This window comes from Bombina bombina, chromosome 5 (genome assembly GCF_027579735.1).
Source record: "Bombina bombina isolate aBomBom1 chromosome 5, aBomBom1.pri, whole genome shotgun sequence".
Lineage (NCBI taxonomy): Eukaryota > Metazoa > Chordata > Amphibia > Anura > Bombinatoridae > Bombina > Bombina bombina.
In genome coordinates, this window is record NC_069503.1 from 609,746,613 (window position 1) to 609,890,791 (window position 144,179).

Consider the following 144,179-nt stretch of genomic DNA (forward strand, 5'->3'; position numbering starts at 1 on the left):
CGGAGCGGCTCCATCTTCAAGACATCCGACACAGAGCATCCTCTTCATCCGGAGTCTTCTTACTGAATGAAGGTTCCTTTAAGTGACGTCATCCAAGATTGCGTCCCTTAGATTCAGATTGGCTGATAGAATTCTATTAGCCAATCGGACTTAAGGTAGAAAAAATCCTATTGGCTGATGCAATCAGCTAATAAGAATGAGCTCGCATTCTATTGGCTGATTGGAACAGCCAATAGAATGAGAGCTCAATCCTATTGACTGATTAGATCAGCCAATAGGATTGAACTTCAATCCTATTGGCTGATTGCATCAGCCAATAGGATTTTTTCTACCTTAATTCCGATTGGCTGATAGAATTCTATCAGCCAATCGGAATCTAAGGGACGCCATCTTGGATGACGTCACTTAAAGGAACCTTCATTCAGTAAGAAGACTCCGGATGAAGAGGATGCTCCGCGTCGGATGTCTTGAAGATGGAGCCGCTCCGCGTCAGATGAATGAAGATAGAAGATGCCGTCGGGATGAAGACTTCTGCCCGTCTGGAGAACCACTTCCCCCGGCTTGGATGAAGACTTCTCCCAGCTTTGTTGAGTACTTCGGCCCGGTTGGATAAAGACTTCTGCCGCTTCCTTGAGGATTGATGTCCGGTCTTCAGAACAGTAAGTCGATCTTCAGGGGGTTAGTGTTAGGTTTTTTTAAGGGTGTATTGGGTGGGTTTTATTTTTGGGTTAGGGCTTTGGGCCGCAAAACTGCCCTTTTAAGGGCAATGCCCATCCAAATGCCCTTTTCAGGGCAATGGGGAGATTAGGTTTTTTTAGTTAGGTTTTTATTTGGGGGTTTGTTGTGTGGGTGGTGGGTTTTACTGCTGGGGGGGTTGTATTTTTTTTTTACAGGTAAAAGAGCTGATTTATTTGGGGCAATGCCCCGCAAAAGGCCCTTTTAAGGGCTATTGGTAGTTTAGTTTAGGCTAGGGTTTTTTTTTATTTTGGGGGGGCTTTTTTATTTTTTATAAGGCTATTAGATTACGTGTAATTAGTTGTTTAAATATCTTGTAATTTGTTTATTATTTTCTGTATTTTTTTTTTTGTACTTTAGCTAATTGTATTTAATTTATTTATTTGTATTTAATTTAGGTCATTTATGTAATTGTAGTGTAGTGTTAGGTGTTAGTGTAACTTAGGTTAGGTTTTATTTTACAGGTACTTTTGTATTTATTTTTTCTAGGTAGCTATTAAATAGTTAATAACTATTTAATAACTATTCTACCTAGTTAAAATAAATACAAACTTGCCTGTAAAATAAAAATAAACCCTAAGCTAGATACAATGTAACTATTAGTTATATTATAGCTAGCTTATGGTTTATTTAAGTATTTAGTTTTAAATAGGAATAATTTAGTTAATGATAGGAATTTTATTTAGATTTATTTAAATTATATTTAAGTTAGGGGGTGTTAGGGTTAGACTTAGGTTTAGGGGTTAATACATTTAGTATAGTGGCGGCGACGTTAGGGGCAGCAGACTTGTGGTTAATAAATGTAGGTAGGTGGCAGCGATGTTAGGGATGGCAGATAAGGGGTTAATAATATTTAACTAATGTTTGCAAGGCGGGAGTGCGGCGGTTTAGGGGTTAATATGTTTATTATAGTGGCAGCGATGTCCGGAGTGGTAGATTAGGGGTTAAAAAATATAATGTAGGGGGCGACGATGTCGGGGCGGCAGATTAGGGGTTAATAAGTGTAAGATTAGGGGTGTTTAGACTCGGGGTTCATGTTAGGGTATCAGGTGTAAACATAAATTTTATTTCCCAATAAGAATCAATGGGGCTGCGTTACTGAGATTTACGCTGCTTTTTGGCAGGTGTTAGACTTTTTCTCAGTCGGCTCTCCCCATTGATGTCTATGGGGAAATTGTGCACAAGCACGTACGACCAGCTCACCGCTGACTTAAGCAGCGCTGGTATTGGAGTGCGGTATGGAGCTCAATTTTGCTCTACGTTCACTTCTTGCCTTTTAACGGCGGGTTTGTAAAAACCTGTAATACCAGCGCTGCAGGTAAGTGAGCGGTGAGACAAAACTGCTCGTTAGCACTGCACAGCTTTTAATGCAAAACTCGTAATCTGGCCGAATGTTTACATGTTCTTTGCTTTTTTTGCAAGTTATAGGGCAATAAGTACAAGTAACACTTTGCTATTTCCGAACCATGTTTTTTTTTTTTTTTCAAAATTAGGGATAATTACATTGTAACACTGATATATGTCAGGAATCCCTGAATAACCCTTTACATGCATATATATTTTTTAGTAGACAACCCAAAGTATTGATCTAGGCCCATTTTGGTATATTTCATGCCACCATTTCACCGCCAAATGCGATCATATAAAAAAAATTGTTCACTTTTTCACAAACTTTTTCACAAACTTTAGGTTTGTCACTGAAATTATTTACAAACAGCTTGTGCAATTATGGCACAAATGGTTGTAAATGCTTCTCTGGGATCTCCTTTCTTCAGAAATAGCAGACATATATGCCTTTTTTATTGCTTTTTTTTGTAATTAGAAGGCCGCTAAATGCCGCTGCGCACCACACTTGTTTTATGCCCAGCAGTGAAGGGGTTAATTAGGTAGCTTGTAGGGTTAATTTTAGCTTTAGTGTAGTGTAGTAGACAACCCAAAGTATTGATCTAGGCCCATTGTGGTATATTTCATGCCACCATTTCACCGCCAAATGCGATCAAATAAGAAAAATCGTTAGCTTTTTCACAAATTTAGGTTTATCACTGAAATTATTTACAGTTAGTGCAATCATGGCACAAATGGTTTTTAATGCTTCTCTGTGATCCCCTTTGTTCAGAAATAGCAGACATATATGACTTTGGCATTGCTTTTTGGTAATTAGAAGGCCGCTAAATGCAGCTGTGCACCACACTTTTATTATGTCCAGCAGTTAAGGGGTTAATTAGGTAGCTTGTAGGGTTAAGTTTAGCTTTACTGTAGAGATCAGCCTCTCACCTGACGCATCCCATTCCCTGATCCCTCCCTGACCCCCCCCCCAAACAGCTATCTTCCCTTCCCCACCTCACAATTGTCACTGCCATCTTAAGTAATGGCAGAAAGTCTGCCAGTACTAAAATAAAAGGCATTTTTTTTTTAATTTTATAGCTTTTCTGCAGTGTTGGATCCCCCCATAGCCCCCAACCTCCCTGATCCCCCCCAAAACAGCTCTCTAATCTTCCCTCCTCTACCTAGTTGCCGCCATCTTGGGTACCCAGTTTGTTAAAAAAAGCCTTATTTATAAATAAATAAATAAAAACCCAATTTTCTGTAGTGTAGCTGCCCCCTCATATCCCTCCCCCCTCCCAGATCCCTTTCCAAACATTTATTTGTCCAACCCGCTCCTGTGCACCCGCGCGAGCACCTGCCCCCTGCCACCGGCACCTGGAAGGAAGTGGACTAGCGATGGGCCGCCCAACCGCCTCCCTGCTATGGCCCCCACCCACCAACGATCGGCACCATCGTTTTCCGATGCAGAGAGGGCCACAGAGTGACTCTCTCTGCATCAGTGTCTAAAAAAAGGGTATTGCAGGATGCCTCAATATCGAGGCATCACTGCAATACCCTGAAAGCGTCTGGAAACGATAAGGGTTGCTTCCATCGCTTGAAACCCCAGAGGACCTGTCAGGCACGTCCTTGATCATTAACTGACACCCAATGTAGTACATGCCTGACACGTCCTTGGTCATTAAGGGGCTAAAAGTGGTATGCTAAAGTTAGCGCAGGTCGCAATAAGTGATAAGTCAAAATTAACTGGTTGTGCTCATAAGGTTAGCGCACATGAAGACCTAGCATAAGGGAAGTTAATTCAGTCGCAATATCAAAAGTCCTGAAGTTAGCTTGCATTGGGTTTTGCTTGCACACTAACTTTTGTTAGTGTTGACATCACTATGGCTACGGCTTGTAGGAAATTCAATGGCGATTTTGACAAGCTGGGTCATATGTAGAGAATCTGAGCAAAGCCATGGGGAGGTGAGCATTGTGCACATACAGGTGGAAGATAAATCTTTCTACCACAGTTTTTTTTTGGAAGAGATACACAAGGTATAGGTGCCTCAGATGGTTGCATCTTGTGGTTATGATCACTGCTGAGAAAAATGGGCAGGAACAAGAGGAAGACTGCGTAAATTTGGCTTCATAAGTAAAGAAAGTGGTTATTTAGGACTTGTTTTTGTGTTCTTTATTGGTTTATTATATTGCTGAAACTCTTTGCTTGTTTTAATGTGTTTAACTTAATGTTATGCTCTTTTTCCGATTTCATATATTTATGCTTATGTGAAAGTAAAACCTTTTAAAAGCTCTTGAAATCAAAGATAGTTTGGTTACTCAGGTGGCTGCTGTCTTTGTAGAAATGCTATAACTTTTCATTATTATATACGTTCTCTTTTGTGATTTACACATAATTTAATAACATATATATACAGTTTTACAATGGGATTTTCCAGTAGAGCATTTTCTCTTTAAGGATGATTTCAGAGAATATCGGAAAATCCATATGGAGCATAATTCTAAGAAATGTGTCACAAAAACCCTGTACTCCAGGGTGTCTATTTTAAAATCAGATGTAAAATTGTAGCATACAGTAATCTATTTAAAAATCTTCAAATTTCATTGCAAGCGCATGAGTTTATATGTGTTCTTCTGGGAGGATGTATGAGTTCTAATGTCACTCAGAAGGATATTTAAATAAATTACTATAGCAGTCAGTTTGAAGATCATTTTGCATCCCTGCTAGTTTTCCATCCTCCCTCTGTGGTCATAGATCAGGGCCCACTGGGTTGAACAAGTCTGGAAGGCACTGTGTAAATCATATCAGCATGGAAGTTACAGATTTTACATGAGCTTTGAGGATTGAATTAGTCTCCAATCTTTGCTTCCTTACATAACTACAAGACTGAGAAATACTACGCAACCTGTAGCTTTATATACTGAGCCAAGAATTTAGGGAAAAACAAAACACACAGCACTGAAGGAATAATACAAAGTCTGCAGAGCTCAAAGTTGAAGACCAAAACCTACATTTTTTAAAAAAAGTTTTAAACTCACCTGAAATTATCTTCTTTTTTTTTTTAATTAAAAAAAGTTGTTTTTGTTCAGCAGTTCTCTTCTGATGCATAGAAATAACTGGATATATTTTTTAGTTATAGGGGTCTATTTATTAAGCCATCAACTGTGCTGCATTTGCCGGCACCAATACGCTCACCAAAGATCGCCTAACATCGCGGCCGCGGACCTGAATACGTTCTCCATATTTAACAAAAAACCTGTCAGAAAGCCGCGCACCAAGTACGGGGCGATGAGCAGCGGACTGTTGTTAACTGACAGTTATCGATCTCGCTGCACTTCGGCTTTTTCCCAGCTTTATTGGTATACTGTCACCAAACATCCACACTATACTACACTGTTTTACCCCTATCCCGCTGCTCACGGACCCCGCCGCACCTAAATAAAATTATTAACCCCTAAACTGCCGCTCCTGGAGCCCACCGTCACTCTAATAAATGTATTAACCCCTATCCTGCCACTCCCGGAGCCCACCGCCACTCTAATAAAAGTATTAAATAGTTATTAAATAGTTATTAACTATTTAATAACTACCTAGCTAAAATAAATACAAAAGTACCTGTAAAATAAAACCTAACCTAAGTTACAATAACACCTAACACTACATTATAATAAACTAAATTACCTAAATTTACCTAAACTTAAATACAATTAAATAAATTATATACAATTATCTAAATTACAAAAAAAAAAATACAGAAAATAATAAAAAACAAATTACAATATCTTTAAACTAATTACACCTAATCTAATAGCCCTATCAAAATAAAATAAGCCCCCCCCCCAAAATAATAAAACCCCCTAGCCTAAACTAAACTAATAGCCCTTAAAAGGGCCTTTAGCGGGGCATTGCCCCAAAGAAATCAGCTCTTTTACCTGAAAAAAAAAAATACAAACAACCACCCCAACAGTAAAACCCACCACCCACACAACCAACCCCCCAAATAATATAATAACTAAAAAAACCTAAGCTCCCCATTGCCCTGAAAAGGGCATTTGGATGGGCATTGCCCTTAAAATGTCAGTTAGCTCTTTTGCGCCTCAAAGCCCTAAAAATAAAACCCACCCAATGCACCCTTAAAAAACCGGACATCCATCCTCAAGGAAGCAGCAGAAGTCTTCATCCAACCGGGCCGAAGTCCTCAACGAAGCCGGGAGAAGTCTTCATTCAAGCCGGGCGAAGTGGTCCTCCAGACGGGCAGAAGTCTTCATCCAGACAGCATCTTTTATCTTCATCCATCCGACCCGGAGCGGGTCCATCTTCAAGACATCCGACGCGGAGTATCCTCTTCCTTCCGACGACTACCGACGAATGAAGGTTCCTTTAAGTGATGTCATCCAAGATGGTGTCCCTTAGAATTCTATTAGCCAATCGGAATAGAGGTTGAAAAAATCCTATTGGCTGATTGCAACAGGGAGAAGTCCTCAACGAATCAGCCAAAGTCTTCATCCAAGCCCGCAGAAGTCTTCACCCAGACGGCATCTTCTATCTTCATCCATCCGGCGCAGAGCGGGTCCATCTTCAAGACATCCGATGTGGAGCATCCTCTTCCTTACGACGACTACCGACGAATGAAGGTTCCTTTAAGTGACGTCATCCAAGATGGTGTCCCTTAGATTCCGATTGGCTGATAGAATTCTATTAGCCAATCGGAATTAAGGTTGAAAAAATCCTATTGCCTGTTGCAATCAGCCAATAGGATTGAGCTTGCATTCTATTGGCTGATTGGATGAAGACTTTGGCCGCTTCGTTGAGGACTTCTCCCGGCTTCTTGGAGGATGGATGTCGGATCTTCAAAACTGTAAGTGAATCTTCTGGGGTTAGTGTAAGGATTTTTTTAAGGGTTTATTGGGTGGGTTTTAGTTTTAGATTAGGACTTGGGCTGCAATAGAGCTAAATGCCCTTTTAAGGGCAATGCCCATCCAAATGCTCTTTTCAGGGCAATTGGGAGCTTAATTTTTTTAGTTAGGGTTTTATTTGGGGGGTTGGTTGTGTGGGTGGTGGGTTTTACTGTTGGGGGGTTGTTTGTATTTTTTTTTTACAGGTAAAAGAGCTGATTACTTTAAGGCAATGCCCCGCAAAAGGCCCTATTAAGGGCCATTTGTAGTTTATTGTAGGCTAGGGGGGTTTATTTGGGGGGGGGGGGGGGCTTTTTTATTTTCATAGGGCCCTTAGATTAGGTGTAATTAGTTTAAAGCTTTGATAATTTATTTTTTATTTTTTGTAACAGTGTTTAGTTTCTTGTGTAACTTAGTGTTTGTTATTTTTTGTAACTTAGTTTTTTGTAACTTTGTAATTTTTAAGTGTAGAATTAAATAATTTGAGTAGGGTTAGGTGTTTAAATATATAATATAGTTAATTTAATTTGTAGTTTAATGTAATTTTAGTATAAAAGTTAGGTTAGATTAATTATTAATTTAATATAGTTTAATGTAATTTTATTATAATAGTTAGGGTAGGTTAATTATTAGTTTAATATAGTTTAAATTAAATCTAAAGGTAAGTTTAAATTTATTATAAGAGTTAATATTTAATGTACAGTTAGCGGGTTGTTAGGTTTAGGGATTAATAGGTTAATTTAGTTTATGGCGATGTGGGGGGCTGGCGGTTTATTGGTTAATACATTTATTTAGTTGCGGTGGGCTCCAGGAGCGGCGGAATAGGGGTTAATACTTTTATGTAGGTGGTGGCGATGTCGGGGCGGCAGATTAGAGGTTAATAAGTATAATGTAGGTGGCTGCGGTGTAGGGGGCGGCAGATTAGGGTGTTTAGACTCGGGGTACATGTTAGGGTGTTAGGTGTAAGGTGTTAGGTGTAAACGTAACTTTTATTCTCCCATAGGAATCAATGGAATATTGGGCAGCAGCGAACATAACTCTCGCTGCTTTCAGACTCCCATTGATTCCTATGGCATCCGCCACCTCCAGGGCAGCGGATTGTAAACCAGGTACGCTGGGCCGGAATAGTGGCGAGCATACCTGGTAGACATTTGTTAACTAGTAAAAGTAGTCAGATAGTGCCGAATTTGCATTCGGAACATCTGTATTGACGTAAGCATCGATCTGTGTCGGACTGAGACCGGCAGATCGTATGTTACGTCACAAAATTCTACTTTTGCCGGTCTGTAGCCTTTGATAAATAAGGCGAATTAAGCTCGCCACAATTGCGCTGTGGAATTCCAGTGTATTTGCGGTTGACGGCTTGATAAATAGGCCCCATGATGTGTTGTTTCTTTTGATTGTAAGGAAATTACTATTATTGTAGCACAAAATAGGGGTGGGGGCTAATCCAACCCTTCTTCATAGATTCCAGGGCCTCTTCTCCTATTAGAGCGGCCCTGGACTCTGTAAAGAAGGCCGGATGAGCGCACCCCATGCCTGTGCTATAGGAGAAGGGATCTGCCATGCTTATGTACTTGTAGCGTGCTGGGAAGCCACGCTAATAGGAGCAATAGTGCAGGCCCTGGAGTCTCTTCAGAAGAGGATAAGGGCGGCTCCCCAGCGTACTACAGGTAAGTAATACACCTAATTTAAATAATAACAAGTATATTCATGAATTATATTCATTATTCTTTAAATAAGTTAGTGCATTCATTCTGATATTTGTTTTGTTAAAACTAAATGAACATCTGAATTTTCTTTGCAAATTGGTTTTTGTAAGAAAACAAATTCTCATATCTAATCCATTACACTGATTAACCATATGAATGCCATATGTATCTTGACATGATGGGCATACTTCAATAGTCACATCAGGACACCAACAACTACAAATGTTTTTAATTTTAATATCTCATTACAAGTCACACTCGTTTTTGCCACTAACAGTACTGGTGTTTTCAAATCTGGTTTTAAAACGGGATTGCGCAATTGCAACTTTCATATGAACCTTTTGTAATCTATTGCCATCTGCACCACTGCTAAACCATATGAATTCATATTGTATGTTGTCATGATGGGGAGATTGGGCACAATTGGTCACTTTTAAACTTTGACAAGCATTGTTTTTTTTACAATATTTATTTACAGTGGGGCAAAAAAGTATTTAGTCAGCCACCAATTGTGCAAGTTGAGAGGCCTGTCATTTTCATCATAGGTATGCCTCAACTATGAGAGACAAAATGTGGAAACAAATCCAGACAATCACATTGTCTGATTTGGAAATAATTTATTTGCATATTGTGGTGGAAAATAAGTATTTGGTCACCTACAAACAAGCAAGATTTCTGGCTCTCACAGACCTGTATCTTCTTCTTTAAGAGACTCCTCCACTCATTACCTGTATTAATGGCACCTGTTTGAACTTGTTATCAGTATAAAAGACACCTGTCCATAACCTCAAACAGTCACACTCCAAACTTCACTATGGTGAAGACCAAAGAGCTGTCGATGGACACCAGAAACAAAATTGTAGACCTGCACCAGGCTGGGAAGACTGAATCTGCAATAAGCAAGTAGCTTGGTGTGAAGAAATCAACTGTGGGAGCAATAATTAGAAAATGGAAGACATACAAGACCACTGATAATCTCCCTCGATCTGGGGCTCCACGTAAGTTCTCACCCCGTGGGGTCAAAATGATCACAAGAACGGTGAGCAAACATGCCAGAACCACATGGATGGACCTAGTGAATGACCTGCAGAGAGCTGGGACCAACGTAACAAAGGCTACCATCAGTAACAAACTACGCCGCCAGGGACTCAGATCCTGCAGTGCCAGACGTGTCCCCCTGCTTAAGCCAGTACATGTCCGGGCCAGTCTGAAGTATGCTAGAGAGCATTTGGATGATCCAGAAGCAGATTGGGAGAATGTCATATGGTCAGATGAAACCAAAGTAGAACTGTTTGGTAGAAACACAACTCTTCGTGTTTGGAGGAGAGAGAATGCTGAGTTGCAACCAAAGAACATCATACCTACTGTGAAGCATGGGGGTGGCAACATCATGCTTTGGGGCTGTTTCTCTGCAAAGGGAACAGGACAACTGATCCGTGTACATGAAAGAATGAATGGGGCCATGTATCTTGAGATTTTGAGTGCAAACCTCCTTCCATCAGCAAGGACATTGAAGATGAAACGTGGCTGGGTCTTTCAGCATGACAATGATCCCAAACACACCTCCCGGGCAATGAAGGAGTAGCTTAGTAAGAAGCATTTCAATGTCCTGGAGTGGCCTAGCCAGTCTCCAGATCTCAAACCCATAGAAAACCTTTGGAGGGAGTTAAAAGTCCATGTTGCCCAGTGACAGCCCCAAAACATCACTGCTCTAGAGAAGATCTGCATGCAGGAATAGGCCAACCTACCAGCAACAGTGTGCGACAACCTTGTGAAGCCTTACAGAAAACGTTTGACCTCTGTCATTGCCAACAAAGGATATATAACAAAGTATTGAGATGAACTTTTGATATTGACCAAATACTTATTTTCCACCATAATTTGCAAATAAATTATTTTCAAATCAGACAATGTGGTTGTCTGGATTTGTTTCCACATTCTGTCTCTCATAGTTGAGGTATACCTATGATGAAAATTACAGGCCTCTCTCATCTTGTTAAGTGGGAGAACTTGCACAATTGGTGGCTGACTAAATACTTTTTTGCCCCACTGTATATTGTTTGTTTAAAAGCCATTTCCATTTGGGCATGCTCTCAAAACAAGATGGATTTTTATAGAAAGTACTTATAATATCTTTTATACTGGATTTAAAATTAACTGAAACTGTAATGTGTGAAACCACTCCCTTGCAACATTAGGGCATATTTATGAAGCTCCGTATGGAGCTTGATGCCCCTTGTTTCAGGCTCGCCGGAAACAGAAGTTATGAAGCAGCGGTCTAAAGACCGCTACTCCATAACTTGTCCGCCTGCTCTGAGGCCACGGACAGAAATCAACCCGATCGAATATGATCGGGTTGATTGACACTCCCTGCAAATCTACAGGGAGCGGCATTGCACCAGCAGTTCTGGTGAACTGCTGGTGCAATGATAAATGCCAACAGCGTATGCTGTCGGCATTTATCGATGTGAGGTGGACATTATACTCTACTTAGTATCATGTCCGCTTGCACATTGATAAATATGCCCCATAGTATCTACCTAGGAGCTGTAGAAGATATGCACCTCCATGAACAAGTCCAAACACAACAGTGCATTTCAAAGTACTTGCGCCTACATTGTTGAACTCACGAAAGCAAAGGTGTGTTCCAGTTTACATATTCAATAATGTAGGTGCATGCAATTTTAAATGCACTGTCGTGACAATGTTTGGACTTAGTGTGCAGGTATTTGATTGCTGGAGGACTTCATAGTAAGGAATGGAGAAGCAAAACAGCAACACACAGAGAAAAAAAATCTACATTTTGAATTCACCTCACAACATTCAGATAAAACTATCGGCTAGATTATGAGTTTTGCGTTATGGTGAAAAAGCATAGTTATGGCTCTTTTTCACTACCGCTGTAAGTATAGCTGTACCGCACACCTTGTTGGCCGTCACACAACGTAACTACCGCACCTTTCAAAAGTCCTTTTTCAATGGGACTTCCATAGCGCCGGTATTACGAGTTTTCCCATCTAGCCAAAAAGTGAGCGGTACAGCCTATAAATACAAGATCTGTACCGCCACCTAAAGTGTTACAAAGTACACTAACACCCATAAACTACCTATTAACCCCCAAACCGAGGCCCTCCCGCATCTCAAACACTATAATAAAATTATTAACCCCTACTCTGCCGCTCCGGACATCGCCGTCACTATAATAAACATATTAATTCCTAAACCGCCGCACTCCCACATTGCAAACACTATACTACACTAGTTAAATATTATTAACCCCTAATCTGCTGCCCCCAATGTCGTCGCCACCTACATACACTTATTAACCCCTAATCTGCTGTCCCTAACATCGCCGCAACCTACATTACTGTTATTAACCCCTAATCTGTTGCCCCCAAAATCCCCGCCAGCTAACTACACTTATTAACCCCTAATCTGCTGCCCCCAATGTCGCCGCCACTATACTAAAGTTACGTATTAACCCCTAAATCTAACCCTAACGTACCCCTAACCCTAACACCCACTAACTTTAACATAATTAAAATAATTCCAAATAAAAATTACAATTAATACATAAATTATTCCTATTTAAAAATAAATACCTGTAAAAAAAAACCTAAGCTAGCTACAATATAACTAATAGTTACATTGTAGCTATCTTAGGTTTTATTTTTATTTCACAGGTAAGCTTGTATTAATTTTAACTATCTTGATTAGTTAGTAAATAGTTATTAACTATTTACTAACTACCTAGTAAAAATAAATACAAATTTACCTGTAAAATAAAACCTAACCTGTCTAACAGTTAAACCTAACATTACACTAAAATTAAATAAATTGAATTTAAAAAATACATTTATCTAAATTACAAAAAATAATAAACACTAAATTACACAAAATAAAAAAAGACATTATCAGATATTTAAACTAATTACACCTAATCTAATAGCCCTATCAAAATAAAAAAAAAAGCCCAAAATAAAAAAAAAACCTAGCCTACACTAAACTGCCAATAGCCCTTAAATGGGCCTTTTGCGGGGCATTGCCACAAAGAAATCAGCTCTTTTACCTTTAAAAAAATATATACAAACAACCCCCCAACAGTAAAACCCAACACCCACACAACCAACCCCCCCCCAAATAAAAACCTCCTTAACAAACCTAAGCTCCCCATTGCCCTGAAAAGGGCATTTGGATGGGCATTGCCCTTAAAAGGGCATTCAGCTCTTTTACGGTGCCCAAAGTCCCTAATCTAAAAATAAAACCCACCCAATAAACCCTTAAAAAACACTGATTGGAACAGCCAGTAGAATGCGAGCTCAATCCTATTGGCTGATTGGATCAGCCAATAGGATTGAAGCTCAATCCTATTGGCTGATTGCATCAGCCAATAGGATTTTTTACCCTTTAATTCCGATTGGCTGATAGAATTCTAGCAGCTAATCGTAATTCAAGGAACGCCATCTTGGATGACGTCCCTTAAAGGGAACCTTCAGTGTACGGCTGGGACCGTATGAAGAGGATGCTCCGTGCCGGATGTCTTGAAGATAGAGCCGCTCCGCGTCGGAAGGATGAAGATAGAAGATGCCGTCTGGATGAAGACTTCTGTCCGCCTGGAGGACGACTTCTTGCTGCTTGGATGAAGACTTCTCCCGGCTTCGTTAAGGACTTCTTGCCGCTTGGATGAAGACTTCACCGGCTGAATGAGGATGGATGTCCGGTCTTAAAAAACTGTAAGTGGATCTTCGGGGGTTAGTGTTAGGTTTTTTTAAGGGTTTATTGGGTGGGTTTTATTTTTCAGGTGTGCTAGCTGGAGGCACTGGTTCAGCTTGTATCAGTCGTTGGTATCTTCCTTTCCTTCCTCGGTTGTATAACTCTAGGTGCAAAATAGTGGTGCTGAAATATCAGGCAATACACCATACAAAGGTGAATATCTACTCACAGTGTATATTGCAGGTTACCGGCTCCTTCCCAATATGAAAAGACAATATCACAGATTCAGTAAAAAAGTTTGTCTTTATTTGGCTCAACGCAAAAGCGTTTCAACGGTCCCAGCCGTCTTTCTCAAGAGCAATAAAAGTGCTTTACAAACCAACGGGTTTTATTTTTAGCTTAGGGTTTTGCGCAACGTAAAAGAGCTAAATGCCCTTTTAAGGGCAATGCCCATCCAAATGCCCTTTCCAGGGCAATGAGGAGCTTTGGTTTATTTAGATAGGATTTTATTCGGGGGTTGGTTGTGTGGGTGGTGAGTTTTACTGTTGGGGGGTTGTTTGTATTTTTTTTTACAGGTAAAAGAGCTGATTTCTTTGGGGCAATGCCCCGCAAAAGCAGAAAATTAACCACAGATGCCAGATACCAGTTCGAATTTATCAAGTCTAGCTCAACGTCTAAATTTAGACGTTGAGCTAGACTTGATAAATTCGAACTGGTATCTAGCATCTGTGGTTAATTTTCTGAGTTTGCCCGTAGTTCATTAATCAATTCTTTTTTAAACCTTGTATTAAATCATTCACATAAATAGAATTATCCAATACAGCTACACTTTAGCTTTTGGTAGCGCTCCTTGGTTTTCTATTTCTTTCCAATTGTCTAATGTTAAGGATTTGAGAGACCTTATATTAACCCATTGGAGTGTGTGTAGCGGTTTTATTTTGGCGCAGGTTATCTCTTGGTAATTTTGTACAATGCCCCGCAAAAGGCCCTTTTAAGAGCTATTGGCAGTTTAGTGTAGGCTAGGGTTTTTTTTTTATTTTGGGAGGGCTTTTTTATTTTGATAGGGCTATTAGATTAGGAGTAATTTGTTTTTATTTTTGATCATTTCTTTTTTTATTTTGTGTAATTTAGTGTTTATTATTTTTTGTAATTTCGATGAATGTATTTTTTTAATTTAATCTATTTAATTTTATTGTACTGTTAGGTGTTAGTGTAACTCAGGTTAGGTTTTATTTTACAGGTAAATTTGTCTTTATTTTAACTAGATAGCTAGTAAATAGTTAATAACTATTTACTAACTAGTCTACCTTGTTAAAATAAAACAAACTTAGATGTGAAATAAAAATAAAACCTAAGATAGATACAATATAATTATTAGTTTTACAGGTAAGTATTTAGTTTTAAATAGGAATTATTTAGTTATTAATAGTAGGTTTTATTTAGATTTATTTTAATTATGTTAAAGTTAGGGGTGTTAGGGTTACATTAGGGTTAGGGTTAGACTTGGGTAAGGGTTGGGTTTAGGGGTTAATATATTTATTTAGTGTTAGTGATGTGGGAGGCCAGAGGTTTAGGGGTTAATAACTTTAGTATAGTGGCAGCGGCGACGTTGGGGGCGACAGATTAGAGGTGTTTAGACTTGGGGTTTATGTTAGGGTGTTAGGTTTAAACATACATTTTCTTTCCCCATAGACATCAATGGGGCTGCGTTACGGAGCTTTACATTCCGTCATTGCAGGTGTTAGGCTTTTTTTTAGCCGGCTCTCCCCATTGATGTCTATGGGGAAATCGTGCACGAGCACGTCAAAGCAGCTCAAAGCAACGCTGGTATTTGTGTGCGGTATGGAGCTCAACGCTGCCATATTGCCCACAAACGCCGTTTTTTTTGCAAACCTGTAATAGCAACGCTATTAAAGGTGAGCGGTGGAAATAACTTGTTATTTTATTTTAGTAGCGAGCCACTCATAAGGCAAAACTCGTAATCTGGCTGCATGTTATCTAATACCTGTAGCATAAAAGTTACCAGATGAACATATATTGTATACATACATTCAACATTGTTTAAAAAACATTTGATTTCAATATAACTAACAAATTCATGCTTTTTAGGTAAGATACAAAACTTTTGCATGGTGTTCAGGTGTTTTTTTTCTGCTTATGTGCAATATGGGTCCACACATGTCAACAATGGGTTGTTTTGTATTTGTAATGTTTTTATAATTCTGCATAAAATATGCATTTATTAAAATATTTCTCAGCTTGGGAGAAGCTTTAGATGCTGTAGTGAAAAACTTTGAAAAATTATTTTTTGAGGGTGTAGACACTGGGTATTCAATTCATACCTAGAAAATTAGCAAGGATTCAAAAGATTCATCAATGGAGAGCAGCCCTACATATGATTGTCCATATGGGTCAGGCTATAGGTGTATTCTAATCCACATGACCTGTATTATAGGTAGATATTGGTACAATCCAGAGGGAGATACAGCCAGAGGCAGCAAGGGCTGATGCCATTAGAAGACACACTATTGTCCGAGAGACAATTTTGCAGCACTATATAAATAAACAATAATAATAAGAGAGTAGTATTAAGAATGGCGAAGCTCAGATATTTCCAAAGACTGATACATTGCCCAAGTTTATTTATATTAATCTAGGATATGACAACAGAAAATACTATTGTGTCCCTGTCGCGCCGCTCTAGCTATTGCTAGGGACGCGGCGCCTGCTGTCTGCTCGTTGCCTAGGGGGGAGTCGGCTCCTTTCTGCGTGCGGCGGTGACATCATCGCCACACACTTCCCCATTCAGAAGCTGGTCAGGATCTCCTGTGACGCGAATCTGGCACCTATGTAAGTAACTTCAGTCCTACATATCACTGCCCAAGTATAGGTGTTACTTACTGTTCACCTGGGTGTTATTGATTCTTATGCTGGACTGTTATATTATATATGTTGCTGACCCTTGCTTGTCTGACCACTCTGCCTGTTAACCCTTTAACTGCTGGATTGATATACTGCTGTTGAACTCTACTTGTCTAACCACTCTGCCTGTTAACCCCTATTGCTCTGAACTGCCTTACTATTGGCAAACCCTGCCTGCCTGACCATTCTAGTGGTTTTCCTCTGGACTGCCTTGCTGTTGCCAGGTCCTGCCTATCTGGCCTTTCTGGTGGTTTGCCCCTAAACTACCTTTCTCTGGTTTCCTGAGTGTTACCGCCGAGGACTGTCTTGCCTGTGGTGAGTACCGCTTACCCCATCTTGCAAACCTTCTCTGCTCTGGGATATTCCCAATTATTCCAGCTCGACGCCAGGATAACAAGACGACTGGCCGAGTTCGGTCTGATAGAGGAGTATCCCACGAGCATTACATTATACTTGGGCCATGGAGCCAGATGAGGTGGCACAAGCAGTTTATCTTCAGGGACAGATGTTGGGAACCCATAACACACAGTTGAAGAATTTGGATTCCAAGCTAGAGGCTATAACCGCTCATCTCTCTTTACAGCGAGGAATACCGCTCCTGTTGTTGTACCATCAGTCTTTGCTCCTAGCACTGCGACTTCTTCCTCTGCTTCTGGAAGTATACCCGGATACTATTGCCTGACAAATATAAAGGTACTACTGATTGCAAGGGTTTTCTTAACCAATGCAGGCTGATTTTCCGCAATGATCCTCACACCTTTCGGTCTCACCAGTCAAGGGTCACCTTTATCAGTTCCTTACTGAAAGACAATTACCTAGCCTGGGTCTCTCCCCTTTTGGAACAGAACGCTCCACTCCTGCATAATGCTGATACTTTCATTTCTGCATTATCTTCTGTGTTTGGGACTTCTGACCGTACCTTTGCTGCAGAATTTTCTCTCCTAGACTTCCGCCAGGGCAATAGAACTGTGGCACAATTCGCCATCGAGTTTCGCACCTTGGCACTTGAAACCACTTGGGATGGTAGTGCTCTCAAGGCAGCCTTTACGAGGGGTCTGAATGAATGCATCAAAGATGAACTCACTTACCGTGATGTTCCTTCTTCTTTGGATGACTTTATAACGCTTTGTATCAGTCTGGACTCTCGCTTCCAAGAGAGACAAGCTGAGAGAGATAGAACTAAGAGGGTCCTTCCCACCTGTCCTCCCATTCGTCTGGTTTCAGCAGTATCCTCTACCCCTTCAACAGCTCCAGTTACCCTAGTGGAGGAACCCATGGATCTCTCCTCCTTCAAACCTTCAGAATCTGAAAGACAGAGAAGAAGGAGATTGAGACTATGCTTTTTTTGTGGATGTAACACCCACCAACTAAAGAACTGTGACATCCGGCCAGGAAAAGCCAATGCTTAGGGGATATTACTGGGGTACCTCTAAGCATGATCACTACTAAATCCCCTCATTCCACTCGGATTCTGGTACCTGTAACCCTTACCTTCATTCAGATTACTATCCACACTCAAGCTTTCATTGATTCAGGGGCACCTGGAAACTTTCTGGATCACCATTTTATGATTCAAGCTGGCTTGCCTCTTCTGCAGAAGAGACATTGTCTCAAAATAACTACCCTGGATGGCACCCTCCTTGGTTCAGGGTTGATCCATTTTGAGTTAGTACCCCTGACCCTGACTGTGGGAGTCCTTCATACCGAACAGCTGCAGTTTGAGGTCATTCATCCCCCAGCACAGCCTGTTATCCTTGGCTTTCCTTTTCTTCGTATACACAGTCCACAGTTCGACTGGGCTGAAGGACAACTGGCCTCCTGGGGTACCTCCTGTTTCCATTCCTGCCTTGCTAAAGTCACTCCTCTGCTCTGCATCCCCATAGCCAACATACAGACTCCTCCAAACCTTCCCTCTGTACATAGGGACTTCGCAGATGTGTTTGAGAAAAAAGCAGCTGACATGCTACCACCCCACCGTCCGTATGACTGCAAGATTGACCTCTTCCCCAGAGCCCCACTTCCTAAAGGGAGGACTTATCCACTCTCCAAAGCCGAAACCAAATCCATGGAGGAGTATATCCAAGAAAACCTAGCTAAAAGCTTCATTCGCCCTTCCTCCTCTCCCACTGGGGCAGACTTCTTTTTCGTCAGTAAGAAGGATGGTGGGCTCAGACCCTTCATTGACTACAGGGCCTTGAACAACATAACTATCAAGAACCGCTATCCCATTCCTTTGATCACCAAGCTCTATGACTCACTCCAGAATGCTCGCTTCTTCACCAAGCTGGACTAACGTGGGGCATACAATCTGATCCGTATCTTCCCAGGCCACGAATGGAAGACCGCCTTCAACACAAGATCAGGGCATTATGAATACCTCGTAATGCCCTTTGGGCTGTGTAATGCCTTTGCAGTCTTCCAGGAATTTTAAACTATGTCTTCCGTGACCTACTCATTGTCTACCGGGATGACATCCTTATTTTCTCTTCAACTCTGGAGGAGCATCATAAGCATGTGAGACAAGTACCTCATTGTCCCAGAGACAATTCTTTGGTAGCCAAACTCGAAAAATGTGAGTTTGACCAAGTTCAGATCCTGTTCCTTGGTTATGTTATCTAGAAAGAAGGTTTTGCCATGGATCCTGCTAAACTCACCGCAGTTTTAGAGTGGCCTCAACCTACTTCATCTACTTCATTAAAGGAATTGCAGAGATTCTCCAATTATTACCGCAAGTTTATAAAGAACTTTTCTCAAACAGTCGCTCCTCTCACAGAATTGACAAAACAGAACAAAGACTGTAAACATTGGCCCCCTGAAGCCATATATGCCTTCACTTGTCTTAAAAAGGCTTTCTGTTCTGCTCCTGTGCTCCGCCATCCTGATCCTGACCTACAGTTGACTCTAGAGGTTGATGCATCCAAGATAGGGGCTGGAGCAGTTTTAACCCAAAGGCATCCTTGAACCTCCAAGTCGCACCCTGTAGCCTTTTTTCCAAATGTTTTACTCCTGCAGAGAGGAATTACGATGTGGGTAATCGTTAACTCTTAGCCATTAAGATGGCCTTGACTGAATGGCTTCATTGGTTAAAAGGCATCATTAATCCCATTCAGATTCTCACCGACCACAAGAATCTGACTTACCTAGAGACTGCTCATCAACTCAATCCTCGACAGGCCAGATGGGCCTTGTTCTTTTTCCATTTTAACTTTGTGGTCTCTTATCTTCCTAGGACCAAAAACAAGAAGGCGGATGCCCTTTCCCATCAGTTTCCTCACTCAAGTGATTCCTCTGAAGCTCCCATTGAACACATCATACCTCCCTCCTGTGTGGTTGCTCAATTGAATACCACCCTCCTTCAAAGACTGCAACGTGCCCAGTCTAGTAAACATCCTAAATCCCCATGGCTTCCGATATCTTTTTTGTACCTCTGAACCTACGCACTCCTGTACTGTCCTGGGCTCATGACAGTAAACTCTCAGTACATCCTGGTTTCACTAGGACTGTTAAGCATCTTTCCCAATACGTATGGTGGCCTAATATGAACTCTGATGCTCAGGATTATGTAAAAGCCTGCACAGCTTGTGCTGCCAACAAAACTCCCCGATTCTTGCATCCCGACTTGCTCCAACCATTGTCCATTCCGAAACGACCATGGACACACATAACAATGAATTTCATTGTGGACCTTCCTCCTTCTGACCACCATACAGTTATCTGGGTTGTGGTGGATCGCTTTTCCAGACTGGCTTATTTTGCACACCTAACAAAACTACCTTCTGCCCAAAAATTATTGTCTCTTTTTCTTCTGCATGTGGTATGACTTCATGGCATTCCTGTGAATATTGTTTCTGACAGAGGTCCACAATTCATCTCTACATTTTGGAGAGCCTTTTGCAAGTTGATTGGAACCACTGTTTCCTTGTCTTCGAGCTACCATCCTCAGACCAGTGGACTAACTGAGAGAGTAAACCAGGATCTTGAGGCTTATCTTAGAGCCTTTGTCAACGCTCTTCATACCAACTGGTCCGAGTTGTTACCCCTAGCGGAGCTGGCAAGAAACACTTATTGGCACTCTTCTCTTCGATGTTCTCCATTTCAAGCCGCAGCAGGGTATCAACCTTGTGTCTTCCCTCTTTCTGCTCAGTCCATTGGGGTTCATGCTGCAGGCGGACACATTACTGAACTCACCACTCATTGGCAACCTATTTGCTCTCAGCTACATTCAGCTGTCTCTAGATATAAAAAAAATTCTGATCGTCATAGAGCTGCTGTACGTGCCATCTCAGTAGGTGAACGTATTTGGGTCTCTACTCGACATATTCATCTACGTCAACCCTGTCACAAATTGGGGCCTAGGTTTATTGGTCCTTACAAAGTCCTGAAAAGACTGTCTCCTATTGCCTACAAAGTGGCATTGCCCAAAACCCTATGCATACACCAGTCTTCCACATCTCACTACTCAAGCCTTACATCAAGAATAGATATACCCTGCTCTGAGCTCCTCCTCCTCTGCTCTTGGTCCATGGAGACCCTGAATATGAGGTTGCTAAGATCCTGGACTCCAGATTCAGGCACAGACAACTGCAGTATCTGGTACATTGGAAGGGTTACTCTGTGGCGGATCATAATGTGCATGCTCCATCTTTGGTCTCTAGATTCCATGCTGCTCATCCTTTGAGGCCGACTCTGGTTCTCAGAGGGAACCCTTGAGAGGGGGGCTATGTTGTGCTGCTCTAGCTGTTGCTAGGGACGTGGCACCTGCTGTCTGCTCATTGCCTAGGGGAGAGTCGGCTCCTCTCTATGTGCGGCGGTGACGTCATCACCGCATGCTTCCCCATTCCAAAGCCAGTCAGGATCTCCTGTGGCGTGAATCTGGCACCTATGTAAGAAAATTCAGCCCTACCTATCACTGCCCAAGTATAGGTGTTACTTACTGTTCTCCTGGGTGTTATTGATACTTATGCTGGACATTTATATTGTTGCTGACCCTTGCTTGTCTGACCACTCTGCCTGTTAACACTTTAACTGCTGGATTGATATACTGCTGCTGAACTCTGCTTGTCTGACCACTCTGCCTGTTAACCTCTATTGCTCTGGATTGCCTTACTTTTGCCAAACCCTGCCTGCCTGACCATCCTAGTGGTTTACCTCTGGACTGCCTTACTATTGCCAAACCCTGCCTGCCTGACCATCCTAGTGGTTTGCCTCTGGACTACCTTGCTGTTGCCAGGTCCTGCCTATCTGACCTTTCTGGTGGTTTGCCCCTGAACTACCTTTCTCTGGTTTCCTGCCTGTCACCACCAAGGACTGTCCTGCCTGTGGTGAGTGCCGCTTACCCCATCTTGCAAACCTTCTATGCTCTGGGATATTCCCTATAATTACCGGCTCAAAGCCGGGATAACAAGACTACTGGCCGAGTTTGGTCTGATAGAGGAGTATCCCATGAGCATTACAGTCCCTCCATTATCCATTTTACAGCCCTCTGACCCTCACTTATCCTTGCTTGTTCCAGCGGGGATCCTCCAGCCAGGGACTCTCTGCATGCAGTGATTGATATCACATATTATGTTGCAAGCAAGCAACAGAGACTCTCAACTTCTATGGTAATTCTGTCAACCCTTAACATGCCAGAGAGTGCTGCAATGGTAGTCTTTGAGACACTCACATAAAGCAGGTTTTGACCCTCAGTCAACAAATATTCTGACCATGAGTTGCTTCATATATTTATTCTTGAGTGTTCCAGCAAAGAGCTGGGGAACTTTTCTCTAGTGCTTAGAAATGGTTGTGTATAGATTTCCTATGCAATACAGGTAGCAAAATTACAAACTTTTTTGTTTAACTGCAACAAAACTGGAACAGCAGAAGTCCACAGCACCAAATAAAGAGGAATATTCTTGTCTTTATGTCTCTTATTTTCTTTAGCTTACAAAAGCATGTAGGCACACAGCAACAACAAAAGCAACGTTTTGGGTTATTCACCCTTAATCATGCTAATCATTTTTTTTTACTCATGTTTGTCCATTGGCTTTATTTTTAATAGCATTGTATGACTTTACATACATAGATACACATTAATATGAGATCTGACAATTGTTTATTACCAAAGAACTATGATGACCCATTTTAAGAAAATATATCCAGCGAGTGGACCTAATCTTTATCATTTACTTTTCCCCTAAAATAAGTTAATTTAGTTACGTTTCCTATTATAAAAAAATTAAAATACTCTTTTTCAAATTAATGGCTCAGGGATGAATTAAGTAGATAAACCATAAATGTGGCAATCACCTGGCAAAACTAGTAACCAGTAAGACATTTTATAGTGTTCTGTCTCCTCTATAAAATTAAACAATGGAGCAACATATTTCGTTTCAGAATGGTGCCACTATTTAAAGTGTTGCTTTAAATATCTACATTAATATGCCAACATTCTCCTTTTCCTTTTATTCTATTTGTTTTATTGTATGAAAATATTTCCTCCTTGTTCTAAACGTTTAGACATTGTGACATTGTTATGGTGTTACAGATCCAAGTTAGCTAAATGGGAATTATATGTAAAGCTTTTATTTAAATGCCAATGGAATTTGATCATAGAGTATCAACTTGATATTTCTGGAATGGAAATAAAGAGAGATAGGAAGAGTTATGCTATGCTCACATTTTATTATGCATTAGCATCAAAAAGATTTGATCTGAAATTCCCATAAAAAAATAATTCTGGCATTTAATGTGTGGCATATGTAAGAAACTATTTCCAGGACTTGAGGCAAGCCTTAAATAAACTGTATAAAATGTAATTCAAGTATGCATTTAAAGCGTATATGCTCCCTCCTGTGTTCTATTATCAATCCCCAGCGTTCAAATGTGATTTTTTTTCCCCTTGATGTCAGGTCATCCATTTTCTAAACTGTTACTTATAATATTTTTTTAATATTTTTTAATATTTTTAACTATTTTATAGAATTTCTTAAACCAAATGATTGAACATGTAGCAAATGAGTGGAAGAACTCATGTCAGGGATGATTGATTGACATATTTTAAAAATGGTGATAAAAAACTAATTAGAAGTATGTAGAAGCCGACACCTATGGAAGAATAACAGATGACGTAGAGGCCCATTTATCAAGCTCCACATGAAGCTTGTGGGCCCGTGTTTCTGGCGAGTCTTCAGACTCGCCAGAAACAGCAGTTATGAATCAGCGGGCTAAAGACCGCTGCTCCATAACCCTGTCCGCTTGCTCTGAGCAGGCGGACAGGAATCGCCACAATTCAACCGGATCGAGTACGATCGGGTTGATTGACACCCCCCTTGCTGGCGGCCCATTGGCCACGAGTCTGCAGGGGACGGCATTGCACCAAAGGAGGTACAGGTAGCAGGCACTACAGAACAGACCCACAAGGAATTGGATAAAAATAATTCCTTTATTTGAAACGTAGTATAAGATAAAAAGGCAGACTGACAGACAGGGTGGACAGAAGGTCTTACGCATTTCACGCCCCCTAGTGGCGCTTACTCATAGACACTCATAGACTCACAAGAGCTGCTGGTGCAATGCTGAATACAGAGAGCGTATTGCTCCTTTTTTACTTGGAAAGAACATTAATCCAGCATAATATCATCAATAAGGTTATACAAAATATTGTTTAAAAAACGTGCAGCTCTAAATGGCTGTATTGACATCTTATAAACATTTTTATTTTGATTTAATGTAATACTCTTCTGAGCCCTTCCCAGTCCAACACTTTGTCTTGTGGCAAATCATAGACAAAATGATTCAGCAAATATTTTTTCTATGAACCAAAACATTTGTCTTCAATTTTCTACAAGACAAGGTGTTCGACTGGGAAGGGCTCAAAGGTGTATAAGGATGTGTGTAAGTATGTAAATATGTATGTACATATATGCACACATATACATAGGCACATAAAAATCCACACACATGCACATTCACCTTTGGGCTCTTGTCAGTCTAACACCTTGTCATATACTATATCCATTTAACTCAATGATTAAACTTTTTTGTAATAATAAACTTTTTTCAGTGTTTAAAAGAAGATTAACTGTCAATAAGAGTAAAAGGTATCACTCACAAATATAGAACATCTCTATTTGTTTTAAGTACAGGTTAGGACATCCCAGATGCCTAGCTTGACTGGTTTCTCTGATCCCAAGGCCCTCTAGTAACATCTCTAGATACAGAGACTATACCAGTATTTGTATCAACACAGCAGGTTTTATTAAAAACATATTAAAACATATTGATGTATTTCTCAGTCTCACAGGACTGTTTCATCAGGCTCTATAACACTAATATAGCTGTGTTCATATAATTTGAAATTAAGGATGAGGCATTTATACGAAGATATATTTGAAATTAGCTTTGGATGTTATTACTAATACTTTTCCTTTTATTCTATTTGTTTTATTGTATGAAAATATTTTATTTATTTTCACTAATATCTATAATTATTATACTAGTATATTTAATTTGGGATTTAAGTTTGGCACTGTGGCGGTTTATTATTTTGATAATATAATAATATAGGGCCAGATTTTAAGTGGCGGACTAAATGTTTTTCACTCGCATGCAGAGTTCAAAATAAAAAATTTGCATGACCGGATATATGCGTATATTACAAGTTGAAAGTAAAAAATTAACTCACTAACCTGACACCTTGCTATATCAACTGCGCTAAACTTGGTGCGTTAAGAATATTTTCAAGTATGTTTTTCACGTTGAAGAAAAAGTTATTTTTATTTTATTGTATATATATATATATATATATATATATATATATATATATATATATATATATATATATATATATAAATATATATATATTTAAATGTTTATATATATATATGTGATATATATATATATATATATATATATATAATATATCTATATATGTATGTATTCATATAGATATATATGTATAGATATATTTGCTTCAAACATTGATCATATATATCTATTCAAAAATTAAAGGAACATTTTTCTTAAGTGAATAGGAATTTAAAGTATTTCTATTTAAAAAAACATTAAAACACATTACAAATTATGTTGCATATTTCAAGGTATTTGACTGGGAAGGGCTCAAAATTGTATATACATATTTACACATATAGTAAATACACATGTATAAACATATATATACATACATACATACACATATTTAGACATACACACACATATATATATATATATATATATATATATATATATATATATATATATATATATACACAGTATCTCACGTGAGTGAGTATACCCCTCACATTTTTGTAAATATTTATTATATATTTTCATGTAACAACACTGAAAAAATTAAACTTTGCTACAATGTCAAGTAGTGAGTGTACAGCCTGTATAACAGTGTACATTTGCTGTTCCCTCAAAATAATTCAACACACAGCCATTAATGTGTAAACCATTGGCAACAAAAGTGAGTACACCCCTAAGTGGAAATGTCCAAATTGGGCCCAATTAGCTATTTTTCCTCCCCAGTGTCATGTAACTCGTTAGTGTTACAAGGCCTCAGGTGTAAATGGGGAGCAGATGTGTTAAATTTGGTGTTATTGCTCTTACACTTTCTCATACTGGTCACTGGAAGTTCAACATTGCACCTCATGGCAAAGAACTCTCTGGGGATCTGAAAAAAAGAATTGTTGCTCTACATAAAGATGAAGACCATACACACAGTATAGGTTCCACTCAGAACAAGCCTCGCCATGGTCGACCAAAGAAGTTGAGTGCACGTGCTCAGCGTCATATCCAGAGGTTGTCTTTGGGAAATAGACATATGAGTGCTGCCAGCATTGATGTAGAGGTTGAAGGGGTGGGGGGTCAGCCTGTCAGTGCTCAGACCATACGCCGCACACTGCATCAAATTGGTCTGCATGGCTGTCGTCCCAGAAGGAAGCCTCTTCAAAAGATGATGCACAAGAAAGCCTGCAAACAGTTTGCTGAAGACAAGCAGACTATGGACATGGATTACTTGAACCATGCCCTGTGGTCCAATGAGACCAAAATAGACTTATTTGCTTCAGATGGTGTCAAGGGTGTGTGCTGGCAATCAGGTAAGGAGTACAAAGACAAGTGTGTCTTGCCTACAGTCAAACATTGTGGTGGGAGTGTCATGGTCTGGGCCTGTATGAGTGCTGCCGGCACTGGGGAGCTACAGTTCATTGAGGGAACCATTAATGCTATCATGTACTGTGACATACTGAAGCAGAGCATGATCACCTCTCTTTGGAGACTGGGCTGCAGAGCAGTATTCCAACATGATAACGACCCCAAACTCATCTCCAAGATGACCACTGCCTTGCTAAAGAACCTGAGGGTAAAGGTGATGGACTGGCCAAGCATGTCTCCAGACCTAACCCCAATTGAGTATCTGTGGGGCATCCTCAAATGGAGGGTGCGGGAGTGCAAGGTCTCTAACATCCACCAGCTCTGTGATGTCGACATGGAGGAGTGGAAGAGGACTCCAGTGGCAAACTGTGAAGCTCTGGTGATCGCCATGCCCAAGAGGGTTAAGGCAGTGCTGGAAAATAATGGTGGCCACAAAAAGTATTGACACTTTGGGCCCAATTTGAATATTTCCACATAGGGGTGTACTCACTTTTGTTGCCAATGGTTTAGACATTAATGGCTGTGTGTTAAGTTATTTTGAGGGGACAGCAAATGTACACTGTTATACAGGCTGTACACTCACTACTTTACATTGTAGCAAAGTGTCATTTCTTCAGTATTGTCACATGAAAAGATATAATAAAATATTTACAAAAATGTGAGGGGTGTACTCACTTTTGTGAGATACTGTATATATATTTACACACACACACATTTGAGCCCTTCCCAGTCAAACACCTTGCTATATTCCATATCCCTTTAAAAAAAAAAATATTAAAATTAAAGTGATATTTAAAATAACAAAAAAAAGGTGAATGTATGAGTGTAATTGTTTATTGTAATATGTTCTTGATGTTTTTTTTTTAAATTTAAAGTTGTACTCTATATTCCACTGCAGTTTTGGCTTTCGTTCCAGCACAAACTATAACTTTCAATTTGTTATACCAGCACTATTTAGCATGATCACAATATCCATTGAAAATAAAGGTTTAGCTAGATCAATGTCGGCTACGCTAGCCCATCTCTGGTAAATGTGATTTACCTTGGACTTGTAATATCTGCTTATTGTGACCCGTGCCTATCATTAGCGTGCCCCTTGTAATCTGGCCCATAATAGGCAAATATGTTATGATTGGTAATTTTGGAGCTTGTTATCATTGGTAATTTTAGCTTTAAATCTCACATTAGACTAATTAATCAGTCGCAATATATATTAAATATTTAAGTATGGAATAATTTTATTTTTGACACTTGTGCACATAGGACATATTTATTGGTATTAGTGGGATCTTGTATTTGACTATATAGATACTTGTTTTGAAGATTAAGTTTATATGCTATATATTTTGAGTATTTTTATCACTTTTAGTTTTATTATATGGTGAGATGTATAAGGCTGTTGTAAATGGGGTGTTTTATATAGTATTATTGGGAGATTTTATTATATGGGATTGATTTACATGAATGTATGTGATTTTCTATGCAAATGTGGGTGAATAGTAATATATATTAGCTGAGTATTGATTGATTTTTATTGTTCCTTGCTATTCTCTATATTTCTTAAACATCTGACAATTAATGTGGGGGGGGAGGGTTATTGTTAGCATGAGGGAGATGGATCCAAATTGGTTGTAATTTGTGAGTATGTTATTTGTAATCACTAGTTTGGTGAGATGTGTTAATTGGAATACTATGAAATCTGTGTATTAGTATTATTATAAGCTTGTCATTGAAGTTTAAGAAAATAATAATGTTTTATCATTTTGGGAATGTTAGACAAGTTCTTATATCAAGAAGGTGAGAGAAAACATTGGGTAAGGATTTGGACATGTGGGTTGAGTTTGTATATAAGGAATGGTTTCAGATATATTGCAAACGTTTTAGTTCAATCTAACACTGACATACAGATGCATGCACATACAAATTCAAATTGTATTTGTATAATCTGTGTATTAGTATTATAGAACCTGATAAAACAGTCCTTGCCAGACTGAGAAACATGATGCTATGTTTAATCTCTTTTTTAATAAACTATTTGGTTTTTAAAGAATCCTGCTGTATTGATGCAAATCACTTTTGACTATTATAGTCTCTGGGGCATATTTATCAAGCTCCGAATGGAGCTTGAAACCCCGTGTTTCTGGCGAGCCTGCAGGCTCGCCAGAAACAGCAGTTATGAAGCAGCGGTCACAAAGACTGCTGCTCCATAACCTGTCCGCCTGCTCTGAGCAAGTACGATTGGGTTGATTGACACTGCCCTGCTAGCGGCCCATTGGCCGCAAGTCTGCAGGGGGCGGCGTTGCACCAGCAGCTCTTGTGAGCTACTGGTGCAATGCCGAATACGGCGAGCGTGTTGCTCGCCGTATTCAGCGAGGTCTCTCGGACCTGATCCGCACTGTTGGATAAGGTCCAACAGACCTTGAAAACTTGGGGCCTCTGTATCTAATGCTTACAGAAAAGTCTTGGGATCAGCGCAGAGTTGTGAAGGGGAAGACTGGAAGTCTTTGTATCACTCTGGTTGCTGACTGAGATACACAGGAGTTGTATATTCTTTTAACGTTGAAAAATAGGTTCTTTATTTGTTCAATTTCTAAAATGTAAGATTTTTGTTGATATTAATTGTCTATTAGCTGTTCCCATTGGAAATAATGGTAACCAATTCAAATCAAATATTCTTTCAATCTGAACGCCTGCATGAACAACATTCTGCCAAACTAAATGCTTGAAAAAATACGAAACACATCTTTCTGATGAAATACATTTTTCGCCTGTGCACATGTCTTTTTTGTACTATATGTTGTGTTTTGGATATAGAAACTCTTTGAAGCTACTATCCACTATACAGTAAATACAATAGGTTGGAGGGTGCCATTTTTAAGGCAATCACCTGCAAATGGCAGGTCATGAGGAATTAGGTGTTATCAGTCCAAATGACAGCAGCACTCACCAAACAATATAAAATTTCACAGCTTTATTTTGAGATTTCCCAAGGTACAAAGATTAAGATGACAACGTTTCGGGCTTGTTGCCCCTAGTCATGTCAAGTAACTAATGGCAACAAGTTCGAAACGTTGTTGTCTTAATCTTTGTACCTTGGGTAGAAGCTGTGAAATTTTATATCATTTGGTGAGTGCTGCTGTCATTTGGACTGATTCACTTGTGTTTGTTTGGAGGATTTGGTGTGGAACCTCCGACAGCTGGCACCACTGTGGCTTCACATTGTGCTGGACATTATTGATCATTTTGAATCAGGTGTTATGTCATGAGTCTGCAAACAGGTGCCAAGAGCTAGATGAAGTCAGAAAACTAGGAAAGCAGACAGGTATCAAGTTTGAAGCAACAGAAGCAGAATCTAAAGACTAGCCAGGTTCAAGAAGCAAGGTGAGCAGATGAAGTAATCAAAAACATCCATCTGGGATTATTGACAAGCTCTGTACTTTTGCAATTGGTTGTGTGATAGCAGGTGATGGGGCTACATAAGGAAATTCTTGCACAATAATAACTGTGGCAACAAATGCTGCCTCACTTGCCCCAAGTACTAGTGTACAGGTTTCTAGCTAGGAAACTTGTTCACACAATGGTTATTAAATGGGGCCAAAAGAGAGTATAATTGATGGATATTGTTTGTTAGCATTATTATAGTATATACAATATCTCAAGTTCACAAAATGTTTATGGTTTTGTTTGTGTGCAGTATCTCTAAATTAAAGTCAAATGCGCTTAAAATCTTACATTCTTCGGTTTTATTAAAGGGATATGAAAATCTGAATTTTACTTTCTTGATTCAAATAACTTGTATAATTAAAAAAAGCTTCATTTACTTCAAATTGACCTCTATTCTTGGTATCCTGACTGAAAGTTTGCTCCTTTACATAAAAACATACTAAGGTAGATTTAAAAGCAAGCATTTGACTTTGTATTTATAACACATTGTTGCAAACACTGCTGCCATATAGTGCTCAGGCATTTGAAGAAAGAATACTAAGAGAAAGAAATACATTTGATAGAAATAAATCACAATTGTTTTTAGTTGTACACTGAATCATGAAAGTAACTGATAATTAATAATTGAACTTTTGAACAGTAAAAATAGTTACTAGATGACTGATAGAACTCTGCTTGTACCCCTGAAGCTACATTGTACCTCAAACACAAGCAATGTTGAATCGATGGGGCTGATTTACAGTTGAACAGACATGATCCGCTGTAGCTGTCGGCATTTAACATTGCACAATCAGTTCTGGTGAACTGCTTGTGCAATGCCGCCCCTTGCAGATTTGTGGTCAATCGGCCGCTAGCAGGGGGTGTCAATCAACCCAATCGTATGAGATCGGGCTGATTGCTGTCCGCCGCCTCAGAGTTGGTGGACGAGTTTAGGAGCAGCGGTCTTAAGACCGCTGCTTCTTAACTCCTGTTTCCACAAACCTGAAGGCTTGCGCGGAAACAGGGGTATACGGCCCCATTCGGGCCGTGATAAGTCGGGCCCCTACATATTTTCTAGAGTTTGCTAATACAATTTTACACAGATCATGGATGACTCCCACTCTTTATTGATAAGCAGGTAAGCTCTGCTACATAAGTAAAATGTGTATAGACCCCACTCCTATATTTTATGATATGCCCTTACATTGCTTCTTTTTTAAAGAATCTTTCAATATTTTCATGACTATGATTATGGCTAGTTAATAGACATTTAAAATGTTGTAGAGTCACTGAAAAAAGTAACCAGTTGGTTATTAGATATCTTATTTCTGTAGTCGATTAACCTTTTAATGACAGCTGGCGTACCCTGTACATCAGCTGTTGTTCTCACAGCTATTTCCAAATTCCTCCTTAAGTGAGACATAAAGTAATAGCGCAGCTCACCACTGTTGGTGAGACATGCGTTATTACAGGGCTAAAAACCCTTTAAGGACACGAGACATACAGGGTATGTCCATGTCATTAAAGTGATTGTAAGAGTTAGCAATGTTGTGCACTGTATATAAAATTATTCTTAAAAACAGGGGTACTTTAATTCATTAATTTTTTTAAAGACGCTTCATTTGTCAAATATTTACCATTTAGTGATGGTAAACATTGTGTAATTTCTCCGCCCACATCTCATACTTTATTTTGCTGATCAATGACAAATTCGGTTTCATCCTATTCGTTGCGTGCCTCATTTGGTGTCCAGCTCGTGGGGCACGCAACAATTGGATAAAACCGGATTTGTCATCAACCAGCAAAATAAAGTATTAAATGCGGGTGGAGGAACAGCGCAATGTTTACCATCACTAAATGGTAAATATTTTACAAATAAAGCGTCCTTAAAAATTTCATGAATTATTTAAGTGCCCCTGTTTTTAAGAATAATTTTATAAATTGTGCACTACATTCCTAACGTTTACAATTTAAAGTTTAAATGCTTTCTAGATAATTGGCCAGACTCTTTCTTTAACTCATTGAAGGTTAAATCTATATGCATATATGCTTTTAACATAAAACATATAATTACACAATAAAAAATGTGGTGAGAGGGAAGAACACTGGGGGAACCTCAGATTAATCATCTTCTGCAGAGAGCTTGTGAAAGACTCACAGGAGCCTTGAAACTAGTGAGGCCACTTGTATTAGGCAGTAGCCAGTGCCCAAGCCATTTGATGAGCTTGGTGGCTTGTGGTGGTTGACACTTCACATAGTTCTCTTTGCTGGGACAGGAATAACTATCTACCAGAGTTATATTGTAAAGAACATAACCTCAGGTCTGCAAGTACTTTGTCATTAAAGCTTTCTTTTAAAAGGACAAATTTTTTTTTAAAATGTCACATATAAACTATAAGAAATACCCCTCAAACAGTATTTAAAGTGGCAGCAAGATTCACCTTACCCTTTTTTTCAATAAATGTGTAAGTTTGATTAAAGGAGATTTTTTATCCAATTGGTTATACCCTTTTATTTTTACTTTAATCTTTTTTTCTTGTTTGCTCTTTGTTGAAAATGCAACAACCTGTTGCTATACAGGGTAACAAATTATTTCCTTCTTTTTGACCTGAGGATTTTTTTATTTATTTTTTTTAGTCAAAAGGTCTGTTTTAAGTTAAAATATACAGTATAAAGCATTCATCACCAACTGATCTACCACTTATTCTGAATGGAATGCTGTCTGATAGAACTACACTAATATATTAGATAGTAGAAATAGAGAAGTATCTCTGGAGGAATTTACCTAAAATCAATCTCTCCTTGTATTGATTAGGTTTTAACTGTCATATGTAGAACCTATAAGACTGGTCATATCTAAACAAAGTTTTACAGTAAGAGACATTATATCGCCATTGAGTGTATTTTGAATTTGCCTTGAGTCATTTTTGCAATACATTTTTTAACTTCAAAAGCTTCTACTTGATTTTTGAAGTGCATGTCAACTTTGATTTTTATGTTTCTTTAATAGTTTTATTGCTATTTGAGCTAAAATTTTAAAAAAGTTAAACACAACCTACCCCTCATGATAGCTTTTATATGATATAGAATGAAAGAAGTAGATATGAATACTTGATTAAGGAAAGTAAGAAACAAATTTCTGTAGCTCACTATAATTAAGAGTTAGCGTTGTCCTATGAGGAGCACACATACACATAATATATGCCATGTACTCACATATACTTTTTTATTGTTTCATAAATGTAATAAACTGTTTTAAAATGATTAGATAGATAGATGATAGATAGAAAGATAGATAGCTGATAGATAAATAGATACATAGGTGATAGATAGATAGATAGATAGATAGATAGATAGATAGATAGATAGATAACTATGGGTCTATTCCAATCCATTAAATCATATGTGCAAAGTTCTTTGCTTTACTTTTCAAAATCAGGGCCATTCCCATCTATTAGAAATAGATTACTAAACCCAGTCCTGGAATTTAGTTCACAAGAAGGCCCTTCAGATGTTTATGGGTAAATCCATTCCTATCCATATGCCATAATCAGAAATGTTTTTTTTTCCAACTGTTTGTCAAATGTGGCTTTTGAAATTCTGGAACTTAGACCCCTTGAAAACACTTCTTTATCATCAGGACCAGATTGTCAGGTTTTAAACCTATTTTGTTTCCTTTGATTTTTTTTGGCGAAATTTTAATTTTATTTTAAAGGGACAGTCAACACCCGAAACACTTGTATCCATACCTTCGATCCGCCAAAGACGATGCACCTGCACCGCATCCCATTTTCAACACTCTAGCGTTATTCAAGTAATCATCCAAAGCACATACATTTTTTTAATGGAGATTTGGGCAGCCAAAACTCCCGCCACGTTACGTAGTAATTTTCAGTTTAATTGAATCAGCCAATCAGAATCAAATCTCGGCTGGATTCTTAACACGCATTTACGCTTGCTCTTCCGATTTCGGTTTGAAAACTGACAGAACTTAAAATGCGCATGCGTCAACGGTTCATACATAAAAGAGCATGGAATTTAGTAAAGAAGGGGACGAAGGAAGAGGGAGAGGGAGCTTGTCTGCCATATCTCTAGTGATGTCGCAAATATAAAATTTTCGGCTCGCGAATGGCGAACGCTAACTTCCGCAAATGTTCGCGAACGGGCGAACCGGGCGAACCGCCATAGACTTCAATAGGCAGGCGAATTTTAAAACCCACAGGGACTCTTTCTGGCCACAATAGTGATGCAAAAGTTGTTTCAAGGGGACTAAACACCTGGACCTGTGGCATGCCGGTGGGGGATACATGGCAAAACTCCCATGGAAAATTACCATAGTTGATGCAGAGTCTGGTTTTAATACATAAAGGGCATAAATCACCTAACATTCCTAAATTGTTTGGAATAAAGTGCTTTAAAACATCAGGTATGATGTATCGATCAGGTAGTGTAAGGGTTACGCCCCGCCTTCACAGTGACAGACCAAACTCCCGCAGCGGGTACAACAATCTAAATAGTTTCTAAATTTTGTGTGTGAGTTTAGAAATGCCCAATGTTAAACATGTTCTTTGCTTTTTTTTGCAAGTTATAGGGAAATAAATACAGAAGCACTTTGCTATTTCAAAACCTCTTTTTTTCAAAAATGAGCGCTAGTTACATTGGAACCCTGATATCTGTCAGGAATACTGAATATCCCTTGACTTGTGTATATATTTTTTTTAGAAGACATCGCCAAAGTATTGATCTAGGCCCATTTTGGTATATTTCATGCCACCATTTCACCGCCCCAATGTGATCAAATAAAAAAAAATGTTCACTTTTTCACAAACTTTAGGTTTCTCACAGAAATTATTTACAAACAACTTATGCAATTATGGCATAAATGGTTGTAAATGCTTCTCTGGGATCCCCTTTGTTCAGAAATAGCAGACTTATATGGCATTTAGCGTTGCTTTTTGGTAATTGAAGGCTGCTAATTGCCTCTGCGCACCACACTGTGTTTTATGCCCAGCAGTGAAGGGGTTAATTAGTGAGCTTGTATGGAGCTTGTAGAGTTAATTTTAGCTTAAGTGTAGTGTAAGTAGACAACCCAAAGTATTGATCTAGGCCCATTTTGGTATATTTCATGCCACCATTTAACCGCCAAATGCGATCAAATTTAAAAAAACTTAAATTTTTTCGCAATTTTAGGTTTTCTCACTGAAATTATTTACAAACAGCTTGTGCAATTATGGCACAAATGGTTGTAAATGCTTCTATGGGATCCCCTTTGTTCAGAAATAGCAGACTTATATGACTTTGGCGTTGCTTTCTGGTAATTAGAAGGCCGCTAAATGCTGCTGCGCATCACACGTGTATTATGGCTAGCAGTGAAAGGGTTAATTAGGTAGTTTGTAGGGAGCTTGAAGGGTTAATTTTAGCTTTAGTGTAGAGATCAGCCTCCCACCTGACACTTCAGATCCCCCTGATCCCTCCCAAACAGCTCCCTTCCCTCCCCCACCCCACAATTGTCCCCGCCATCTTAAGTACTGGCAGAAAGTTTGCCAGTACTAAAATAAAAGGTTTTTAATTTTATTTTATTTTTAGCATATTTACATATGCTGTGGTGTAGCATCCCCCCTTAGCCCCCAACATCCCTGATCCCCCCCCAAAACAACTCTCTAACCCTCCCCATCTGCCTTATTGGTGGCCATCTTGGGTACTGGCAGCTGTCTGCCAGTACCCAGTTTGCAAAAAAAAGTAGTTTTTTTCTGGGTTTTTTTTTTTCTGTAGTGTAGCTTCCCCCCCACCCCCCACAGACCAACCTCCACCACCTGCCACACCAGATATGAGTGGTGGCACTGGGCAAGTGGGCACAGTATACGCTGTGAGCCTGACACACACTCTGGCAGGCAGGCAAATGCAATTAGATTACACAGGAAAAAAAAAAAAGCAGACTGATGTTCTAGCCCTAAAAAGGACTTTTTGGGGTGCTGTCCTTACAGCAGAGATCAGATGAGTCCTTCAGGACTGTAGTGGACACTGAATACGCTAGCCTAGCTATCGATTTCCCTATTAAATCAGCAGCAGCTACACTGTCCCTCCTCTCACTAAGAATGCAGCTTCCGAATGAATCTAAAATGGATGCTGTCCAGGAGGTGGGAGGGTCTGGGAGGGAGGGTCTGCTGCTGATTGGCTGGAATGTGTCTGCTGACTGTGAGGTACAGGGTCAAAGTTTACTCAATGATGATGAATAGGGGGCGGATCGAACATCGCATATGTTAGCCCGCCGCGGCGGACACGAACAAGCTATGTTCGCCGGGAACTATTCGCGGGCGAACTATTCGCGACATCACTACATATCTCTATTAGAAAAATCTATGTGATTTGGACGATTACTCGTACAATGTTAGAGGTGTTGAAAATGGGATGTGGTGCAGGCGCATTGTCTTTGGCGGATTAAAGGTATGTGATAAAGTTGTTTAGGGTAAGTTTCAAGGCCCAGATAAATAAATATTTTAAATTGATGGCTCCTAAAATGACTTAATTTGAAGGGTAAGATCTAAAATATCCTATACAATTCTAATTGTTCAGTGTCATGGAAAGTATGTGAAATAAATAGTTTACAGGTTTAATACAGTCACAGAGTTTTAAACAAAATGGGGTGTTTGCAAGTATATTGTTTTTCAGTGCTCAAGGGCTCAATTTATCAAACACGGGCGGATAGGAAAAGACATATTCATCCCTGTCCGCCACCCTTATCCTATGGCTGATTTGAATTTGTCAGCCAATAGGAATGCAAGAGTACCCTCATATAAAAGGGGTACCTTGCATTCAATCTTCAGTGTACGACTAGAGACCACATGAAGAGGACCTCCTCTGCCTCTGTGCATCCACCACCGGGATGAATATAGAAAATGGACCCGCGGCCGGAATGAAGATTGAAGAAGATGGTCCCTCGATGGATGAAGATGTTTCACCGCTTGGATGAAGATCTTTCGCTGCTGGGATAAAGATCGATCGCCGCACTTCATCAATGGTGAATACCAATTTTGGGGTTAGTGTTAGTTTGTTTTTGTTTTTTTGCGGTGCTTTTTTTTTTATAGATAAGGTCTTTTTTTATTTTTGATGGGCAAAAAAGGACCGGATTCCTTTTAAGGGCAATGCCCATCCAATGCCCTTTTTGGGACAATGGGTAGATTAGGGTTATTTTTTATTTTTGGGTGTTTTTTTTTTTTTGTTTTTTTTTTAAACAGGGGTATTAGAATAGTAATATTTTTATTATTTTGGATGATTTTTTTTTTGTAAGGGTAGGTTTTTTATTTTCTGTACTGTTAGGGCGTTTTTTTTTACTTTCTGTAAGGGTATTGTTTTATTTTCTGTAATCTTAGTTGTTGTTTTTTTATTATTATATCTTAGGTTGTTTTATTTTATGTAATGTTTTTTTTGTAAAGGTTTTTTTTTTTATTTTTTAATGTTTCTTAGGTAGTTAGTATATTTTTAATTTTATTTAAGTGTATTTTAATTGGGGTTAAATTAGGGGATGTTAGGTTAGGGGGCTTAGTTATTAGTTTAATACTTTGCGTTGTGGGGGGATGGCAGTTTAGGTGTTAAATAGGTATGCCACACTGGGGGTATGTGTAGATAGTCGAATCTCTTCCAATCATCCGAATCGGATGACTATTCCAATTTCGTCAGCCTCCTGGAGTATGTGGGATGTACTTCTTGTAATGAAGATATCCCTCAGGCTTCCTGTGCAGGTGTGTAATTAGCCTCTTGGAGTACTTCTCTGTCCCGGTATAAACTTTCTCCACCGTAGGGGTACCCAGGGAGACAAGAGAGAATATATAGTGTAATACAGCTTTATTTACAGTAAGGCAGTTAAAACACAACTCACATAGCACTCACATTTATCATCCTCAAACAAAATGAGGTATGTATACAGCATATAAGACCTTAGTCGGTCTCTCCACGTGTGAGTGTTAGATAAAATTCCAGGATTCCATACAGTGGATTAGTATAGAGTAATGTCCGTGGAGTAGCCCCACACGGCTGACAAATATTGGCAATAAGAGATTCAAGTGCAATAAAATAGCGCTAAATAGCTAACTAAAAATGATCACAACAATAACTTAAAATCGAGTAAAATGGTATAAGAAGTATAATGTTAAAATTCCCTGACATTATACTTCTTATACCATTTTACTCGATTTTAAGTTATTGTTGTGATAATTTTTAGTTAGCTATTTAGCGCTATTTTATTGCACTTGAATCTCTTATTGCCAATATTTGTCAGCCGTGTGGGGCTACTCCACGGACATTACTCTATACTAATCCACTGTATGGAATCCTGGAATTTTATCTAACACTCACACGTGGAGAGACCAACTAAGGTCTTATATGCTGTATACATACCTCATTTTGTTTGAGGATGATAAATGTGAGTGCTATGTGAGTTGTATTTTAACTGCCTTACTGTAAATAAAGCTGTATTACACTATATATTCTCTCTTGTCTCCCTGGGTACCCCTACGGTGGAGAAAGTTTATACCGGGACAGAGAAGTACTCCAAGAGGCTAATTACACACCTGCACAGGAAGCCTGAGGGATATCTTCATTACAAGAAGTACATCCCCACATACTCCAGGAGGCTGACGAAATTGGAATAGTCATCCGATTCGGATGATTGGAAGAGATTCGACTATCTACACATACCCCCAGTGTGGCATACTTACCTCATTAGATTGGGGTAATATCTAGTAAGGGTATTGTATACCACTTTCTATCTTGTATCAGCTGATATATGGCGATTCACCATTGATTGACTATACCCTAAGGACTTACATGAACTGTACATTTTATTTACATTCTCTGCTATAGTGGATATACAGGCGCTGTAAAAACCTTTGTTCCTATATTTACTCCTACTGATTGGGGTTTCATATCTCATACTGTATCTGTCCCGTATAGCTGCCTCTAATATCCTACTCCCCTCAGACTAGCGCTACTCGCAGAGTATCGCTTGGGTCTACTCAGTGTACTGAGTGGTCTCATTCTACTTGTTTTTATATATATATATATATATATATATATATATATATATATATATATATATATATATATATACAGTTGCAAGAAAAAGTATGTGAACCCTTTGGAATGATATGGATTTCTGCACAAATTGGTCATAAAAGGTGATCTGATCATCATCTAAGTCACAACAATAGACAATCACAGTCTGCTTAAACTAATAACACACAAAGAATGAAATGTTGCCATGTTTTTATTGATCACACCATGTAAACATTCACAGTGCAGGTGGAAAAAGTATGTGAACCCTTGGATTTAATAACTGGTTGAACCTCCTTTGGCAGCAATAACTTCAACCAAATGTTTCCTGTAGTTGCAGATCAGACATGCACAACGGTCAGGAGTAATTCTTGACCATTCCTCTTTACGGAACTGTTTCAGTTCAGCAATATTCTTGGGATGTCTGGTGTGAATCGCTTTCTTGAGGTCATGCCACAGCATCTCAATCAGGTTGAGGTCAGGACTCTGACTGGGCCACTTCAGAAGGCGTATTTTCTTCTGTTTAAGCCATTCTGTTGTTGATTTATTTCTATGCTTTGGGTCATTGTCCTGTTGCAACACCCATCTTCTGTTGAGCTTCAGCTGGTAGACAGATGGCCTTAAGTTCTCCTGCAAAATGTCTTGATAAACTTGGGAATTCATTTTTCCTTCGATGATAGCAATCCGTCCAGGCCCTGACGCAGCAAAGCAGCCCCAAACCATGATGCCCCCACCATCATACTTCACAGTTGGGATGAGGTTTTGATGTTGGTGTGCTGTGCCTCTTTTTCGCCACACATAGTTTTGTGTGTTTCTTCCAAACAACTCAACTTTGGTTTCATCTGTCCACAGAATATTTTGCCAGTACTGCTGTGGAACATCCAGGTGCTCTTGTGCAAACTGTAAACGTGCAGCAATGTTTTGTTTGGACAGCAGTGGCTTCCTCTGTGGTATCCTCCCATGAAATCCATTCTTGTTTAGTGTTTTACATATTGTAGATTCGCTAACAGGGATGTTAGCATTTGCCAGTGACTTTTGTAAGTCTTTAGCTGACACTCTAGGATTCTTCTTCACCTCATTGAGCAGTCTGCGCTGTGCTCTTGCAGTCATCTTTACAGGACGGCCACTTCTAGGGAGAGTAGCAGCAGTGCTGAACTTTCTCCATTTATAGACAATTTGTCTTACCATGGACTGATGAACAGCAAGGATTTTGAAGATACTTTTATAACCCTTTCCAGCTTTATGCAAGTCAACAATTCTTAATCGTAGGTCTTCTGAGAGCTCTTTTGTACGAGGCATCATTCACATCAGGCAATGCTTCTTGTGAAAAGCAAACCCAGAACTGGTGTGTGTTTTTTATAGGGCAGGGCAGCTGTAACCAACACCTCCAATCTCATCTCATTGATTGGACTCCAGTTGGCTGACATTTCACTCCAATTAGCTCTTGGAGATGTCATTAGTCTAGGGGTTCACATACTTTTTCCACCTGCACTGTGAATGTTTACATGGTGTGTTCAATAAAAACATGGCAACATTTCATTATTTGTGTGTTATTAGTTTAAGCAGACTGTGATTGTCTATTGTTGTGACTTAGATGATGATCAGATCACATTTTATGACCAATTTGTGCAGAAATCCATATCATTCCAAAGGGTTCACATACTTTTTCTTGCAACTGTATATATATATATATATATACATATATATTTTACCAAACAATTATATATATATATATATATATATATATATATATATATATATATATATATATATATATGTATTTAGGAATTTAGGAATAAATAGAACATATTCTGCTATGTGAAAAACATTGGAATGTGAAACATTCCTATTTCATGTCGGGTTAGCACACTTGAGTAAATGCAATCGGGTTTGTACGTGAGCAGGGTTTTTTCACTTTTTTTTGCTCCATTGACTTCTATGGGGGAATACGTTAACGTGTACACAATATCCTAAGTTCCACTTTTTGTGCGCATCTGGTTAGCGCTCGTGCAAAACTGCTTTACTTTCAACTTTAAATACGAGTGATACCCGACACGTGCAAAAAGCTTACTTCTATCAGAGTTAGCACACAAGTGGGATCTTGTAATCTGGCCCTTTATTGTCTTTGAAAATTAAAGCAGCAACATTAAATGCTAGCATAATTTTTTAATATTTTTTTTTTTATGCATTACCTGTTGCAGTTAAAAAAAATGGAGGTCACTCCCAACCTGGAGTATTCTATAAACCATTGATTTCCTGGGGGTATAAAATATATATGTTAATGCTTTATTGAATATATATAACTCTGACAGAGCAAGTGAAGTGGCTGTGGTGCTAGTGTTGGTGGTGGCGGCAGGCGGGCGAGTGGTAACTTCAGAGGTGCCCGAAGCTAAGCTGGAGGAGGATGGTGCGTCAAGGTTCCGAGCGGAAGCTGTAGAAGATTGGGTGTCCTGTGTTAGCCAGTCAACTATGTCCTCAGAACTGTTCGAGTTCAGGGTACGTGACCTCTGAACACTGGGCATTATTCTAGGGCCAAAGGGAATCACAGCACCACGACCACGACGGCCCCTGCGGGGTGGCCTGCCTCTGCCTGTCATTTTTTTTTCGATTAGTGGTACTATGCGTGCAAGCTACTGTGACAACAGATATGAGTGGCACTGTGCACTGGCAGAAGTTGGCAGAGTAGACGCTGTAGGCCTGACACACACGTTTGCAGACAACTAACTAATTCAATCTATTACAGTCAAAATTGTATTTTATTTTTTTTTTTTAAATGTACACTACTGTTACACCAGATATGAGTTGTACTGGGGTGACACTGTACCCTGGAAGGCACTGAAACGCACATGTGTGAAGGAAACTGACTGCTATTATTTCACAGCCAAAAAAGTGTTGTTTTTTTTAAATGTACACTACTGTTACACCAGATATGAGTTGCACTGGGGTGACACTGTGCCTGGCAGGCACTGAAACGCACACGTGTGAAGGAAACTGACTGCTATTATTACACAGTCAAAAAAGTGTTGTTTTTTTTTAAATGTACACTACTGTTACACCAGATATGATAAGAGAAAAAGGGGACCAAATGGCACTACTGAGATGTTATAGGGAATATAATTAATAGTAATAGTTATTTAAATAATAACTTGGAGGAAATTAACGTACATGTGTTCCTCCTAATGTTACGTGATGCAAACGTTGGTGCTGTGTACCGGTTAATGAGAGAACAAAAGAAGATCAAAGTCTTCAGAAAATGTACACATTTATAGCACTCAAATTCCCTGAATGTAGAATACGACTGAGTTACAATTGGCAGGTGTACAGGAAAATTTAAAATATAACTTTTATTGGAACTTTAAAAAAATGTAGAACAATACACATTAAAAACACAGGAATAGTGTTAGCTCAAAAGAGGACAGAGTCGCAATGGGGGTTTGGATCACCGACTTGGCAGCGATTAATCCTTGCAATTTGCAATTTATCAGGAAGTTGTAATAATGAAAACTGAGAGAACTTCTATGCTTCCTCAATCAGATGGTTGATCCTTGTTTATGTATCACAAGGGTCAAGTACAATAATTAGTTCAGGCACTATTGTTGATTACAGGGTGGTTTAACATGAGAGACCATGCATGGGTAGTTAGTATGATACAACACTTATGTTAATGTATATGATTATGGCATATTTGTGATATACCATGTACTTGGTTTGACATTTGGTATTTTTGGATAGTCTAAATATCATACATCATGCATGAATATTTCCTCTGACGTTACTATTTGATTATTTTGTGACAGTAATAATTTTTACAACGTGCAATTGTTGCGGTATAAACCCAGGGTGGTAATTATTCAGAACAAATATATCTCTATCGGGATTAATGTACCAACTAAATGACCAGGACTACTGTTTATATTGGTAGTGATCAATGTGAAGTATCCCTGTATTAATAGATATTTATATCTCTTAACAATTCCTGAAATTAGCCCAAGACATTGAACAGGGGGTAAATTAAATCATAGTATATTACAATGCGTTCTGAATCACTAATATTGGGTTAAATTAGTGTCTAAGGGTTAAATTGTCCTGTTAATATATATCCCCCATATATTGTACCAATATTGCTGTGTATTGCTATTGTCTGCAAATATTGCTTTTCACGATTTGCTAAGCTGTTATGATAACTGTCAGAGACAGATCAGGTTTGCTATATACCTGGTCCCTGGTCTGCTAGCAACACGTGTGAAGGAAACTGACTGCTATTATTTCACAGTCAAAAAAGTGTTTTTGTTTTTTTTTTAAAATCTACACTACTGTTACACCAGATATGAGTTGCACTGGTGTGACACTGTGCCCTGGCAGGCAGGCACTGAAACGCACACGTGTGAAGGAAACTGACTGCTATTATTTCACAGTCAAAAAAGTGTTGTTTTTTTTAAATGTACACTACTGTTACACCAGATATGAGTTGCACTGGTGTGACACTGTGCCCTGGCAGGCAGGCACTGAAACGCACACGTGTGAAGGAAACTGACTGCTATTATTTCACAGTCAAAAAAGTGTTGTTTTTTTTAAATGTACACTACTGTTACACCAGATATGAGTTGCACTGGTGTGACACTATGCCCTGGCAGGCAGGCACTGAAACGCACACGTGTGAAGGAAACTGACTGCTATTATTTCACAGTTAAAAAAGTGTTTGTTTTTTTTAAATGTACACTACTGTTACACCAGATATGAGTTGCACTGGTGTGACACTGTGCCCTGGCAGGCAGGCACTGAAACGCACACGTGTGAAGGAAACTGACTGCTATTATTTCACAGTCAAAAAAGTGTTGTTTTTTTTAAATGTACACTACTGTTACACCGGATATGAGTTGCACTGGTGTGACACTGTGCCCTGGCAGGCAGGCCCTGAAACGCACACGTGTGAAGGAAACTGACTGCTATTATTTCACAGTCAAAAAAGTGTTTTTTTTTTTTAAATGTACACTACTGTTACACCAGATATGAGTTGCACTGGTGTGACACTGTGCCCTGGCAGGCAGGCACTGAAACGCACACGTGTGAAGGAAACTGACTGCTATTATTTCACAGTAAAAAAAGTGTTGTTTTTTTAAATGTACAGTACTGTTACAACAGATATGAGTTGCACTGGTGTGACACTGTGCCCTGGCAGGCAGGCACTGAAACGCACACGTGTGAAGGAAACTGACTGCTATTATTTAACACAGTCAAAAAAGAGTTGTTTTTTTTAAATCTACACTACTGTTACACCAGATATGAGTTGCACTGGTGTGACACTGTGCCTTGGCAGGCGGGCACTGAAACGCACACATGTGAAGGAAACTGACTGCTATTATTTCACAGTCAAAAAAGTGTTGTTTTTTTAAATGTACAGTACTGTTACACCAGATATGAGTTGCACTGGTGTGACACTGTGCCCTGGCAGGCCCTGAAACGCACACGTGTGAAGGAAACTGACTGCTATTATTTCACAGTCAAAAAAGTGTTGTTTTTTTTTAAATGTACACTACTGTTACACCAGATATGAGTTGCACTGGTGTGACACTGTGCCCTGGCAGGCAGGCACTGAAACGCACACGTGTGAAGGAAACTGACTGCTATTATTTCACAGTAAAAAAAGTGTTGTTTTTTTAAATGTACACTACTGTTACAACAGATATGAGTTGCACTGGTGTGACACTGTGCCTTGGCAGGCAGGCACTGAAACGCACACGTGTGAAGGAAACTGACTGCTATTATTTCACAGTAAAAAAAGTGTTGTTTTTTTAAATGTACACTACTGTTACACCAGATATGAGTTGCACTGAGGTACAGGGTCAAAGTTTACTCAATGATAAAGAATAGGGGGCGGACCGAACATTGCATATGTTCGCTCGCCGCGGCGAACACGAACATGCTATGTTCGCTGTGAACTATTCGCTACATCACTAATGTATATAAGGGATCATATTTATATTTATTTAAAGGGACAGTCAACACCGATGAAAACGTTACCCCATACCTTAGATCAAGCAAATAAAAGAGCCTGCACCGCATCCTATCTTCAATAACAATAACGTTAGGTGGCTAATCTTCAATGAACATTTAGTTAACAACGGCAGATATGGCCTCCAAACTTCTCCCCCTCTTACGTAGGAGGCTTCTTCTCTAACTCTTCATCCAATGCGAATCAAATCATCGGCTAGATTCTTTAGCCGAGTTCACGGAGACATTGCTCTATTTCTAATAGTGAGCGTGCACATTAGAAATAGAACAGTGTCCCTATGAACGAGTATGGATTTAAAACATGAAGTCTCCTACGTAACAGGGGGTGGAGTTTGGTGGCCATATCTGCCGCTGTTAACTAAATGTTCATTAAAGATTAGCCACCTGTTAGTGTTATTGAAGATGGGATGCAGTGCAGGCTCTTTTTTTGCTTGATCTAAGGTATGGGATAAAGTTTTCATCGGTGTTGAATGTCCCTTTAAGGTACTGGGGAGGGGACTGTTTGTGTGGGAGGCAGAGGCAACCTCTTTATAATATTATATTTATGTATATAAGGGATGATATTAATATTTATTTAAGGTACTGGGGAGGGGGCTGTGTGTGTGGGAGACACAGGGAACCTCTTTATAATATTATATATATGTCTATAAGGGATGATATTTATATGTATTTAAGGTACTGGGGAGGGGGCTGTGTATGTGGGAGACAGAGGAAACCTCTTTATATTATATATGTATATAAGGGATGATATTTATATGTCCCTGCATATTCATGAGTTATTTTCTCATCCTGCATATGCATGTAGGCTTAATTCAACCCACCTGATTGTAAGCAAGTGTTTTTGCAAGCCCTAGTGTATGTGCGTCACAGGCATCAAGATTTAAGGTCCTGATATAGAAAATGTAACAGAGTTAGAGCATTTTTCCCAAAACTAAGTCAAAATAGGACCACTCCTAGTAAATTAATTTCACATTATAGCCTAGTTGTATAAATACACTATATATATATATATATATATATATATATATATAGATATATATCATAACCAGATATCCATAATATATATTGTGTTTATACATTTCTGGAAGAACATTAATATAAAAAAAGAGCAGCACACTTTTTTGACATATTTTTATTTAATACGTTTTTTTATATTATGCTTTATATAACATTTATTATGTTTATACTAAACTATACTATTATACTAAAGGGCCAGGCAGCAAAGTTTAACATAATCTTGGCAACAGCAGATAAAGCTTGCTAAACTCCTTCAGCAATCCATTCATCAATACCATTCATTCACACATTCATCCATTTACACATTCAGGCATTTTACTAACTTATTGGTGTCTGTGCCTGGAAATAAAAAGAACTTCTACCTACAAAAAAAAATAATTCATTTATTAAGTGGCAATAAACAAGTTGTCTGCCAAAGCCTAACCTAACCATTTATTATTACTACAATACGTGCATAAAATGTGTAAATATGTGCAGGTCAGATTATATAATCAGATGTACTGTAGGACACACTCTATGACATATAGTGTGTCCTACAGTACATCTGATTATATAATCTGACCCGCATGCATATTTATATAATGATAGCGTGTACTACAGTACATCTAATGACGATGATGCTGATATAATATGACCTGCACATATTTATATAATAATGTGTTTCCTAACATGGTCAGTATTTTTTCTAATAAAGGTGGCTCCCAGTAGTGCCTTGGGCTTCTAAATTTATATAGGCATACTTTACAACAAAGGATATCAATATAATTGAGTAAATTAGCTAATAGAGTCTCCATCTCCCTATGTCTGTCTTTCTTTCCAAGCACTGTCTGTCTGTCTTTATTTATCTATCTACACTAACTGTTATGTATAGCCATGTGTATAATAATAAAACTATTTAATAGATAAATAATAGAAATTGTTCAGAGTTTGACAATAATTTTCAGAGATTAAGAGCATTAAACAGCACTATCTGTACCACAAACATATATGGGGGCCCGACCAATGGTTTAGTAAGGAGTCCAAACATTTCTAGTGGTAGCCTTGTGGCCAGGGGTGGGAAAAGCAGGGACCTCCGAGATCTGTGCTAGCTGGGTGGAAGTGAAAAGGGAGAACATGGGGCGGGAAGGAGGTGGGCAGGGGATCGAGTTGCTGCACCAGGGGTCTCTAAGTTGTACTTGCCCCCTGGGCCAAAAGTTGCCAGTCAGCCTTAGCACGCAGTTCTGAAAGTGTTAAAGTAAGTATTAACCCCTTAAAAATAAATTGAAGGAAACAAATTAATACCGCTGATTATTTTTTCATTTTCTTTAAAGGACCACTCAATGCAGTAGAATTACATCATTAACAAGTGCATAATAAAAAGACAATGCAATAACACTTTCTCATATTTCATATAAGAATTAGATTTTTTTCTGACAAATTTATTTTTTCTCCCATTTCCCAGCCCTCTGTATCATGTGACAGATATCAGCCAATCACAGACTAGTATACGTATACTCTGTCAGCTTGTGTACATGCTCAGTAGGATGTTGTTCCCCAGAAGGTGTGAATATAAAAAGACGGTTCAATATTTGATAATGGTATTAAATTGGAAAGTGTCTTAAAACTGCATGCTCTATCTGTATCATAAAAGTTTATTTTGACTTGTGTGTCCCTTTAGTTTTCTTTGTGCACTCATTTGGATTTTCGTTTTGTTAAAATGAAAATCCAATTCATTCCCGAATGTGCAGTCCTACGAAAACAAAAATACACATCTCTACCATATTATGCAATGTGTGTGTGTGTCTCCTTCACATACAGAACCCTGCAAAGTGAGATAAAGATATCTTTAAGGTAAAAATTGCCTTTTTAAAATTCTTTGAGGGACATCACAGCACCGATAAGACTTCTCAGAAAATCTCACCAGGTCAAAGAGATTTAGATCTTCAGGTCATCTATATCCTTTAGCCTTAAATAGCAAAGGCAATCTAAAGGTACTACACATTATTGCATGATGGCAAGATTAAAATATACATGTAACACACCTGCTAGTAAATATTTTCCACATCTCAAATAAACTTTATTAGAATTATTACAATAGACAGATCGCCAATATAGTGGTTTATATGCATCTATATATATTATGTTATTAAACTTTCTCATGCAGTTGCATAGAGGTGTTTTCATTTATTTTCTTTAATATGTTTTGCTTACATGGATTTGTAGTTGTGAAGTAAAGGGATAGCTTCTTCTTTCTGAAAATCACATCCATTTCCACATGGTACCTTAAAGGAATCACAACTCATTTGCTCACCTGTTTCATTTTGTAGGGGAACAGATGTGTTTTTATTTTGCCCACACCGATTTGGAATCCTTCCAGGAAAATAAAAATTCAGAGAAACCTAATATTGTCAAAGGTGTTATAATAAGTTTTAAAAGAGTACAGTGAACTTTAAATTCAACTACAATATAGAAAATGAGGTGCTAAATTACCAGGCCAATCTCAATTTAAACATTGAGAACATTTGAAATCTTGTTTTAAACAACAGAATTTGTTTAAAAAAATGGTTTAGTTTTTTTTATTTTGTTTGTTCTTTCTTTTGTGTGATAATGTTTTGCTATGAAAATGATCATGACTTTCAGAAGACCAGTTTGGTAAACACTGACCAAAGTGATAAGGAAGGAGAGATTGTGAATAAAAGGAGGAACTTGGAAATTAAAAAGACATTCTGATGCAAAAATGCTATAATTTGTTAGGGCGTATTTAATGGAACTTAGCTTACTATGACAATGTTTCTATTTATAGTTTAAACCACTTATGGCTGTCCATTAACAATTAAAATGGCTGCCGATAAAAATAACACTATCTGACAGTATGCCAGCTGCCAGATTTTTTTTATGCACTCGCCAAACTACGGCAAAAGATAACTGTTTTGAAAATGATATTTTGCTCATGAACTACATTGAGCATTAAGCTTCTCATATACGGACATAAATGGCCTTAACATCTCACTCTCCTTGGTGTAAAGGGACAAAATGTCCTAAGCAACTGGGATTTCAATAAAATCATATGAACGAGTATGACTTTTGTTGAGTCTAAGGGGCCAAATTATCAAGCTCCGAATGGAGCTTGATGACCCTGTTTCCATGCAAGCCTTTAGGCTCGCCAAAAACAGCGGTTATGAAGCAGCGGTCTTAAGACCGCTGCTCTATAACTGGTCCATCTGCTCTGAGGCTGCAGACATCAATCCACACGATCCTATGTGATCGGACTGATTGACCGTGAATCTGCAGGAGGCGCCATTGCACAAGCAGTTCACAAGAACTGTTTGTGCAAAGATAAATGCCGACAGCGTATGCTGTCAGCATTCATCAATGTCTGTCGGACATAATCCGCTGAGCAGATCATGTAAGACAGACCGATGATTAATCGGCCCCTTATAGTTTTACATATAAAAGGTACCTATAAATATGAATGTATAATACTAAAATATTGTATCTTAAAGTAATAATTTATATAATATAAATTTTGTGTTTAAAACCATGAAGAAAAATATATTATCTAAATATATGTAGTCTGGCATAGATGTAAATTAATTAGATTAGTACATAGATACAAATGTATGTGTGTGCCAATTGCAGCTCAGTTGGCTTAGTCGATCACAGGTGAAGGTTACAACACCAGTATATTACAGCATCTTATCAGAGTTGTTAAGCAACTACTTTCCTCTAGAAATGACCACGTTGCTGAATGTTAAAATAATTAGAAAAAAAGGGGTAGGATTAGTCTTAACACTTTACAACATTTTAATGCAGTTGTAAAATTGAATTAGGAAGTATGTAAACTGTGAGCAAAAGGAAATCTTTATCACTTTACACCAGCCAAATAGTTTAATCCTTTTCACCAATAGAAATTCCACCTCCAATAGAAACTCATTATTTGTATTTAAAGGGTCATTGTACCTTTATTTGTTATTTAATATAGCAATATTTGCCTGTTGTATCCCGACCTACACTGAAAATATGAGTAACAAACATTTTCTCTGTAGAAAGTATATATAAATTGGAGACAACAGCAAATATTAATCTCCCAGTGTAGGGGGGGGGTATGAGTGAGAGAGATATTGTGTATATGAAGTAGCTGCTTGTGTTTATTCAATCCCCAGCTATAATTAGCATTTCAATTCATAACTACTTGCAGGTTCTGTCCATTATGGGCATGTCCTATGGGATGGTTTTAATGAGAAAAAACAGCTATTTCAACTACAGAAATAAAGACAAATAAACAATATTCTGTAGTAAGTATAACAAGTCATTTGGAACACATTGGGCCAGATTATGAGTGGAGCGCAAACGTTTGTGCCTGAGTTATAAGGGGTTTATCGCAGGGGTTTGTGCTCGTTGGGCTTACCGCTGATATTACAAGTTGAAAGTAAATGTGATCGCTTGAGCACAATCACGATTTACGATAGAATAAAAACGTGACTTCAGAGCTCTGGTTAGCTGTTTTGCGAAACATAAAAGTTGCACAAAACACATCAAAAATACATTACAAAGTATAGTTACACTCATAATAACACCATTTAATAAAAAATATTCAAAAAAAAATATTGCCCAAAAAAGCTATAAAGGCTCAAAGATATGAGATCTCAGATCTCAAAAAAGCCAGCATAGGGCTTTAGCATAGAGATACATATACAAACATGTCTAAAGATGGATATGTATATATATATATATATATATATATATATATATATATATATATATATATATATATACCGTATATATGTACAAAAAAACTATGTGATAGTGCAAAAAAGGATATATTAAAATCCCAGATGTAGCTGATATTGCTGTTGAGTCTGGATGGTACCTCAGGAAAAGGAAAAAATGTATATAGGGAAGTCGTGTAAATAATTAACAGCTAAGAAAAATGGAAGAGGGTACTCACATACTCTAGAGTTTCAAAATCAAGCTCTAGATATAAAGGCACAGGAAGACTCCAAATGGGGACGTGCAAATGGATTCAAACTCTGAATGGAAACTCAGAAGTGGATAAAAGTTAACAACGTTATTGAATAATAACAAGTGAAGTCACCAGGCAACATACATGAGAATATACCAATGCGAAAACCACCACAATTACAGACCGTATAGTCACAATATCTGTTAGATGCGGTTATTTGGTTCAGTAGGACAAACTCCGCCTATTTAGTGACTTCACCGCGTTCTGACGTTGGCTTTTTCGAGGATACCTAACAGATATTGTGACTATACGGTCTGTAATTGCGATGGTTTTTGCATTGGTACATTCTCATGTATGTAGCCTGGTGACTTAACTTATTATTCAATAAAATTGTTAACTTTTATCCACTTCTGAGTTTCCATTCGGAATTTGAATCCATTTCCACGTCTCCATTTGGAGTCTTCCTGTACTTTTATATCTAGAGCTTGATTTTGAAGCTCTAGAGTATTTGAGTACCCTCTTCCATTGTTCTTACCTGTTAATTATTTACAGGACTTCACTATTATACATGTTTTTCTTTTCCTGAGGTACCCTCCAGACTCAAGAGCAATATTGTACTATTCAATATATTTTTGATGTGTTTTGTAACACTTTTTTGTTTTACAAAACATTTAACCAGAGTTCTGAGGGCGCTATCTTGGAGCGCATAACATTAACTGCTCTCAAACGATCGCGTATACTTTCAACTTGTAATATGAGCATTACACACAACGCACACAAACACCTGCAATAAAACCCTTTTTACTTGCACGTAACTGTTATTTAGCACACCACTTTTAATCTAACCCTAATTATTTCCCTTGCTCTTAATAAAATAGCTTTTTTTAGGGTTAGACTTCAAAGTGTAAACTACCTTTAGCAATTTACTCCATAAGGGCTAGGGTAATGGGAACTGCACATAGAGGACATTATTATGTTTTGGAGCTCTTATGTAAGTTTTTAAAATTGGGTATTATAGCTAGAATATACAGTATATTTTAAACCAGCACGATTCATCATTCTCTTAAAATCCTTAATCTTGAAAGGCTTTTCTTAAACTTAAAACGTATTAAATAGAATCCTTGGGGTGACACAAAATAACTATGAAATGTCACCAGAATTTTAAAAGTATGTGAAAACCACTGGTCCAGAGGGATGCAGCTTTACCTTATTGACATACCCCAGCAATGTACATATGGGGTTTACTGTTTATTTTGTTTAGAGAAGAACAGCTTGTCCGGGTGGATAGGGTGAGACTGATATGCTACAGGAAATTCCTCATATATGTAGGCACCTGTGAACTGACTGAGACTGCCCTTGGGGAGCTCATGATATTTGCTCTGACTATGTCATAATAAAAGATACAGAACGCAATTTACAATGTTCTATTTTTTATATTGAGTAATTCTGTATTTTCTTAAAAAAATATTGTTACATATCTGAGACACAGGAATAATATGTATCTCACATAACATATGGTAAAGTTATCAAAACTTTAGAAAATGTCACTCTATCATCATTTTTATTGGCTAAGGGACTTATGAACATTAATCTAGCTTTATTTAGCAGTTCAAATGCTGGATGAGATCTATCATAACAATCAAATCTGAAAAGCAGTTATAATACTGTAAAACATACACTTTATAACATGTGTGCATATATATATATATATATATATACGTATATATACAGTATCTCACAAAAGTGAGTACACCCCTCACATTTTTGTAAACATTTTATTATATCTTTTCATGTGACAACACTGAAGAAATGACACTTTGCTACAATGTAAAGTAGTGAGTGTACAGCCTGTATAACACTGTAAATTTGCTGTCCCCTAAGAATAACTCAACACACAGCCATTAATGTCTAAACCGTTGGTAACAAAAGTGACTACACCCCTAAGTGGAAATGCCCAAATTAGGCCCTATTAGCCATTTTCCCTCCCCGGTGTCATGTGACTCATTAGTGTTACAAAGTCTCAGGTGTGAATGGGGAGCAGGTGTGTTAAATTTGGTGTTATCGCTCTCACACACTCTCATACTGGTCACTGGAAGTTCAACATGGCACCTCATGTCAAAGAACTCTCTGAGGATCTGAAAAAAAGAATTGTTGCTCTACATAAAGATGGCCTAGGCTATAAGAAGATTGCCAAGACCCTGAAACTGAGCTGCAGCACGGTGGGCAAGACCATACAGTGGTTTTACAGGGCAGGTTCCACTCAGAACAGGCTTCGCCATGGTCGAACAAAGAAGTTGAGTGCACATGCCCAGCATCATATCCAGAGGTTGTCTTTGGGAAATAGACGTATGAGTGCTGCCAGCATTGCTGCAGAGGTTGAAGGGGTGGGGAGTCAGCCTGTCACTGCTCAGACCATTAGCCCCACACTGCATCAAATTGGTCTGCATGGCTGTCATCCCAGAAGGAAGCCTCTTCTAAAGATAATGCACAAGAAAGCCAGCAAACAGTTTGCTGAAGACAAGCATACCAAGGACATGGATTACTGGAACCATGTCCTGTGGTCAGATGAGACCAAGATAAACTTATTTGGTTCAGATGGTGTCAAGCGTGTGTGGTGGCAACCAGGTGAGGAGTGTGCCTTGCCTACAGTCAAGCATGGTGGTGGGAGTGTCATGGTCTGGGCCTGCATGAGTGCTGCCGGCACTGGGGAGCTACAGTTCATTGAGGGAACCATGAATGCCAACATGTACTGTGACATACTAAAGCAGAGCATGATCCCCTCCCTTCAGAGACTGGGCCGCAGGGCAGAATTCCAACATGATAACGACCCCAAACACACCTCCAAGACGACCACTGCCTTGCTAAAGAAGCTGAGGTTAAAGGTGATGGACTGGCCAAGCATGTCTCCAGACCTAAACCCTATTGAACATATTTGGGGCATCCTCAAACGGAAGGTAGGGGAGTGCAAGGTCTCTAACATCCACAAGCCTCGCTATGTCATCATGGAGGAGTGGAAGAGGACTCCAGTGGCAACCTGGGAAGCTCTGGTGAACTCCATGCCCAAGAGGGTTAAGGCAGTGCTGGAAAATAATGGTGGCCACACAAAATATTAACACTTTGAGCCCAATTTGGATATTTCCACTTAGGGGTGTACTCATTTTTGTTGCCAACGGTTTAGACATTAATGGCTGTGTGTTGAGTTATTTCGAGGGGATAGCAAATTTACACTGTTATACAGGCTGTACACTCACTACTTTACATGGTAGCAAAGTGAAATTTCTTCAGTATTGTCAGATGAAAAGATATAATAAAATATTTACAAAAATGTGAGGGGTGTACTCACTTTTGTGAGATACTGTGCATATATATATATATATATATATATATATATATATATATATATATATATATATATATATATATATATGTATGGAAATCAGGAGACAGCACTCACTGGTCTTGATAATACTGGATTTATTCAGTGACGTTTCGGGGAATACACCCCTTCATCAGACCAAAGTACATACAATGAATCAGACATTTATACAGTTACAGTAGACCCTCCCCCAGTGCAAAAAACTGCCAAAGTTGTTGCCTAGGCAACCCCCTGACATAAACAAACATCACCCAATAGTGTAAATAACTAATTACAATGCATCAAGAACAACTCATTACAATGCATCAAAACAACAGTAGCATATAATTGGCCAAATCAACTTATTGTTATATATGACAACAACCCCTCTCTCTCTGTATATATGCATCATCTGGGTTTGTTATGTTCCTTGTTTAGAGATGGATTACCTGGTGTTTTGGGGCTGGACTGACCTTACTAGGTGGGATCAAACTGCTAGACTACAGGAAATTTCTACTCTGTGAAGTGAAAAGCATTACTGGACTAAAAAGAATCTGCACCCAGGTGGTAAATAGCCATAGAAAAAGCTAACAAGTTATTGAGCTGGTAATTCGTTCCTGAGAGTACACTTTTGGCCCTGATATTCAAAGAATCTAAAAAAGGGGCGTGGCTGAGCTGTGATGTAGAGTGGTGATGTCTCTCCAATAGAAGTCAATAGGAGCATGACATCACCACCCCCATCACCAACATCGCCCACTCATCGGCATTTTGCTGCAGCCAGGGAGGCCCTATTTGAAGTGGGCCTACCCTGCACAGACAGTGCGCTCACTGAAACTAAAAATAGTTTCCATGTAGGCATACTCCAAATATTGCCTGTTTGACCTAAGTTTTACTACAACTACTCTAACTACCTAAGGCAATGTAGTCTTGACAGCTAGTATGTTTCAATTTAATGGTGCACCTAGGGACACCACTTGTTTGGGGGTGCTACCTTCTGGGAGGAATGGAGGACACTTCAATCCGGTCCCCTATCCCTCCCAGAAGGTAGCACCCCTAAACAAGTGGTATTCCTAGGTGCCTCATCAAATTGCCGATAGCATACCAAAAGGGTGATTTGATCCCCGGCACCCTGCTTGCTTGGCACCCCATTTAAGATGCGCCGGACCGAGGCTCAGTTCCAAAAGCCCAGCTAGGCCGGCAAGGTTTTGCAGGCCCTCCGGTGTTTATCTCATATCCTTGACAAAATATGTATTGTCATGTTTAATGTAGATTATTTAAAGTATTGTAGATATCTCAAAAGCTATTTAATGTTTGCTTGCTATTATTTATACTATAAGTATATATTAGAAAATATATGCTTATGTTTAAAATAATAGAACGCATTATTAAATACCTTTTACTCTATAGATATAAACAATACTTTAAACAATATGCTTTCTACATGACTATGCATATCATTTTAACATTGACCCCTAAACTGCCATAACCTAAAACTAACTGTAGAATCTAAGGCCCTACACATAAATATTCACTATTTATGTAGAATGCATATTGTTTAATATATTTGCATATAAATTACAATGTAATTAATGTTGCTTGTTGTGTTTCTTTTTTTTATATTAATATAATTTAAATTATTGTTCTATATAACTGCATGCCTGTTATGTAAAATATAATTGAATGCTACTGACTAATATAACTTAAATATATTTTAACTTATATATCTATTTTATCACTTATAAACACAACAAGCTAACATAAATACATTTTAATGCATATGCAGTATACATGCATACAATTTAAATATTGAATATCAATGCAAGGCCTGATTGCATTATATCTACAATGTTTGAAATAAAAAGCATGGTCATGTATAATGCATATTAGTCATATTAATTAAAATGTAGATATTCTTGCTTTATGTGTTTAATATTTTAAATATAAATATAGATATTTATGTGATAAAAGACAGTTACATTATAGTATTACATACCTGCATGCCTGTTATTTAATAATACAATTGGAATACTAATGACTTTTGTGACATAAATATACAGTATCTCACAAAAGTGAGTACACCCCTCACATTTTTGTAAATATTGTATTATATCTTTTCATGTGACAACACTGAAGAAATTACACTTTTCTACAATGTAAAGTAGTGAGTTTACAACCTGTATAACAGTGTAAATTTGCTGTGCCCTCAAAATAACTCAACCCACAGCCATTAATGTCTAAACCGTTGGCAACAAAAGTGAGTACACCCCTAAGTGGAAATGTCCAAATTGGGCTCAAAGTGTCAATATTTTGTGTGGCCATCATTATTTTCCAGCACTGCCTTAACCCTCTTGGGCATGGAGTTCACCAGAGCTTCACAGGTTGCCACTGGAGTCCTCTTGCACTCCTCCATAACAACATCACAGAGCTGGTGGATGTTAGAGACCTTGCACTCACCCACCTTCCGTTTGAGGATGCCCCAAATATGCTCAATTGAATTTAGGTTTGGAGACATGCTTAGCCAGTCCATCACCTTTACCCTTTAGCAAGGCAGTGGTCATCTTTGAGTTATTTGGGGTCGTTATCATGTTGGAATACTGCCCTGCAGCCCAGTCTCCAAAGGGCGAGGATCATGCTCTGCTCCAGTATGTCACAGTACATGTTGGCATTCATGCTTTCCTCAATGAACTGTAACTCCCCAGTCTGGACTTCAGGAACTGTGAGTAGATTTTTGTTTTTTTTGGGGGTGTTTTTTTTTTTTTAGATTAGGGCTTTTGGCACAAAAGAGCTGAATGCCATTTTAAGGGCAATACCCATACAAATGCTCCTTTTTGGGCAATGGGTAGTTTAGGATTTTTTTAGATTTAGGTTTATTATTTTGGGGGGTTGGTTGTTTTACTTTTCGCGGGAACTTTGTAATTTATTAAGGTAAAATGCCATTTTAAGTGTTATTAGTAGTCTATTGTTAGGTTAGGGGGCGTTATTTTTTTGTGGAATTTTTTGTTTATATAGGGATATTTGATTAGATTTAATTGTTATTATTTACGATAATTTCATTTGTTATTTTTGTAATCTTAGAGTTTTTTATTTTTTCGTAGTGTTAGGATTTTTTAAATTTGTTTTTTAGGTTTTTTATTTTTTGTTAATTTTATTGTTTTAAAATAGTAATGTTAGGTAACTTTATAGTTTAAACTTAGTTTTTTTTTATTTCACAGGTAAGTTTTTATTTATTTAAAGATAGTTATATTGAAAATTTAATTTAAAATTAGGGGGGGTGTTAGGTTTAGGGGTTAATAGTTTAACTTAGTGATTTTCGATGTGGGGGCTGGCGGTTTAGGGGTTAATAGGTTTTGTTTAGTAGTTGTGATGGTGGGGGCAGGCGGTTTAGGGGTTAATAGGTTAATAGGTTTAGTTTAGTAGTTGCAATGTGGGAGGCCAGCGGTTTAGGGATTAATAGGTTTATTATAGTAGTAGGGATGTGGGGGGCCGGCAGAATAGGGGTTAATAGCTTTATTATAGTAGTAGCTATGTAAGGGGCCAACAGTTTAGGGGTTAATAGCTTTATATATTGTAGGCTATGTGGTTGGGAGGCGGATTAGGGGTTAAAAAGTTAATATAGTATTTGTGATGCTGGGGGGTGGCGGCTAAGGGATTATTAGGTAGTTTATGGGTGTTAGTTATGAGTTTTGTGAAACATTTTTGTTTCGCAAAATCCATAACTACTGGTTTCAGATTGCTGTATGGATCAGGGTGGTATAGACTATAATGTAATAGTATTTTAGCCAGACTACACAATCTGTAATATGGCGCTATGGAATTCCTGCACTCAAACGTAATTTTTTGAGTACAGAATGAATTGTTGTGTTACAAGCTAAAATGCTTGTGTTATAGCTATACTGCAGGGACTTGTAATACAGTAGACCTGCCATTCCACGCGCAATGGCCAATTTTCCAGCGGTATAGCCCTACCGCACCATACTGCAAAACTTGTAATCTAGGTGCTTGTTTACAATTTTCTATCTGCTGTAGCCAATCAATTAATCATGAAAGTATAATGCAAAGCTGTGTAACTATGCATAATTAAACATTTTATAACACAAACAAAAGGTGTTTACTGCCTCTTTAATACAATGAAATTTCATTTTTTCTTTCAAAATAGGAAATACCTGCTTATTAAAGGGACATTAAACCCAAATATTTTCTTTCGTTATTCAGATAGAGAATACAATTTTTAAAAAGTTTCCAATTTACTTCTATTATCAAAAATGTTTCATTCTCATGTTATTCTTTGTTAAAGAGATACCTAGGTAGGTAGCGTGCACATGCCTGAAGCATTACAGGACAGGAAAGAGTGCTGCCATCTAGTGCTACTGCTAATGTATAACATTGTTCCAAAACTGCTTCTATATAGTGCTGCAGACACGTGCACACTCTAGACCTTACATTTCTGCTTTTCAAATAAGGATAACAAGAAAATGAAGAAAATAGGATAATAGAAGTAAATTAGAAAGTTGTTTGAAATTGTATGTTCTATCTAAATCATGAAAGAAAAAAATGGGGTTTTATGTCCCTTTAAACTATGTCAAATAGAACTTAAATCCATAGTATGCATGAAATGTAAAACAATATGCTTTGACACATATTTTCCACTGTTATTACTTAGTGACAATGAAGAAAAACAATGAAGTAGCCATTAAACGGCCATAATACCCAAATGTTTAAACACTTGAAAGTGATGCAGTATAGCTGTAAAAAGCTGACTAAAAAATATCTCCTGAACATCTCTATGTAAAAAAGAAAGATATTTTACCTCAAAAGTTCCTCAGTAGCCACATCCCATTGTAAAGGATTTCTAAGCAGCATATTAGTATGTCTGTCCTGGGACAGCTTAGGGGATGAGCCTCGTGCACTCTCATATTATTTCCCTATTCAGCGTACTATGAAATCTCATGAGAGTTAAGTCAAATCTCATGAGATCACAGTAAAAGAGTTCATGACCTCAGCACTGCTGATTGGCTGCTGTTCATTTCTTCATTTTTTTTTCTTTTACACAGAACTTACTCTGCTGAGCTGAGGAGATTGTGAGGTAAAATATCTTCCTTTTTTACATAGAGATGCTCAGGTGATAATTTCCTGTCAGCTTTTTACAGTTATACTGCATCAGTTTCAAGTGATTTAGCATATGAGTATGATGTCCCTTTAATACGGCTGAGAAACGTGTTGGAAATGATTAAAGTACTTTTACCTTGTACTGTTTATATTTTTATATTGATTGCGGTGGATACAATGTATCTATCAAATAGCATATCTTTATTGTGCACAAACGCCAAATATGGCTGCCACCAGCACTATTTGTTTCTTTACAGTGCAGGATTTCTTCTTGTGGAAGTGCGACATAAAAGATCTGTGCAATTCCATATCTTGTGTGTTGCACTTTTACAAGCAGAAATCTGGCTTTGAAAAGGGCCTAATGGTGCTGCCGTGCTATGTGAAGAACATTGAAATATTTTCATGTTGGGTTTGCGCACTTGAGAATATGCAATCATGTTTGAGCGCAAGTAGAGTGTTTTTTTTCCATTTCCATTTTTGTTCCATTGACTTCTATGGGGGAATACGTTATCACACATTAAAATAGCGCTACACTTGTAATCTTGCCCTTTATATTACAACTTTCTTTCAAAATAGAATATACCCGGTTATTAAACTATGTCCATCTCATTATGTCCCCCTCTTGTCTCAACTTTAAATAACACTAAAATCCATTGTATGCATTGGGGTCAATTTATCAAGGGCTGACTGGCCCCTGATGCCCTTGTTTCCGTATGAGCCTTCAGGCTCTCCGGAAACAGCAGTTATGAAGCATCTGCTCCTTAACTGGTCCACCTGCTCTGAGGCTGCGAACATCAATTTGCCAGATCTCATACGATCGGCTGATTGACTCCCCCTACTAGGGGCCGATTGGCCGCGAATCTGCATTGCACAAGCAGTTCACAAGAACTGCTTGTGCAATAATAATTGCCAACAGCATAGGCTGTCAGCATTCATCGATGCCTGTCCGACATGATCCGCTGAGTGGATCATGTCGGACAGACCGATCATAAATTGGCCCCATTAAATGTAAAATAATGTGATTTGACAAATATTATCCACTGTTATTATTCAGTGAGAATGAAAAACATGTTTTGGTAACAATAGTATATTGTTTCTATAATTGGTTGTTGATTTGCCTGTGCTATTTTGTATATAGCTGTGTAAAGTAGGGATATTCTAAGAGTACAATTATATAACAATTTAACTTTTCCATTTGGTAATGTTAAATTTTATAAAGATTTCTACAAGAATTAGGTTGCGTAACACCTCACAAACTTCTGTGAAATATATTATGTAAATTGAGTATAGTATGATATATCCTTCTAGAGCAAGTTCATCTTAATAGCATTTCCTGTAAAATTCAGCTTATTCTAATCAAATTTTCCATAAGAGAATGTCATAAAAGCAGATGAATGAGAGGAAATAATAAATTATTTTACTTTTTTTTTTTCCATATTCAGAATCTACAAGCAGCTGTTACTAAAAACATCAATAGCAAGTAAGGTATCCACATAATGCTTTTTTTTTTTTTTTCGTTTCAAAGCTTTATTGAAAATTTCAGTACACATAACAGTATGTTAGTACAAGTAGACCAGAAACATATATTGTCAAAGGGAGTAAAAGTAGTACATGTACTCTATTATAAGTATCTAAATAATAGAGATACAATACAGCGTCTCTGTTATGGTACATGTTAGGATTGAAACAGCTTTTTAACAAATATTGGTTCCTCCCATGATACAAGAGGACACTTATGGACCCCGATAAGTTTGTACGATATAAAGGAGGAAAACTGATAATGTAGGAGATCACTTAAGGACCATTGAAATGATAACAGTGCCACTTTTGGGCATTAAACACATGAAAATAAATGTAACAGTATAAAGGGAACAGAAAGATATTGTCACAAGTAAAGAACAAAGACACTTATAATCTACAGTACATGGTGGTAAATAATACAGTATAAGAAGAGCAATAGTATAAGGCCAGCAGTATAAACGCATATATGACCTGTGGAGGAAATATAACACCAGAGTAGCTGTTAAATATGAAAATGTGCCTCATGCCCACAACAGGTGAACCAAATGGGGCTCCATATGTCGTAGGTACCTTCCCTATCAGATAGGGTTGTGAACTAGTCTGGGAATCAATAACCGAGATAAGCCTCTTATCCCTGACTTTTCATATTCAGAGAAGTTCCAGTATGGGGATAATTTATTTATAGATATCTGAATGGTTAGATGTTAAGGCGGACTAGGCTAAAAGAGAATAATATAACAGAGGGGCACTCATCCACAAAAGGCTAAATATATAAATAAAGACCCAGTAAAAAGCGATAAAGAAGGTGGCTCTTATTTCTTATCTAGTTGGACATCCCTGAAGTAGTGTATATATGTGGTAAGTTAGTTGTGGCTTAGGTGAGGAACACATTATGGAAATATAAAATAACCCCTCAGATAGTTCCACTCCTCCACAGTACAGATGAGACATACAATCCAGTTTATTTTAGGAATGTTCTAACATATATGTATATGTACAGTATCTGACGAGCGTTACCATTAAAATACATAACTTAGGACAATTAGATATGAATCTGTTAAAGCTGTATAGGTCATTACTGGTATTATAAAAGAAAGACAGTGGCCACACTAGTCTGGCAGTACTGGGTAAAAGTTAGATGAAAAAATAAAATGTAGGAGACCATGAAGCAGGTCACAGTGATACAGGGTTGGTATTTAATATCAAATGACCCTGTAGTATAATTGTCCAAGACAAGGCATCTGTCTGGCTAGTGGGGGAGAGTGACAATCTGAACATATTAAGTGAATCATAGGTTTGGATATTGTCATCTCCTACACTTGTGAGACTCAGGGCTATAACAAAAGCACAGACATACAAAATGCTATCTTAAAATCAGTTACAAACGGAGCTACTCATATGTCTGAACATTCAGTATGTGAACCCGATATAAACATACCCTGCTGTATTAAAATATGTAATTTAACTTTAGTAGCATAACAAGCTTAATATGCCCTAACTACTTCACCTAAGCCTCCCACCCTATCAATCACCCCCATGACAAAAAATCAAGCACCCTGACTTTAGGCAGTAAAATATATGCAAAACCTAATTTTTTTAATGCAGTCTCTGTATGAAATCCTTGACTTAATAAGAGTCCAGCTATCCCTAGCAACCAAATAAGATAGTTTGCTCATAGCATCTCGGCACATACAGTTGTTACTTGTTGATGGCTCCATTTTATGCAGTCCCAGGAAAGTCCAGATGACAACTCCAGAGCTGTCCCATTTGAGGATCGAGATGATTAGAGAACAGATAGCCATATACGTTACAGAAGCACAGTAGAGCCTCTGGTATTGGGTTTTCTGGCTAACTTCCACAGAAGGAGAGGTACTAGAGAGATTCAAATTATTAGGAGGCCCTGGGCAGGCGGAAAACTTGAATTCTCAGACCACATGGTCTTCAAATATAGTTCCGTCTAATAAGGGAGCACCATTGTGAAACTTAGTGGGCAGTAGTAAGAATTTGTAGGGATATTTTAAAAAGAGAGTCACAGCTAGTACCAGCTCCCTAGCCTATATCCCCCTCTCCATGGTAGAATAAAAAGTCATACCAGCATGTCTAGCTAATGTCCCCTCTCCTTGGTGAAAAAGAAAAAAAAGTCTTACCAGCATGGTATTAAGCAAGTAGGGGTGACGCTGTAGAAGGCATAGGAACGTAGCTTTCATTAATCCCCTTCTAGAAGTTGTCCAATAAGGAATTAAGCATCCCAGGTCTGAATCTGGCTCTTTCAGTGTAAGCCAGCGAAACTTAATTGGGTCCACAGTGCTGTTATGCAGGGTCGGGAGGTACAGAATACCAGACCGCTTCTCACGAGTGCCAAAGGTAGGTACAGCTGTTGCTGTTAGCAGTGTGGGTATCAGCAGATCTGGTCTGTCGACATCCGACTGCAGAGGCCTCCACAACGTCACAAATTCTCTGTGGGTATTCCCCTTGTTAGGCACAACCCACAGCAAAGGAATCTGAACTGTCTCCGCCTTGTACTGGGGAGCAACATTGCGTTCCTCCACAGCCTTGCTCACCAAACTGTGCGTTGCCTTTATGGGCTCTGCGGTCTGTTCAGTAGAGGCCTCCAATTCCCAGTTGCCATCATGGGGGTCACGTGGAGAAGGGTAGCTTGCGAAACACTGCACAATTAAAATCCTCAGACCAGCATAGTGCTCATTGAACATCTCATAGATAGTGTCTTCTGACACTCATATATCGGTATCCATCTCTGAACAAAGTGTGTAGTCAAGTAGGACTACTCATTACCTGGGGGGGAATGTGCGGTAGCTTAAAACACTACGGCCTGTCAGACAGAGTCACTCGGTTTGACTAAACAGCATAGGCTACAATCCGGGAAGGCTCTTTCATATTCCACAAAAGTCCTATAGAGTTATAACCACCAAAGAATCACAATTATCCTTAAGGAACCCATAGAAGGCTCATATATTCTATGTATAGATCTGGAGCTTCCCCAAGATGCGTCCTGCCTGTTCAGCTTGTAGCTCCGCCCCTATGCTGTTTTTATATGCAATGAAAGGTTGCCACAGACTTTTAATTTAGGATAGAATACAATGCATGTGCTAATTTATTCTAATAGCATTGACTTGCAGCAAACTGTTGTAATTACTAGGGGGCCAATTTATCAAAGTCTGGCGGATATGATACGCTGTATCGCATCATGTCCGCCAAACATTGCTGAATGCCGACAGCATACGCTGTCGCCATTTAACATTGCACAAGCAGTTCTGGTGAACTGCTTGTGCAATGCCGCCACCACTGCAGATTTGCTAGCAGGGGGTGTCAATCAACCAGAACATACACAATCCTGCAAATTGATGTCCACAGCCTCAGAGGCAGCGAACCAGTTAAGGAGCAGCGGCCCTCTGCTTAATAACTGCTGTTTCCATGAGACTGAAGACTTGTTCAGAAACAGGGGCATCAGGGGCCATTCGACCCTTGATAAATCAGCCCCCAGGTGTTTATTGTTCTTTTAAAATGACAATTCCCATATATACTATATATATAGTATATATATATATATATATATATACACATAAATGTTTGTAGCATGATTTAAACTAGACATGTGCACAGGCAAATAATTTGGTTCAGCAGAATCTTTTAAGCCGAATATTCAGAAAAAGACGTTTTCCAAATATTCAGCTGCCATGCTATTCGGTATTCTTTAGTTTTCAATTAAAAGAATACTAAATAAAGTAAATGTTCACCTGTAGCATTATTTACTTACCTATAGCTTGCTATTAGGAGGCTTAGTTACGCTAAACTTTCTATTAGTACGACCCTGGGCTCTATGAAGAAGTGTTAGGATTAGCGCGGCTCTCCAGAGTGTTTTAGGTAAGTTTTTTTAACCTTGAAGGTAATTAGAATAGAACGAAACAAATACTGATGAATACTGAGGAATTTCATCAGTATTTATTTGTTTTCTTTAAGTTTCACATTTGGATGTTCGTTTAATGAAAACAAAATAAATATCTGTATTTCATTAACAAATTTACATTCATAACAAAATAGTTTAATCACTAATAACAACATATATTTCCTTGTAAAAATAAATCTGAATTCAAGCAATTACTCAGATTAAAAGAAAAAAAAATCCTATTGGGGAACATAACCAAACATTGCATCTTGAAGGAGTTTACACCTAATTCAGTTAATTTTTCTCACTAATTCAACTTTAAGAAATCAATAGGTGGGAAGAATAGAACTACCTTAACCAGGAAATTGGGAAAGAGAAGCATGAAATCAATATTCATGCAATGGCTAAATGAGGATAAATGAGCATAAAATAAGATTCAATAAGGAAAAGCTTAACTACAGACAAATCAAATTATGGGCCTGATTTACTAAAGTTTTCCTCTTTAGGCACAAATCTTAAAAAAGACCTGGCCCTCATGGTATTTTCGATAGGGAAATTGAACTTTAAAGGGACAATAAAGTCAAAATGAAACTTTCATGATTCAAATAGAACATGCAATTAAAAAAAACAAAAAGAATTCAATTCACTTCCATTATCTCTTAGTGACCATGTGCAAGAATTCATCATACACACTTATATGCATTTTGTGATTGGCTGAAAGCGATCACATGATACAGGGGGACTGAAAGGGAACCAACTTTAAAATTTGTCAGAAAAAATATCTGTTACTTATTTGAAATTCAGACTAAGGAGCCGATTTAGCAATGTCTGTAGTGTATCATGTCCGACAGACATCGCTGAATGCTGATAGCATACACTGTCGCCATTTAACATTGCACAAGCAGTTCTGGTGAACTGCTTGTGCAATGCCGCCCCCTGCAGATTTGCTAGCAGGGGGTGTCAATCAACCCAATTGTATCTGATCGGGTTGATTGCTGTCCGCCGTGCAGAACAGACGGACCAGTTAAAGAGCAGCGGTCTTAAGACCACTGCTTTATAACTGCTGTTTCCGGCAAGCCTGAAGGCTCGCACTGAAACAGGGGGCATCAGGGGCTATTCGGCCCTTGATAACCCGGCCCCTATGTGATGTTGTATTGTGTTTTAGTGTGTATTTGTTGAATAAAAAGCATATTCTTGCTTGAAAGTGATGTAGCATAACTGTAAAAAGCTGACAGGAAAATATCACCTGAGCATCTCTATTTAAAAAAAGGACCTTATAATTTCTTTAGTTCACCAGAGTAAGTGACCAGAGTAAGTGCTATTCTCTCCAGCTGTAGGATGAAAAAAATAGCAATTCAGCAGTGAGATTTCATAGTAAACTTCCTTAAATTGAATAGGAAAATAACATGACTGTACATGCACTTGCCAGATGCACACTCCCTTGCAAGTCCTGGGGCTAGCATTCTGATTAGCTGCTTAAAGTCCCTGTGAATATTTAGGACATTTTGAGGTAAAATGTCTTCCTTTTTTCTAGTCAGCTTTCTACAGCTTTAACATTTGGGTATCATGTCCCTTTAAGTATACTAAAAACAGAGCAACTTGATATGTACACTCTTCCACAAAAACAAATGTTGCTATCATTGTCAGTTGCTCCATGTCATGTTCGCTCTGTGAGTTTCTCCATTGCAGAGAATTTTTATTAATTTGTATTGGAGGCAGCTGGCAACTCATTAAGGCTTCCAGGTTTAGCTTCCTTGTTTTGAAGATAGAGTTAGAGCTGCCCGCGTGAGGGTCTGCATGATGTTCCTCTCCAGGCAAATTTTAGAAAAACTGGCCCTTATGAAATAAGCAAAGTATTTACTATATATGTAAAGGAATACAAATCAAGACTTCAAGAAAATGCAAATAAATAATAAGATAGCAGATTAAGTTTAAAGGGACAGTCAACACCATAATTTTTGTTGTTTAAAAAGATAGATAATCCCTATATTACCCATTCCCCAGTTTTGCATAACCGACACTGTTATATTAATACACTTTTTACCTCTGTGATTAACTTGTATCTAAGCATCGTCTGACAGCCCCCTGATCACATGACTTTTTATTTATTATCTATTGACTTTCATTTTAGCCAATTAGTGCAGTGTCTGCCACAAGCTACAGGTGTGATCACAATGTTATCTATATGGCTAACATGAACTAGCTCTCCCCTGTTGTGTTAAGCAAATAAAAAAAAGCATCTAAAATTATCATATGAGCCTTCCTAGGTTTAGATTTCAACTAAGAATACCAAGAGAACAAAGCAAAATTGGTGATACAAGTAAATTGGAAAGCTGTTTAAAATTACATGCCCTATCTGAATCATTAAAGTTTTTTTGGACTTGACTGTCCCTTTAAAGATGATAAGAATACATCAAGTTCAACCTATACAGATCCTACCTGATTTACAATAAAGCTGCCAACTGAACTTAAAGTAATACAATTAGAAAGCCAATCTAGCCAGCCAACGTGTATTTAAACCATTGTTAAATGAATCTAAGATAATGGAAATAGAACATAGTTTGATACTATCTGAACAAAATGGAATGGAAAAAATAAATAATAAATATCACTATAACCAAGCAATATTATAATTAGAAAATAAATAATAATTATAATTATTGTTATATTTTTACAGGAAACAGTATAAGAATATACATTTTAATAACCACAGAAAACTTCAACTTATATAAAACAGATACACTTGAAATTACTTAAAGGAACAGTAAACCTAGCAAATAATGTTATATAATTCTGCACATAGCGCCTCCAAAATGTTCTACAAAAGAAGATCTAATCTTCTACTGTGTCAATATGAAATGTGAAAACAGAATCTCCCTTAGTGCAGAATTATATGACATTAGCTTAGCGCCTGCTTTCTAAAGCAAAGGGTTAGAGAGATATTTTACTGCGATAACAGAACGCCGCTCCTGGCTCTACTGAGCTGGTCTGTTTTTTTCTCCTAAGCGCATCACGGGCACGCTGTCTACTTACAGCGCGCCCGATCGTGTTAATAAATCTCAATGTAAATCACTCCAGCTCTGGTCTGGTTTCAGGAGCGAGCTACATTGAGTTTAATAGCATGATCGGGCGCGCTGTGATTAGACAGCGTGCCACGATGCGCTTAAGAGAAAAAACAGACCCACTCAGTAGAGCCAGGAGCGGCGTTCTGTTTTCACAGTAAAATATCTCTCTAACCTTTTGCTTTAGAAAGCTGGAGCTAAGCTAATGTCATATAATTCTGCACTAAGGGAGATTCTGTTTTCACATTTCATATTGACACAGCAGAAGATTAGATCTTCTTTTGTAGAACATTTTGGAATTCCTTTTGGCCAGATTACGAGTTTTGCATTAGAAGGTATGCGGTGCTAACGAGCAGTTTTTTCTCACGGCTCACTTACCTGCAGTGCTGGTATTACGGGTTTTTACAAACCCGGCGTTAAAAAGGCAAGAAGTGAGCGTTGAGCAAATTTGTGCTCCTTACCGCACTCCAATACCAGCGCTGGTCGTACGTGCTTGTGCACGATTTCCCCATAGGAATCAACAGGGAGAGCCAGCTGAGAAAAAGTCTAAACCTGCAAAAAAGCAGCGTAAAACTCAGTAACGCAGCCCCATTGATTCCTATGGGGAAATAAAATTTATGTTTACACCTAACACCCTAACATGAACCCTGAGTCTAAACACCCCTAATCTTACACTTATTAACCCCTAATCTGCCGCCCCCAACATCGTCGCCACCAACATTATATTTTTTTAACCCCTAATCAACCGCTCCGGACATCGCCGCCACTATAATAAAAATATTAACCCCTAAACTGCTGCACTCCCGTCTCACAAACATTAGTTAAATATTAATAACCCGTTATCTGCCATCCCTAACATCGCCGCCACCTACCTACATTTATTAATCCCTAATGTGCCACCACGAACGTCGCCACCACTATACTAAATGTATTAACCCCACTGGAACTATACTAAATGTATTAACCCCACTGGAACAGCCAATAGAAAGCAAGCTCAATCCTATTGGCTGATTGGATCAGCCAAAAGGATTGAACTTCAATAGAAGATGCCGTCTGGATGAAGACTTCTGCCCGTCTGGAGGACCACTTCGCCCGGCTTGGATGAAGACTTCTCCCGGCTTTGTTGAGGACTTTGACCCGGTTGGATGAAGACTTATGCCGCTTCCTTGAGGATGGATGTCCGGTCTTCAGAACAGTAAGTCGATCTTCAGGGGGTTACTGTTAGGATTTTTTAAGGGTGTATTGGGTGGGTTTTATTTTTAGGTAAGGGTTTGGGCCTGTAATAGAGCTAACTGCCCTTTTAAGGGCAATGCCCATCCAAATGCCCTTTTCAGGGCAATGGGGAGCTTAGGTTTTATTTGGGGGTTGGTTGTGTGGGTGGTGGGTTTTACTGTTGGGGGGTTGTTTGTATTTTTTTTTTACAGGTAAAAGAGCTGATTACTTTGAGGCAATGCCCTGCAAAAGACCCTTTTAAGGGCTATTGATAGTTTAGTTTAGGCTAGGTTTTTTTTTATTTTGGGTGGGCTTTTTTTATTTTAATAGGGTTATTAGATTACTTGTAATTAGTTTAAAGATCTGTAATTTGTTTTTTTATTTTCTGTCATTTAGTGTTTGTTTTTTTGTGATTTAGCTAATTTAATTTATTTAATTGTTTTTATTTTAGTTAATTTATTTAATTGTAGTGTAGTGTTAGGTGTTTGTGTAACTTAGGTTAGGTTTTATTTTACAGGTACTTTTGTATTTATTTTATCTAGGTAGTTATTAAATAGTTAATAACTATTTAATAACTATTGTACCTAGTTAAAATAAATACAAACTTGCCTGTAAAATAAAAATAAACCCTAAGCTAGCTACAATGAAACTATTAGTTATATTGTAGCTAGCTTAGGGTTTATTTTATAGGTAAGTATTTAGTTTTAAATAGGAATTTTTTAGTTAAAGTGAATGTAAATTTTGATGCTAAAGTGCCCGGTTTTTAAAACTTTGATTAAAAACAGGGGCACTTTAATTAATCAAAATTTACATTTCACTCCTGTTGTGACAAAAAATGTACCTTTTAAACTTCACAGCAGCTCCAGCTTCCTCCGGTCTCACAAGCCATTTCTGATGTCAGAAATGATTGATAGGTCATCCTCCAATCACAGCTTCCCCCCCGGGGGATTCAGTGTCTGATTCACTGCTGTGATTGGAGGAAGCCGGATGCCTCATTTTAGACCCAGGAAGAGGCTTTGAAACGGGTGGAGGAAGCTGGAGCTGCTGTGAAGATTAAAAGGTACGTTTTTTTTCACAACAGGAGTGAAATGAAAATTTTTATGAATTAAAGTGCCTCTGTTTTTAATCGAAGTTTTAAAAACCGGGCACTTTAGCATCAAAATTTACATTCACTTTAATTATAGTAATTTTCATTACATTTATTTAAATTATATTTATGTTAGGGGGTGTTAGGGTTAGGGTTAGACTTAGATTTAGGGGTTAATACATTTAATATAGTGGTGACGACATTGGGGGCAGCAGATTAGGGGTTAATAAATGTAGGTAGGTGGCGGCGATGTTAGGGATAGCAGATTAGGAGTTAATATTATTTAACTAATGTTTGCAAGGCGGGAGTGTGGCAGTTTAAGGGTTAATATGTTTATTATAGTGCCGGTGATGTCCGGAGCGGCAGATTAGGGGTTAATATTTTTATTTTAGTGTTTGCAATGCGGGAGAGCCTTGGTTTAGGGATTAATAGGTAGTTTATGGGTGTTAGTGTACTTTTTAGCACTTTAGTTATGAGTTTTATGCTACTGCGTTGTACCCTAAAACTCTTAACTGCTGACTTTAAAATGCGTTAGGGATCTTGGAGGTAGAGGGTGTACCACTCACTTTTTGGCCTCCCAGGACAGACTCCTAATACCGGCGCTATGGAAGTCCCATAGAAAAAAGACTTTATGAAGTTTAAGTCCTTTTGAGGTAAGGCCAAAGTAGTGTGCGGTGCCCCTAAACCTGCAAGACTCGTAATAGCAGCGGACGTAAAAAAGCAGCGTTAGGACCTGTTAACGCTGCTTTTTTACCTTAATGCATAACTCGTAATCTTGCTGTTTATTTGTTGAACATTTGTTTATGCTGATGATGATGATGTGTGTGTGTGTATGGCACTAAGAGCCATCACGTTGTACATGTCCGGAAGTGATGTGTTTACACTTCCGGTCTTGCAAGATAGTGGAATGCAAGATGCGTTCCACCATGAAACTTTGGCGCCACTTGTTATGCTTGGTAAGAATTTTGTTTGTTTGGTAACCACTATAAATGATGCATGTTTTTTCACTGATGCATGCTGAAGAAGGGGACTAGATCCCCGAAAACGTTACATTAAAGTATTTTTACTTACTTGTCAAAAAGACCTGTGAGTGCAATCTTTACTTTGTTTATCTACCTGTATCATTGCATCCAGGCGGCTGACAGATGGTGGGTAGAGCTGGAGTTTGGATATATATATATATATATATATATATATATATATATATATATATATATATATATATATATATATATATATATGTGTGTGTGTAAGTTCCCCACAAATTAATAATGATATTTATTTCTGCCATTGTTTTTATTTAATCAAATAGAACAAAATTCCGCTTTAAATGTTAAATTAACTAATCTGAGTGTTCCAAATTTAGCTTATTGCTGGACAATAGTTTTAAATGTAAGTTCAGATATAAATAAAAAAATGGGAAGAAATATTGAAATGTAACAATTATATCTTTATTTTCATATGCTTAGTCTTACACTGAATTCAAAATCTTGGGGATTAAGCATTCAACTATTACATTCTCTATAGGTTTTATTTTCTTTAAATGAAGTGTTACCTTCAAGACAATTTTCCCACATTCAGGATAGAACATTGCAAAAAGCAAAATAAACATTTGATGAACCAACGTTTTAATTCTTGGCAAACATTTTATATTCTATTAGAATAAAATTAGGCCAGCATTTGTTGTGTCAGATGAATATTGGAAAACAATCTCTTATACCAAATTGTTTACAATTTCATAGGTATTTCTGTTTACAAATGTATCAGTGCAGATATTAATATGAAACCAAAAAATTACCCTTCATGATTCAAGAAGAGCAAACAATTATAAACAACTTTCCAACTTACTTATTTTATTAAATTTGCATTGTTCTCTGGTATGCTTTGTTAAAATTGCATCATTGCACTACTGGGAGCAAGCTGAATACACTATTTGAGCCAATTACAAGAAGCCCATAAATTCAGCCACCAAGCAGCAGCTAGCTCCCAGTTGTGAATTTCTGCTGCTGAGACTACCTAGGTATGCTTTTCAGCAAATAATTTAAGTTAATTGGAAAGTTGGTTAAAATTCTATGCTCTATCTGAAACATGAAAGAACATTTCAAAAAGCTCAACGCGTTTTCGCCCGGTAACATCCAGGCTTTCTCAAGAGCTGCTCTTGAGAGAGACTGGATGTTGCCGGGCAAAATGCGTTGAGCTTTTTTGAATGTCCAAGCTTCCGTATCAGCTGGCTGTTTGATACATGCTGATTGCCACAAATAGGCTTGTGCAGATCAACACTAGTGGTAAAGAACTGGAGGAGCCATTTGGACGTTTATGCTGTACTGGATATGTTTACATTGCGTGTATTTACTTACCTCTGGTAAGCATAATTTTTATGTGTGCAATAAATTGTTTGTTTTATACCACCTTGATTTGGAGTTTGACCTGTCTCCCACCCCATTTGTGTAAACCTGCAGGACGCTTTCGTATGGACAGAAGACCCATATGATTTTGTACAGTGGCATCTCAAGAGAAAAGGCATTTTAACTGTTAACCATATATATATATATATGTGTGTGTGTACATATGTATTTATATGTGTATATATGTTACTGTATTTACAGACATATATACACATATAAACACATAAATACATATGCATACATATATAGACATAGATGAAATCATGTAAAATCATATTTATGCAATATTCATATTTAATAAAGTATTTAACTGTGTATTTATTGTAAATATTTCACATTGAAATGTTCTTCACATAGGGGAATATGTGCTAAGTATTTATAAATAGATATTCCCATATATACAGTACTATACTATATATATATATATATATATATATATATATATATATATATATACCTATATTCTATATATAATCATATATATATATATAATGTATATACAAATGTATAAATATATATATAAATATGTATTTATGAATAAATAGAACTTATTCTTCTATGTGAAGAACATTGGAATTTGAAATATTAATATTTCATGTCTGGTTAACACACATGAGAAAATGCCATTGGGTATGTGCAACCTGGGTGTTAAGTTTCTTCCACTTTTCGTGCTCTATTGAAGTCTATGGGGAAATATGTTAACACGGTTGCAATATCCTAACTTCGGCTTTTTGTAGGGTTAGTGCGTTAGCAAAAATGTTTTACTTACAACTTACAATACACGTGCAACCAGATGCATGCAAAAAGCTAAAGTCAAGCAAAGTTTATGCTTTAAGTAGAAGTACTAAATAGCGCTCCACTTCTAGTCTAGCTAGGCTGACCATATTGCCGCTTTAAAAAGGGGCACATATGAAAAATACATATGTCAGGGCTGTTTTCAGGGCTGTTTAAAGAAATGTTTTGTATAAGAACCCTGACATATGTATTTTTCATATGTGTTCCTTCTTAAAGCGGCAATATGGTCAGCCTAAGTTTAGCCCTACATGGGGTTCATTATTTTGAACTCAATCTGTTATTACAAGTTGGTTAATGGTTACCTAAAGTTAATGGCAAGCATGAGAGCTCACTAAACTCATATAACAAGTTGTCAGTTAATTAGGGTGACCAATGCCATATTGCCGCTTTAAGGGACACATATGAAAAATACATATGTCAGGGCTGTTTAAAGAAATGATTTGTATAAGAACCCTGACATATGTATTTTTCATATGTGTCCCTTCTTAAAGCGGCAATATGGTCAGCCTACAGTTAATTCTTATGTTCTTGCTTAATCTGAGATTTTATCTTGATATTGTGCTTTTAAATACACCTAAAAATGCTATCAATGATTGGATGGTTAATAAACATAAAACAAAGACTTAATAAGAAAAAAAGTTTTAGGTTTTGGGTGAAGGGATAGAGAAGAGATAGGGTATATGACAAAAAGGGTGAGAAGGTAAAGAGACAAAGCAGTATGTGTGAACTTGTATATGTGTTAAAGGGACATAAAACTGAATATTTTTCTCTAATGATTTAGACAATGCATACAATTTTAAACAATTTTCCAGTTTATTTCTATTATCAGTTTTGCTTCATTCTCCTGGAATTCTTTGTTGAATGAGCAGCAATTTACTAGTGGGAGCTAACTGAATACATTGGGTGAGCCAATGACAACAGACAGAAACGTGCAGCCACCAATCAGTAGCCAGATTTTAGTAGTGCTTTGTTGCTCCTGAGCCTACCTAGGTATGCTTTTCAACAAAAGATACCAAGAGAATAAAGGAAATTTGATAATGGAAGTAAATTGGCAAATTGATTAAAATTGTTAAAAATGTTATGCTCTGCCTCAATCATGAAACAAAACGTGAGGTTTCATGTCCCTTTAAGTCAGACATCCTCAAACTTGACCCTCCAGATAATTTTAGAATTACATTTCCCATGATGCTCATCCAGCTGATATGTATCATACTAATGCTCTCATGATAAATATTAGACGTGCACACAGGCAAAAAAATATTTTATAAGAATTGTTTGTCATGGAAATTAAAGCATTTCTTTTATTTAATCCAAGATTAGTTCAAGGGGTAATTTTTTTTTAATATAATTTTTATTAAGGTTCTCCAAACAGTACAAGGTACAAGGTAAGACATAAAAGCATACGGTCAATAATTACAAGGACATACAATTAGAAATGTTCAAGGGGTAATAATTTTGACAGCATTATTCCTTCATTACTGGAAACTTCCAATCCAATCTGGATCCTGGGGACTCCACACACTTTAAAATGGAGAAGGAAACCACAGCTACCTTTGCCTGCGGAAGCCGGAATTTACAGTGAAGTCACCATGTAGTTGAGGATTAGGGAATTTTTGGTTGTAAACTGGAGGATAGAGGGGGGGTAGACATTTAAAAACCCACATATTAGCCCCCCACACTACTTACAGGGACAAGATACCCTCCTTCAAATAAGGGGACCCTGTAAGATACAGGTGATCCCTGTTAATGCATTAAAAAATGTTATTGAGGCTCTGGCAAATTGAGGGGATTACCCAATTAAAATTAAAGATCTCATGTCCCTTTAGACAGCAAGTGATTGTCATAGAAATCACAATTACCTGTACACTATATGTCTTTAACTCTGACCTATAAAAGGAACCACTCCAAAATAAGCACTACCACAAGGGGCAAGAGACCCTCTTGTGCAAAACAAGAGGCCTCCATTCAAAGAAGGTGTCAGACACTCAGGTGACTATCAGCAGATCTACATGGCAGAACATTAGATATATCAGGGAATTAGTGTATCCCCTATGTTGCCCCTCCACACACAATACATAAAAACTTTAAGCACATCTGCTCTTTCAAATGAGTGGACCTGTGTGCATCCAGCTGCCAGCAAATTTTAAAAACATTGACTAATACTTCTCAGCATTAGTTGTATTTTCAGGTTCCTGGCACTTTTTAAAAACTTTAGAAAACTATCATAATACTTCACCTTTGAAAAAAGTGAGGTCCTACAATTCAAATAAGGGGTTTCATGTGCTTACTTATAGCTATTAAAGTGACAGTCTAGTCCAAAATAAAGGTTCATGATTCAGATAGTGAATGTAATTTTAAATAATTTTCCAATTTACTTTTATCACCAACTTTGCTTTGTTCACTTGCTATTCTTAGTTGAAAGCTGAACCTAGGAGGTTCATATGCTAATTTCTAAGCCCTTGAAATCTGCCTCCTCTATCAGGGCATTTTGACAGTTTTTCACCACTAGAGGGTGTTAGTTCATGTGTGCCATATAGATAACACTGTGCTCACGCATAGGAAGTTCCAGTGAGCCAGTTTTGATTGGCTAAAATGGATGTCTGTCAAAAGAACTGAAATAAGGGGGCAGTTTGCAGAGGCTTAGATACAAGGTAATCACAGAGGTAAAAAGTGTATTTATATAAGTGTTTTGGTTATGCAAAACTAGAGAATGGGTAATAAAGGGATTATCTATCTTTTTAAACAATAAAAATTCTGGTGTAGACTGTCCCTTTAAGTGCTTGTCATAGTAATAATGATAACCTGCAAGTAACCGCTACACTCATTTTTTGTTGTTGTTGTTGTTAAAGGGACATTAAACACTTTGAGATGTAATATAAAATAATAATTCATATATATATTAAAAAAAAACTCTGCAATATACTTTCATTATTTATTTTGACCACTTTTCCTGTAATTTCATTTTGAAATTGTGATGTTTTCAGTTTCTATTAGAAATGGAAGTGCAGAACACTGTTATATTTCACACAGCCATTGGCTGCACACTCTAGTGACCTATATATTACTGTTCCTAATTGGCTGCAGCAGAGAAAGTAAAATAAGTTACAACATGGGAGCTCCCATTGTTTTAAAGACACTAAAACTTTGCACTTTTTTGTGTCAATATTTAAACATCTAATGAAACTTTACATCTACATATTATTCTCAGACTAATCTTTTCTTTGAATGCATCATACTATCCAGCATTTATTATGTGTTTGATGTCCCTTTAAGGCTCATAGATCCATGTTTCTCTGTACTAAAACAGGAATGAAAATAAATTAGAGAACTGGGTGAATGTAAAAAATATGTGATTTTTTTGTGAAATTATATATAGTATGACATTTAGTACCACTACTTTATGTTTTATGAGTGGGGGGTTTGGATAGGTTAGAGAATTAGAGAATGCATTCAATGTCAAAATGATGCAAGCTACCGTTCTGAGTAATCAAAAAAATGTGTAATTTAGAAATGTATGTAATATTTATATGGTTAGTTTTTTAATACTGCATAAATTACAAGATGGTGCATAGTGACAAAAATAATAAATGTTATCTTTTGCTTTTTTTAAAAAATGTTTTTATCTTAATTGAATGATGTAGGTTTGACATGATAATAGTTTGTGTTTTATGAAGATAAACTGATGCTAAATATAGGACAATAAAATGAAGGTTTTAAATATTTAGGAAATTATTACTCCCATGATGCTATTTCCTATTTACACCTTAGAAAATGACCAAAAAATGTACATTTTTGTTTGCATTTCCCATGATATATGTTGACTAGTAGCTTTTAAGACTTTTGTGTGGATTACCATTTCCTTCCCAACAAGAAGTAGAGCTGGGGGGGCAGATTTATCATGTGTCTGGCAGACATGATCCGCTGTAACGATCATGTCCGCCAGACATCGATACACTGTTGGCATTTATCATTGCACAAGCAGTTCTGGTGAACTGCTTGTGCAATGCCAATCCTTGCAGATTCACAGCCAATCGGCCGCTTGCAGGGGTGTCAATCAACCCGATTGTATGAGATCGGGTGGATTGCTGTCCGCTGCCTCAGAGGCAGTAAACGAGTTAAGGAGCAGCGGTCCTTAACTCCTGTTTCCGGCGAGCCTGAAGGCTTGCACAGAAACAGATGTATTTGGCCCCATTCGGGCCATGATAAATCGGCCACATGGTCTCACATATTTCTGTACCACTATAGGGGCCCAATTTAAAAAATAGTTGATTCAGCACAATAATATTTATCCTTGTGCTAAACAAATATTATTTTAAAAGAAAGCTCAGTTTAAGTAGATCATAATGACAAACTTTTTAAGAAAGTAGACCCAATCTCATTAAAATATGGACTCCCATTAAAAGAACATCTCAGATAATCAACTCTGATTATGAATGATGCAAAAGGAGATTAAAGTAGAAAAATTTGGATTTATTGTAAAATAAAAAAATGCAATGCAAAAATGTATCATACAAATAAGGTACTGTCAAGTACAAATAGTTTAGATGTGCAAAAAAAACTGTTGCATGCTGGGAGGATTCTAAGTAGGGGCATCTAGAGGGCTGATGCACTGAAAGTACTTTGGTAGCATACCAAGTTTTGCCAGTGTTTTACAAAGGCAAAAACACATTATGTCAAGCTTTTGTATTTCCCAAAACACAAACACTCTTTGTTTTTGGTCCTAAGCACTGATTATAATGGCTGTCATGTGTGATTTCTGGTTCTGTAACTATTCCCTTTTTTGGCATTGCATGGGTTAGAACCTCTACCAGTAGTTGGGGGTTGCATGCTATAGAAAAGATTTTAACATATAGGATTATACACAATTGGCCTAATTTGAGGTGTAACCAAGGAACAAGCTAAATAATATGGAATATTGTCTTGGGTTCTGACTCTATACCTTATTGGAACCTAACAACACCTCTGACTAAATAAAATATATAGTGTGTGATACAAATACAGAAAAAAATATACTTTGTAATTTTAGAATGTATTAGTTTCTCAGGCAGTTTACTTTTGTGGGTGGTTTAGTAATGTACATGGTTGTCACTGATCACAATTGAGGTTGATGTTTCCATGATTTGTGATCAGCTGGACTAATCACAAATTTAGCCGTCACTGACCATGTTGAAGTAGATGAATTGCCTAAGATAGCCAGGTGCAAAAACATTGACTGTTTCCTACGTTTTGCTTATAATAAGGAAGGACTGTTCCCAGTAAATCAAGATACAGCCCTTGTCTAGCCCTGTTTATCATTTATTTTGCAAAATGAGCTAGAAAGTAGTTTTGCCTTGATAAGCTGACAGAAAAAAAAATACTCACATATGTTTAATACATCCACAAGTGCTGTCATGAAAAAGGAATATAATATATTGAAACAACATTTTGCTATATGTTAAAGAGATGGTGATTTACAGTTGCTAAATGCAGTTATATATTTGTGTAATCAAAACAGTTCAGGGTTTTGGGAGTATTCGTGTACATGGAATATATCATTGTAAGTCATTCAGAAAAAAAAAGAAAAAAAGTGCGTGTGAAAGCAGATATATCATCTTGTAAGACAAATATCAGTATTTTTTGCATTTATATATTCACAAGCAAAATGTATGTCATGTTTAGCTTGATATATTATAAAAAAGTGAGCTTCCAACATTTTACAGAGAATTTTTGTACACATTTTCTTTCATAGCAGGTTCTTGCAAAAATCTAATTCTATAATGACAAATCAGTATTTAAAAAGATATTCTGATACAAAAATGACATGTTCTATATTGTTATTATTAATAAACCTAGATAACAATGGGCTTCATTACAAGTAGAGAGCAGTCAATAGTAAAGGGTTGCGCTATCTTTTATGAGACCTTGAGCAAATAATAATGCACAATCTTTTACATTTGTTATTTTCTGTATTATTTTTTATTGAGATTAAAAGGGACACTGAACCCACATTTTTTTTCTTCGGTGATTCAGATAGAGCATGCAATTTTAAGCAACTTTCTAAATTACTCCTATTATCAATTTTTCTTCATTCTCTTGCTATCTTTATTTGAAAAAGAAGGCATCTAAGCTATTTTTTGGTTTAGGACCCTGGACAGCACTTGTTTATTGATGGGTGAATTTATCCACCAATCAGCAAGAACAACCCAGGTTGTTCACCAAAAATGGGCCGGCATCTAAACTTACATTCTTGCATTTCAAATAAAAGATACCAACAGAATGAAGAACATTTGATAATAGGAGCAAATTAGAAAGTTGCTTAAAATAGCATGCTCTTACTGAATCACGAAAGAAAAAAAATTGGGTTCAGTGTCCCTTTAATCAAGATAATTTCCCATGACAGCTTGGACAGTACTAGCAAAAAATAGAATAGCAGTTCAAAACTGACATGACAACAATTACAGGAATGTATAAAAACAGTAAAGTAAACCTCATTTTTAAATAAAGAAATTATCTTTGATGAGGCAACTCAGCATAATCACAATTGGCAGACAAGAGATATAAGGCCTCCATTTGTTATCACCCCTTCCATGGGCTATGAAGGCCACATTCTGACCCTACAAAATATAAAATAAAGAGAATAGGAAGGGTTCAGTAATTTGCATACTTTTAGCTAATATAGCCTTTGGAAAAATGTTAAACATACTAGCACAAATAGAGAAATTCCTCATCGATATGACAGACTAATTGATCTATATACATATATTAATCATTTGTGCTAGAGCTATTTATGCAGCAGTTCGTGGAAAACAGCTCCTGTAAGAACACAATACAAAAGAGAAAATAAAACCAGAACGCTATAGATATTAGAGTAATGTTAAGCACCAGATCTTAGACCATATTCCTTATTCCATATCAGATTTCCAGCTTGAAACACCTGGCCACCAGCAGGTAAAGGTAACAAAGTTTTCATTGAGTAGAGGAATAGAGAATGATTCATTGGGTCAGATGGGTCCTAAAAGGCCCCACACATTGCCCCCCTGGGTCAAAAGATTGGAAGCCCAAATCCAGTTAAAATAAAATATCTACTACCTCCTTCAATCTCTTCATCTCAGATGACAGCATGAAAGCAATGCTTGGTGTTAGAAAGGCAGCATAAACAGGTTACATAATTCCCTCTATAACCGCAACCAACTTGCTCATCTCTGCTCTCCCTATATGTCGGATAACCTTACCGTTGCTTGAAGAGCTCCTTTGTGGTACAGGCTCTGTCTCCATGTGTGCTGCAGTGGTTAAAGCAGAGAAGCCATGTTCCAGAGGGGCAGTCCCCTATCATTTGTCTGTAACAAGCCCTCAGAGAGTGATGGGGCAAAATATTATTGTAAGAGCCCAATATCTGTAGCGGTGGTGTCTTTATTTTGGTACCCTCAATTAGGTTGTGTATGTCCTTAAAGAGCGCCTTTCTGTGATCCTCTAATAAGTCATGTAGTGCTGCATAGAAACCATTCATTGTGTAGCTTAAGGATTTAAATAAGTGCAGTGCTGCAGACTGCAAACAGGCTAGATCCCTGAGAATCCAAGCCTTGGGGGGTTGTTTGCAGCAGTCTGGTTCATATCAAACTTCAAAATGCAGATGCATTGGGCTGCCCATTACAATATAATAATAATTTTGTGTGCAACAGGCTGTAGGAACATATCAAAAGAAAACAAGTTGAAAGTAAAAAGTTATTGCTGCAGTAAAAGCCTCAGGTACATTAACATCTGGAGGTCTGATACCATGGACACGCTAAATCCCTCTCCTCATAGACTTCTATGGGGAGAGCTACAAAACCCTGTTCTGCTTCTGCTCAAAGCTGACGGTGCGCTAAGAAATAGTTGAAATAGCATTGTTCTTCACTCAGAAGAAACTGTTTACTTTGTGCGCACAATTTACAGCCGTGTACTTACAATTATTATGTTTCAAATCGGAAATGTCAATCAAACTACAAATCCCAGTATGCATTATTATTTCCATATCCAATGAACGTTAAGGGGCTGGCATATTTAGCAGCTCAGCTAATATAAATATAAAAAAATTAAATTGAAAAAAGCCAATCATGAATAAAACATGGGGAAAGATGACTGGTATTTCTTTCATCTGTCAGTTGAATCCTAGGGGTGGCTACTAAATATCTATTGGATGCTTCCACTGCCAATCAGGAGGAAGAGGCAGGAAAGTGTTCTGGCCTCTCAGGCAAGTAAGGGCAGGACTTTTTTCATAACAAATATGGGGGAGCCAAAATCAAACAGTGAGCTGCATGGTTTATATTTTTCTGTGACAGTCATCACAAATAATTACACTACTTTATAGGTATAAATCCTTAACAAGGAGCCCCAGTGTGGCCATAAATTGTGCACACAGTTTAATAAATCTTGCGCAGGATGCACTAAAATGTGAGCACGATTTACAAAAAAAAAATATACTAGCTCTCTGTAGAAAAGGGCTCACAGGTGTGTACAGTATATATACTCATTGTGTAGCCTATTAACATTCGGCTAGATTACGAGTTTTGCGGTATGAGTAAAAAAGCAGCGTTATGGCTCTTTTTCACTACCGCTGGTATTACGAGTTTTGCAGGTATAGCTGTACCGCACACTTTTTTGGCCGAAACGCAACGTAACTACCGCAGATTTCAAAAAGTCCTTTTTCAATGGGACTTCCACAGCGCTGGTATTACGAGTTTGCCTGTCCAGCCAAAAAGTGAGTGGTACAGCCTATATCGTCAGGATCCCTACCGTAAACTGAAAGTCAGTAGTTATGGCTTTTATGTTACAAAGCCGTAACATAAAACTCATAACTAAAGTGCTAAAAAGTACACTAACACACATAAACTACCTATTAACCCCTAAACCGAGGCCCTCCCGCATAGCAAACACTAAAATAAAATTATTAACCCCTAATCTGCCGCTCCAGACATTGCCGCCACTATAATAAACATATTAACCCCTAAACCGCCATACTCCAGCATCGCAAACACTAGTTAAATATTATTAACCCCTAATATGCTGTCCCTAACATCGCCGCAACCTACATTACTGTTATTAACCCCTAATCTGCTGCCCCAAAATCGCTGCCAATATACTAAAGTTATTAACCCCTAAACCTAACCTTAGGTGTAACCCTAACACCCACTAACTTTAATATAATTAAAATAAATCTAATTAAAAATTCCTATTATTAACTAAATAATTCCTATTTAAAACTACATACTTACCTATAAAATAAACCCTAAGCTAGCTACAATATAACTAATAGTTAATATTTTTATTTTACAGGTAAGTTTGTATTTATTTTAACTAGGTAGATTAGTTAGTAAATAGTTATTAACTATTTACTAACTACCTATTTAAAATAATACAAATGTACCTGTAAAATAAAACCTAACCTGAGTTACACCTTAGCTGATTGGAACAGCCAATAGAATATGAGCTCAATCCTATTGGCTGATTGGATCAGCCAATAGGATTGAAGCTCAATCCTATTGGCTGATTGCATCAGCCAATAGGATTTTTTCACCTTTAATTCCGATTGGCTGATAGAATTCTATCAGCCAATTGGAATTCAAGGGACGCTATCTTGGATGACATCCCTTAAAGGAATCTTCATTCTTCGTTAGCTGTGGAAAAAAGAGGATGCTCCGCGCCGGATGTCTTGAAGATAGAAGATGCTGTTTGGATGAAGACTTCTGCCAGCTTGGATGAAGACTTCTGCCGGTTTCGCTGAGGACTTCTGCCGCTTCGCTGAGGATGGATGTCCGGTCTTCAAAAACCGTAAGTGGGTCTTCGGGAGTTTTAAGGGTTTATTGGGTGGGTTTTATTTTTAGATTAGGGTTTGGGCAGAAAAAGAGCTAAATGCCCTTTTAAGGGCAATGCCCATCCAAATGCCCTTTTCAGAGCAATGGGGAGCTTAGGTTTTTTAGTTAGGATTTTATTTGGGGGGTTGGTTGTGTGGGTGGTGATTTTTACTGTTGGGGGGTTGTTTATATTTTTTTTTACAGGTAAAAGAGCTGATTTCTTTGGGGCAATGCCCCGCAAAAGGCCCTTTAAAGGGCTATTGGCAGTTTAGTGTAGGCTAGGTTTTTTTTTTATTTTGGGAGGGCTTTTTTATTTTGATAGGGCTATTAGTGTAGGTGTAATTTGTTTAAATATTTGATAATTTCTCTTTTATTTTGTGTAATTTAGTGGGGTTTTTTTGTAATTTAGTTAATTGTATTTAATTAATGTAATTTATTTAATTGTAGTGTAAGGTTAGGTGTTAGTGTAACTCAGGTTAGGTTTTATTTTACTTTTAAATTTGTATTTATTTTAACTAGGTAGCTAGTAAATAGTTAATAACTATATACTAACTAGTCTACCTAGTTAAAATAAATACAAACTTGCCTGTGAAATAAAAATAAAACCTAAGCTAGCTACTATGTAACGATTAGTTATATTGTAGCAAGCTTAGGGTTTATTTTATAGGTAAGTATTTAGTTTTAAATAGGAATTATTTAGTTAATAATAGGAATTTTTAATTAGATTTATTTTAATTATATTAACGTTAGGGGTGTTAGGGTTAGACTTAGGTTTAGGTTTAGGGCTTAATAACTTTAGTATAGTGGCTGCGACGTTGGGGGCGGAAGATTAGGGGTTAATAAGTGTAGGTAGGTAGCGACGACATTGGGGGCGGCAGATTAGGGGTTAATAAATGTAAGTAGGTGGCGGCGATGTTAGGGGTGGCAGATTAGGGGGCCTATCTATCAAGCTTCTTAAGGAGCTTGAGGGCCTGTGTTTCTGGCGAGCCTCCAGGCCTGCCAGAAACACCAGTCATGAAGCAGCGGTCTAAAGCCCGCTGCTCCATAACCCTGTCCGCCTGCTCTGATGAGGCGGACAGAAATCGCCGCAATCCAACCCGATCGAGTATTATCGGGTTGATTGACACCCCCTGCTGGCGGCCCATTGGCCTGCTGAATACAGAGAGCGTATTGCTCTCCGTATTCAGCGATGTCTGTTGGACCTGATCCGCACTGTCGGATCAGGTCTGACAGACATTTATTAAATAGGCTTCAAAGGGTTAATAAGTGTACTGTAGGTGGTGGCAATGTCGGGGGCGGCAGATTAGGGGTCAATAAGTGTAGGTGGGTGGCGGCGACATTGGGGGCGGAAGATTAGGGGTTAAAAAGTATAATGTAGGTGGCAGCAGTGTCGGGGGGGGCAGATTAGGGGTTAATAAGTATAATGTAGGTGGCGGCTGTGTTGGGGGCGGCAGCTTAGTGGTTAATAAGTGTAGGTGGGTGGCGGCAATGTCGGGGTCGGCAGATTAGGGGTGTTTAGACTCGGGGTTTATGTTAGGGTGTTAGGTGTAAACATAAGTTTTCTTTCCCCATAGGAATCAATGGGGTTGCGTTACGGAGCTTTACGCTCCTTTATTGCAGGTGTTAGGCTTTTTTTTAGCCGGCTCTCCCCATTGATGTCTATAGGGAAATCGTGCATAATCATGTAAAACCAGCTCAAAGCAGCGCTGGTATTTGAGTGAGGTATAGAGCTCAACTTTGCTCAGCGCTCACATATTGCCTGCTAACGCAGAGTTTATGAAAACCTGTAATAGCAGCGCTATAGGGAGGTGAGCGGTGGAAATAACTTGCAAGTTAGTACCGAGCCGCTCTTACCGCAAAACTCGTAATCTAGCTGATTGTGTTTAAAATTGTATGCTTTATCTGAATCATGATAATCATCGTTTTAGCATTCAAGTGACATAAATTTTACTGTGCGCTCCCATAAAAAATAATAGTTTATTTCTTTATTTGTATTTGTTATATGGGATTGCATATGGATATGCAAGCATAAAGTAGATTATATTCCAGTTGTAGCTCTTACACAGATATCTCTAAACACTGTACTGGAACACTTTATTGAAAAGGAATGTTGAAAACTTTTTCAAAGGAAATTAAAGACCCCCCTTATGATGTTGTATTCTGTTTATATATTCACCCCCTCCACCCATGCTGGCCTTCTCTTTTATAGCTGATTGGTTTACTTTTTTATAATTATATTGTTTGTTTACTTGATGTTTATAAAAGGTTTTTCCTAAATTGAATAGATACCATTTTATTCTCAAAAAAAGCAGCTAAGGTCACTGGCATAGTAATTAGCAGGGCTAGGAAACAAAAATACCTAAATATATATGTTTTAGTTGTTGGGGTACTCTAGTAAGTTCAGCAGGGGGTAACTATCTCACATGGAAACATTTTATATACAATAAAATGATCTTTAGATATAATTATAATGATATCTGCACTATTCACCAATCAGGGAGAAATCAACTATTTTGTAGCAAAAGTATTCTAAGTAAAAACAAGTAACTGTATGTAGATAATTTGATAGGGATATGTTTATAAAAAAGTAGCTTGCTTCAACTTCTGTGGAAAATTCTAGCCATATTAAAGGGACATTAAACATAATGTTTTAAAAATACATCTACATAGTCTCTTCAGGGTAATCTTTGCTTTGAATACATCATTCTGTCTAGCATTTATTTAGATTTTAATTTCCCATTAATGTAGTATGTGTATGATTTTTTTGCACATGCTGTATGAATTTATGTAAAAGCCAATTGTGTTAATATTATCTACTGAAGAAGAAGTGTCATAGTCCTGCAGAGAGCATTGCACGCATTCTTGGATTTAAGGATCACTTTACTTGAGAGCACAGGTCAGATAATCATGTTGAGTCACTTTTACAATCTAACTTTCTTTCAAGCAGAGATATTCATAAATCCTGACCTTTTTAGCACCTATGGACTGATGTTTCATGCCCAGAATACTCTATAATAATTTATATTATCACATTATTTTTTAATTCTTTCTTAAATATGCATTCTTAATGTTTCTACCTTTTTGCTTATAGGACAACTGTCAGTTATAAGCTCTCATTTTGGTTTTGTAATATACTTTTATTTGCTTGTTTTTTTTTTATTTGTGTAACAAACATTTTTTGCTGATTTGACAATGCACCATAATATATATTTATTCTTAATTCAAAGATGATAACAATAAAGATATATCATCATTTATTTGCATTACTCTTTTATATAGCATTTTAAAATGTATTACCATTTTTTGTATTTTTTGTATGTTTATTTTTACCAATAGATCTGTAGGGGCTGTATTAATCAGACAGTGAGCGCATTTCAGAAGTATGCAACTGTGTTAAACAGCTTTTACATAACATTTTTTTCAAGAAATATTTTAATGTTTAAATACTGCTCTGTCTTACGCAAGATTTACATTTTTTGAGTTAACTTTCCCTATAGGATATTCTGTTACATAAAAAGTGTTCATTGTCAGATTAATATTTTATATTTTTCTAACAATATGGGATATATTATATATGATATAAAGATGAAAGTAATTTAATTTTTATGGTTCAAAGTCCTATTATCCATTTGTGTGTGTGTACAGTGTTTTATGATTCATTCCTGACTGTTCTTCAAAAAATGAATTTATACAATATATACACAACTCTCCTTACACACACCTCAACTCACGTTTTGCCGTTGAAAGTTTAAATTTACTTACCTAGGTCTGGTATTAATCACAAGAAAATTCCCTGCATTTCCCCTGGCTTACATAATTCTGCCAAAATTTGTCATAATTGAAAAAACTACAATGAAACATTCCCTAGCATTTACAATAATGGTGTTTACCTTTAAATTCTGCACAGATTCTGTAAATGCAAGTCATTTTGGGTTGATTCAGGAAATACATTAATTGTAATAACCTGGATTGCTGGTATCATATACAACATGTCAGTAGACATAAGACTATAAGGATTTGAATAATCGGGCAGATTATAAATTGAGGTCAAAATATTGTTTCTATGAAAGAGATATTTGCGCTCAATTTAGTAATACCAGCGCACAAAAATGTGCGCTGGTATTACAAGTTAGGAGCAATGCGAATGTGACCTCACATTTGCATTGCACAGAAGCTTTGCGCTCAGGCACCAATGGGAACCTTGTTCGCATGCCGTATTTGAACTAGTGCAGCGAAGGGGGCAAGTCACGCAGTGATGGGCAGCAAATATAAATATAAATGTATATGAAAATATAAATATCTAATTTTATGTATTACTATGTGTATATACACATATTAACACTTAAATATATATGTATATAAACATATACATATATATTTATATTGAACACACAGTTCCCATAGAGCAATCTAAAGGCACTTTTCAGTGCTGGTTTTTTCACCCCACAACCGCCACTTTTAACCACTAAAAACTGTTTAAAGTTTTTAAAAAAATGCTCATCTGTTTAATTTTCAAAAGGCACAACAAATTTTTTTGGGGGGCAGTTGGGGCACATTTTAATAATGAACAAGAGATTTGACCTCTGGTTAATTTTTTAAGTGTTCATTTCTACCGCGAGCTCGCAGTATCAATAACCAGCCACTTGTAATGGCTGGTTATTTATTGTGCGCCTGTAAATGGGCAAATTACGGATACGGTTACTTGTAATGGCTGGTTATTTATTGTGCGCCTGTAAATGGGCAAATTACGGATACGGTTACTTGTAATGGCTGGTTATTTATTGAGCTCCCATAAATAGGCAAATTTGCTCCTTTACGGGCACGCAATATATTAGCGCTCAACTTGTAATCTAGCCCCATATTGGCCCAAAAAGAGAGAGCAAGACAGTGAGAGAGCAAGACAGAGTGAGATAGAAAGAAAGTGAGTGAGTGAGAAAGAGTAAGAGAGAGAGGGAGAGGGAGAGGAAAAGCATGAGAGAGAGAGCTCTAAAGAGAGCACTAAAGAGAGTGTGCATGAGAGAGCAGTAAAGAGAGCCTGCATAAGAGAGCACTAAAGAGAGCGTGCATGTGAGACCACTAAAAAGAGTGTGCATGAGAGAGCACTAAAGAGAGCCTGCATAAGAGAGCACTAAAGAGAGCATGCATGTGAGACCACTAAAGAGAGTGTGCATGAGAGAGCACTAAAGAGAGCGTGCATGAGAGAGCACTAAAGAGAGCGTGCATGAGAGGGCACTAAAGAGAGCGTGCATGAGAGAGAACTAAAGAGAGCGTGCATGAGAGAGCACTAAAGAGAGCGTGCATGAGAGAGAAAGCTTGGATGATGGGGCAATTGACACAAATGTGACTAGAAAGTAAAAAGAAAATGTAAATCTAGCCTAAAACACAGGTTATATAAAGCAGAAATATATATTTGCATTTCCATTGTTAATTTTGCTTTAAATTTACTTCTGCTACTAGCTGCTCATTTTATGTTGTATTTGTCATTATATGGGGTCAGGATAGATCTTCTGTTCAGCAGTACTCTCCTGTTATTTATTTCTCAACTACTGCCCATTGCTAGCTTTCCAATTGCTATGCCAGAGGTTGGGTCAGGCCTCTTGATGTTTCCTATGGGGGTCACGACCAAATATAAAAATCTTTGAGATGAAGTTCAGAACTTCTAGAAAAAAGAGTAAATATGGATTTAGGGATGCTGGTTGGATCATGAGGAAATATAATAAAAATAGGGTTTCATTGATCTAACCAGAATAACACTCTTGATCAGCCATATTGTAAATCAAATGAAAGATTATTTTATATAGGGGAAGACAGTTTCATAGTGTGGCTAGCACAGCTATTGGATACGAGGTGGAAATGTTACCTCATGAAAAAAGTGTTATTTTATTTGAAAGATTAGCAAAATAAAGGTACGTGTATGGCATATTCACTTAAAAACCATGATTTTTTTAGATAATGGCTAGTATTTCATAAACGCTAAGATTGACAATCACTTTATAGTCAGTGCATAATTATACCATTAATAATAATAATAATATACACTTGGTAACTTACTGCTTTTGATTAACTAAGAAAAATTGGAAAACATTTTTATCATCAAATTTTCAATCCTTTAAAAGGACAAATTAACACAAAGGGACAGATTACGAGTGGAACTTGTTAAATTGCGCTTGTATTACAAGTTGAAAGTAAATGTGTTAGCGCTGGTTAACTGTTTTGCGAAAACAAAAAAGTGTCACAGAACACATCAAAAATACATTACAAAGTACAGTTACACTCATAATAACACCATCTAATAACAATTATTACAAAAAAAATATTGCACTAAAGTTATAAGGGCTCAAAGATATGGGGTCTCACCGCCCATTGCTTTATAGCACATTTGTTAAAGGAACAGTCACTTTATTTATGACATTTGTGTCTTCTTACACTATTCTCTTATTCTCATTTGTTGAACGATTTTTAAAATACTGTGTTTGAGAAATTTAAAGTTGACAAATGCAAAATACGCATGTACAACTTTGTTTACAAAAATTTAACATTGTGCTATAATTGTCTAACACAAATTTCCTTTCATTCATTTTCATTTTGTTTTAATTTTTGTAAACAAAGTTGTACATAAGTATTTTGCATTTGTCAATTTTAAATTTCTCAAACACAGTATTTTAAAAATCGTTCAACAAATGAGAAAAAGAGAATAGTGTAAGAGGACACAAATGTCATAAATAAAGTGACTGTTCCTTTAACAAATGTGCTATAAAGCAATGGGCGGTCAAGACTGCTATCAAGCAGTGATCAAGTGCGCAACCGCACGAAACATGTCTGCGTGGGGTCCTGATCACTGACATTGTGTCAATTATCTTTTAACAAGTGCTTTACTTCAGCTGCGTTTTTTGCTGTTATGCTTTTAACTTTGAAATAATAAAGTACGATTTTTAGTACATCGTGGAGTTCTTTGCGCTATCAAGCGTTCAACTGTCTTTGGATTACTACTTGTTTCTTGGGTATTACAAAGAGCCACCAGCGCTGTATTCTTTTCAAAACTTTATTGGAACAATCAGCAACGTTTCGAGGTTTTCACCTCTTAATCATGCTATTAATGTGGTCACCATTTTACACTTAAATAGTCTTTTAGTGGTGCCAAACTGACCTCACAGGGCCCTGAGGTCGCCACCTAGTGGTCATAAACCTTCACCATTAAAAAAATATATAAGTAATAACATTAACCCCTTAATGACCACAATGTACCCTGTATGTCACTGGTCGTTAAGGGTTTTTTCAGGACATAATAGCACAAGTCTAGCAAGAACACGCTATTAATGCCCTCCCTCCAGAAGGCTTTGTGGAATAGAGCAGTCTTAACGCTGGTGGCAAGACCACGCTATAAAACAATCAAGTCCCAAAAAAAGGCCAGCGACATACAGGGTACGTCGCTGGTCCTTAAGGGGTTAAAAACAATGGGGTACTACTGATTAAAAAGAAAGCAAAGGTTAAATAGAAATATTCAAATAGACACATTTTTTATCCATTTTAGCATTTTATTTTGAGAAAATAGTCACTCAGGCAAGTTAAAAGTGTAAAATGGTGACCACATTAATAGCATGATTAAGAGGTGAAAACCTCGAACGTTGCTGATTGTTCCAATAAAGTTTTGAAAAGAATACAGTGCTGGTGGCTCTTTGTAATACCCAAGAAACAAGTAGTAATCCAAAGACAGTTGAACGCTTGATAGCGCAAAGAACTCCACGATGTACTAAAAATCGTACTTTATTATTTCAAAGTTAAAAGCATAACAGCAAAAAACGCAGCTGAAGTAAAGCACTTGTTAAAAGATAATTGACACAATGTCAGTGATCAGGACCCCACGCAGACATGTTTCGTGCGGTTGCGCACTTGATCACTGCTTGATAGCAGTCTTGACCGCCCATTGCTTTATAGCACATTTGTTAAAGGAACAGTCACTTTATTTATGACATTTGTGTCCTCTTACACTATTCTCTTTTTCTCATTTGTTGAACGATTTTTAAAATACTGTGTTTGAGAAATTTAAAATTGACAAATGCAAAATACTTATGTACAACTTTGTTTACAAAAATTAAAACAAAATGAAAATGAATGAAAGGAAATTTGTGTTAGACAATTATAGCACAATGTTAAATTTTTGTAAACAAAGTTGTACATGCGTATTTTGCATTTGTCAACTTTAAATTTCTCAAACACAGTATTTTAAAAATCGTTCAACAAATGAGAATAAGAGAATAGTGTAAGAAGACACAAATGTCATAAATAAAGTGACTGTTCCTTTAACAAATGTGCTATAAAGCAATGGGCGGTGAGACCCCATATCTTTGAGCCCTTATAACTTTAGTGCAATATTTTTTTTGTAATAATTGTTATTAGATGGTGTTATTATGAGTGTAACTGTACTTTGTAATGTATTTTTGATGTGTTCTGTGACACTTTTTTGTTTTCGCAAAACAGTTAACCAGCGCTAACACATTTACTTTCAACTTGTAATACAAGCGCAATTTAACAAGTTCCACTCGTAATCTGTCCCTTTGTGTTAATTTGTCCTTTTAAAGGATTGAAAATTTGATGATAAAAATGTTTTCCAATTTTTCTTAGTTAATCAAAAGCAGTAAGTTACCAAGTGTATATTATTATTATTATTAATGGTATAATTATGCACTGACTATAAAGTGATTGTCAATCTTAGCGTTTATGAAATACTAGCCATTATCTAAAAAAATCATGGTTTTTAAGTGAATATGCCATACACGTACCTTTATTTTGCTAATCTTTCAACTAAAATAACACTTTTTTCATGAGGTAACATTTCCACCTTGTATTCAATAGCTGTTATAGCCACACTATGAAACTGTCTTCCCCTATATAAAATAATCTTTCATTTGATTTACAATATGGCTGATCAAGAGTGTTATTCTGGGTAGATCAATGAAACCCTATTTTTATTATATTTCCTCATGATCCAACCAGCATCCCTAAATCCATATTTACTCTTTTTTCTAGAAGTTCTGAACTTCATCTCAAAGATTTTTATATTTGGTCGTGACCCCCATAGGAAACATCAAGAGGCCTGACCCAACCTCTGGCATAGCAATTGGAAAGCTAGCAATGGGCAGTAGTTGAGAAATAAATAACAGGAGAGTACTGCTGAACAGAAGATCTATCCTGACCCCATATAATGACAAATACAACATAAAATGAGCAGCTAGTAGCAGAAGTAAATTTAAAGCAAAATTAACAATGGAAATGCAAATATATATTTCTGCTTTATATAACCTGTGTTTTAGGCTAGATTTACATTTTCTTTTACTTTCTAGTCACATTTGTGTCAATTGCCCCATCATCCAAGCTTTCTCTCTCATGCACGCTCTCTTTAGTGCTCTCTCATGCACGCTCTCTTTAGTTCTCTCTCATGCACGCTCTCTTTAGTGCCCTCTCATGCACGCTCTCTTTAGTGCTCTCTCATGCACGCTCTCTTTAGTGCTCTCTCATGCACACTCTCTTTAGTGGTCTCACATGCATGCTCTCTTTAGTGCTCTCTTATGCAGGCTCTCTTTAGTGCTCTCTCATGCACACTCTTTTTAGTGGTCTCACATGCACGCTCTCTTTAGTGCTCTCTTATGCAGGCTCTCTTTACTGCTCTCTCATGCACACTCTCTTTAGTGCTCTCTTTAGAGCTCTCTCTCTCATGCTTTTCCTCTCCCTCTCCCTCTCTCTCTTACTCTTTCTCACTCACTCACTTTCTTTCTATCTCACTCTGTCTTGCTCTCTCACTGTCTTGCTCTCTCTTTTTGGGCCAATATGGGGCTAGATTACAAGTTGAGCGCTAATATATTGCGTGCCCGTAAAGGAGCAAATTTGCCTATTTATGGGAGCTCAATAAATAACCAGCCATTACAAGTAACCGTATCCGTAATTTGCCCATTTACAGGCGCACAATAAATAACCAGCCATTACAAGTAACCGTATCCGTAATTTGCCCATTTACAGGCGCACAATAAATAACCAGCCATTACAAGTGGCTGGTTATTGAACTGCGAGCTCGCGGTATAAATGAACACTTAAAAAATTAACCAAGGTCAAATCTCTTGTTCATTATTAAAATGTGCCCCAACTGCCCCCCAAAAAAATTTGTTGTGCCTTTTGAAAATTAAACAGATTAGCATTTTTTTAAAAACTTTAAACAGTTTTTAGTGGTTAAAAGTGGCGGTTGTGGGGTGAAAAAACCAGCACTGAAAAGTGCCTTTAGATTGCTCATGGGAACTGTGTGTTCAATATAAATATATATGTATATGTTTATATACATATATATTTAAGTGTTAATATGTGTAATATACACATAGTAATACATAAAATTAGATATTTATATTTTCATATACATTTATATTTATATTTGCTGCCATCACTGCGACTTGCCCCTTCGCTGCACTAGTTCAAATACGCATGCGAACAAGGTTCCCATTGGTGCCTGAGCGCAAACTTCTGTGCAATGCAAATGTGAGGTCACATTCGCATTGCTCCTAACTTGTAATACCAGCGCACATTTTTGTGCGCTGGTATTACTAAATTGAGCGCAAATATCTCTTTCATAGAAACAATATTTTGACCTCAATTTAAATCTGCCCGATTATTCAAATCCTTATAGTCTTATGTCTACTGACATGTTGTATAAGATACCAGCAATCCAGGTTATTACAATTAATGTATTCCTGAATCAACCCAAAATGACTTGCATTTACAGAATCTGTGCAGAATTTAAAGGTAAACACCATTATTGTAAATGCTAGGGAATGTTTCATTGTAGTTTTTTCAATTATGACAAATTTTGGCAGAATTATGTAAGCAGGGAATTTTTCTTGTGATTAATACCAGACCTAGGTAAGTAAATTTAAACTTTCAACGGCAAAACGTGAGTTGAGGTGTGTGTAAGGAGAGTTGTGTATATATTGTATAAATCATTTTTTGAAGAACAGTCAGGAATGAATCATAAAACACTGTACACACACACAAATGATAAGGACTTTGAACCATAAAAATTAAATTACTTTCATCTTTATATCATATATAATATATCCCATATTGTTAGAAAAATATAAAATATTAATCTGACAATGAACACTTTTTATGTAACAGAATATCCTATAGGAAAGTTAACTCAAAAAATGTAAATCTTGCGTAAGACAGAGCAGTATTTAAACATTAAAATATTTCTTGAAAAAAATGTTATGTAAAAGCTGTTTAACACAGTTGCATACTTCTGAAATGCGCTCACTGTCTGATTAATACAGCCCCTACAGATCTATTGGTAAAAAAAAACATACAAAAAATACAAAAAATGGTAATACATTTTAAAATGCTATATAAAAGAGTAATGCAAATAAATGATGATATATCTTTATTGTTATCATCTTTGAATTAAGAATAAATATATATTATGGTGCATTGTCAAATCAGCAAAAAATGTTTGTTACACAAATAAAAAAAAAAACAAGCAAATAAAAGTATATTACAAAACCAAAATGAGAGCTTATACTGACAGTTGTCCTATAAGCAAAAAGGTAGAAACATTAAGAATGCATATTTAAGAAAGAATTAAAAAAATAATGTGATAATATAAATTATTATAGAGTATTCTGGGCATGAAACATCAGTCCATAGGTGCTAAAAAGATCAGATTTATGAATATCTCTGCTTGAAAGAAAGTTAGATTGTAAAAGTGACTCAACATGATTATCTGACCTGTGCTCTCAAGTAAGTGATCCTTAAATCCAAGAATGCGTGCAATGCTCTCTGCAGGACTATGACACTTCTTCTTCAGTAGATAATATTAACACAATTGGCTTTTACATAAATTCATACAGCATGTGCAAAAAAATCATACACATACTACATTAATGGGAAATTAAAATCTAAATAAATGCTAGACAGAATGATGTATTCAAAGCAAAGATTACCCTGAAGAGACTATGTAGATGTATTTTTAAAACATTATGTTTAATGTCCCTTTAATATGGCTAGAATTTTCCACAGAAGTTGAAGCAAGCTACTTTTTTATAAACATATCCCTATCAAATTATCTACATACAGTTACTTGTTTTTACTTAGAATACTTTTGCTACAAAATAGTTGATTTCTCCCTGATTGGTGAATAGTGCAGATATCATTATAATTATATCTAAAGATCATTTTATTGTATATAAAATGTTTCCATGTGAGATAGTTACCCCCTGCTGAACTTACTAGAGCACCCCAACAACTAAAACATATATATTTAGGTATTTTTGTTTCCTAGCCCTGCTAATTACTATGCCATGACCTTAGCTGCTTTTTTTGAGAATAAAATGGTATCTATTCAATTTAGGAAAAAACCTTTTATAAACATCAAGTAAACAAACAATATAATTATAAAAAGTAAACCAATCAGCTATAAAAGAGAAGGCCAGCATGGGTGGAGGGGGTGAATAATAAACAGAATACAACATCATAAGGGGGTCTTTAATTTCCTTTGAAAAAGTTTTCAACATTCCTTTTCAATAAAGTGTTCCAGTACAGTGTTTAGAGATATCTGTGTAAGAGCTACAACTGGAATATAATCTACTTTATGCTTGCATATCCATATGCAATCCCATATAACAAATACAAATAAAGAAATAAACTATTATTTTTTATGGGAGCGCACAGTAAAATTTATGTCACTTGAATGCTAAAACGATGATTATCATGATTCAGATAAAGCATACAATTTTAAACACAATCAGCTAGATTACGAGTTTTGCGGTAAGAGCGGCTCGGTACTAACTTGCAAGTTATTTCCACCGCTCACCTCCCTATAGCGCTGCTATTACAGGTTTTCATAAACTCTGCGTTAGCAGGCAATATGTGAGCGCTGAGCAAAGTTGAGCTCTATACCTCACTCAAATACCAGCGCTGCTTTGAGCTGGTTTTACATGATTATGCACGATTTCCCCATAGACATCAATGGGGAGAGCCGGCTAAAAAAAAGCCTAACACCTGCAATAAAGGAGCGTAAAGCTCCGTAACGCAACCCCATTGATTCCTATGGGGAAAGAAAACTTATGTTTACACCTAACACCCTAACATAAACCCCGAGTCTAAACACCCCTAATCTGCCGACCCCGACATTGCCGCCACCCACCTACACTTATTAACCACTAAGCTGCCGCCCCCAACACAGCCGCCACCTACATTATACTTATTAACCCCTAATCTGCCCCCCCCGACACTGCTGCCACCTACATTATACTTTTTAACCCCTAATCTTCCGCCCCCAATGTCGCCGCCACCCACCTACACTTATTGACCCCTAATCTGCCGCCCCCGACATTGCCACCACCTACAGTACACTTATTAACCCTTTGAAGCCTATTTAATAAATGTCTGTCAGACCTGATCCGACAGTGCGGATCAGGTCCAACAGACATCGCTGAATACGAGAGCAATACGCTCTCTGTATTCAGCAGGCCAATGGGCCGCCAGCAGGGGGTGTCAATCAACCCGATAATACTCGATCGGGTTGGATTGCGGCGATTTCTGTCCGCCTCATCAGAGCAGGCGGACAGGGTTATGGAGCAGCGGGCTTTAGACCGCTGCTTCATGACTGGTGTTTCTGGCAGGCCTGGAGGCTCGCCAGAAACACAGGCCCTCAAGCTCCTTAAGAAGCTTGATAGATAGGCCCCCTAATCTGCCACCCCTAACATCGCCGCCACCTACTTACATTTATTAACCCCTAATCTGCCGCCCCCAATGTCGTCGCTACCTACCTACACTTATTAACCCCTAATCTTCCGCCCCAACGTCGCAGCCACTATACTAAAGTTATTAAGCCCTAAACCTAAACCTAAGTCTAACCCTAACACCCCTAACGTTAATATAATTAAAATAAATCTAATTAAAAATTCCTATTATTAACTAAATAATTCCTATTTAAAACTAAATACTTACCTATAAAATAAACCCTAAGCTTGCTACAATATAACTAATCGTTACATAGTAGCTAGCTTAGGTTTTATTTTTATTTCACAGGCAAGTTTGTATTTATTTTAACTAGGTAGACTAGTTAGTATATAGTTATTAACTATTTACTAGCTACCTAGTTAAAATAAATACAAATTTAAAAGTAAAATAAAACCTAACCTGAGTTACACTAACACCTAACCTTACACTACAATTAAATAAATTACATTAATTAAATACAATTAACTAAATTACAAAAAAAACCCACTAAATTACACAAAATAAAAGAGAAATTATCAAATATTTAAACAAATTACACCTACACTAATAGCCCTATCAAAATAAAAAAGCCCTCCCAAAATAAAAAAAAAACCTAGCCTACACTAAACTGCCAATAGCCCTTTAAAGGGCCTTTTGCGGGCATTGCCCCAAAGAAATCAGCTCTTTTACCTGTAAAAAAAATATAAACAACCCCCCAACAGTAAAAATCACCACCCACACAACCAACCCCCCAAATAAAATCCTAACTAAAAAACCTAAGCTCCCCATTGCTCTGAAAAGGCATTTGGATGGGCATTGCCCTTAAAAGGGCATTTAGCTCTTTTTCTGCCCAAACCCTAATCTAAAAATAAAACCCACCCAATAAACCCTTAAAACTCCCGAAGACCCACTTACGGTTTTTGAAGACCGGACATCCATCCTCAGCGAAGCGGCAGAAGTCCTCAGCGAAACCGGCAGAAGTCTTCATCCAAGCTGGCAGAAGTCTTCATCCAAACAGCATCTTCTATCTTCAAGACATCCGGCGCGGAGCATCCTCTTTTTTCCACAGCTAACGAAGAATGAAGATTCCTTTAAGGACGATCCAAGATAGCGTCCCTTGAATTCCAATTGGCTGATAGAATTCTATCAGCCAATCGGAATTAAAGGTGAAAAAATCCTATTGGCTGATGCAATCAGCCAATAGGATTGAGCTTCAATCCTATTGGCTGATCCAATCAGCCAATAGGATTGAGCTCATATTCTATTGGCTGTTCCAATCAGCTAAGGTGTAACTCAGGTTAGGTTTTATTTTACAGGTACATTTGTATTATTTTAAATAGGTAGTTAGTAAATAGTTAATAACTATTTACTAACTAATCTACCTAGTTAAAATAAATACAAACTTACCTGTAAAATAAAAATATTAACTATTAGTTATATTGTAGCTAGCTTAGGGTTTTATTATAGGTAAGTATGTAGTTTTAAATAGGAATTATTTAGTTAATAATAATTTTTAATTAGATTTATTTTAATTATATTAAAGTTAGTGGGTGTTAGGGTTACACCTAAGGTTAGGTTTAGGGTTAATAACTTTAGTATATTGGCAGCGATTTTGGGGCAGCAGATTAGGGGTTAATAACAGTAATGTAGGTTGCGGCGATGTTAGGGACAGCATATTAGGGGTTAATAATATTTAACTATGTTTGCGATGCTGGAGTATGGCGGTTTAGGGGTTAATATGTTTATTATAGTGGCGGCAATGTCTGGAGCGGCAGATTAGGGGTTAATAATTTTATTTTAGTGTTTGCTATGCGGGAGGGCCTCGGTTTAGGGGTTAATAGGTAGTTTATGTGTGTTAGTGTACTTTTTAGCACTTTAGTTATGAGTTTTATGTTACGGCTTTGTAACATAAAAGCCATAACTACTGACTTTCAGTTTACGGTAGGGATCCTGACGATATAGGCTGTACCACTCACTTTTGGCTGGACAGGCAAACTCGTAATACCAGCGCTGTGGAAGTCCCATTGAAAAAGGACTTTTTGAAATCTGTGGTAGTTACGTTGCGTTTCGGCCAAAAAAGTGTGCGGTACAGCTATACCTGCAAAACTCGTAATACCAGCGGTAGTGAAAAAGAGCCATAACGCTGCTTTTTTACTCATACCGCAAAACTCGTAATCTAGCCGAATGTTAATAGGCTACACAATGAGTATATATACTGTACACACCTGTGAGCCCTTTTCTACAGAGAGCTAGTATATTTTTTTTTTTGTAAATCGTGCTCTCACATTTTAGTGCATCCTGCGCAAGATTTATTAAACTGTGTGCACAATTTATGGCCACACTGGGCTCCTTGTTAAGGATTTATACCTATAAAGTAGTGTAATTATTTGTGATGACTGTCACAGAAAAATATAAACCATGCAGCTCACTGTTTGATTTTGGCTCCCCCATATTTGTTATGAAAAAAGTCCTGCCCTTACTTGCCTGAGAGGCCAGAACACTTTCCTGCCTCTTCCTCCTGATTGGCAGTGGAAGCATCCAATAGATATTTAGTAGCCACCCCTAGGATTCAACTGACAGATGAAAGAAATACCAGTCATCTTTCCCCATGTTTTATTCATGATTGGCTTTTTTCAATTTAATTTTTTTATATTTATATTAGCTGAGCTGCTAAATATGCCAGCCCCTTAACGTTCATTGGATATGGAAATAATAATGCATACTGGGATTTGTAGTTTGATTGACATTTCCGATTTGAAACATAATAATTGTAAGTACAACGGCTGTAAATTGTGCGCACAAAGTAAACAGTTTCTTCTGAGTGAAGAACAATGCTATTTCAACTATTTCTTAGCGCACCGTCAGCTTTGAGCAGAAGCAGAACAGGGTTTTGTAGCTCTCCCCATAGAAGTCTATGAGGAAGGGATTTAGCGTGTCCATGGTATCAGACCTCCAGATGTTAATGTACCTGAGGCTTTTACTGCAGCAATAACTTTTTACTTTCAACTTGTTTTCTTTTGATATGTTCCTACAGCCTGTTGCACACAAAATTATTATTATATTGTAATGGGCAGCCCAATGCATCTGCATTTTGAAGTTTGATATGAACCAGACTGCTGCAAACAACCCCCCAAGGCTTGGATTCTCAGGGATCTAGCCTGTTTGCAGTCTGCAGCACTGCACTTATTTAAATCCTTAAGCTACACAATGAATGGTTTCTATGCAGCACTACATGACTTATTAGAGGATCACAGAAAGGCGCTCTTTAAGGACATACACAACCTAATTGAGGGTACCAAAATAAAGACACCACCGCTACAGATATTGGGCTCTTACAATAATATTTTGCCCCATCACTCTCTGAGGGCTTGTTACAGACAAATGATAGGGGACTGCCCCTCTGGAACATGGCTTCTCTGCTTTAACCACTGCAGCACACATGGAGACAGAGCCTGTACCACAAAGGAGCTCTTCAAGCAACGGTAAGGTTATCCGACATATAGGGAAGCAGAGATGAGCAAGTTGGTTGCGGTTATAGAGGAATTATGTAACCTGTTTATGCTGCCTTTCTAACACCAAGCATTGCTTTCATGCTGTCATCTGAGATGAAGAGATTGAAGGAGGTAGTAGATATTTTATTTTAACTGATTTGGGCTTCCAATCTTTTGACCCAGGGGGGCAATGTGTGGGGCCTTTTAGGACCCATCTGACCCAATGAATCATTCTCTATTCCTCTACTCAATGAAAACTTTGTTACCTTTACCTGCTGGTGGCCAGGTGTTTCAAGCTGGAAATCTGATATGGAATAAGGAATATGGTCTAAGATCTGGTGCTTAACATTACTCTAATATCTATAGCGTTCTGGTTTTATTTTCTCTTTTGTATTGTGTTCTTACAGGAGCTGTTTTCCACGAACTGCTGCATAAATAGCTCTAGCACAAATGATTAATATATGTATATAGATCAATTAGTCTGTCATATCGATGAGGAATTTCTCTATTTGTGCTAGTATGTTTAACATTTTTCCAAAGGCTATATTAGCTAAAAGTATGCAAATTACTGAACCCTTCCTATTCTCTTTATTTTATATTTTGTAGGGTCAGAATGTGGCCTTCATAGCCCATGGAAGGGTGATAACAAATGGAGGCCTTATATCTCTTGTCTGCCAATTGTGATTATGCTGAGTTGCCTCATCAAAGATAATTTCTTTATTTAAAAATGAGGTTTACTTTACTGTTTTTATACATTCCTGTAATTGTTGTCATGTCAGTTTTGAACTGCTATTCTATTTTTTGCTAGTACTGTCCAAGCTGTCATGGGAAATTATCTTGATTAAAGGGACACTGAACCCAATTTTTTTTCTTTCGTGATTCAGTAAGAGCATGCTATTTTAAGCAACTTTCTAATTTGCTCCTATTATCAAATGTTCTTCATTCTGTTGGTATCTTTTATTTGAAATGCAAGAATGTAAGTTTAGATGCCGGCCCATTTTTGGTGAACAACCTGGGTTGTTCTTGCTGATTGGTGGATAAATTCACCCATCAATAAACAAGTGCTGTCCAGGGTCCTAAACCAAAAAATAGCTTAGATGCCTTCTTTTTCAAATAAAGATAGCAAGAGAATGAAGAAAAATTGATAATAGGAGTAATTTAGAAAGTTGCTTAAAATTGCATGCTCTATCTGAATCACCGAAGAAAAAAAATGTGGGTTCAGTGTCCCTTTTAATCTCAATAAAAAATAATACAGAAAATAACAAATGTAAAAGATTGTGCATTATTATTTGCTCAAGGTCTCATAAAAGATAGCGCAACCCTTTACTATTGACTGCTCTCTACTTGTAATGAAGCCCATTGTTATCTAGGTTTATTAATAATAACAATATAGAACATGTCATTTTTGTATCAGAATATCTTTTTAAATACTGATTTGTCATTATAGAATTAGATTTTTGCAAGAACCTGCTATGAAAGAAAATGTGTACAAAAATTCTCTGTAAAATGTTGGAAGCTCACTTTTTATAATATATCAAGCTAAACATGACATACATTTTGCTTGTGAATATATAAATGCAAAAAATACTGATATTTGTCTTACAAGATGATATATCTGCTTTCACACGCACTTTTTTTCTTTTTTTTTCTGAATGACTTACAATGATATATTCCATGTACACGAATACTCCCAAAACCCTGAACTGTTTTGATTACACAAATATATAACTGCATTTAGCAACTGTAAATCACCATCTCTTTAACATATAGCAAAATGTTGTTTCAATATATTATATTCCTTTTTCATGACAGCACTTGTGGATGTATTAAACATATGTGAGTATTTTTTTTTCTGTCAGCTTATCAAGGCAAAACTACTTTCTAGCTCATTTTGCAAAATAAATGATAAACAGGGCTAGACAAGGCTGTATCTTGATTTACTGGGAACAGTCCTTCCTTATTATAAGCAAAAACGTAGGAAACAGTCAATGTTTTTGCACCTGGCTATCTTAGGCAATTCATCTACTTCAACATGGTCAGTGACGGCTAAATTTGTGATTAGTCCAGCTGATCACAAATCATGGAAACATCAACCTCAATTGTGATCAGTGACAACCATGTACATTACTAAACCACCCACAAAAGTAAACTGCCTGAGAAACTAATACATTCTAAAATTACAAAGTATATTTTTTTCTGTATTTGTATCACACACTATATATTTTATTTAGTCAGAGGTGTTGTTAGGTTCCAATAAGTATAGAGTCAGAACCCAAGACAATATTCCATATTATTTAGCTTGTTCCTTGGTTACACCTCAAATTAGGCCAATTGTGTATAATCCTATATGTTAAAATCTTTTCTATAGCATGCAACCCCCAACTACTGGTAGAGGTTCTAACCCATGCAATGCCAAAAAAGGGAATAGTTACAGAACCAGAAATCACACATGACAGCCATTATAATCAGTGCTTAGGACCAAAAACAAAGAGTGTTTGTGTTTTGGGAAATACAAAAGCTTGACATAATGTGTTTTTGCCTTTGTAAAACACTGGCAAAACTTGGTATGCTACCAAAGTACTTTCAGTGCATCAGCCCTCTAGATGCCCCTACTTAGAAACCTCCCAGCATGCAACAGTTTTTTTTCACATCTAAACTATTTGTACTTGACAGTACCTTATTTATGATACATTTTTGCATTGCATTTTTTTATTTTACAATAAATCCAAATTTTTCTACTTTAATCTCCTTTTGCATCATTCATAATCAGAGTTGATTATCTGAGATGTTCTTTTAATGGGAGTCCATATTTTAATGAGATTGGGTCTACTTTCTTAAAAAGTTTGTCATTATGATCTACTTAAACTGAGCTTTCTTTTAAAATAATATTTGTTTAGCACAAGGATAAATATTATTGTGCTGAATCAACTATTTTTTAAATTGGGCCCCTATAGTGGTACAGAAATATGTGAGACCATGTGGCCGATTTATCATGGCCCGAATGGGGCCAAATACATCTGTTTCTGTGCAAGCCTTCAGGCTCGCCGGAAACAGGAGTTAAGGACCGCTGCTCCTTAACTCGTTTACTGCCTCTGAGGCAGCGGACAGCAATCCACCCGATCTCATACAATCGGGTTGATTGACACCCCTGCAAGCGGCCGATTGGCTGTGAATCTGCAAGGATTGGCATTGCACAAGCAGTTCACCAGAACTGCTTGTGCAATGATAAATGCCAACAGTGTATCGATGTCTGGCGGACATGATCGTTACAGCGGATCATGTCTGCCAGACACATGATAAATCTGCCCCCCCAGCTCTACTTCTTGTTGGGAAGGAAATGGTAATCCACACAAAAGTCTTAAAAGCTACTAGTCAACATATATCATGGGAAATGCAAACAAAAATGTACATTTTTTGGTCATTTTCTAAGGTGTAAATAGGAAATAGCATCATGGGAGTAATAATTTCCTAAATATTTAAAACCTTCATTTTATTGTCCTATATTTAGCATCAGTTTATCTTCATAAAACACAAACTATTTTCATGTCAAACCTACATCATTCAATTAAGATAAAAACATTTTTAAAAAAAAGCAAAAGATAACATTTATTATTTGTGTCACTATGCACCATCTTGTAATTTATGCAGTATTAAAAAACTAACCATATAAATATTACATACATTTCTAAATTACACATTTTTTTGATTACTCAGAACGGTAGCTTGCATCATTTTGACATTGAATGCATTCTCTAATTCTCTAACCTATCCAAACCCCCCACTCATAAAACATAAAGTAGTGGTACTAAATGTCATACTATATATAATTTCACAAAAAATCACATATTTTTTACATTCACCCAGTTCTCTAATTTATTTTCATTCCTGTTTTAGTACAGAGAAACATGGATCTATGAGCCTTAAAGGGACATCAAACACATAATAAATGCTGGATAGTATGATGCATTCAAAGAAAAGATTAGTCTGAGAATAATATGTAGATGTAAAGTTTCATTAGATGTTTAAATATTGACACAAAAAAGTGCAAAGTTTTAGTGTCTTTAAAACAATGGGAGCTCCCATGTTGTAACTTATTTTACTTTCTCTGCTGCAGCCAATTAGGAACAGTAATATATAGGTCACTAGAGTGTGCAGCCAATGGCTGTGTGAAATATAACAGTGTTCTGCACTTCCATTTCTAATAGAAACTGAAAACATCACAATTTCAAAATGAAATTACAGGAAAAGTGGTCAAAATAAATAATGAAAGTATATTGCAGAGTTTTTTTTTAATATATATAAATTATTATTTTATATTACATCTCAAAGTGTTTAATGTCCCTTTAACAACAACAACAACAAAAAATGAGTGTAGCGGTTACTTGCAGGTTATCATTATTACTATGACAAGCACTTAAAGGGACAGTCTACACCAGAATTTTTATTGTTTAAAAAGATAGATAATCCCTTTATTACCCATTCTCTAGTTTTGCATAACCAAAACACTTATATAAATACACTTTTACCTCTGTGATTACCTTGTATCTAAGCCTCTGCAAACTGCCCCCTTATTTCAGTTCTTTTGACAGACATCCATTTTAGCCAATCAAAACTGGCTCACTGGAACTTCCTATGCGTGAGCACAGTGTTATCTATATGGCACACATGAACTAACACCCTCTAGTGGTGAAAAACTGTCAAAATGCCCTGATAGAGGAGGCAGATTTCAAGGGCTTAGAAATTAGCATATGAACCTCCTAGGTTCAGCTTTCAACTAAGAATAGCAAGTGAACAAAGCAAAGTTGGTGATAAAAATAAATTGGAAAATTATTTAAAATTACATTCACTATCTGAATCATGAACCTTTATTTTGGACTAGACTGTCACTTTAATAGCTATAAGTAAGCACATGAAACCCCTTATTTGAATTGTAGGACCTCACTTTTTTCAAAGGTGAAGTATTATGATAGTTTTCTAAAGTTTTTAAAAAGTGCCAGGAACCTGAAAATACAACTAATGCTGAGAAGTATTAGTCAATGTTTTTAAAATTTGCTGGCAGCTGGATGCACACAGGTCCACTCATTTGAAAGAGCAGATGTGCTTAAAGTTTTTATGTATTGTGTGTGGAGGGGCAACATAGGGGATACACTAATTCCCTGATATATCTAATGTTCTGCCATGTAGATCTGCTGATAGTCACCTGAGTGTCTGACACCTTCTTTGAATGGAGGCCTCTTGTTTTGCACAAGAGGGTCTCTTGCCCCTTGTGGTAGTGCTTATTTTGGAGTGGTTCCTTTTATAGGTCAGAGTTAAAGACATATAGTGTACAGGTAATTGTGATTTCTATGACAATCACTTGCTGTCTAAAGGGACATGAGATCTTTAATTTTAATTGGGTAATCCCCTTAATTTGCCAGAGCCTCAATAACATTTTTTAATGCATTAACAGGGATCACCTGTATCTTACAGGGTCCCCTTATTTGAAGGAGGGTATCTTGTCCCTGTAAGTAGTGTGGGGGGCTAATATGTGGGTTTTTAAATGTCTACCCCCCCTCTATCCTCCAGTTTACAACCAAAAATTCCCTAATCCTCAACTACATGGTGACTTCACTGTAAATTCCGGCTTCCGCAGGCAAAGGTAGCTGTGGTTTCCTTCTCCATTTTAAAGTGTGTGGAGTCCCCAGGATCCAGATTGGATTGGAAGTTTCCAGTAATGAAGGAATAATGCTGTCAAAATTATTACCCCTTGAACATTTCTAATTGTATGTCCTTGTAATTATTGACCGTATGCTTTTATGTCTTACCTTGTACCTTGTACTGTTTGGAGAACCTTAATAAAAATTATATAAAAAAAAAAATTACCCCTTGAACTAATCTTGGATTAAATAAAAGAAATGCTTTAATTTCCATGACAAACAATTCTTATAAAATATTTTTTTGCCTGTGTGCACGTCTAATATTTATCATGAGAGCATTAGTATGATACATATCAGCTGGATGAGCATCATGGGAAATGTAATTCTAAAATTATCTGGAGGGTCAAGTTTGAGGATGTCTGACTTAAAGGGACATGAAACCTCACGTTTTGTTTCATGATTGAGGCAGAGCATAACATTTTTAACAATTTGAATCAATTTGCCAATTTACTTCCATTATCAAATTTCCTTTATTCTCTTGGTATCTTTTGTTGAAAAGCATACCTAGGTAGGCTCAGGAGCAACAAAGCACTACTAAAATCTGGCTACTGATTGGTGGCTGCACGTTTCTGTCTGTTGTCATTGGCTCACCCAATGTATTCAGTTAGCTCCCACTAGTAAATTGCTGCTCATTCAACAAAGAATTCCAGGAGAATGAAGCAAAACTGATAATAGAAATAAACTGGAAAATTGTTTAAAATTGTATGCATTGTCTAAATCATTAGAGAAAAATATTCAGTTTTATGTCCCTTTAACACATATACAAGTTCACACATACTGCTTTGTCTCTTTACCTTCTCACCCTTTTTGTCATATACCCTATCTCTTCTCTATCCCTTCACCCAAAACCTAAAACTTTTTTTCTTATTAAGTCTTTGTTTTATGTTTATTAACCATCCAATCATTGATAGCATTTTTAGGTGTATTTAAAAGCACAATATCAAGATAAAATCTCAGATTAAGCAAGAACATAAGAATTAACTGTAGGCTGACCATATTGCCGCTTTAAGGGACACATATGAAAAATACATATGTCAGGGTTCTTATACAAATCATTTCTTTAAACAGCCCTGACATATGTATTTTTCATATGTGTCCCTTAAAGCGGCAATATGGCATTGGTCACCCTAATTAACTGACAACTTGTTATATGAGTTTAGTGAGCTCTCATGCTTGCCATTAACTTTAGGTAACCATTAACCAACTTGTAATAACAGATTGAGTTCAAAATAATGAACCCCATGTAGGGCTAAACTTAGGCTGACCATATTGCAGCTTTAAGAAGGAACACATATGAAAAATACATATGTCACGGTTCTTATACAAAACATTTCTTTAAACAGCCCTGAAAACAGCCCTGACATATGTATTTTTCATATGTGCCCCTTTTTAAAGCGGCAATATGGTCAGCCTAGCTAGACTAGAAGTGGAGCGCTATTTAGTACTTCTACTTAAAGCATAAACTTTGCTTGACTTTAGCTTTTTGCATGCATCTGGTTGCACGTGTATTGTAAGTTGTAAGTAAAACATTTTTGCTAACGCACTAACCCTACAAAAAGCCGAAGTTAGGATATTGCAACCGTGTTAACATATTTCCCCATAGACTTCAATAGAGCACGAAAAGTGGAAGAAACTTAACACCCAGGTTGCACATACCCAATGGCATTTTCTCATGTGTGTTAACCAGACATGAAATATTAATATTTCAAATTCCAATGTTCTTCACATAGAAGAATAAGTTCTATTTATTCATAAATACATATTTATATATATTTATACATTTGTATATACATTATATATATATATGATTATATATAGAATATAGGTATATATATATATATATATATATATATATATATATAGTATAGTACTGTATATATGGGAATATCTATTTATAAATACTTAGCACATATTCCCCTATGTGAAGAACATTGCAATGTGAAATATTTACAATAAATACACAGTTAAATACTTTATTAAATATGAATATTGCATAAATATGATTTTACATGATTTCATCTATGTCTATATATGTATGCATATGTATTTATGTGTTTATATGTGTATATATGTCTGTAAATACAGTAACATATATACACATATAAATACATAAATACATATGTACACACACACATATATATATATATGGTTAACAGTTAAAATGCCTTTTCTCTTGAGATGCCACTGTACAAAATCATATGGGTCTTCTGTCCATACGAAAGCATCCTGCAGGTTTACACAAATGGGGTGGGAGACAGGTCAAACTCCAAATCAAGGTGGTATAAAACAAACAATTTATTGCACACATAAAAATTATGCTTACCAGAGGTAAGTAAATACACGCAATGTAAACATATCCAGTACAGCATAAACGTCCAAATGGCTCCTCCAGTTCTTTACCACTAGTGTTGATCTGCACAAGCCTATTTGTGGCAATCAGCATGTATCAAACAGCCAGCTGATACGGAAGCTTGGACATTCAAAAAAGCTCAACGCATTTTGCCCGGCAACATCCAGTCTCTCTCAAGAGCAGCTCTTGAGAAAGCCTGGATGTTACCGGGCGAAAACGCGTTGAGCTTTTTGAAATGTTCTTTCATGTTTCAGATAGAGCATAGAATTTTAACCAACTTTCCAATTAACTTAAATTATTTGCTGAAAAGCATACCTAGGTAGTCTCAGCAGCAGAAATTCACAACTGGGAGCTAGCTGCTGCTTGGTGGCTGAATTTATGGGCTTCTTGTAATTGGCTCAAATAGTGTATTCAGCTTGCTCCCAGTAGTGCAATGATGCAATTTTAACAAAGCATACCAGAGAACAATGCAAATTTAATAAAATAAGTAAGTTGGAAAGTTGTTTATAATTGTTTGCTCTTCTTGAATCATGAAGGGTAATTTTTTGGTTTCATATTAATATCTGCACTGATACATTTGTAAACTGAAATACCTATGAAATTGTAAACAATTTGGTATAAGAGATGGTTTTCCAATATTCATCTGACACAACAAATGCTGGCCTAATTTTATTCTAATAGAATATAAAATGTTTGCCAAGAATTAAAACGTTGGTTCATCAAATGTTTATTTTGCTTTTTGCAATGTTCTATCCTGAATGTGGGAAAATTGTCTTGAATGTAACACTTCATTTAAAGAAAATAAAACCTATAGAGAATGTAATAGTTGAATGCTTAATCCCCAAGATTTTGAATTCAGTGTAAGCATATGAAAATAAAGATATAATTGTTACATTTCAATATTTCTTCCCATTTTTTTATTTATATCTGAACTTACATTTAAAACTATTGTTCAGCAATAAGCTAAATTTGGAACACTCAGATTAGTTAATTTAACATTTAAAGCGGAATTTTGTTCTATTTGATTAAATAAAAACAATGGCAGAAATAAATATCATTATTAATTTGTGGGGAACTTACACACACATATATATATATATATATATATCCAAACTCCAGCTCTACCCACCGTCTGTCAGCCGCCTGGATGCAATGATACAGGTAGATAAACAAAGTAAAGATTGCACTCACAGGTCTTTTTGACAAGTAAGTAAAAATACTTTAATGTAACGTTTTCGGGGATCTAGTCCCCTTCTTCAGCATACATCAGTGAAAAAACATGCATCATTTATAGTGGTTACCAAACAAACAAAATTCTTACCAAGCATAACAAGTGGCGCCAAAGTTTCATGGTGGAACGCATCTTGCATTCCACTATCTTGCAAGACCGGAAGTGTAAACACATCACTTCCGGACATGTACAACGTGATGGCTCTTAGTGCCATACACACACACACATCATCATCATCATCAGCATAAACACATTTTCAACAAATAAACAGCAAGATTACGAGTTATGCATTAAGGTAAAAAAGCAGCGTTAACAGGTCCTAACGCTGCTTTTTTACGCCCGCTGCTATTACGAGTCTTGCAGGTTTAGGGGCACCGCACACTACTTTGGCCTTACCGCAAAAGGACTTAAACTTCATAAAGTCTTTTATCTATGGGACTTCCATAGCGCCGGTATTAGAAGTCTGTCCTGGGAGGCCAAAAAGTGAGCGGTACACCCTCTACCTCCAAGATCCCTAACGCATTTTAAAGTCAGCAGTTAAGAGTTTTAGGGTACAACGCCGTAGCATAAAAACATAACTAAAGTGCTAAAAAGTACACTAACACCCATAAACTACACCTATTAACCCCTAAACAAAGGCTCTCCCGCATTGCAAACACTAAAATAAAAATATTAACCCCTAATCTGCCGCTCCGGACATCACCGGCACTATAAATAAACATATTAACCCTTAAACTGCCACACTCCCCCTTGCAAACATTAGTTAAATAATATTAACTCCTAATCTGCTATCCCTAACATCGCCGCCACCTACCTACATTTATTAACCCCTAATCTGCTGTCCCCAACGTCGTCACCACTATATTAAATGTATTAACCCCTAAATCTAAGTCTAACCCTAACCCTAACACCCCCTAACAAATATAATTTAAATAAATCTAATGAAAATTACTATAATTAAAGTGAATGTAAATTTTGATGCTAAAGTGCCCGGTTTTTAAAACTTCGATTAAAAACAGAGGCACTTTAATTCATAAAAATTTTCATTTCACTCCTGTTGTGAAAAAAAACGTACCTTTTAATCTTCACAGCAGCTCCAGCTTCCTCCGCCCGTTTCAAAGCCTCTTCCTGGGTCTAAAATGAGGCATCCGGCTTCCTCCAATCACAGCAGTGAATCAGACACTGAATCCCCCGGGGGGAAGCTGTGATTGGAGGATGACCTATCAATCATTTCTGACATCAGAAATGGCTTGTGAGACCGGAGGAAGCTGGAGCTGCTGTGAAGTTTAAAAGGTAAATTTTTGTCACAACAGGAGTGAAATGTAAATTTTGATGAATTAAAGTGCTCCTGTTTTTAATCAAAGTTTTAAAAACCGGGCACTTTAGCATCAAAATTTACATTCACTTTAACTAAATAATTCCTATTTAAAACTGAATACTTACCTATAAAATAAACCCTAAGCTAGCACAATAAACTAATAGTTTCATTGTAGCTAGCTTAGGGTTTATTTTTATTTTACAGGCAAGTTTGTATTTATTTTAACTAGGTACAATAGTTATTAAATAGTTATTAACTATTTAATAACTACCTAGATAAAATAAATACAAAAGTACCTGTAAAAAAAACCTAACCTAAGTTACACTAACACCTAACACTACACTACAATTAAATAAATTAACTAAAATAAAAACAATTAAATAAATTAAATTAGCTAAATCACAAAAAAACAAACACTAAATGACAGAAAATAAAAAAACAAATTACAGATCTTTAAACTAATTACACCTAATCTAATAACCCTATTAAAATAAAAAAAGCCCACCCAAAATAAAAAAAAACCTAGCCTAAACTAAACTATCAATAGCCCTTAAAAGGGCCTTTTGCAGGGCATTGCCTCAAAGTAATCAGCTCTTTTACCTGTAAAAAAAAAAATACAAACAACCCCCCAACAGTAAAACCCACCACCCACACAACCAACCCCCAAATAAAACCTAAGCTCCCCATTGCCCTGAAAAGGGCATTTGGATGGGCATTGCCCTTAAAAGGGCAGTTAGCTCTATTACAGGCCCAAACCCTTACCTAAAAATAAAACCCACCCAATACACCCTTAAAAAATCCTAACAGTAACCCCCTGAAGATCGACTTACTGTTCTGAAGACCGGACATCCATCCTCAAGGAAGCGGCATAAGTCTTCATCCAACCGGGTCAAAGTCCTCAACAAAGCCGGAGAAGTCTTCATCCAAGCCGGGCGAAGTGGTCCTCCAGACGGGCAGAAGTCTTCATCCAGACGGCATCTTCTATCCGTCGCAGAGCGGGTCCATCTTCAAGACATTTGACGCAGAGCATCCTCTTCATCTGGAGTCTTCTTACTGAATGAAGGTAACTTTAAGTGACGTCATCCAAGATGGCGTCCCTTAGATTCCTATTGGCTGATAGAATTCTATTAGCCAATCGGAATTAAGGTAGAAAAAATCCTATTGGCTGATGCAATCAGCCAATAGGATTGAAGTTCAATCCTTTTGGCTGATCCAATCAGCCAATAGGATTGAGCTTGCTTTCTATTGGCTGTTCCAGTGGGGTTAATACATTTAGTATAGTTCCAGTGGGGTTAATACATTTAGTATACTGGTGGCGACGTTCGTGGTGGCACATTAGGGATTAATAAATGTAGGTAGGTGGCGGCGATGTTAGGGATGGCAGATAACGGGTTATTAATATTTAACTAATGTTTGTGAGACGGGAGTGCAGCAGTTTAGGGGTTAATATGTTTATTATAGTGGCGGCGATGTCCGGAGCGGTTGATTAGGGGTTAAAAAAATATAATGTTGGTGGCGACGATGTTGGGGGCGGCAGATTAGGGGTTAATAAGTGTAAGATTAGGGGTGTTTAGACTCGGGGTTAATGTTAGGGTGTTAGGTGTAAACATAAATTTTATTTCCCCATAGGAATCAATGGGGCTGCGTTACTGAGTTTTACGCTGCTTTTTTGCAGGTTTAGACTTTTTCTCAGCTGGCTCTCCCTGTTGATTCCTATGGGGAAATCGTGCACAAGCACGTACGACCAGCACTGGTATTGGAGTGCGGTAAGGAGCACAAATTTGCTCAACGCTCACTTCTTGCCTTTTTAACGCCGGGTTTGTAAAAACCCGTAATACCAGCACTGCAGGTAAGTGAGCCGTGAGAAAAAACTGATCGTTAGCACCGCATACCTTCTAATGCAAAACTCGTAATCTGGCCGAAAGGAATTCCAAAATGTTCTACAAAAGAAGATCTAATCTTCTACTGTGTCAATATGAAGAATTATATGGCACAAGAATTGTGTTTTAGTGTGTATTTGTTGAATAAAAAGCATATTCTTGCTTGAAAGTGATGTAGCATAACTGTAAAAAGCTGACAGGAAAATATCACCTGAGCATCTCTATTTAAAAAAAGGACCTTATAATTTCTTTAGTTCACCAGAGTAAGTGACCAGAGTAAGTGCTATTCTCTCCAGCTGTAGGATGAAAAAAATAGCAATTCAGCAGTGAGATTTCATAGTAAACTTCCTTAAATTGAATAGGAAAATAACATGACTGTACATGCACTTGCCAGATGCACACTCCCTTGCAAGTCCTGGGGCTAGCATTCTGATTAGCTGCTTAAAGTCCCTGTGAATATTTAGGACATTTTGAGGTAAAATGTCTTCCTTTTTTCTAGTCAGCTTTCTACAGCTTCAACATTTGGGTATCATGTCCCTTTAAGTATACTAAAAACAGAGCAACTTGATATGTACACTCTTCACAAAAACAAATGTTGCTATCATTGTCAGTTGCTCCATGTCATGTTCGCTCTGTGAGTTTCTCCATTGCAGAGAATTTTTATTAATTTGTATTGGAGGCAGCTGGCAACTCATTAAGGCTTCCAGGTTTAGCTTCCTTGTTTTGAAGATAGAGTTAGAGCTGCCCGCGTGAGGGTCTGCATGATGTTCCTCTCCAGGCAAATTTTAGAAAAACTGGCCCTTATGAAATAAGCAAAGTATTTACTATATATGTAAAGGAATACAAATCAAGACTTCAAGAAAATGCAAATAAATAATAAGATAGCAGATTAAGTTTAAAGGGACAGTCAACACCATACTTTTTTGTTTAAAAAGATAGATAATCCCTATATTACCCATTCCCCAGTTTTGCATAACCGACACTGTTATATTAATACACTTTTTACCTCTGTGATTACCTTGTATCTAAGCATCAGGCTTGCCGGAAACAGCAGTTATAAAGCAGTGGTCTTAAGACCGCTGCTCTTTAACTGGTCCGTCTGTTCTGCACGGTGGACAGCAATCAACCCGATCAGATACAATTGGGTTGATTGACACCCCCTGCTAGCAAATCTGCAGGGGGCGGCATTGCACAAGCAGTTCACCAGAACTGCTTGTGCAATGTTAAATGGCGACAGTGTATGCTATCAGCATTCAGCGATGTCTGTCGGACATGATACACTACAGACATTGCTAAATCGGCTCCTTAGTCTGAATTTCAAATAAGTAACAGATATTTTTTCTGACAAATTTTAAAGTTGGTTCCCTTTCAGTCCCCCTGTATCATGTGATCGCTTTCAGCCAATCACAAAATGCATATAAGTGTGTATAGTGAATTCTTGCACATGGTCACTAAGAGATAATGGAAGTGAATTGAATTCTTTTTGTTTTTTTTAATTGCATGTTCTATTTGAATCATGAAAGTTTCATTTTGACTTTATTGTCCCTTTAAAGTTCAATTTCCCTATCGAAAATACCATGAGGGCCAGGTCTTTTTTAAGATTTGTGCCTAAGAGGAAAACTTTAGTAAATCAGGCCCATAATTTGATTTGTCTGTAGTTAAGCTTTTCCTTATTGAATCTTATTTTATGCTCATTTATCCTCATTTAGCCATTGCATGAATATTGATTTCATGCTTCTCTTTCCCAATTTCCTGGTTAAGGTAGTTCTATTCTTCCCACCTATTGATTTCTTAAAGTTGAATTAGTGAGAAAAATTAACTGAATTAGGTGTAAACTCCTTCAAGATGCAATGTTTGGTTATGTTCCCCAATGGGATTTTTTTTTCTTTTAATCTGAGTAATTGCTTGAATTCAGATTTATTTTTACAAGGAAATATATGTTGTTATTAGTGATTAAACTATTTTGTTATGAATGTAAATTTGTTAATGAAATACAGATATTTATTTTGTTTTCATTAAACGAACATCCAAATGTGAAACTTAAAGAAAACAAATAAATACTGATGAAATTCCTCAGTATTCATCAGTATTTGTTTCGTTCTATTCTAATTACCTTCAAGGTTAAAAAAACTTACCTAAAACACTCTGGAGAGCCGCGCTAATCCTAACACTTCTTCATAGAGCCCAGGGTCGTACTAATAGAAAGTTTAGCGTAACTAAGCCTCCTAATAGCAAGCTATAGGTAAGTAAATAATGCTACAGGTGAACATTTACTTTATTTAGTATTCTTTTAATTGAAAACTAAAGAATACCGAATAGCATGGCAGCTGAATATTTGGAAAACGTCTTTTTCTGAATATTCGGCTTAAAAGATTCTGCTGAACCAAATTATTTGCCTGTGCACATGTCTAGTTTAAATCATGCTACAAACATTTATGTGTATATATATATATACTATATATATAGTATATATGGGAATTGTCATTTTAAAAGAACAATAAACACCTGGGGGCTGATTTATCAAGGGTCGAATGGCCCCTGATGCCCCTGTTTCTGAACAAGTCTTCAGTCTCATGGAAACAGCAGTTATTAAGCAGAGGGCCGCTGCTCCTTAACTGGTTCGCTGCCTCTGAGGCTGTGGACATCAATTTGCAGGATTGTGTATGTTCTGGTTGATTGACACCCCCTGCTAGCAAATCTGCAGGGGTGGCGGCATTGCACAAGCAGTTCACCAGAACTGCTTGTGCAATGTTAAATGGCGACAGCGTATGCTGTCGGCATTCAGCAATGTTTGGCGGACATGATGCGATACAGCGTATCATATCCGCCAGACTTTGATAAATTGGCCCCCTAGTAATTACAACAGTTTGCTGCAAGTCAATGCTATTAGAATAAATTAGCACATGCATTGTATTCTATCCTAAATTAAAAGTCTGTGGCAACCTTTCATTGCATATAAAAACAGCATAGGGCGGAGCGACAAGCTGAACAGCAGGACACATCTTGGGGAAGCTCCGATCTATACATAGAATATATGAGCCTTCTATGGGTTCCTTAAGGATAATTGTGATTCTTTGGTGGTTATAACTCTATAGGACTTTTGTGGAATATGAAAGAGCCTTCCCGGATTGTAGCCTATGCTGTTTAGTCAAACCGAGTGACTCTGTCTGACAGGCCGTAGTGTTTTAAGCTACCGCACATTCCCCCCCAGGTAATGAGTAGTCCTACTTGACTACACACTTTGTTCAGAGATGGATACCGATATATGAGTGTCAGAAGACACTATCTATGAGATGTTCAATGAGCACTATGCTGGTCTGAGGATTTTAATTGTGCAGTGTTTCGCAAGCTACCCTTCTGCACGTGACCCCCATGATGGCAACTGGGAATTGGAGGCCTCTACTGAACAGACCGCAGAGCCCATAAAGGCAACGCACAGTTTGGTGAGCAAGGCTGTGGAGGAACGCGATGTTGCTCCCCAGTACAAGGCGGAGACAGTTCAGATTCCTTTGCTGTGGGTTGTGCCTAACAAGGGGAATACCCACCGAGAATTTGTGACGTTGTGGAGGCCTCTGCAGTCGGATGTCGACAGACCAGATCTGCTGATACCCACACTGCTAACAGCAACAGCTGTACCTACCTTTGGCACTCGTGAGAAGCGGTCTGGTATTGTGTACCTCCCGACCCTGCATAACAGCACTGTGGACCCAATTAAGTTTCGCTGGCTTACACTGAAAGAGCCAGATTCAGACCTGTGATGCTTAATTCCTTATTGGACAACTTCTAGAAGGGGATTAATGAAAGCTACGTTCCTATGCCTTCTACAGCGTCACCCCTACTTGCTTAATACCATGCTGGTAAGACTTTTTTTTCTTTTTCACCAAGGAGAGGGGACATTAGCTAGACATGCTGGTATGACTTTTTATTCTACCATGGAGAGGGGGATATAGGCTAGGGAGCTGGTACTAGCTGTGGCTCTCTTTTTAAAATATCCCTACAAATTCTTACTACTGCCCGCTAAGTTTCACAATGGTGCTCCCTTATTAGACGGAACTATATTTGAAGACCATGTGGTCTGAGAATTCAAGTTTTCCGCCTGCCCAGGGCCTCCTAATAATTTGAATCTCTCTAGTACCTCTCCTTCTGTGGAAGTTAGCCAGAAAACCCAATACCAGAGGCTCTACTGTGCTTCTGTAACGTATATGGCTATCTGTTCTCTAATCATCTCGATCCTCAAATGGGACAGCTCTGGAGTTGTCATCTGGACTTTCCTGGGACTGCATAAAATGGAGCCATCAACAAGTAACAACTGTATGTGCCGAGATGCTATGAGCAAACTATCTTATTTGGTTGCTAGGATAGCTGGACTCTTATTAAGTCAAGGATTTCATACAGAGACTGCATTAAAAAAATTAGGTTTTGCATATATTTTACTGCCTAAAGTCAGGGTGCTTGATTTTTTGTCATGGGGTGATTGATAGGGTGGGAGGCTTAGGTGAAGTAGTTAGGGCATATTAAGCTTGTTATGCTACTAAAGTTAAATTACATATTTTAATACAGCAGGGTATGTTTATATCGGCTTCACATACTGAATGTTCAGACATATGAGTAGCTCCGTTTGTAACTGATTTTAAGATAGCATTTTGTATGTCTGTGCTTTTGTTATAGCCCTGAGTCTCACAAGTGTAGGAGATGACAATATCCTAACCTATGATTCACTTAATATGTTCAGATTGTCACTCTCCCCCACTAGCCAGACAGATGCCTTGTCTTGGACAATTATACTACAGGGTCATTTGATATTAAATACCAACCCTGTATCACTGTGACCTGCTTCATGGTCTCCTATATTTTATTTTTTCATCTAACTTTTACCCAGTACTGCCAGACTAGTGTGGCCACTGTCTTTCTTTTATAATACCAGTAATGACCTATACAGCTTTAACAGATTCATATCTAATTGTCCTAAGTTATGTATTTTAATGGTAACGCTCGTCAGATACTGTACATATACATATATGTTAGAACATTCCTAAAATAAACTGGATTGTATGTCTCATCTGTACTGTGGAGGAGTGGAACTATCTGAGGGGTTATTTTATATTTCCATAATGTGTTACTCACCTAAGCCACAACTAACTTACCACATATATACACTACTTCAGGGATGTCCAACTAGATAAGAAATAAGAGCCACCTTCTTTATCGCTTTTTACTGGGTCTTTATTTATATATTTAGCCTTTTGTGGATGAGTGCCCCTCTGTTATATTATTCTCTTTTAGCCTAGTCCGCCTTAACATCTAACCATTCAGATATCTAACATAAATAAATTATCCCCATACTGGAACTTCTCTGAATATGAAAAGTCAGGGATAAGAGGCTTATCTCGGTTATTGATTCCCAGACTAGTTCACAACCCTATCTGATAGGGAAGGTACCTACGACATATGGAGCCCCATTTGGTTCACCTGTTGTGGGCATGAGGCACATTTTCATATTTAACAGCTACTCTGGTGTTATATTTCCTCCACAGGTCATATATGCGTTTATACTGCTGGCCTTATACTATTGCTCTTCTTATACTGTATTATTTACCACCATGTACTGTAGATTATAAGTGTCTTTGTTCTTTACTTGTGACATTATCTTTCTGTTCCCTTTATACTGTTACATTAATTTTCATGTGTTTAATGCCCAAAAGTGGCACTGTTATCATTTCAATGGTCCTTAAGTGATCTCCTACATTATCAGTTTTCCTCCTTTATATCGTACAAACTTATCGGGGTCCATAAGTGTCCTCTTGTATCATGGGAGGAACCAATATTTGTTAAAAAGCTGTTTCAATCCTAACATGTACCATAACAGAGACGCTGTATTGTATCTCTATTATTTAGATACTTATAATAGAGTACATGTACTACTTTTACTCCCTTTGACTAGGGATGGGCGAATGTTTCGCAACATTCGAAAAACGGCACGAATTTTAACACATTCGTTCATTCGAATCGAATTTCGAATGTTTACATAACATTCTAACATTCGATTTTTGAATATTCGGTTTCGAATTTTACGATTACATTCGAAAAAATTCGATTTCGAAAAATTCGAATTTAGATTGTAATAGTATTTCTAATGCTTTTTCTTTAAATGTAATATTCGAATTATGCAATATTCGAATTCGAAAAATTCGAATTTAGATTGTAATAGTATTTCTAATGCTTTTTCTTTAAATGTAATATTCGAATTATGCAATATTCGAATTCGAAAAATTCGAATTTAGATTGTTATAGTATTTGTAATGCTTTTTCTTTAAATGTAATATTCGAATTATGCAATACGTGTATTCGAATTCGAAAAATTCAAATTTAGATTGTAATAGTATTTCTAATGCTTTTTCTTTAAATGTAATATTCGAATTATGCAATACGTGTATTCGAATTCGAAAAATTCGAATTTAGATTGTAATAGTATTTCTAATGCTTTTTCTTTAAATGTAATATTCGAATTATGCAATATTCGAATTCGAAAAATTCGAATTTAGATTGTAATAGTATTTCTAATGCTTTTTCTTTAAATGTAATATTCAAATTATGCAATATTCGAATTCGAAAAATTCGAATTTAGATTGTAATAGTATTTGTAATGCTTTTTCTTTAAATGTAATATTCGAATTATGCAATACGTGTATTCGAATTCGAAAAATTCAAATTTAGATTGTAATAGTATTTCTAATGCTTTTTCTTTAAATGTAATATTCGAATTATGCAATACGTGTATTCGAATTCGAAAAATTCGAATTTAGATTGTAATAGTATTTCTAATGCTTTTTCTTTAAATGTAATATTCGAATTATGCAATATTCGAATTCGAAAAATTCGAATTTAGATTGTAATAGTATTTCTAATGCTTTTTCTTTAAATGTATTATTCGAATTATGCAATATTCGAATTCGAAAAATTCGAATTTAGATTGTAATAGTATTTCTAATGCTTTTTCTTTAAATGTAATATTCGAATTATGCAATACGTGTATTCGAATTCGAAAAATTCGAATTTAGATTGTAATAGTATTTCTAATACTTTTTCTTTAAATGTAATATTCGAATTATGCAATATTCGATTTTGAAAAATTTGAATTTAGATTGTAATAGTATTTCTAATGCTTTTTCTTTAAATGTAATATTCGAATTATGCAATACGTGTATTCGAATTCGAAAAATTCGAATTTAGATTGTAATAGTATTTCTAATGCTTTTTCTTTAAATATAATATTCGAATTATGCAATACGTGTATTCGAATTCGAAAAATTCGAATTTAGATTGTAATAGTATTTCTAATGCTTTTAAATGTAATATTCGAATTATGCAATACGTGTATTCGAATTCGAAAAATTCGAATTTAGATTGTAATAGTATTTCTAATACTTTTTCTTTAAATGTAATATTCGAATTATGCAATATTCGAATTCGAAAAATTCGAATTTAGACTGTAATAGTATTTCTAATGCTTTTTCTTTAAATGTAATATTCGAATTATGCAATACGTGTATTCGAATTCGAAAAATTCGAATTTAGATTGTAATAGTATTTCTAATGCTTTTTCTTTAAATATAATATTCGAATTATGCAATACGTGTATTCGAATTTGAAAAATTTGAATTTAGATTGTAATAGTATTTCTAATGCTTTTAAATGTAATATTCGAATTATGCAATATTCGAATTTGAAAAATTCGAATTTATCTTCGAATTCGAAAAATTCGAATTTATATTCGAATTCGAAAAATTCGAATTTCGAATGTAGACATTCGATATAATTATAAGCATTCGAATTCGAAAGTGACATTTAGATTGTAATAGTATTTCTAATGCTTTTTCTTTAAATGTAATATTCGAATTATGCAATATTCGAATTCGAAAAATTCGAATTTAGATTGTAATAGTATTTCTAATGCTTTTTCTTTAAATGTATTATTCGAATTATGCAATATTCGAATTCGAAAAATTCGAATTTAGATTGTAATAGTATTTCTAATGCTTTTTCTTTAAATGTAATATTCGAATTATGCAATACGTGTATTCGAATTCGAAAAATTCGAATTTAGATTGTAATAGTATTTCTAATACTTTTTCTTTAAATGTAATATTCGAATTATGCAATATTCGATTTTGAAAAATTTGAATTTAGATTGTAATAGTATTTCTAATGCTTTTTCTTTAAATGTAATATTCGAATTATGCAATACGTGTATTCGAATTCGAAAAATTCGAATTTAGATTGTAATAGTATTTCTAATGCTTTTTCTTTAAATATAATATTCGAATTATGCAATACGTGTATTCGAATTCGAAAAATTCGAATTTAGATTGTAATAGTATTTCTAATGCTTTTAAATGTAATATTCGAGTTATGCAATACGTGTATTCGAATTCGAAAAATTCGAATTTAGATTGTAATAGTATTTCTAATACTTTTTCTTTAAATGTAATATTCGAATTATGCAATATTCGAATTCGAAAAATTCGAATTTAGACTGTAATAGTATTTCTAATGCTTTTTCTTTAAATGTAATATTCGAATTATGCAATACGTGTATTCGAATTCGAAAAATTCGAATTTAGATTGTAATAGTATTTCTAATGCTTTTTCTTTAAATATAATATTCGAATTATGCAATACGTGTATTCGAATTTGAAAAATTCGAATTTAGATTGTAATAGTATTTCTAATGCTTTTAAATGTAATATTCGAATTATGCAATATTCGAATTTGAAAAATTCGAATTTATCTTCGAATTCGAAAAATTCGAATTTATATTCGAATTCGAAAAATTCGAATTTCGAATGTAGACATTCGATATAATTATAAGCATTCGAATTCGAAAGTGACATTCGAAAACTGTAAATAACATTCGATTTTCGAATTTTTAAGAATATTCGTTCTTATCGACATTCGAATTTAGAATTCGAATTTCGGTAATAACATTCGTTCTAGATTCGAAATTCGAAACTTTGCACATTCGCCCATCCCTACCTTTGACAATATATGTTTCTGGTCTACTTGTACTAACATACTGTTATGTGTACTGAAATTTTCAATAAAGCTTTGAAACGAAAAAAAAAAAAAAAGCATTATGTGGATACCTTACTTGCTATTGATGTTTTTAGTAACAGCTGCTTGTAGATTCTGAATATGGGAAAAAAAAAGTAAAATAATTTATTATTTCCTCTCATTCATCTGCTTTTATGACATTCTCTTATGGAAAATTTGATTAGAATAAGCTGAATTTTACAGGAAATGCTATTAAGATGAACTTGCTCTAGAAGGATATATCATACTATACTCAATTTACATAATATATTTCACAGAAGTTTGTGAGGTGTTACGCAACCTAATTCTTGTAGAAATCTTTATAAAATTTAACATTACCAAATGGAAAAGTTAAATTGTTATATAATTGTACTCTTAGAATATCCCTACTTTACACAGCTATATATAAAAAATGAAGCACATGCAGAAATGTAATACCTAACTAAACAAATCAACAACCAATTATAGAAACAATATACTACTGTTACCAAAACATGTTTTTTTTTTTCATTCTCACTGAATAATAACAGTGGATAATATTTGTCAAATCACATTATTTTACATTTAATGGGGCCAATTTATGATCGGTCTGTCCGACATGATCCACTCAGCGGATCATGTCTGACAGGCATCGATGAATGCTGACAGCCTATGCTGTTGGCAATTATTATTGCACAAGCAGTTCTTGTGAACTGCTTGTGCAATGCAGATTCGCGGCCAATCGGCCCCAGCAGGGGGAGTCAATCAGCCGATCGTATGAGATCTGGCAAATTGATGTTCGCAGCCTCAGAGCAGGTGGAGCAGTTAAGGAGCAGATGCTTCATAACTGCTGTTTCCGGAGAGCCTGAAGGCTCACACGGAAATAAGGGCATCAGGGGCCAGTCAGCCCTTGATAAATTGACCCCAATGCATACAATGGATTTTAGTGTTATTTAAAGTTGAGACAAGAGGGGGACATAATGAGATGGACATAGTTTAATAACCGGGTATATTCTATTTTGAAAGAAAGTTGTAATATAAAGGGCAAGATTACAAGTGTAGCGCTATTTTAATGTGGGATAACGTATTCCCCCATAGAAGTCAATGGAGCAAAAATGGAAATGGAAAAAAAACACTCTACTCGCGCTCAAACATGATTGCATATTCTCAAGTGCGCAAACCCAACATGAAAATATTTCAATGTTCTTCACATAGCACGGCAGCACCATTAGGCCCTTTTCAAAGCCAGATTTCTGCTTGTAAAAGTGCAACACACAAGATATGGATTTGCACAGATCTTTTATGTCGCACTTCCACAAGAAGAAATCCTGCACTGTAAAGAAACAAATAGTGCTGGTGGCAGCCATATTTGGCGTTTGTGCACAATAAAGATATATGCTATTTGATAGATACATTGTATCCACCGCAATCAATATGAAAATATAAACAGTACAAGGTAAAAGTACTTTAATCATTTCCAACACGTTTCTCAGCCGTATTAATGGCTACTTCATTGTTTTTCTTCATTGTCACTAAGTAATAACAGTGGAAAATATTTGTCAAAGCATATTGTTTTACATTTCATGCATACTATGGATTTAAGTTCTATTTGACATAGTTTAAAGGGACATAAAACCCAATTTTTTTTCTTTCATGATTTAGATAGAACATACACTTTTAAACAACTTTCTAATTTACTTCTATTATCATATTTCTTCGTTTTCTTGTTATTCTTATTTGAAAAGCAGAAATGTAAGCTCAAGAGTGTGCACGTGTCTGCAGCACTATATAGCAGCAGTTTTGCAACAATGTTATACATTAGCAGTAGCACTAGATGGCAGCACTCTTTCCTGTCCTGTAATGCTTCAGGCATGTGCACGCTACCTACCTAGGTATCTCTTTAACAAAGAATAACATGAGAATGAAACATTTTTGATAATGGAAGTAAATTGGAAACTTTTTAAAAAATTGTATTCTCTATCTGAATAACGAAAGAAAATATTTGGGTTTAATGTCCCTTTAATAAGCAGGTATTTCCTATTTTGAAAGAAAAAATGAAATTTCATTGTATTAAAGAGGCAGTAAACACCTTTTGTTTTTGTTATAAAATGTTTAATTATGCATAGTTACACAGCTTTGCATTATACTTTCATGATTAATTGATTGGCTACAGCAGATAGAAAATTGTAAACAAGCACCTAGATTACAAGTTTTGCAGTATAGTGCGGTAGGGCTATACCGCTGAAAAATTGGCCATTGCGCGTGGAATGGCAGGTCTCCTGTATTACAAGTCCCTGCAGTATAGCTATAACACAAGCATTTTAGCTTGTAACACAACAATCCATTCTGTATTCAAAAAATTACGTTTGAGTGCAGGAATTCCATAGCGCCATATTACAGATTGTGTAGTCTGGCTAAAATACTTGCATTATAGTCTATACCGCCCTGATCCATACAGCGATCTGAGACCAGTAGTTATGGATTTTGCGAAACAAAAATGTTTCACAAAACTCATAACTAACACCCATAAACTACCTAATAATCCCTTAACCGCCAACCTCCAGCATCACAAATACTATATTAACTTTTTAACCCCTAATCCGCCTCCCACCCACATAGCCTACAATATATAAAGCTATTAACCCCTAAACTGTTGGCCCCTCACATAGCTACTACTATAATAAAGCTATTAACCCCTATTCTGCCGGCCCCCCACATCGCTACTACTATAATAAACCTATTAATCCCTAAACCACTGGCCTCCCACATTGCAACTACTAAACTAAACCTATTAACCTATTAACCCCTAAACCGCCTGCCCCCACCATCACAACTACTAAACTAAACCTATTAACCCCTAAACCGCCAGCCCCCACATCGAAAATCACTAAGTTAAACTATTAACCCCTAAACCTAACACCCCCCCTAATTTTAAATTAAATTTTCAATATAACTATCTTTAAATAAATAAAAACTTACCTGTGAAATAAAAAAAAACTAAGTTTAAACTATAAAGTTACCTAACATTACTATTTTAAAACAATAAAATTAACAAAAAATAAAAATCCTAAATAACAAATTTAAAAAATCCTAACACTACGAAAAAATAAAAAACTCTAAGATTACAAAAATAACAAATGAAATTATCGTAAATAATAACAATTAAATCTAATCAAATATCCCTATATAAACAAAATATTCCACAAAAAAATAACGCCCCCTAACCTAACAATAGACTACTAATAACACTTAAAATGTCATTTTACCTTAATAAATTACAAAGTTCCCGCTAAAAGTAAAACAACCAACCCCCCAAAATAATAAACCTAAATCTAAAAAAATCCTAAACTACCCATTGCCCAAAAAGGAGCATTTGTATGGGTATTGCCCTTAAAATGGCATTCAGCTCTTTGTGCCAAAAGCCCTAATCTAAAAAAAAAACACCCCCAAAAAAAACAAAAATCTACTCACAGTTCCTGAAGTCCAGACTGGGAGTTACAGTTCATTGAGGAAACCATGAATGCCAACATGTACTGTGACATACTGGAGCAGAGCATGATCCTCGCCCTTTGGAGACTGGGCTGCAGGGCAGTATTCCAACATGATAACGACCCCAAATAACTCAAAGATGACCACTGCCTTGCTAAAGAAGCTGAGGGTAAAGGTGATGGACTGGCTAAGCATGTCTCCAAACCTAAATCCAATTGAGCATATTTGGGGCATCCTCAAACGGAAGGTGGGTGAGTGCAAGGTCTCTAACATCCACCAGCTCCGTGATGTTGTTATGGAGGAGTGCAAGAGGACTCCAGTGGCAACCTTTGAAGCTCTGGTGAACTCCATGCCCAAGAGGGTTAAGGCAGTGCTGGAAAATAATGATGGCCACACAAAATATTGACACTTTGAGCCCAATTTGGACATTTCCACTTAGGGGTGTACTCACTTTTGTTGCCAACGGTTTAGACATTAATGGCTGTGGGTTGAGTTATTTTGAGGGCACAGCAAATTTACACTGCTCCCCATTCACACCTGAGACTTTGTAACACTAATGAGTCACATGACACCGGGGAGGGAAAATGGCTAATAGGGCCTAATTTGGGCATTTCCACTTAGGGGTGTAGTCACTTTTGTTACCAACGGTTTAGACATCAATAGCTGTGTGTTGAGTTATTCTTAGGGGACAGCAAATTTACAGTGTTATACAGGCTGTACACTCACTACTTTACATTGTAGAAAAGTGTAATTTCTTCAGTGTTGTCACATGAAAATATATAATACAATATTTACAAAAATGTGAGGGGTGTACTCACTTTTGTGAGATACTGTATATTTATGTCACAAAAGTCATTAGTATTCCAATTGTATTATTAAATAACAGCAGCATGCAGGTATGTAATACTATAATGTAACTGTCTTTTATCGCATAAATATCTATATTTATATTTAAAATATTAAACACATAAAGCAAGAATATCTACATTTTAATTAATATGACTAATATGCATTATACATGGCCATGCTTTTTATTTCAAACATTGTAGATATAATGCAATCAGGCCTTGCATTGATATTCAATATTTAAATTGTATGCATGTATACTGCATATACATTAAAATGTATTTATGTTAGCTTGTTGTGTTTATAAGTGATAAAATAGATATATAAGTTAAAATATATTTAAGTTATATTAGTCAGTAGCATTCAATTATATTTTACATAACAGGCATGCAGTTATGTAGAACAATAATTTAAATTATATTAATATAAAAAAAGAAACATAACAAGCAACATTAATTACATTGTAATTTATATGCAAATATTTAAACAATATGCATTCTACATAAATAGTGAATATTTATGTGTAGGGCCTTAGATTCTACAGTTAGTTTTAGGTTATGGCAGTTTAGGGGTCAATGTTAAAATGGTATGCATAGTCATGTAGAAAGCATATTGTTTAAAGTATTGTTTATATCTATAGAGTAAAAGGTATTTAATAATGCGTTCTATTATTTTAAACATAAGCATATATTTTCTAATATATACTTATAGTATAAATAATAGCAAGCAAACATTAAATAGCTTTTGAGATATCTACAATACTTTAAATAATCTACATTAAACATGACAATACATATTTTGTCAAGGATATGAGATAAACACCGGAGGGCCTGCAAAACCTTGCCGGCCTAGCTGGGCTTTTGGAACTGAGCCTCGGTCCGGCGCATCTTAAATGGGGTGCCAAGCAAGCAGGGTGCCGGGGATCAAATCACCCTTTTGGTATGCTATCGGCAATTTGATGAGGCACCTAGGAATACCACTTGTTTAGGGGTGCTACCTTCTGGGAGGGATAGGGGACCGGATTGAAGTGTCCTCCATTCCTCCCAGAAGGTAGCACCCCTAAACAAATGGTGTCCCTAGGTGCCCCATTAAATTGAAACATACTAGCTGTCAAGACTACATTGCCTTAGGTAGTTAGAGTAGTTGTAGTAAAACTTAGGTCAAACAGGCAATATTTGGAGTATTCCTACATGGAAACTATTTTTAGTTTCAGTGAGCGCACTGTCTGTGCAGGGTAGGCCCACTTCAAATAGGGCCTCCCTGGCTGCAGCAAAATGCCGATGAGCGGGCGATGTTGGTGATGGGGGTGGTGATGTCATGCTCCTATTGACTTCTATTGGAGAGACATCACCACTCTACATCACAGCTCAGCCACGCCCCTTTTTTAGATTATTTGAATATCAGGGCCAAAAGTGTACTCTCAGGAACGAATTACCACTCAATAACTTGTTAGCTTTTTCTATGGCTATTTACCACCTGGGTGCAGATTCTTTTTAGTCCAGTAATGCTTTTCACTTCACAGAGTAGAAATTTCCTGTAGTCTAGCAGTTTGATCCCACCTAGTAAGGTCAGTCCAGCCCCAAAACACCAGGTAATCCATCTCTAAACAAGGAACATAACAAACCCAGATGATGCATATATACAGAGAGAGAGAGGTTGTTGTCATATACAACAATAAGTTGATTTGGCCAATTATATGCTACTGTTGTTTTGATGCATTGTAATGAGTTGTTCTTGATGCATTGTAATTAGTTATTTACACTATTGGGTGATGTTTGTTTATGTCAGGGGGTTGCCTAGGCAACAACTTTGGCAGTTTTTTTGCACTGGGGGAGGGTCTACTGTAACTGTATAAATGTCTGATTCATTGTATGTACTTTGGTCTGATGAAGGGGTGTATTCCCCGAAACGTCACTGAATAAATCCAGTATTATCAAGACCAGTGAGTGCTGTCTCCTGATTTCCATATATATATATATGCACAGTATCTCACAAAAGTGAGTACACCCCTCACATTTTTGTAAATATTTTATTATATCTTTTCATCTGACAATACTGAAGAAATTTCACTTTGCTACCATGTAAAGTAGTGAGTGTACAGCCTGTATAACAGTGTAAATTTGCTATCCCCTCGAAATAACTCAACACACAGCCATTAATGTCTAAACCGTTGGCAACAAAAATGAGTACACCCCTAAGTGGAAATATCCAAATTGGGCTCAAAGTGTTAATATTTTGTGTGGCCACCATTATTTTCCAGCACTGCCTTAACCCTCTTGGGCATGGAGTTCACCAGAGCTTCCCAGGTTGCCACTGGAGTCCTCTTCCACTCCTCCATGATGACATAGCGAGGCTTGTGGATGTTAGAGACCTTGCACTCCCCTACCTTCCGTTTGAGGATGCCCCAAATATGTTCAATAGGGTTTAGGTCTGGAGACATGCTTGGCCAGTCCATCACATTCAACCTCAGCTTCTTTAGCAAGGCAGTGGTCATCTTGGAGGTGTGTTTGGGGTCGTTATCATGTTGGAATTCTGCCCTGCGGCCCAGTCTCTGAAGGGAGGGGATCATGCTCTGCTTTAGTATGTCACAGTACATGTTGGCATTCATGGTTCCCTCAATGAACTGTAGCTCCCCAGTGCCGGCAGCACTCATGCAGGCCCAGACCATGACTCACTCCACCACCATGCTTGACTGTAGGCAAGGCACACTCCTCCTCACCTGGTTGCCACCACACACCTTGACACCATCTGAACCAAATAAGTTTATCTTGGTCTCATCGACCACAGGACATGGTTCCAGTAATCCATGTCCTTGTATGCTTGTCTTCAGCAAACTGTTTGCTGGCTTTCTTGTGCATTATCTTTAGAAGAGGCTTCCTTCTGGGACGACAGCAATATGATGAAGTGTGGCTATTGGTCTGAGCAGTGACAGGCTGACTCCCCACCCCTTCAACCTCTGCAGCAATGCTGGCAGCACTCATACGTCTATTTCCCAAAGACAACCTCTGGATATGATGCTGGGCATGTGCACTCAACTTCTTTGTTCGACCATGGCCAGGCCTGTTCTGAGTGGAACCTGCCCTGTAAAACCACTGTATGGTCTTGCCCACCGTGCTGCAGCTCAGTTTCAGGGTCTTGGCAATCTTCTTATAGCCTAGGCCATCTTTATGTAGAGCAACAATTCTTTTTTTCAGATCCTCAGAGAGTTCTTTGCATGAGGTGCCATGTTGAACTTCCAGTGACCAGTATGAGAGTGTGTGAGAGCGATAACACCAAATTTAACACACCTGCTCCCATTCACACCTGAGACTTGTAACACTAATGAGTCACATGACACCGGGAGGGAAAATGGCTAATAGGGCCTAATTTGGGCATTTCCACTTAGGGTGTACTCACTTTTGTTACCAACGGTTTAGACATCAATGGCTGTGTGTTGAGTTATTTTAGGGGACAGCAAATTTACAGTGTTATACAGGCTGTACACTCACTACTTTACATTGTAGCAAAGTGTCATTTCTTCAGTGTTGTCACATGAAAAGATATAATAAAAATTTACAAAAATGTGAGGGGTGTACTCACTTTTGTGAGATACTGTATATACGTATATATATATATATATATACGTATATATACAGTATCTCACAAAAGTGAGTACACCCCTCACATTTTGTAAACATTTTATTATATCTTTTCATGTGACAACACTGAAGAAATGACACTTTGCTACAAATGTAAAGTAGTGAGGTGTACAGCCTGTATAACACTGTAAATTTGCTGTCCCCTAAGAATAACTCAACACACAGCCATTGATGTCTAAACCGTTGGTAACAAAAGTGACTACACCCCTAAGTGGAAATGCCCAAATTAGGCCCTATTAGCCATTTTCCCTCCCGGTGTCATGTGACTCATTAGTGTTACAAGTCTCAGGTGTGAATGGGGGAGCAGGTGTGTTAAATTTGGTGTTATCGCTCTCACACACTCTCATACTGGTCACTGGAAGTTCAACATGGCACCTCATGTCAAAGAAACTCTCTGAGGATCTGAAAAAAAGAATTGTTGCTCTACATAAAGATGGCCTAGGCTATAAGAAGATTGCCAAGACCCTGAAACTGAGCTGCAGCACGGTGGGCAAGACCATACAGTGGGTTTTACAGGGCAGGTTCCACTCAGAACAGCCTGGCCCATGGTCGAACAAAGAAGTTGAGTGCACATGCCCAGCATCATATCCAGAGGTTGTCTTTGGGAATAGACGTATGAGTGCTGCCAGCATTGCTGCAGAGGTTGAAGGGGTGGGGAGTCCAGCCTGTCACTGCTCAGACCAATAGCCCCACACTTCATCATATTGCTGTCGTCCCAGAAGGAAGCCTCTTCTAAAGATAATGCACAAGAAAGCCAGCAAACAGTTTGCTGAAGACAAGCATACCAAGGACATGGATTACTGGAACCATGTCCTGTGTCAGATGAGACCAAGATAAACTATTTTGGTTCAGATGGTGGTCAAGCGTGTGTGGTGGCAACCAGGTGAGGAGTGTGCCTTGCCTACAGTCAAGGCATGGTGGGTGGAGTGTCTTGGTCTGGGGCCTGCATGAGTGCTGCCGGCACTGGGGAGCTACAGTTCATTGAGGGAACCATGAATGCCAACATGTACTGTGACATACTAAAGCAGAGCATGATCCCCTCCCTTCAGATACTGGGCCGCAGGCAGAATTCCAACATGATAACGACCCCAAACACACCTCCAAGATGACCACTGCTTGCTAAAGAAGCTGAGGTTGAATGTGATGGACTGGCCAAGCATGTCTCCAGACCTAAACCCTATTGAACATATTTGGGCATCCTCAAACGGAAGGTAGGGGGAGTGCAAGGTCTCTAACATCCACAAGCCTCGCTATGTCATCATGGAGGAGTGGAAGAGGACTCCAGTGGCAACCTGGGAAGCTCTGGTGAACTCCATGCCCAAGAGGGTTAAGGCAGTGCTGGAAAATAATGGTGGCCACACAAAATATTAACACTTTGAGCCCAATTTGGATATTTCCACTTAGGGGTGTACTCATTTTTGTTGCCAACGGTTTAGACATTAATGGCTGTGTGTTGAGTTATTTCGAGGGGATAGCAAATTTACAACACTGTTATACAGGCTGTACACTCACTACTTTACATGGTAGCAAAGTGAAATTTCTTCAGTATTGTCAGATGAAAAGATATAATAAAATATTTACAAAAATGTGAGGGTGTACTCACTTTTGTGAGATACTGTGGCATATATATATAATGGAAATCAGGAGACAGCACTCACTGGTCTTGATAATACTGGATTTATCAGTGACGTTTCGGGGAATACACCCCTTCATCAGACCAAAGTACATACAATGAATCAGACATTTATACAGCTACAGTAGAACCCTCCCCCCAGTGCAAAAAAACTGCCAAAGTTGGTTGCCTAGGCAACCCCCTGACATAAACAAACATCACCCAATAGTGTAAATAACTAATTACAATGCATCAAGAACAACTCATTACACTGCATCAAAACAACAGTAGCATATAATTGGCCAAATCAACTTATTGTTGTATATGACAACAACCTCTCTCTCTCTGTATATATGCATCTCTGGGTTTGTTATGTTCCTTGTTTAGAGATGGATTACCTGGTGTTTTGGGGCTGGACTGACTTACTAGGTGGGATCAAACTGCTAGACTACAGGAAATTTCTACTCTGTGAAGTGAAAAGCATTACTGGACTAAAAAGAATCTGCACCAGGTGGTAAATAGCCCATAGAAAAAGCTAACAAGTGATATTGAGCTGGTTAGTCGTTCCTGAGAGTACATCTTTTGGCCCCTGATATTCAAATAATCTAAAAAAGGGGCGTGGCTGAGCTGTGATGTAGAGTGGTGATGTCTCTCCAATAGAAGTCAATAGGAGCATGACATCACCACCCCATCAAACCAACATCGCCCGCTCATCGGCATTTTGCTGCAGCCAGGGAGGCCCTATTTGAAGTGGGCCTACCCTGCACAGACAGTGCGCTCACTGAAACTAAAAAATTAGTTTTCCATGTAGGAATACTCCAAATATTGCCTGTTTGACTAAGTTTTACTACAACTACTCAAACTACCTAAGGCAATGTAGTCTTGACAGCTAGTATGTTTCAATTTAATGGGGCACCTAGGGACACCATTTGTTTTAGGGGGCTACCTTCTGGGAGGAATGAGGACACTTCAATCCGGTCCCCTATCCCTCCCAGAAGGTAGCACCCCTAAACAAGTGGTAATTCCTAGGTTGCCTCATCAAATTGCCGATAGCATACCAAAAGGGTGATTTGATCCCCGGCACCCTGCTGCTTGGCACCCCATTTAAGATGCGCCCGGACCGAGGCTCAGTTCCAAAAGCCCAGCTAGGCCGCAAGGTTTTTGCAGGCCCTCCGGTGTTTATCTCATATCCTTGACAAAATATGTATTGTCATGTTTAATGTAGATTATTTAAAGTATTTAGATATCTCAAAGCTAATTTAATGTTTGCTTGCTATTATTTATACTATAAGTATATATTAGAAAATATATGCGTTATGTTTAAAATAATAGAACGCATTACTTAAATACCTTTTACTCTATAGATATAAACAATACTTTAAACAATATGCTTTCTACATGACTATGCATACCATTTTACATTGACCCCTAAACTGCCATAACCTAAACTAACTGTAGAATCTAAGGCCCTACACATAAATATTCACTATTTATGTAGAATGCATATTGTTTAAATATTTGCATATAAATTACAATGTAATTAATGTTGCTTTTATTTTTCTTTTTTATATTAATATAATTTAAATTATTGTTCTACATAACTGCATGCCTGTTATGTAAAATATAATTGAATGCTACTGACTAATATAACTTAAATATATTTTAACTTATATATCTATTTTATCACTTATAAACACAACAAGCTACCATAAATACATTTTAATGTAATATGCAGGTATACATGCATACAATTTTAAATATTGAATATCAATGCAAGGCCTGATTGCATTATATCTACAATGTTTGAAATAAAAAGCATGGCCATGTATAATGCATATTAGTCATATTAATTAAAATGTAGATATTCTTGCTTTATGTGTTTAATATTTTAAATATAAATATAGATATTTATGCGATAAAAGACAGTTACATTATAGTATTACATACCTGCATGCCTGTTATTTAATAATACAATTGGAATACTAATGACTTTTGTGACATAAATATACAGTATCTCACAAAAGTGAGTACACCCCTCACATTTTTGTAAATATTGTATTATATATTTTCATGTGACAACACTGAAGAAATTACACTTTCTACAATGTAAAGTAGTGAGTGTACAGCCTGTATAACACTGTAAATTTGCTGTCCCCTAAGAATAACTCAACACACAGCTATTGATGTCTAAACCGTTGGTAACAAAAGTGACTACACCCCTAAGTGGAAATGCCCAAATTAGGCCTATTAGCCATTTTCCCTCCCCGGTGTCATGTGACTCATTAGTGTTACAAAGTCTCAGGTGGTGAATGGGGGAGCAGTGTAAAATTTGCTGTGCCCTCAAAATAACTCAACCCACAGCCATTAATGTCTAAACCGTTGGCAACAAAAGTGAGTACAACCCCTAAGTGGAAATGTCCAAATTGGGCTCAAAGTGTCAATTATTTTGTGTGGCCATCATTATTTTTCCAGCACTGCCTTAACCCTCTTGGGCATGGAGTTCACCAGAGCTTCAAAGGTTTGCCACTGGAGTCCTCTTGCACTCCTCCATAACAACATCACGGAGCTGGTGATGTTAGAGACCTTGCACTCACCCACCTCCGTTTGAGGATGCCCCAAATATGCTCAATTGGATTTAGGTTTTGGAGACATGCTTAGCAGTCCATCACCTTTACCCTCAGCTTCTTTAGCAAGGCAGTGGTCATCTTTGAGTTATTTGGGGTCGTTATCATGTTGGAATACTGCCCTGCAGCCCAGTCTCCAAAGGGCGAGGATCATGCTCTGCTCCAGTATGTCACAGTACATGTTGGCATTCATGGTTTCCTCAATGAACTGTAACTCCCCAGTCCTGGACTTCAGGAACTGTGAGTAGATTTTTTGTTTTTTTGGGGGGTGTTTTTTTTTAGATTAGGGGCTTTTGGCACAAAGAGCTGAATGCCATTTTAAGGGCAATACCCATACAAATGCTCCTTTTGGGGCAATGGGTAGTTTAGGATTTTTTTAGATTTAGGTTTATTATTTTTGGGGGGTTGGTTGTTTTACTTTTAGCGGGAACTTTGTAATTTATTAAGGTAAAATGACATTTTAAGTGTTTTTAGTAGTCTATTGTTAGGTTAGGGGGCGTTATTTTTTTGTGGAATATTTTGTTTATATAGGGATATTTGATTAGATTTTAATTGTTATTATTTACGATAATTTCATTTGTTATTTTGTAATCTTAGAGTTTTTTATTTTTTCGTAGTGTTAGATTTTTAAATTTGTTATTTAGGGATTTTTATTTTTTGTTAATTTTATTGTTTTTAAAATAGTAATGTTAGGTAACTTTATAGTTTAAACTTAGTTTTTTTTATTTCACAGGTAAGTTTTTATTATTTAAAGATAGTATATTGAAAATTTAATTTAAAATATGGGGGGTGTTAGGTTTAGGGTTAATAGTTTAACTTAGTGATTTTCGATGTGTGGGGCTGGCGGGTTTAGGGTTAATAGGTTTAGTTTAGTAGTTGTGATGGTGGGGGCAGGGCGGGTTTAGGGGTTAATAGGTTAATAGGTTTAGTTTAGTAGTTGCAATGTGGGAGGCCAGTGGTTTAGGATTAATAGGTTTATTATAGAAGTAGCGATGTGGGGGGCCGGCAGAATAGGGGGTTAATAGCTTTATTATAGTAGTAGCTATGTGAGGGGCCAACAGTTTAGGGGTTAATAGCTTTATATATTGTAGGCTATGTGGGGTGGGAGGCGGATTAGGGGTTAAAAAGTTAATATAGTATTTGTGATGCTGGAGGTTGGGCGGTTAAGGGATTATTAGGTAGTTTTCTTGGGTGTTAGTTATGAGTTTTGTGAAACATTTTTGTTTCGCAAAATCCATAACTACTGGTCTCAGATCGCTGTATGGATCAGGCGGTATAGACTATATGCAAGTATTTTAGCCAGACTACACAATCTGTAATTGGCGCTATGGATTCCTGCACTCAAACGTAATTTTTTGAATACAGAATGGGATTGTTGTTTACAAGCTAAAATGCTTGTGTTATAGCTATACTGCAGGGACTTGTAATACAGGAGACCTGCCATTCCACGCGCAATGGCCAATTTTTCAGCGGTATAAGCCCTACCGCACTATACTGCAAAACTTGTAATCTAGGTGCTTGTTTACAATTTTCTATCTGCTGTAGCCAATCAATTAATCATGAAAGTATAATGCAAAGCTGTGTAACTATGCATAATTAAACATTTTATAACAAAAACAAAAGGTGTTTACTGCTCTTTAATACAATGAAATTTCATTTTTTCTTTTCAAAATAGGAAATACCTGCTTATTAAAAGGGACATTAAACCCAAATATTTTCTTTCGTTTATCAGATAGAGAATACAATTTTTAAAAAGTTTCCAAATTACTTCCATTATCAAAAATGTTTCATTCTCATGTTATTCTTTGTTAAAGAGATACCTAGGTAGGTAGGCGTGCACATGCCTGAAGCATTACAGGACAGAAAGAGTGCTGCCATCTAGTGCTACTGCTATGTATAACATTGTTGCAAAACTGCTGCTATATAGTGCTGCAGACACGTGCACACTCTTGAGCTACATTTCTGCTTTTCAAATAAGAATAACAAGAAAACGAAGAAATATGATAATAGTAAGTAAATTAGAAAGTTGTTTAAAAAGTGTATGTTCTATCTAAATCATGAAAGAAAAAAAATTGGGTTTTCTTTCCCTTTAAACTATGTCAAATAGAACTTAAATCCATAGTATGCATGAAATGTAAAACAATAGCTTAGACAAATATTTTCCACTGTTATTACTTAGTGACAATGAAGAAAAACAATGAGTAGCCATTAATACGGCTGAGAAGAACGTGTTGGAAATGATTAAAGTACTTTTACCTTGTACTGTTTATATTTTCATATTGATTGCGGTGGATACAATGTATCTATCAAATAGCATATCTTTATTGTGCACAAACGCCAAATATGGCTGCCACCAGCACTATTTGTTTCTTTACAGTGCAGGATTTCTTCTTGTGGAAGTGCGACATAAAAGATCTGTGCAAATCCATATCTTGTGTGTTGCACTTTTACAAGCAGAAATCTGGCTTTGAAAAGGGCCTAATGGTTGCTGCCGTGCAATGTGAAGAACATTGAAATATTTTCATGTTGGGGTTTGCGCACTTGAGAATATGCCATCATGTTTGAGCGCGAGTAGAGTGTTTTTTTTCCATTTCCATTTTTGCTCCATTGACTTCTATGGGGGAATACGGTTTATCCCACATTAAAATAGCGCTACACTTGTAATCTTGCCCTTTATATTACAAACTTTCTTTCAAAATAGAATATACCCGGTTATTAAACTATGTCCATCTCATTATGTCCCCCTCTTGTCTCAACTTTAAATAACACTAAAATCCATTGTATGCTTGGGGTCAATTTATCAAGGGGCTTGACTGGGCCCCTGATGCCCTTATTTCCGTGTGAGCCTTCAGGCTCTCCGGAAACAGCAGTTATGAAGCATCTGCTCTTAACTGCTCCACCTGCTCTGAGGCTGCGAACATCAATTTGCCAGATCTCATACGATTCGGTCTGATTGACTCCCCCTGCTTAGGGGCCGATTGGCCGCGAATCTGCATTGCACAAGCAGGTTCACAAGAACTGCTTGTGCAATAATAATTGCCCCAAGCATAGGCTGTCAGCATTCATCGATGCTGTCAGACATGATCCGCTGAGTGGATCATGTCGGACAGACCGATCATAAATTGGCCCCATATAAATGTAAAATAATGTGATTTGACAAATATTATCCACTGTTATTATTCAGGTGAGAATGAAAAAAAAAAAAACATGTTTTTGGTAACAGTAGTATATTGTTTCTATAATTGGTTGTTGATTTGTTTAGTTAGGTTTTACATTTCTGCATGTGCTTCATTTTTTATATATAGCTGTGTAAAGTAGGGATATTCCTAAAGAGTACAATTATATAACAATTTAACTTTTCCATTTGGTAATGTTAAATTTTATAAAGATTTCTACAAGAATTAGGTTGCGTAACACCTCACAAACATCTGTGAAATAGTATTATTAAATTGAGTATAGTAAGATATATCCTTCTAGAGGCAAGTTCATCTAATAGCATTTCCTGTAAAATTCAGCTTATTCTAATCAAATTTCCATAAGAGAATGTCATAAAAGCAGATGAATGAGAGGAAATAATAAATTATTTTACTTTTTTTTTCCCTATATCAGATCTACAAGCAGCTGTTACTAAAAACATCAATAGCAAGTAAGGTATCCACATAATGCTTTTTTTTTTTTTTTCGTTTCAAAGCTTTATTGAAAATTTCAGTACACATAACAGTATGTTAGTACAAGTAGACCAGAAACATATATTGTCAAAGGTAGGGATGGGCGAATGTGCAAAGTTTCGAATTCGAATCTAGAACGAATGTTATTACCGAAATTCGAAATCTAAATTCGAATGTCGATAAGAACGAATATTCTTAAAAATTCGAAAATCGAATGTTATTTACAGTTTTCGAATGTCACTTTCGAATTCGAATGCTTATATTATATCGAATGTCTACATTCGAAATTCGAATTTTTCGAATTCGAATATAAATTCGAATTTTCGAATTCGAAGATAAATTCGAATTTTCAAATTCGAATATTGCATAATTCGAATATTACATTTAAAAGCATTAGAAATACTATTACAATCTAAATTCGAATTTTTCAAATTCCGAATACACGTATTGCATAATTCCGAATTTTATAGTTAAAGAAAAAGCATTAGAAATACTATTACAATCTAAATTCGAATTTTTCGAATTCGAATGACACGTATTGCATAATTCGAATATTACATTTAAAGAAAAAGCATTAGAAATACTATTACAGTCTAAATTCGAATTTTTTCGAATTCGAATATTGCATAATTTCGAATATTACATTTAAAGAAAAAGTATTAGAAATACTATTACAATCTAAATTCGAATTTTTTCGGAATTCGAATACACGTATTGCATAACTCGAATATGTACATTTAAAAGCATTAGAAATACTATTACAATCTAAATTCGAATTTTCGAATTCGAATACACGTATTGCATAATTCGAATATTATATTTTAAAGAAAAAGCATTAGAAATACTATTACAATCTAAATTCGAATTTTTCGAATTCGAATACACGTATTGGCATCAATTCGAATATTACATTAAAGAAAAAGCATTAGAAATACTATTACAATCTAAATTCAAATTTTTCAAAATCGAATATTGCATAATTCGAATATTACATTTAAAGAAAAAGCATTAGAAATACTATTACAATCTAAATTCGAATTTTTCGAATTCGAATACACGTATTGCATAATTCGAATATTACATTAAAGAAAAAGCATTAGAAATACTATTACAATCTAAATTCGAATTTTTCGAATTCGAATATTGCATAATTCGAATATTACATTTAAAGAAAAAGCATTAGAAATACTATTACAATCTAAATTCGAATTTTTCGAATTCGAATATTGCAATAATTCGAATATTACATTTAAAGAAAAAGCATTAGAAATACTATTACAATCTAAATGTCACTTTCGAATTCGAATGCTTATAATTATATCGAATGTCTACATTCGAATTCGAATTTTTCGAATTCGAATATAAATTCGAATTTTTCGAATTCGAAGATAAATTCGAATTTTTCAAATTCGAATATTGGCATAATTCGAATATTACATTTTAAAAAGCATTAGAAATACTATTACAATCTAAATTCAAATTTTTCAAATTCGAATACACGTATTGCATAATTCGAATATTATATTTAAAGAAAAAGCATTAGAAATACTATTACAATCTAAAATTCGAATTTTTCGAATTCGAATACACGTATTGCATAATTCGAATATTACATTTAAAGAAAAAGCATTTAGAAATACTATTACAGATCCTAAATTCGAATTTTTCGAATTCGAATATTGCATTAATTCGAATATTACATTTAAAGAAAAAGTATTAGAAATACTATTACAATCTAAATTCGAATTTTTCGAATTCGAATACTACGTATTGCATAACTCGAATATTACATTTAAAAGCATTAGAAATACTATTACAATCTAAATTCGAATTTTTCGAATTCGAATACACTTATTGCATAAATTCGAATATTATATTTAAAGAAAAAGCATTAGAAATACTATTACAATCTAAATTCGAATTTTTCGAATTCGGAATACACGTATTGCATAATTCGAATATTACATTTAAAGAAAAAGCATTAGAAATACTATTACAATCTAAATTCAAATTTTTCAAAATCGAATATTGCATAATTCGAATATTAACATTTAAGAAAAAGTATTAGAAATACTATTACAATCTAAATTCGAATTTTTCGAATTCGAATACACGTATTGCATAATTTCGAATATTACATTTAAAGAAAAAGCATAGAAATACTATTACAATCTAAATTCGAATTTTTCGAATTCGAATATTGCATAATTCGAATAATACATTTAAAGAAAAAGCATTAGAAATACGTAGTTACAATCTAAATTCGAATTTTTCGAATTCGAATATTGCATAATTCGAATATTACATTTAAAGAAAAGCGATGAGAGAAATACTATTACAATCTAAATTCGAATTTTTCGAATTCGAATACACGTATTGCATACTTCGAATATTACATTTAAAGAAAAAGCATTAGAAATACTATTACAATCTAAATTTGAATTTTTCGAATTCGAATACACGTATTGCATAATTCGAATATTACATTTAAAGAAAAAGCATTACAAATACTAGTACAATCTAAATTCGAATTTTCGAATTCGAATATTGCATAATTTGAATATTACATTTAAAGAAAAAGGCATTAGAAATACTATTACAATCTAAATTCGAATTTTCGAATTCGAATATTGCATAATTCGAATATTACATTTAAAGAAAAAGCATTAGAAATACTATTATCAATCTAAATTCGAATTTTTCGAATTCGAATACACGTATTGCATAATTCGAATATTACATTAAAGAAAAAGCATTAGAAATACTATTACAATCTAAATTTGAATTTTTTCGAATTCGAATACACGTATTGCATAATTCGAATATTACATTTAAAGAAAAAGCATTACAAATACTATAACAATCTAAATTCGAATTTTCGAATTCGAATATTGCATAATTCGAAAATTAACATTTAAAGAAAAAGCATTAGAAATACTATAACAATCTAAATTCGAATTTTTCGGAATTCGAATATTGCATAATTCGAATATACATTTAAAGAAAAGCATTAGAAATACTATTACAATCTAAATTCGAATTTTTCGAAATCGAATTTTTTTCGAATGTAATCGTAAAATTCGAAACCGAATATTCAAAAATCGAATGTTAGAATGTTATGTAAACATTCGAAATTCGATTCGAATGAACGAATTGTTAAAATTCGTGCGTTTTTCGAATGTTGCGAAACATTCGCCCATCCCTAGTCAAAGGGAGTAAAAGTAGTACATTTACTCTATTATAAGTATCTAAATAATAGAGATACAATACAGCGTCTCTGTTATGGTACATGTTAGGGATTGAAACAGCTTTTTAACAAATATTGGTTCACCCATGATACAAGAGGACACTTAGGACCCCGATAAGTTTGTACGATATAAAGGAGGAAAACTGATAATGTAGGAGATCACTTAAGGACCATTGAAATGATAACAGTGCCACTTTTGGGCATTAAACCACATGAAAATTAATGTAACAGTATAAAGGGAACAGAAAAGATAATGTCACAAGTAAAGAACAAAGACACTTATAATCTACAGTACATGGGTGGAAATAATACAGTATAAGAAGAGCAATAGTATAAGGCCAGCAGTATAAACGCATATATGACCTGTGGAGGAAATATAACACCAGAGTAGCTGTTAAATATTGAAAATGTGCCTCATGCCCACAATCAGGTTGAACCAAATGGGGCTCCATATGTCGTAGGTACCTTCCCTATCAGATAGGGTTGGTGAACTAGTCTGGGAATCAATAACCGAGATAAGCCTCTTATCCTGGACTTTTCATATTCAGAGAAGTTCCAGTATGGGGATAAATTTATTATGTTAGATATCTGAATGGTTAGATGTTAAGGCGGACTAGGCTAAAAGAGAATAATATAACAGAGGGGCACTCATCACAAAAGGCTAAATATATAAATAAAGACCCAGTAAAAAGCGATAAAGAAGGGTGGCTCTTATTTCTTATCTAGTTGGACATCCTGAAGTAGTGTATAATGTGGTAAGTTAGTTGTGGCTTAGGTGAGTAACACATTATGGAAATATAAAATAACCCCTCAGATAGTTCCACTCCTCCACAGTACAGATGAGACATACAATCCAGTTTATTTTAGGAATGTTCTAACATATTGTATATGTACAGTATCTGACGAGCGTTACCATTAAAATACATAACTTAGGACAATTAGATATGAATCTGTTAAAGCTGTATAGGGTCATTACTGGTATTATAAAAGAAAGACAGTGGCCACACTAGTCTGCAGTACTAGGGTTAAAAGTTAGATGAAAAAATAAAATATATGAGACCAAGAAGCAGGTCACAGTGATACAGGGTTGGTATTTAATATCAAATGACCTGTAGTATAATTGTCCAAGACAAGGCATCTGTCTGGCTAGTGGGGGGAGAGTGACATCTGAACATATTAAGTGAATCATAGGTTAGGATATTGTCATCTCCTACACTTGTGAGACTCAGGGCTATAACAAAAGCACAGACATACAAAATGCTATCTTAGAAATCAGTTTACAAACGGAGCTACTCATATGTCTGACATTCAGTATGTGAAGCCGATATAAGACATACCCTGCTGTATTAAAAATATGTAATTTAACTTAGTAGCATAACAAGCTTTAATATGCCCTAACTACTTCACCTAAGCCTCCCCCCTATCAATCACCCCCATGACAAAAAATCAAGCACCCTGACTTTAGGCAGTAAAATATATGCAAAACCTAATTTTTTAATGCAGTCTCTGTATGAAATCCTTGACTTAATAAGAGTCCGCTATCCCTAGCCAACAAATAAGATAGTTTGCTCATAGCATCTCGGCACATACAGTTGTTACTTGTTGATGGCTCCATTTTATGCAGTCCCAGGAAAGTCCAGATGACAACTCCAGAGCTGTCCCATTTGAGGATCGAGATGATTAGAGAACAGATAGCCATATACGTTACAGAAGCACAGTAGAGCCTCTGGTATTGGGTTTTCTGGCTAACTTCCACAGAAGGAGAGGTACTAGAGAGATTCAAATTATTAGGAGGGCCCTGGGCAGGCGTAAAACTTGAATTCTCAGACCACATGGTCTTCAAATATAGTTCCGTCTAATAAGGGGGGAGCACCATTGTGAAACTTAGCGGGCAGTAGTAAGAATTTGTAGGGGATATTTTAAAAGAGAGCCACAGCTGGAGTACCAGCTCCCTAGCCTATATCCCCCTCTCCATGTAGAATAAAAAGTCATACCAGCATGTCTAGCTAAGTCCCCCTCTCCTTGGTGAAAAAGAAAAAAAAAGTCTTACCAGCATGGTATTAAGCAAGTAGGGGTGACGCTGTAGAAGGCATAGGAACGTAGCTTTCATTAATCCCCTTCTAGAAGTTGTCCAATAAGGAATTTAAGCATCACAGGTCTGAATCTGGCTCTTTTCAGTGTAAGCCAGCGAAACTTAATTGGGTCCACAGTGCTGTTATGCAGGGGTCGGGAGGTACACAATACCAGACCGCTTACTCACGAGTGCCAAAGGAGTACACGCTGTTGCTGTTACGAGTGTGGGTATCAGCAGATCTGGTCTGTCGACATCCGACTGCAGAGGCCTCCACAACGTCACAAATTCTCGGTGGGTATTCCCCTTGTTAGGCACAACCCACAGCAAAGGAATCTGAACCTGGTCTCCGCCTTGTACTGGGGAGCAACATCGCGTTCCTCCACAGCCTTGCTCACCAAACTGTGCGTTGCCTTTATGGGCTCTGCGGTCTGTTCAGTAGAGGCCTCCAATTCCCAGTTGCCATCATGGGGGTCACGTTGCAGAAGGGTAGCTTGCGAAACCACTGCACAATTAAAATCCTCAGACCAGCATAGTGCTCATTGAACATCTCATAGATAGTGTCTTCTGACACTCATATATCGGTATCCATCTCTGAACAAAGTGTGTAGTCAAGTAGGCTACTCATTACCTGGGGGGGGAATGTGCGGTAGCTTAAAACACTACGGCCTGTCAGACAGAGTCACTCGTTTGACTAAACAGCATAGGCTACAATCCGGGAAGGCTCTTTCATATTCCACAAAAGATCCTATAGAGTATAACCACCAAAGAATCACAATTATCCTTAAGGAACCCATAGAAGCTCATATATTCTATGTATAGATCAGGAGCTTCCCCAAGATGTGTCCTGCCTGTTCAGCTTGTCGGCTCCGCCCCTATGCTGTTTTTATATGCAATGAAAGGTTGCCACAGACTTTTAATTTAGGATAGAATACAATGCATGTGCTAATTTATTCTAATAGCATTGACTTGCAGCAAACTGTTGTAATTACTAGGGGGCCAAATTTATCAAAGTCTGGCGGATATGATACGCTGTATCGCATCCTGTCCGCCAA